Below are 127838 nucleotides of genomic sequence, written 5' to 3'. Positions count from 1 at the left end.
GATAGTATTTATGAAAGAAATCTTAATTATGATATGGAAAATAGGGAAGTTAGCAAAATCTTAAAAATAAATCGATCAATAGTTTAGGAACCTTTAGGATAGCTAAGTCAAATTTAGGCATTCGAAGCTATGTCTTGAATAGTCATATTTTACTTATTTTTAGATTTGCAAAATCAAACTGAACCGCTTACTCAAAATCTTCATCGTTAAAGCTATTGTCCTCCCTTTCAGGTAAATAATACTTAAGCAAACTTTTTGTTTAACATTTAACTTATTTTGGATAACTTGTACTTTGGTTTTAAAAATGCCACAGGGTAACACTACGCGGATAAAAAGGTTAGCAAAATAACGAAATGGGGAATTATTTTTCATAAAATAGTATTTGCTTTATAGTATTTATCGCAGACAACTAAACTTACCACCTATCAAAAATGGCCCAATCGTTTAGGTTTACTTAAAAATCAAAATATTTTAGAACAAGTAAATCTAACAATTCCTCTGTGACTTCGAACGGCTTATTGTTCATTACCAGAAACCAATATTAAGTATTGCGTTCATCAGAAGCAGTTTGCCCACATTTGGGTTTTAAGCTGTCGACCGTGAAACCTTAAATAAAGCATGTCCAATTTATTAATATGCTATGTAATCCTATGGCGAAAGCATAAGTTACCTGCTTATGTTTAAGCCGCGTATACGGAAAATGCGATAATGTGTCAAAAATGCGTAATTAAAAAAAACAAGCACTGAAACAGAAAAGTAAGACGCATAACAGTCAATAAAATGATAAGGCATGAAGCAAAATCTGTTTACAACCCTATTATTAACACTAACTGTGCCAAATCAGTACACTTTTTTCCGTATTATTGCATAATACTGAAGTGTTCGGTTGTTTTGAACACTAAGATATATGTGATCTTGGACCATTTTGGTAGAACTTAGCATGTAACATACAAAAATATGTGATAAACATTTATACAACCTTTATACTGCGCGTTCGGACAAAACCTCGCATACAAACTAATTGGGTGAGAACAGACTTTTGGATATCGGTTCTACGAAGGGAAACGACGAAATGCCCTCTGCAAAAAAAGATTTCCTAACAAAGTGGAAACAGGTTGCCAGATGATTGTAAATGCATTAAGTGAGGATAATGGTGAACAATAACAGGTCTACAGTTATGAGGCAGGTTTCATCTATGAACCGTTCCAGCAATTCCCGCTTATCTACACCCAAGAGATGCACATTCGAACTTGCTGGGCGGATATTCGTTTAATTAACGTCAGCTGGGTATATACTTAGAAGTCTCTAGTCCCAACATAGCATATGCTTTCAAATATCCATCGATGGTTATATTGTTGCGGTTTGTAAAAAGTAGTGGAGCACCTTGGTATAATGATATTAAAATATGAATAATTGATACAAATATAAATTTGTTTTGAAACAAAATGTTAATTTAGTGATAATACCTATTCACTATCAAATTGCCAATAGCTATTCAAATAATTCAAATACTTCGAACGCTTACTTCTCTTCACGATTCTGCATACTTTGACAATTTAGACAAACTGAAACACTGAATTGTGTAGTTTTGTACTCGAATTTACTTAGAAGTATATGCGTTTACTCAATCTAAATCAGCATATCTAGGCTCTGTTAGAAATAGCAATTTTTAATTAAACTTTCCTGAACAAATCCATTTCAACTTGTCAGTCACAGCATCTTCGACTGTTTAAGACAACCAAGTGGCTTATTTTGTTCTGAGCAGTTTACTCAAAAGTGCATGGTTAATGCTCGACCGTATTACCAGTAGTTCAGAAACAACCCTGATATGCAGTTACAGTTAAATCATTGGAATATAGACACATAAAACCCACGAACAAACAGATGCACGTGACTTTGATGTCAAATACATTCTTTTTTAAAAAGTAGGTCATCATAGAGGACGGTCGTTATCCGATTTGAATTTCATATCGGATTATTTTTATATCATATATATTACTAAGAACGTTGTCAAAGCATGAGTATTTCTTTGAGATAGCCTGACCCTTTTCAAAGCCTTTGAATGAAATAATAATAGGTGGAAGAAGATCGTCAATGTTAAAACGTCAGAAAAGTTCATCAAGGACGCATACTGACAGGTACGTAAATTATTATGATACCTTTTTACAACCTTTCGAAGTATTCGTCCCTCTTAATGTTAGGTATTCCTAAATTTATTTTAAACATTATAGTTATTATAAGATAATTTTAAAATGAAGTTTCATGATACTTTTTGCACAGTTAGCATTCGTGAAGTTATTCATTGATGTCGATTAGAATACTATGAGCCACGACTTTTCCACAAATGCTAAAGTATGTTATTCAAGAACTCAATTCAAACTACAAGAAAAAGCGCAGTAGCAGACACAATGTCACGCTAACCCTGGTTAGAGGCACAATGTTCATAGCCTAACAGATATTTAGCTATATACACAAAACACCGCATTACAACAGATAACATATGCATTAAAATATATTTACTAGTAAATGTTTGGGTAATCGCCGAACTGTCAGCTTAACGGGGAGTTTATGGTGTCATTAATGGGAATACAGCTGAAAACTGGTACGTGCCATCATGCAGCTGTTACCTTGTTTAAATGCCACGGCAGTAAAGCAGCAACTAAATACAAACGAGCTAAGAAACAACATGAACAGTTCCAAAGACAAAGACAGTAACAAAATACGAATATCACAAAAACGAAACCAATCCCAGTCACGTGTCACAATTGGAACGACAACGGCAATGACATCAGTCAGTGATTAGCAGTGGAGTACAAAAAAACGAAACTATTTTAATATGGAACAAGACCCTGTTGCTTGATGTCCATAATAAACATACAGTTTTATGGCTGATGACAGGAACTATGTATTTAACATAAAACACCAAAAGCATATTATCAATAAGAAATAGCCAATTAATAACAGGGGCATGCCCAGTGCCCGTGTTTACTGGTCAATAGACCAATATCCAGTTTCAATAGTGAATGGGTCTGTGCTTTTAATTTGCTTAAAATAAATGCAGTGTGGGCGAATATTCTATCATTCAAGGCATGTTTCGTTGACCGTTCAAAACCAATGACATTTCCAATTAAATAATTATCCTGATGCATATAAGAAAGAAATGTCAGATTGTGCATGCTTATTACATTCGTAAACACCTTTCACAAAACCCCCCAGAGATAATGGTACACAGGCGTTATCATTCTAACATTTACTTTTCCTGATAGCCCCGTATATCTGATGAACAGCCATCAAAACGTTTAAAACCAAACAGTGAGAATTGTGACAAAAACATCATAAGGCGTTCTACTACTGGAGTCTTTGAATCTATTTACTGGTTTTCCCATGAGGGCAAGAATAGTGTTCAAAAATATTATCACTGTGTTTCGAATTATGCAGGAAACAGCTCCATATTGAGGTTTTTGTTAAACAAATACAGACTAGGATCTGCTGATGACATTCAAATTATTGTTCCTAGAACCAAAACAAGAATTCCCCACGTATCAATAGCAATGGTCGATCCAACGTAGTGAAATCATATAACTAATGGAAATTGAAATTACTTTCAGAAAGGAACTGAATATTTATTTGTTTAGACTATTCTATACTTGGTTTTAACCAGTATTTATTTTTATTATATAATAAGTTCATAACCACATAAAAGCAAGCCGGATATGTACAAATGAATCATGGTAGTCAATATTTGTTGTTGGTATAAAATATCAAGAATTATTATTACTAGCAATTGAAGTACACATTTACAGAATGGAGAAATAAGCATACATGCTTTTTTTAAGTCTCTGTTCTGTATAGAATAACAAAAATTGGCATGTGGTGTGAAATACCAGAATTGAATGCTGACATATTTGATATGACACTAAGGAAGAATAGACATACATTGATAATTATTACAGTGGATCGACGAGACACAAAAAGGAATTTAATATTCATGTATTTCTTGATGCATAAAAATAATGGAAAGTTTGACATTGAGTAGAGCGGAAGATAGAAGAAGAGTGAAGGAATAAAATGAAAAGAGAGATTGAAGAGAAGTTACCAAGCCTAGTCAGAGACGCTGAGTATGTTCAATGTTGAAGTTAGTTTGTAAAACGTTTGGTGTCAGCGATAAATGTTTGCACTTGTTGGAAGATATGCTTGTCGATACTTCAGTTGTTAGACCAAACAGAGTTGTCTCCAAACAATATAAGCTGTATAGTAATAGTGTTAAGGTACTGAGATTTTCAAATAAGACCATTACTATTTTATATTTGAGGAGTTTACATGTTTTTATGTGAACAAGACTGGAAATAGCACATGAACTGTGTAAGGCCCAATAGAAAAGATAGATGGATGGATGGATGGATGGATGGCCCTGGTGGTTATTTACCACTTCTTACATTGTAACTCAACATTGTATGCACATACTCATTTAAGTTGTAGAATAGAACGGAAAAACACGCGACTGTTTATTTGAGTTAAATGTTCACTGACAATTAAACCAAGGTGACAGTGGCTGCTAATTTAGAACAGTGTTAATAAAGCACATCTGCAATCAAAAAGTGTGCATCATGTCAAAATCAGTCATTTTGCAACCGTTACGGAGAGAAAGTACTGTGTACGCAAGGATTTTATCACAAAAAAGCCGACTTTCATACCAAATTTACATTACTATGTACTACTGCAAATTACTATTAGACAGCACATTCTAATATATTTACACCAACGCTGTGCCGATGCCATGGGTATCGTTACGAAGAAATTACGTTTTGGAAGAATTTCAAATAATCTTATTCATTTCTCATTTCTCCACTATTATTTTTTATAAATGTTTCTATCAGTCGTGCATATAAATACTAGCGTTTTGGATGATACCAAGAAACGCGGAAAACGAACATGTGTTTAATGCATTAACAATGCACATAATTCATGTTTTGTTGACAAGTTAAAGTGTATTTCCATTAACTTGGTGTCAGGGTATGAAACTCAATGCCTCAGAGGAATACCCAAACTTTGTTTTCCCTAGTGCAAACTACCTGCAAAACACCGTTATTGGAGGAACAACCGTTTTGTCTACAGTGAAGCATGATATGTCATCAACTGTATTAAAGTGATGATAAAACATACTGATAAATTTCAATTTGGATTTCAATTTCAAAAACCATTCCTAGCTGTTGAATGATAAACACGATGTAAAGACGTACACTATAGGTGTTTGCAAAATTATGCAAGGTTATTTTTCATTTGACTTTTATGATCCAACGAAAAAACATATTATTGTATGATTTGTGTACAGATTAAAAAAGCCATAAAGGCTTAAAAGCTAGGTGGTCAAAAGGTTTCCCAGTTAATAAAGCGATTGTGTTGATTGTTATAGTTAAATGAATTTAACATGATTCTACATTAAAACACTGTATTGTGAATAAATAGTGAAGTTTAAAGTGACACTCGTATTCAAAATCAAAACATACACATGTATAACAAACATAAGTTTTGACTGATTAACCTTAAACTACTTACTAAATAATGCATTTATGGAATTATTAAATACTGATAACAAGATTTAACCGTGTATCAAATAGCTGAAAACGCACAACTATTAAATGATTGGTGAATGCTAAAATATTTACTGTGATCTTCTATGGTCTCATAAGGTACACATACCGTGTTTTATGCATATTTCTTTCAAATTAAACTCGGTGTCCTTCATAAGAACCACTGTTTCGACAATTATTCATCCTTTTTGGATTATTAAAACAATATTATTAAGTGTTAAAAATCGTATTTGGGAGTAAGAGTGCATCTTTAAGAATTATAGCTGGCGACATGTAAAATAAGCTACCCTGTCATGATATTTCATGGCCTCAGATTCAGCCATTTTTAATATGTCAGTATTTTGCTGAAACAAAAACACACATATCTAACAAGATTTAGTTTAAACATATTTTATTCAGTTCGTATATACAAAAATAACAGTGCAGCAATAGTATGATGAAATGGATCGGAAAACAAGCAATGTAATTGCTTATATTAATTCCTTTCCATGTAGCAGTGTACAGTTACGAATTGCATAGAAAAGTCAGTGTATGATATGAAGTGAACAGTTTGACGAAATATATTAGTTTAATAACTGTTCAAACTATTATTTACATTTAATTTGAATGTTTTGAAATAACAAGATAACTATTAAAATGACAAACAAACAAAAAGAAAAAAAACGCAAAAATATTCTGTCACACACACTGTCCCGATGAAAAGCGATCGATACACCAATGGGGTCAACTGTTAGGCATCAAAACGCTTTGACGCTGTAATGAATCTCTGGACTTTTGAAAACAAGCTTGAATTGGCATCAAGGGTAAGGCGATCATTACCGAAAAGAAGATTTTCTACGGTAGCAGCACAAGGTAAATCATGGATAATACGGTTACGCATTAATTAATATCTAGGACACTGAGTGAGATAATGTGACACAGTTTCAACGGCACCACAAGCACAAAGGGGAGAAGGAATAATATTTCTTCTGTGAAGGTCATAATTTAATGAGCTACATCCTAATCGCAGACGAGCAGGATTAACTTGATGTTGTCTGTTTCCTACATTATACAGGAGTTGTGATTTCTTTGGTTTCGTGTTAAGTTGTGATTTAAACTCGCTGAGAGTAGGTGCATGTCTGATATCTTCAGGAAGTGAGTTTCACTGGCGAATAGTCAGGGGTAGAAATGAAGTAGCATAGGCTTGAGTTTTACAAGGGAGGACTGGAACTTCTGAGCGATTTCGTAGGGCATATGGCTGAGCTCTCGGCTGAGGAATTAGATTTGTAAGATACTCTGGCGAAAGACCATTGTTCATTTTAAAGAACAAATTGCGTCTCCTTTCCGCAAGTGTATCCCAGTTAACGTCAGCTACAAGCCGCTCAATACTACAAAGTTTGGTAGCACCGGTTACAATTCTAGCCGCCTCGTGTTGGACAGCTTTGATATCATTTTTTAATTCATTACTACAATTGTCCCAGACAACATCGGCATACTCGAGTAAAGGTCTAATAAAAGTGACATACATTTTGTCCAAGGCTGCACGGGAAATTACAAACTTTAACGTTCTAAGAATACCAATTCTCTGCCATGCCTTGTTGACGTTTGAAGATATGTGGGATTGCCATTTGCCATCTGAAGAGAAGGTTACCCCAAGATGTTTATGAGTGCTGATTTGAGATATGGGTACATTGTCGAGATAAAGTGGGGGTTGATTTTGTTGTTGACGTTTACGAGAAAAGAGAACAGATTCTGTCTTGGATGGATTAAAAGTTACTAGCCATTTCTTCGACCAAGATGATATTTGAGATAGATCATGGTTAAGGTCGGCTGCAGAAGATACGGGATCTTCGACAATAATGTAAAGACTGGTGTCATCTGCGAATAAGCGTATGTTTGCCTTAATGTCATTGACAATGTCATTAATGAAAATAAGGAAGAGCAATGGTCCAAGGATAGATCCTTGAGGAACACCAGCGTTGATAGTGAGGATTCCTGAAGCAGAGTTGGATAGGACTACCCGTTGTTTGCGGTCAGAAAGATAAGAGGAAAACCAATGAAGAAGTGAACCACTTATACCGATGGATGACAGCTTATGAATAAGGCCATGATGCCAGACTCGGTCGAACGCCTTTGAAACGTCACAAAAGACAGCCCTTACTTCTTTCCCTTCATCTAAGGCTTTGCTGACGTCGTTGTAAAAGAAAGCTAACTGGTTGACGCTAGAATCGGCTTTGATGAAACCAGATTGGAATGATGTAAGTATTAAATCGAGATGACGTAGTTGTAGAGGTATTTGTGGATACAGCGCTCCATGAGTTTGCCAATACAACTTAGAAGTGATATTGGTCTATAATTGCTGGGACTAGATGGATCAGATTTTTTTGAAAATGGGGCAGACGTTCGCCAACTTCCATGGAGAAGGGAAGGTAGAGTTTGCCAACAATCTGTTAAAATATTTCGAGAGAGGCACAGCAAGTTCGTCTTTACCCTCTTTAATAAGTTTAGGACTAATCGAGTCAGGACCACTGGCTTTACTAGGATCAATACAGGAAATTGCATCTCTAACGTCCTGGCTTGTCAACAATATTTGTGAGAGGAAACTGGATGGAAGGTTCTCTACTGTAAAAGGGCGATGTTGCTGGGGTTCTATGGTTGATTGTTTTCTAAAGTATGAGTTTAGAAGGTCTGCCTTTTCTTCATCGGACTCTGCCTTAATTGTTCCATCAATAGGAGTTGGAATTGGTGAAGATGTTTGTTTTTGAGTTAGTTGTTTAACATAATATGTTTAGTACCATACCTTGAACCATACTTTAGTTGTTATGTTATCAGAGTTAATTTTGTTTATTATTTTATGTTCGTATTCCTTTTTAATTTTTCGAATCATATTTGTTGTTTCGTTGCGATAGTTTCTGAATTGTTCCCAAGCCAGTGCATTATTTGAAAGTTTAGCTTGTCGGTGTAATTTGTTACGTTTTCTGATTCGTTGTTTTACCTGTTTGTTAATCCAAGGAACGTCGCCTGGACGAATAGTTACGTTTTTATTTGGAATACTCTCAGAGGCTGATTTTAAGATTGAGCTAGCGGTTGTGTCTGCCGTAGCATCTAGATTTTGATTGTTTTCGATGAACGACCAGTCGGTGGATCTGAGTTTATCGTTATATTTTACATAATCGCCTTTGTCATATAACCATATTTGGCGCTGAAAGTAAGTCTGCTTAGGTTTTGTGAATTTTAAGACAGCAACAGTCGAACAGTGAAACCGGACAAGATTTGGAACAAAAGGATCTGCGACGAAACTTGAAATAACTTGATTAGTGTGTTTAATGAACATGAGGTCAATAAGTGAACTAGAGTGCTCGGTGAAGTGAGTTGGTGAGTTAATGAGCTGTTCAGAATTTAGGGAGTCTATCAATCTACACATTTTATTTGACGAATTCAAGCTGATGTTGATGTTAAAATCACCTGCTACAACAAGCTGGTTGAATGCTTGCTCGAGTGAATGTTCCATGTTAAGCCACTGTATGTTGTTTGAGTTAGGCGGTGAATAACAAGATTTATAAATGGAAATATACTGCCGACAGTTGTATTTATATTTGTAGTAGTAGTAGTAGTAGTAGTAGTACTAGTAGTAGTAGTAGTAGAAGTAGTACTAGTAATAGTAGTAGAAGTAGTAGTAGTAGTAGTAGTAGTAGTAGTTGTAGTTGTAGTTGTAGTTGTAGTTGTTGTTGTTGTTGTTGTTGAAGTAGTAGAAGCAGTAGCAGCAGCAGCAGCAGCAGTAGCAGTAGCAGCAGCATGATAATAATAATAAATATAAAAATAATAATATTATTTTTATTATTATTATTATAATTATTATAATTATTATTATTATTATTATTATTATTATTATTATTATTATTATTATTATTATTATTATAGTAAGTCACATGGGTCATAGTTTTTTTATAATAGCAGCGGAATAATTAGACGGCTAATGCAGTTCCGACACCTATCGAAATTCAGTCCAGCTCTACTGTTATAACATTGGCACAAGTTCGACGGTAAAATAGCACACGTTATTCAAACCATTAAAACAAATTAAACAAGATAATTCATATGTAAAGTGCAACATTCTAAAGTGCGCTCATATTAACATTTAGCAACGCAACATGCCTCAGAACAAAAATTAGAACTTAAACAGCATGCTACTACATTAACGTTACAAGTAATATCAGCCTAGCGGAAATAAAATGTTACGAGTACGTATCATAGACTCATAGATTCATTGTAAACCATGCTTCAGTTGTATTCTATACTACAATCCTGGTTTATTTCTAAGAAAATGTCATAATTCCGGATACATTTAGCAGTCAACATTTAGCAGTTAGTTCCGTATTGTATTATTATGCACATGTGTTCAACCTTTGACAATAACTGAGCTACAACAACCCTATACATTCCATTCTACCCGATTAAATGATACAGGATGTAATTTTGAGTATATTTTACAAATTATAATCAAACAAGCACTATTGGTTATCAACGAATAAGAATAAAATAAAGTACAAACCGACCAGACTATGAATCATGTGTTTACCTGTTTACTGCTCGTAGCGCTAACACAACTGTCAACCAAGAACACGAAACAATGCGTTCAGCAATTTTGAGTAGCATTTACAGCAATGTAGAAGGCATATCTGAGGAAAAGGTCTTAATATGACAGACAGATACAAGGCAATATTTTTATTCAACAATAAGTCTAACCAACATTTTTGCCATTCAGGTTGTATATGTACTTATAGCAAGATACTGTTAGGTAAACAACCGTTTTGGCACAAGCTACATCAGAGCGTGACCCTGAATGTCTCCAGCTTCGTCAATAAAGATGCATTATACGACATCGTGCAGTAAAAGCGCGCATGTCATTAATACTTTATGTAGTTACGTATGTGCCCTTTCGCTTTACGAGGTGTGTACGTGAATTTGGAATACAATTTGAAATATAAATAAACAAACAAACAGTTATCAAATATAACAATGTTTTGCAGTCAACCCCGAAAAGAGTTCAATGTTTTAGGACAGTAATATATATGCATTCGATGAATAAATAATTAAAACCGGTTAACTAAATGTAGTTCTTAGTGTTTCGGTGTATTATTTACCGAAAATAGTAATTAAACTCTTTGAACAAATAAAACAACTCATTTTCTAGCTAAACAATAAACATAATCCAGACTTGTCACTTAAGAAAAAGCACATTGTCAGCTAAGTAATTGTATACAGAACTATCATTGAACGGTGTCTGACTTTGTATTATTGTTCTGATTTTAATTGTGAAATCAAATAGCTCAGAATATACTTTACAGAAAATGAGGAAATGCATATGAAGCAGCATAACGGCAAGCGACAATTGGACAAAGAAGGTCGGATACAAAAATTCATCTGAAAGATTGTTTTATAAGAGATATATCTGTGTTGTACAGAGAAGAACAATCATGTATGTTTGTAATTTCACCATTCTTAAACAGCTGTGATGTCTTTGATATCTAGCTTGAACCATGCGATGGGACATGTTTGTTAGCTGGAACCATGAGTATGGACAGGTTTTATATCTAGCTGGAACATGACAGGTCTGATAGTATTTCTTCTCTCTTTGGAATTGTAAACAAAGAAGTAACAAGTTAAATGTTGGCACTCGTTGTGATTCAATATTCATGCATTTGAACTCAAGCATTAGTTCATGGTGTGTGTCGTTTTTACAACTTATTGCTTAAGCCTTTGTACTTGAGTTGTTGGAATATTGAACCTTTTAAAGCACCCACATATATCGAAATCACATGGAATTATCGGTTTCCATTTAATTGTGAGTAATATTATGATACCTGTAACATTGCAAATGCCCCTAAAAGAACTGTCAAAGATTCACGCCTCAACGTCAGCATGTTGTTAGGCTGCAGATGATGACAGTATGTGTACATGAAGCTATATACGGCGTCTTACATTTATTGTAACATGTTCTTTTCGCAACATGAATTTTTGTTCTGGCAGTTCTACTTTATAAATGAATGTTTAAACAAATGTGGTCAAAAACCTGGTCAAAGATGACCACCCTTAGGCAATATCCAAGAAATTATTAACGCACAAAGTAGTGTTTACCAGGGAAATTAAATGTGCTGTTCTGTAACGTTGTTCGCTATCTTGCTTCATTCTTGTGGCCATTTCATATATGTGTTTGAACCTTTTTCTATGTTTGCTTACGCTTGCGATCTTACAGCAAGTCATGTTTAATATTTTTTCACAAAAAAACACTTCTTTTTGATGTTCGAGAGTCCATTTTTTCTATCGATTTTACACAATTTATTTTTTATGAATATGTGCTGGTGAACGATGTTTAATTCTTGGTCTGGTATACGATGCAGAACGATAATAGCTGTTCCGTCTAGAAACGTCTAGAAACGTTTCAAACTTGTAACAATGAAGTCTAGCAAGAAAAACCATAATTATCGCCTTTGAAGTTAGGATATATTTGGCTTATCAGTCGAAATTGAGGTCTGATTGATTTGACATTCGAGTTATCATCTCCTGTACCGTGGTGCATCTTAGTGCAAACGAATGTTGTTAACTCGTCGATCGATTCTCCTCTCAATGCTATAGTACAATATTTACTGCCGTTAATGTCACTTCTTACACTCTGTTCACATAAATATGTTTAAACGTGTTTTACACCTGCGAGCATGTCGACATGGTTTTGTTCCAACTTATCCATTGTGTGTATACCTCGTTTTTAAGATGTCATTGTTGAAACAAGAATGAGGTTAACTACTGGAAAGCCAGTATACCCTAATGTAAGTCCTAGTGCTACTGACACTGACGATGCCAATGTGGTAGCCCCAACATTTACTCATAGTTTATTTTAAGTATTGCATTTATGAAAATCAATGTTTGACTAGATTATCTGTATCTTTAGGACCCTCGTACATACCATATGCTGTAATTGCACGGTAAAACTTGGTTAAAGACGTGTATTTTGGTCAACCAACAGATATAAAAAAGGGCCAGCAACAATGCAAGCGTCGTTTGAAGGAACAAAATTTAAATGTTTAGAAATATAATTCTTTATTAAGTTTTGAGGTTCAATATTTTGCAGGCATAATTCATATATCCGTTGCAACATATGAAGCTGTAATTAGGAGGTGTTTTTTTAGATTTCCAATCAAAAAGCATATACGTTTTACCTGAAATGTCTTACTACAAAATGAATATTTGTATCAGTCAAATTTATCAGAACTAACCAATCAACAATGTATTGAGGGTTTGGGTGATAGCGGCTATTATAAAATATTAAGATATTTGCATTTTTGTAACAAGGAAATGAATTTCATCCACTATTTCCCATTTGTTTAATAACTTTCTCAAAAGAAATAGAACATATACATTTAAAATTTTGTAAGCGAATATTACATGTTTAAATAAACATATGTTATGCTATAGTGTATGGAGAACTAGGTAGATATCCTCTATACATTAATAGATGTTAGAAATATTAAATACTGAATTATGATGTGCAACAGTAATAACATTATAATAAAGTCCGTGTATAAACAGGCCATTGATGACTGTAATAAGGGTTGTATTAACTGGGTTTCTAAGATTAAAAACTGTTAAATGATTATGGTTTTGCATATGTATTTAATAACCCAAATATTGTGCATGTTAATGTATCTATAAACGAATTTAAATGTAGAATTATAGAATCATTTAAACAAGAATGGTATGGTAATATTAGTAACAGTTCTGGTTTGTTTGGATATGTATAAAAAAAATAGAACTTCCTTTGATTATAAAATATATTTAGATTTAGTTCCAAAGAATTTACGTTTATACTTTGTTAGATTGAGAGTTTCTGCACATCCGTTAAGAATACAAACAGGACGTTATGCACGTTATAATATACCTTGTAACGAACGATATTATTTATGTTGTAATAGTAGGGACATAGAGGATGAATATCACCTCATATGTATTTGTCCATGTTATCGTCAGATACGTGTAACTTATATAAAACGATGCTATTATGTTAATCCATCTGTATTCAAATTCCATCAATTATTGGTATCATGTGATAAAAAGGAAGTTATATATGTTTGTAAATATATTAAAAAGCATTTGTTATACGCAACTCACTTATAAATATTTTAACTTAATATAGTAGCAATGAATCTTTCCCTCACTGCCAAAGTTAACACAATGATTATTTTGTATTCAATTTACATAATATTTTTGCTTATATTCTATTTTATGATATTATGTTTGTAAGTTTAGATACGTGACATGTATATATATATTCTGTAAAGTTTGTTCAACTCCTTATTACCCCAAATCATGTCGCCACTCACAAAATATTATCATTCCGCAAAACTAAATAAAACATGCACTAATTGAAACGTTTTAATTTTTACCTACTCCACCCACTTTTGCAAAGAGGAAGGCCCTTAACATAGAAATCAATTAGTGTAATGTATGATTAATTAAAAAAAACACACAAAACTAGTTCATACCAGTGGATTAGGACAAATACATTCGTATTCAAATTAATTGCATGGATATAGCGGGATAAAGCGGTTATCGATTTTTCTAATAAAATTAACAACGACGAAATGTTTTTACCAAGAAAATGACCCCCGAACAACATTAGAATAGGTTGCCAGATGGGTGTAAATGCAATAAGTTTATCTTCACCCAAGAGCTGCAAATATTATCGTCTGCTGGGTAAATAATTAGAAATTGCTATTCCCACTTCAAATAATCATCGGCGGCTTTAATGTCTATGACTGTGAGATACCGAATTGTACCAACAGTAAATCAGCATATTGTGTTGACATAAATTCGTTGTTCCAAATGATCGAAGGAGCATCAAAGGTGCATCGAAGGAAGTTTGAAAAATTCAGTTATTATAATACACTTATCGCTGCTTAGAGTACATAGACCTTTATCAATCAGAAGTGTCCCTCGCTGCTGAAAGTAAACACTAATGTCATAATTATTATACTTTTTGATAACGAACGGTAAAGAAAAAAAAAGAAAACTGACAATTAAATCTCTCGCCAATGAGGACTATAACATAATCTGATGGATAATTTAACTTTTAATCATTTTGATTTAGATCGTTATTAACTGTTTTCAAAATGTGAAGTTCGAATACAATATTTGACTTATATTAACATTTGTTGAAGGGTTCAAGCCGTCAGTATCTTCATTTGAACACTCCTAATAACTTGCCACAGTTATTTTTGTCATAATACGTGCATTTTGCACAACATAAGAATTTGTTTTAAAAAAAAACATATGTGAAACTAAAAAGATAGGCCACACATTTTCCGTTCTTTAGCCGTCTTCCAGTTGTAGCATATTTGAACTGTAAAAGAAACGATGCAATATTCTATATCAAATACAGTAAAATATGTATAGACTTAAAAATAATGGTAATATTTTTTTCTCTTTTACTATTTATGGACTAAAAAACAACATACATGCACTAAAAGGATGGTTCTAAATACATCTCCCTCTCTCTTATTGTGTACCTATCTTATGTTTGTCATGCTAGTTTACTAAACGTGCAATAAATTCACTACAAATATATTTTTCATAAGCGTCTGATATCATGTGAACGTGAAATTTCTAAAAGTGCTCGTTTTTTTAGCTTAAATTATTTTTCGGTACGAATAAAAAATGCGTTCCTGTACAAAGCATTCATGCCATTAGAATGATATCCAAATGACGATAATACTGTCTTTTTTCAACCAATTGCTTCTCATAAACGTAAACTTTAACGCTGTTAATTTGGTGTATAAATTGTAGGAATCGAACGATTCTGATTTATGAATTTGCAAATATGCGTTCACATGATTTCCTTCAATAAATATGAACAGGGTTTGATGCGTTTTCCGTTAGTCAACAGAAATATCCGACACATAGCCCTTACAAAAGCATTGGCAACGAAGGGGATTATCCACACATTTGTACTCTGGGTTTCACCTCGCTGTTTATAAAGTTGTTAAAGATGCACTCTTACTCCCAAATTTAGCATTCACCAATCATTTAATATTATTGCGCTTTCTGCTATTGAATACACGGTTACAATCTTGTTATCAGTAATTAATATTTCCATAAATGCATTATTTAGTAAGTAGTTCAAGTTTTATCAGTCAAGATTGATGTTTGTTATACATGTGTATGTATTGATTTTGATTTGTCAATTTCAATATCTTAACTGAAAGATTACTGAAAGTTTTTTTTAAATAAACCATTTTAATTGAATCAATGAACGTTGTGCTATATCAGGAAGTGCATGTAATAAGAAAGTTATCGAATTTATATGAAAATATTATATGAAAATATATTGTTGTGCGCCGGAACTCTTTCCATAAAAAATCAATAACATATTATATTAATCCCTTGTTCTGAAAAATTCTAAATGCTGATTTAGTTGCCATCATACATACACCTTTTTAAAGTTTTCCACCTTCTAAAAATTATTTCGGGAACGCTGGGCTTTCTCTTATCCCGTTTAAAATGATGGGCCAGAGTTAACGGGAAGAGACTCGGGATGAAACGAGTAAAAGCAAACATGTGTTCACTGTTAGCATTTTTTTATTATCACGCCATAAAGGCGTTTGGGTACACTGCGTGTCCCTTCCTGTATTCCATTGCTATGCATCATAACAAATATAAAACATCGCAAAATCTATAGGAGGTTTGCCATCTTCTGTTTCGAAATGACAAATGGTCCGAGAAAGAGGAATTTCTGCTTTTGATTAGCTGGAATTGATTTGTTTACAGACAACCTCCAGCAGCGGTAAAATTAGAGGGCTAATGCAGTTCAGACACCTATAGACAGTCTGTTCAGGTATACCAATTTAACATTGGCACCAGTTCGAAAGCAAAATTAGCAAACGCTATTCATTCAATTAAATAAGGTAATCTAAGCTTAAAGTACAGGACTATAACGCACTTGTATCCAAACGTTCAGCAATTCAAATATGTCACATAATACACCATAATACTACCAACAAATACTTGTTTAATCAGCTAAACGGAAATAGAGTATATTGTATAATGTGAACTCATTGCTTTGTCATTGTCATTGTTGTTTTTTTTTCAGAATGTTCGTTTGGATAGAAGATCTTATGCCGTGGAGAAGGTCTTTATTCCTGGTATATTCAACAAATTTCATTAGTTCAATTTACCCAAATGTTAAGCTTATAACAACATACCCCATATCGATTCGATAAAACGGTATACTTTGAAGTATTTTACAAAGTTATAACTACAAAGTACAAACCGACCAAACTATGAATCATGTGTTTACTTGTGTTCTGTTGGAAGCGCTAATACAACTGTCAACCAAGTACACAAAGCAATTCGTCCCGCGGATTTGAGTAGCATTTACAGCAATGGAGAAGATATTTCCGAGAAAAAAGGTGTTAATATGAGAGTGCAAACAGAAAGCTTTTATTAAACAATTATGTTTACTTACATTTTTACCTTTCAGGTTTTACAATAGTGTACGTAAACAAGTGTCACAAATTACTTCAGAGCTTAAAGAAAGAGAACAAAAGTACCTAATAAAAATCGTCCAGTATGCAGTAAATCGCACATGTAATTACTATTTTATGCTAAGACTTCTATGCCAAATTATTTGTAGCCAAATCTACCGAAATGACACTGGGATGCATTTATTACATAAACATAAATGATTGGTTAACATGCATACAATGTTAGTTATCCTTAGTGTATTGGGTATGGTCACAAAAACACTTTTTAATTGATTGATTGACACCAGTTTTTGTGAAACGTTAAATAATGTTTGTTGGCTCACACTCATACATTTACACCTCGACTTCCAGTCCTTAAATGCACTGTCTTTCGGCAATTGCGTTTATCAATCGATGATCAATCGGACTCCACACACTTTGACCAGCCCAATTGCGTTCATATCCCGATAATGACATCAACCCCGCGATTCATTCCTTAAGTAATTGGATACTTTGTATTTTCAGCTTACACATAAGTATAATAAAATATTTAATTCAAAAAATATTAAGGTAATGTTACTCATTTTCATTATTGATCAATATTTCCATAGAATCTAAACTGAATTCAGAATCTAATATGCATTTTGTTTTTCGCAAAATAATATGGTCAATGCATTCATTGATATTTTTCATGTAAAATGTCGAACATAGCTCTGAAACTTTGCCTTTCATTGAATGTATAACATGGCAAATCTAATTAAAAATGAAAATAGTATATTTCACAAAAACAAATGCTATCTACATGACTGATTGTGCCAAGTTAACAATACGTCAATCGTGTCATTTCATTAATTATTTTTTCAGTGAAATTACGCGAGATCAAAGTCCATTAATTTTAGCAACAAAACCTACTGTAATTATGTCAACAGCCTAAATAAGAAGCATGATAGTCCTGATGTTGATGTGTCTGTATTGTACGAGTTCTGTAAAAAAAACTCATCTCTGATACTATACTAATCAGAATGATGAGCCAGATTCAAATTATCTAAATATTGATATACCAAAAAGTTTTTTATGACGAGATTACTTAAGATGAAAGCTGTATGTTCTCTTTAGAACGGCAATGCGTCCGGGTTTGACCTACTATTATATGAATAAATTAAAAACAGTATAGATTTGGTACTAGAATTAAATCATAAATATTTCAATATCGTGTTGAAAACTGGTTATCTGCCAGATTCAAGGACTGTAGGATGTATAGTATCTAAAAATATATAAATATTTAGGGGATATTAAGTTACTTCAAAAAGATCGCCCAATTACGTTGTTAAGTTTCATGGGTAAAATGTTTACTTGCATTCCAGATTACAGATTGACACAGTTTATAGAAAACTTGTAATTTACTGAATGTTGATAAAGCAGTTTTCAGGAAACAATAATCTACCTTTGATAATATATTTATTCTCCAAATGTAAGCGGAATACCCATGAATTCAAAAAGTAGAAGTTATTTTGCGCTTTTGTTGATTTCTAAAAAGCGTTTGATTCAGTGTGGAGAATTGGTCTATGGTTAAAATTGGTAAAATACAATATATCCGGAAATTCTTGAATGTCATAAAACATATAGTTCAATTAAGTCATCTGTATCGTTAGACGGTAAATATTCAACCCATTTTGAATGTAACAGAGGATTTTGCCAAGGAGAAAATTTATCTTCGTTATTGTTCTCATTTTAGCTCAATGAATTAGATCACTATATGGTAGCAAGAAAAAACAAAAGATTAGAGGTAAACAATTTAAACTTAGGTATGTCTATTTGATGACTTGTTTTATAATATGCCAATGACACAGTGGTGCTTGCCATGAAAATGATCTTAAATCTGTATTGATTTTTATTTTATTATTATTATTATTATTATTATTATTATTATTATTATTATTATTATTATTATTATTATTATTATTATTGCTATTATTTGAACCTTAATATTTATTTGGATAAAACAAATACATGGTATTTGTCGATAAAATAAGTCGAAAAAGAGACATTTAAATTAGTCATTGTATAAAAGAAGTTGAAGAAAGTTTCAAATATCTAAGTGTTTTCTCCTCGAAAAATAGACAATTTGTTTTAGCTAAGAAACATGTAACAGAGCAAGGAAAAATACGATTTGACCTCTCCATGGATTGCCAGTTGGTACGTCATGTTTAACATATTTTCGGTGAATGTGTTATTAGTTATATATGGAATAATCAATATTTCAATAAACTGAACAATTGTCATTAACATGAATCAATGAAACAATTTGTAAAAGTATGCACAAAGTTTTACATCTCATATTTTTTATCCAAATGGTTCAATTAAATAATGTTTCAGGATTCATTTGGCTATGTATACATGCTTTTTTGAGAATGTTCGATCCTGATATATATTTGCAAGGTTTAATCAAATCTTGAATGTGTTATCATCGTCTGCCTATCGAACAGGGATAATGATTAAATATTGAACGGTATGACAGGAAATGCCATCTTTGTCGATCTAAAGAGTTTCATTATCTTTTTTAAATGTTCATTCATTTGTATTCACTCAGTTGATGCAAACACGACTGCTACCGTTTATTAAAAGTGATAACTGTTACATAATAGCGAATCATTTTTTTAATTGTATACTGGATTCGTTTAGAAATTTATAGCGAGGTTTTTTTAATATTATACTGGATATTTTTAGAAATTTATCAGGCTAAATACTAATTAGCACATTCCTTAACTTTATTATAATTAATTACAATTTTTATAGACATATTATAATATTAGTCTTAGTATACTCTAAAAGACAGATACTGTTGTTCATTTACTTAGTACTTACACAGCATGACCTGTTTATTTATCGTATGTCCATTTGTTATAAAACTCGTATCATATGTAAATTATGCGCAGAATATATAATTAACTTTGAACTTTAAACACATAAACAGCCACCTATAAGACCACTCTCACCTCTTCTCAGTGTTTAAACGTTTACGGTATGTACGTTTCCTATGCCATATTTCAATTCTTCGTTAAGAAAGTAACTGTGGCAACAAATTTAAAACCACTGACACCAAAGATGTCTTTATATCAGAATTCTCAACAATTCTATACTATACCTCATTACTATACTAACATTAGCAGTTACCAAAAGGAAGTCAGAAAAAGACAGAACATTCTTAATCTCAGAGAGGTTCCTTCCTATATATAAGTATATTATTCGATTGAACCCTAATAACAAATTCGTGAATATTAGGGACTGGAGTTATTAAAGAGTACAACACAATTTTGAAAGATGACCTTTTGGAAGCAAACAGATAGGCGTATCCAAAGCACACGGACATATGGGTTTCTCTTTAATTGTGAGTAATTATAATTGCGACATTGCAATAGGTATGGAATAGCGTCTGAAAGTGGTTAATCCTGAATGTGGAGGTTTTAACCCTCTAATCTGTAGCTTTAGATAGCAATACTGTTTGTCGTATTGTTGAGAACATGCAGTTATGTTAATTGTTTGGTATTGTAGTGTAACAGGTGATTTTTGCAACGTGTAGTTTTGCTCTAGCAACCTTTATTCCTAGGTTTGACTTGATAATTCAGAGCTTAAAAGAGTGTGATATAGGACGTAAAAATCCTTGGTAAAATTTGCCACATTTTGGCGGTATCCCAAGTTAGTATGAATCAAACAAATAATTGCACTAGGGGCCGGTTTATCACGAGTCCCGGCAACAATGTGTACATAGAAAGGATTTCAAAAAGTACAGTAATTTCTTACATAATCTTGATTTCATTATTAAGAATGTAAACATAACACAAATTTTACCTTAACAAAAAAGTGAGCTAAGCTTATCGTGCTATAAGGGACATACGGTGTTACGAGAAAGTGTCGGCTGTTCAGTAAGGTCTTCGACCTTGTTTTCTTCTTTCCTGTGGCCATTTTATATTGGTGCCGTATTTTTTGTTGGATTTCCTTACGGTGTTACATCCATCTTGTGCTGGTTGTTGCACAGACACACGTCTGGTATGCCCTCAAATAAATTTTAAGTAAAAACATGTTTGACGAGTCATTCGCCGAGGACAGAGCTATACTGATAGAAAATACATTTAAACTAGCCTTTGACTGTCAGTCTCAACAAGCTTATCATGAAAATAGATATTCCCTCAAAAAGTTTCGAATTGTAAAGATGACTGTAAATATTTATTTTTCAGGCGCACATATAGTTTGATGAAAATAAATAAAAAATCATTTAATGTATTATCATGTTTAAGTCATTTGACATAAATTATCAAAGCAAAAATAAAGCATATGATAAGTGTACATATAAAAATACATTAGCCATACAACAGCTACGTGGCTGCAAATTCTCCAATTAAAAGGCGCCTAAAATCGTGAATATTTTTAATGTGTACAAAAATCATGTTTGTTTTGTTTAAATCATTTAAGTCAAATATCTTAAACTTGATAATGCATTAAAAGTACCAAAAGAAAACTTTGCATCAAACTATTATGATCACCTTTAATGGTAATCATATAGTTTTAGTTAATTTTTATATTACTTTTAAATATATGCTGTTAAGCGTGCTTACTCAAACTTCGGACAGCGATTAGGTCCAGAACGATCATCGTATCCCAGTCTTAAATGTTTCAAACCGGTTAGAATACTAGAAAACATTGTCTTAATTAGTGCATATAATGTGAGGAACCATTGGGCTTATCAGTCAAAAAGGTCCTATTGATTTGAATTTTGATTATTCAGGTTGACTGTGACAATTTGGCCCAAAGAAAGACTTAGGGCCCTGAATATGTACATGTTCATACACTATACTAAGATACGATAAAAATAAAGAATTGATCACAATAAACGTTACGTCAATCAAAGAAAATGTTTTCGATGATACTGGCAATATTTATGCAAAAAGCTACGGAAACATGCTCAGTAGCAAAACGTTTAAACATAAACCCGCTTTAGTGGCAATGGGCAAACGCCAAAGACATAGAACACGAAATCACAAACTAGAAACATAGAACAGCACAAAACTCTACAAACAGCATAGTGCATATATATATATATATATATATATATATATATATATATATATATATATATATATATATATATATATATATATATATATATATATATATATATATATACATAAATAATTGGTATGTTTATCAAGAATTGTTAGGTACCGCCTTGGAGCGGTCAGTAAAATGTTAAATTACTGGGGGTTTAAACCAGTTTATGTGCACAAACCTCACTCTTATCCCAAAAATTCTTAATAAAGATAAAACGCAAAAGGTAAATCTTATCAAAGTATGCATTAACATTTATAATGAAGTGCAGCTATGCGCATCTGCATGAAAAAGCCTTGCTTTCCGATGCGAACCGCGTTTCGACTCTCAATAAAATGCTCCATATTTTATTGTATTAATGTCGGTTGTTTCACACTGTTCACATACATTTGTTTAAATGTGTCTTACACCTGGGCACATGCTGCAATGGCAAAGATATTTATGCTGCAATTACAACTTAATTTATTATCATTTTTAACGATTCAAATTGTTTCAACTAGTCGTTTAACTGCATCTCAATTCAATTAAGATTATTTCCAATACGACGTCAGAAATCCCTTCACTTACATAAATAATTCTCTGTCTTATTTATTTGTGCAGTGTAATAATGAAATTTCAAAAATTATTTCGAAGTTATATATAGACATATATTCTAAACAAAAGTTTCATAAAGATGTGGTTGAACATTTTCCCAAGACCTATAAAGTTTATCTTATTCTACTATAGTGGGAACAATGAGGCATTTAATATAATCATCGGATGTATACCAGTGGATTAGTAAAAGTAGTTCGTAAAATTAATAATAGTATTATTTTTTATTAATTGTGGTGTTTTAACGCGTTATTGTATCGCTTCTAGGTTTTAAGTGATTTCCAGTGAAGTGTATTATTGCATGAATAATTAAGACTTAAATTAAGAGTCATGTCCTTAAGTTTAACTTCTAAATTGAAAATACTTCGAGATCTAATTGCAACGTACATTGAAGTTAAATGTAAATAATTCTGACATTCTAAACCGTCCATATACAGGGCAAAATACATCTATTCGGAAGGGCCTTCTTATTGTTACATACCATGTCAGGCCATCTGCTATTTTCCATCTGTAGAGGTTTTTAAGCTGAATTGTTTGTGATTTTAAGCTTGAAATGCTGGAGCTACGTGATCTACTTTTTTGTTTACATTTTTACCGCATTGTTTGTACTTGTATACCGGATATGGTCATTTTACCGAATGCACAGTGGTTCCGTGCAACCAATTTTATTTTCCTTATATGAAATGAAACATTTTTCTAATGTTGTTTAATGTTTAGTACCCAAGTGGAGCTTTCTCCCCGTGTATAATGTTAGTGGTCGTGCGCAACTGTAATCAGTATTACCTTGCGTGCAAATTGGTCAATGGACTATAGAATATATAAGAAATTTATAAAAGATGCACTCTTACTCCCAAATAGGATTTACAACAGTTATTAAAATTGTTTTAATATACCAAAAAGGATGAATGAGTATCGAAAACAATGATTCTCATGTAGGATACCGAGTTAGATTTGAAAGAAAGGTGCAGAAAACACGGTATTTCTACCTTATGAGACTATAGTAGACCACAGTTAATCTTTGAGCATTCACCAATCATTTATTATTTTTTGCGTGTTAAGCTATTAAATACACGGTTACAATATTTTTATCAGTAAATAATATTTTCCATCAATGCATTATTTAGTAAGTAGTTAAAGATTAATCACTCAAAATTTATGTTTGTTAAACATGTGTTTGTATTGATTTTTATTAAGAGTGTCACTTTAAGAGGAGTCTGACCTACCTCCGTGGTTCGATGGAAAATGGCTGAGGTGCTCCGATTGTATTGGCGTAGAAATGAAAGAAATGAAAGTTTTATTGGTCAAGGCTCATTTCGGGCATCTGACAAAACAATGCAATACAATAAACAATATTAACATTTAAACATGTTTAAAACAAAATAATAATGATAACGATAATGGGTTAAGAGGAACATACAAGATTTGTTTCTAAGTTCAAAGATGGAGAATGAGACATATTATTATGATTATAAAATTATATCATGTAAACAAGGAACATCGGCATAAAATTATATCTAAACAAAAACATTATTTTTTTACAGAATAAAGATAATCTTAACAATGTTAATTTATTTGTACTATTCATTAGCTGATCAAATTTTAAAGTGTTAGGATGATTGTAATAATAAGAGTCAATATATTTTTTTCTATCTGAATTAAAAAATGAACATTGGAAGATATAGTGAAATTCATCACCTATTACATCATGATTAACATTGCATAAATTGAATGTTCTACTATTTCTTTTTATATTCAAAAATCTTCCTTTTTCAATAGGCAGTTTATGATTGACAGTTCGAAATTTACAAAATATATTAGCAAGGTTAGGGGATAATACATGAAACTAATTTTCAATTGAAAATTCCTTTTTAAAGATGCGATAATTTAGACATTTACTTGATTGATCTATTCCAGTTTTGGATCACGAAGTCGATGTTCAACAAGGTTTTTGAAAGCAACTGGAGAATTTACATGTTGATCTAACTAAAAGCTTGACAATCCAAGGCTATTTAAAGTTGTATGTACACAATGAATCCAGCTAAAATTTGCAACATTGTCAGCATATTATTATAAGCGTTTGTTTGTTTGTTTTCGAATTCCTTATAATGCGCAAATATCATCGGCATCCTGACGATTTCCACATAAGATATCTTCAAAATTTATCTAATACTATAACCTTTTCACCTCGAGTCTTTTAGATTTTCAAATATTTACTGATCACATATTTTGGGTTTAGTCTTTACTACCAATTTTCTAATCGAATGGCTTAGTAACGAATACCAATTCCGAATAAACTATATCCTTTTTTTCAGGAAATATAAATATGTGCTGATGAGTTGACCGAGATGTGGTACATAACGATCATCGCATTGCCGTCTAAAAACTTTTTAAATTGTAGGAATAAATTCTAGCAAAAAGCTTCCTAATTATTGCATTTGATGTTTGGAAACTTTGGGTTTATCAGTAAAAACGATCTGATTGATTTGACATACGATTATTCGTGTTCACTTTCCTGTTAATAACGCAATGCAGCTGAGCGCAACTGAATGCAGCTTTCTTTCTCCTCTCATTAAAATGCTACATTTTTTGTGTGCAAATGGTATTTGATTCAGATAAATTTGATTGCACACGTCTTACACCTGCGTTCATGCTGCAATGGGTAGACTATAATTTAAATTTGGTTCGTTTTTACCAGTTCAAATTATTCCTCCTAATCTTAATCCAAGAGTGTTCCAAATTGACGTTTAATATCCCTTCATTTACGAAAGACAGTCTTATTTATAAAACATTAACATTTTGCAGCGTTACAATACAATATTTCGAAGTAATGGAAGACAATGTATTACTATAACATTAGTATTTGAATAATGTCTCAAATTATCATGCACCGAAATTAATCGTTTTCTATTTGCAGTGAGCTAGAATTTATATTAAATAAAAGCGTATTTCTTATCTTAAATTGATACTAGCATCCTATCGTATTGCCCGAATGGATTACCTCAAATGTGACATTATATATGTATATTTGTTATGTTTCACAATACTGTTGCTTGTTAATAATTAACTCGCGAAAATGTTTGTGCATACAAATACTAAAACATGCCCATTGGTTTAGTGTTATTACTTGAACAATTCAGGTTTACTCGGCAAGGGGTTACCTTATTTTATATATAATCAAAACAAGCTATTTTCAACCCCTCTGACTAATACTTCCATCATACATTTATCAAGGTATATTCAAAATATCTCCAACATACACATACACCTGCTATGTCATAATGCTGATATAGAGAGGTAAGAACTGCAAGCCTCGATCAAAGATGCAATGTACTTAAGAACCTCCCGTTGGCTACCAGCGGCTATATGATTGTGGTGAAGTATTCTTCCCTCACATTTTTAAGATAGTCAAATATATATCACAGTTTTAGTCATTAATTCAGATTTTTCATTGAATGGTGTATAATGCAATATCAATTCCATTTTTTCTATCAATTTCTCACTCGTTTTTTTTCTGAATATTTCCTGCTGAGCGATGTGAGACAGAAATAGGTACAAAACGATAATCATATGCCTGTCTTAAAACGTTTTTTTAAGCTTGTTAGAATACAATTTAGCAAAAATTGTCCTAATTATTGCCTTTGAAGTTGATGGAGATTGGGCTTATCAGTCGAAAACAAGATCTGATTGATTTGACATTTGAGTTCACTATGACGTTCGTTAACAACGCGATGCAGGTGCAGTAACCTTGCCTACAGTTCTCTTTTCTTTAGAATGTTTTACTGTGCAAGAGTCGTTTGTTACACACTGTTAAAATACACGTGGTAAAATGTATTTTACACCTGCCTACATGCTGACAACGTCCATTACAAACGCAACCGGGGTAGCCAGCTCTATTTTCTATCTAACTTATTTGGTGTTTTGTTGCATTCGTCAGAATCGATCTGCGAAAAATTTATAATGAGGACATTTTAAAAACACCCCGATTGTCATTGGCCCACAAAAAACTGCATACACCAAGTATATGTTATCTTTTACTTATGGCGTTTGTTTAAGGGCCTTCCACGGTGCATGTTTGAAGGACAAAAACAAAATTATTTAAAAAAATCCTTTAGTTATGACGTTCAATATTAAGCCAGAATAATACAAACATCTGTTGCAACATGTGTTGGTGTAATTAGGAGTTGAGCAAATTTTACGAAAGTAGACTTAATCAGGTTTTCAATCAAAAAGATAATATTAGCATAACCTCGTTAAATATATTTTACATTATAAATCCTCTTAGCAATACTTTCAAGCTGAATTTAAATTTTACATTTTTACCAACTACAAATTACTGTACCATTCTATAATTCCCTTGTATATAATGCTTCTTACAATTTTGCTGTTTTAAACGTATACGATTATCCTAAATGTGTACTCTTGAAAGAACTAACCATTTTACAATGGTATCCGTGCGCGTGTGTATTGACCGTATATCCGGGAAACTAGTTGATGTTATCACTGTATACAGAGCTCTAATCCATTTAACGTTTTGTAAGTTTATGCATGAATTAATATATTGAGAAACGGCTCTTGTCAAGAAGTATTCCAGTTCTTTACATATTTAAAACTGTATGCTTTTATTTCAAGGTCACCAACTCTTTGTTATATTATGATCTGTTTTGTATGAATGTTATTCATTTCGAGAAAGAGCTCATTGAGCTAATGTTTCTTGTGAACATGCGCCCGACTTTAAATACAGATTCTTGTTTATTATATTTTGTAAGCCTTGGTGGTAAGATAGGTTTACTGAAATATATATCAAACCTGTCCCATCTCATGGTTTCAACTATCAAACCTGCCCCATCTCATGGTTCCCGCTAACAAACCTGTCCCATTTCATGGTTCCAGCTAACAAACCTGTCCCATCTCCTGGTTCCAGCTAACAAACCAGTCAAATCGCTTAATTTCCAGCTAACAAACCTGTTAAATCGCTTAGTTCTAGGTAACAAAACTGTCATATCGCTTGGCTCTAGCTATCAAACCTGTCCCATCTCATGGTTCCCGCTAACAAACCTGTCCCATCTCATGGTTCAAGCTAACAAACCTGTCCCATTTCATGGGTCCAGCTAACAAACATGTCAATTCTCATGGTTCCAGCTAACAAACCTGTCCCATCTCATGGTTCCAGCTAACAAACCTGTCCCATCTCATAGTTCCAGATATCCTGTTTCAGCTTACAAACCTGTTCCATCTCATGGTTCCCGCTAACAAACCTGTCCCATCTCATGGTTCCCGCTAACAAACCTGTCCCATCTCATGGTTCCCGCTAACAAACCTCGCCCATCTCATGGTTCAAGCCATCAAACCTGTCCAATGTCATGGTTCCCGCTAACAAACATGTCAAATCTCATGGTTCCCACTAACAAACCTGTCCCATCTCATGGTTCCAACTAACAAACCTGTCCCATCTCATGGATCAAACTATCAAACCTGTCCCATCTCATGGTTCCAGCTAACAAACCTGTCCCATTTCATGGTTCCAGCTAACAAACCTGGCCCATCTCATGGTTCCAACTAACCAACCTGTCCCATCTCATGGTCCCCGCTTACAAACCTGTCCCATCTCATAGTTCCAGCATCAAACATGTCCACTCTCATGGTTCCAACTAACAAACCTGTCCCATCTCATGGTTTTCGCAAGCAAACCTGTCCCATCTCATGGTTTCAGCTTACAAACCTGTCCCATTTCATGGTTCTCGCTAACAAACCTGGCCCATCTCCTGGTTTCAGCTTACAAACCTGTCCCATCTCATGGTTCCATCTAACAAACCTGTACAATCTCATGGTTTCCACAAACAAACCTGTCCCATCTCATGGTTCCAGCTTACAAACCTGGCCCATCTCATGGTTCCAGCTATCAAATCTGTTCCATCTCATGGTTCCAGCTAACAAACCTGTCCCATATCATGGTTCCCGCAAACAAACCTGGCCCTTCTCCTGGTTTCAGCTTACAAACCTGTCCCATCTTATGGTTCTCGTTAACAAACCTGTTCCATATTATGGTTCCCGCTAACAACCCTGTCCCATCTCATGGTTCCAGCTAACAAACCTGTCCCATCTCATGGTTTCCGCAAACAAACCTGTCCCATCTCATGGTTCCCGCTAACAAACCTGTCCACTCTCATGTTTCCAGCTATCAAATCTGTCCCATATCCTGGTTCCCGCTTACAAACCTGGCCCATCTCATGGTTCCAACTCACAAACCTGTCCCATCTCATGAATCCAGCTTACAAACTTGTCCACTGTCATGGTTCCAACTAACAAACCTGTCCCATCTCATGGTTCCAGCTAACAAACCTGTCCTATCTCATGGTTCCCGCTAACAAACCTGGCCCATCTCATGGTTCCAACTAACCAACCTGTCCTATCTCATGGTTTCCGTTTACAAACCTGTCCCATCTCATAGTTCCAGCTATCAAACCTGTCCACTCTCATGGTTCCAACTAACAAACCTGTCCCATCTCATGGTTCCAGCTAACAAACCTGTCCCATCTCATGGCTCCAACTAACACACTTGTCCCATCTCATGGTTCCCGCTTACAATCCTGATCCATCTCATGGTTCCAGCTATCAAACCTGTCCACTCTCATGGTTCCAACTAACAAACCTGTCCCATCTCATGGTTCCAGCTAACAAACCTGGCCCATCTCCTGGTTTCAGCTTACAAACCTGTCCCATCTCATGGTTCCAGCTATCAAATCTGTCCCATATCCTGGTTCCAGCTATCAAACCTGTCCCATCTCATGGTTCCTGCTAACAAACCTGTCCCATCCCATGGTTCCAGCTAACAAACCTGGCCCATCTCCTGGTTTCAGCTTACAAACCTGTCCCATCTCATGGTTCCAGATATCAAATCTGTCCCATCTCATGGTTCCCGCTAACAAACCTGTCCCATCTCATGGTTCCCGCTAACAAACTTGTCCCATATCATGGTTAAGGCTTTCAAATCCGTCCCATATCCTGGTTCCAGCTAACAAACCTGTCCCATCTCATGGTTTCCGCAAACAACCCTGTCCCAACTCATGGTTCCCGCTAACAAACATGTCAAATATCATGGTTCCCGCTATCAAATCTGTCCCATCTCATGGCTCCAGCTAACAAACCTGTCCCATATCCTGGTTTCAGCTAACAAACCTGCCCCATATCATGGTTCCAGCTAACATGATATCAAAGACATTGTAGAAATATACAGCTGTAGAATTGCAAACAGGCAGAATTGCCCTTCTCTTATAATATAATTTTCAAATGAATTTTGGTATTCTACCTTCCTTGTCCAATTGTCGTTCGCCGTTATGCTGCTTCGTCTGCATTCCTCATATTCTGTAAATTATGTTCATCAAGCTGTTTATTGTCATGACAATAAAAAAACACCGTCCAAGTATATTTCTTTATACAATTACTAAGTTGACAATGTGATTTTTCTTTAGTGACAATTCTGGGTCATGTTTATTATTTAGCGAGAAAATGTGTTGTTTTACTAGTGCAAATAGTTAAAATACTATTTTGGGTTAAAACACCGAAACACTGATTCGGTTTTAATTATTTATTCTTGAAATGCATATAATATATTACCGACCGGAAATAATCTTTCGGGGTAGACTGCGTAACATTGTGATAAAGATTTTTGTTATATTTGAACTGTTTACATTTTCCTTGACTTTCAAGGACACACCTAGCATAATAAGAGGGCACAGAAGTCAATACCTAAAATAGACCTACGAATTCATACAAAATCTTCAGCTTTCTCCAAAAATGTCTTATCTGGAAAGACAGTGTGATATTTGTTATTAAACAATGAGCTCATGAAACTAGCAGATAACATCATCTAACCACTATTGAATTGCAAATCACTTGCTTGACAGAGAAAAAATGGCTAACATATTGTAAATTACATATCCTATATCCTTGAAGTAAGGGTCAGATGAAGTATTATAGTCTACATTATTACATTCTAACCTAAGAATAACACACACTCCACAATTCCTTCTCTTTCTCTGTCTGTCATTCAGTTGTAACCCTTTCTCGGTCATTAATTCCATTCAAACTTCACAGATTTGATGACCACCATGGAAAGGCGTTTTTCCCATAAAATATGCCTCAACAATAAGGTCATGATAAATTGGAAGTCAACGTTAAAAATAATGATTGTTGTTTAAAATTTAGTCGCAGTAGTATATGATTTCTGTGTTCTCATCTTATATGACTTTTTTCAACATATATCTTATTATCCATCAGCTTTTGCCCAACTGTAGGCATATGTCATTGGCTCTGAGACATACTTTATCATATAGTCTCTGTTTGAAGCTTCTTTCTCACAGATTGACCAATTTGACAACTTCATTTCTTTGACTTGGAATGAGGCATTTTTTGCGTGAATGTCTAGAAAACAGTGATAGAAAACTGCTGACTAATGATCAGATCGTTTTTTAAATTTGCCTTTTTGGAATTTGATGCTTTATGCATTAGAGCGTTACTTACGCTTTTAGGAAATGGAAATATTCAGGTTTTCAAACAATTGATCCATATTCTATTGTTTTATCTTAAATGACTTAACTAAAGTTTGGTTCTGAGACAAAAAAAATAATGCCAAAACTGTCAATCTGTAGAGCTTTTATTGACGAAGCTGGAGACCCCTATTCCCTGTCAGGGTCACGTTCTGATGTAGCTTGTGCCAAAACGGTTGTTTACCTAACAGTATCTTGCTATAAGTACATATACAACCTGAATGGCAAAAATGTTGGTTAGACTTATTGTTGAATAAAAATATTGCCTTGTATCTGTCTGTCATATAAAGACCTTTTCTTCAGATATGCCTTCTACATTGCTGTAAATGCTACTCAAAATTGCTGAACGCATTGTTTCGTGTTCTTGGTTGACAGTTGTGTTAGCGCTACGAGCAGTAAACAGGTAAACACATGATTCATAGTCTGGTCGGTTTGTACTTTATTTTATTCTTATTCGTTGGTAACAAATATTGCTTGTTTGATTATAATTCGTAAAACATACTCCAAATTACATCCTGTATCATTTAATCGGGTAGAATGGAATGTATAGGGTTGTTGTAGCTCAGTTATTGTCAAAGGTTGAACACATGTGCATAATAATACAATACGGAACTAACTGCTAAATGTTGACTGTTAAATGTATCCGGAATTATGACATTTTCTTAGAAATAAACCAATATTGTAGTATAGAATACAACTGAAGCATGGTTTACAATGAATCTATGAGCGTATGATACGTACGTACTCGTAACATTTTATTTCCGCTAGGCTGATATTACTTGTAACGTTAATGTAGTAGCATGCTGTTTAAGTTCTAATTTTTGGTTTGATGCGTGTTGCGTTGCTAAATATTAATATGAGCGTACTTTAGAATGTTGCACTTTACATATGAATTATCTTGTTTAATTTGTTTTAATGGTTTGAATAACGTGTGCATTTTTACCGTCGAACTTGTGCCAATGTTATAACGGTAGACCTTCACTGGCTTTCGATAGGTGTCGGAACTGCATTAGCCGTATAATTATACCGCTGCTGAACAAGGTTATTCTTATCCAAAACAAGAAGTTGTCCTTATATATAATATACCCCTTGATAACTAAGAGACATAGCAGTCAGATTTAAATTATTGATACAAATTTAAAAATATTATGTCGCCAGTATATCGCCATTTATAAATCTTGCCCGCAAACAAATATTTGTGATTTTGCATGAAAAAGGAATCTTCAGCAAAATACCGATATATTAAAGGTGACTGGCTCTGATTATTCTTTCCCTGACATAATGGGCAGTTTTCGGCCTTTCTCCCTTACTTAAATAAATTATGGTCATTGTCTTCATTGCTGCCGGTGACTGTTTATCAATATTTTAAGTTTAATCTGATGACAAGAAAAATGCTTCCCTTCGTAACGACAGAGTATGATAGTGTATCAAATGTATGCATATTATCGTACAAAAATATTAAACTTTTGAGAACTGTGGTGATATACTTGAACGTGTGAATACGCACCTGTTTTTGTTTTCTCCATGCGTGTTTGTGACCCATTATTAAAATTGCTGTTTAGTTTAATATCGGAAATAAAAAATATAATAAGATGATAATTTCGTTTTAGGTTTGTACAAACATCGGTTCCACAAAGCCTTATGTATTCTTAAGCAGTATGTTTCCCTAATTTGATGGTTTATAAAGTTTGCCATAGACATTAGTTTCAGTCAATGATCGCTTTAAAAGGGACTGTATATGGTGACTGTAAATTGAATCTGTTTCCTCAGTAACGGTCGATTGATTGATATAGAAATGTATATATATATGTAAATGTATGTACCTGACCGACACGCAAAATCTGTACACACATTGTGTTAACTATTCTGTATTGTACATCACCATGTTGTTTTATTTAAACATTATGTTACCCTTTCATTTATAATACATATGTATAGTGTAGTAATTTGTACATAACTTGTATATCAGCAGAAATGGGGGGAATAAAGAAGATAGATAGATAGACTTCAGATCCATAGCCTTTTCCGCCCTGGATATTACAATACCATTTCAATGGAGTGCATGCCAGATGTGATCTTATCGCATATGCTGATAAACGGCAAAGCATACTCATACATGGACATGCCGTGAATGAAAACCAATGTATATTTAAATACAAATATGAATGCAAATATATACATTTGTATATCGCAAAAGTATTGTTAAATACTCTATTGTACAGTTCATGACCTATTTACCGTCATACATGCACATATACATGTGAAACTCTTCAGATATAGAATAGTCCAAACAAATAAGTTTTCAGTTCCTTTCTGAAAGTAATTGCACAATTGATTTGTTTTATACATCAATGATGAGTATTCCACCATTTTGGCTCAACCATAACCAGCAGATCTTAGTCCGTATTTTCCCTGAACACGGTTTAACATTTTTTTAATAGGATCGAGCTGTTCTCTGCACAATTCGAAACACAGTGACACGAATTTTGAACATTACTCTCACGGGAAGATTAAGGACTTCAGTAGGTGGATATCCGTATTGTGTATTTGTCACAACTCTCGCTGTTTTGTTTTGAACATTCTGAAGTTTGCGGTCTGTTAATCAGATAGGCAGGGATATCCGCAAAAGTCAGAAAGAGAATGAATAAGCCCGTGTACCATTATCTCTGTTGAATTTTGTGAAAGGTGTTTACGAATGTCTGATATGCATAAGCGTTATTATTTATTTGGTAATGCCATTGATTCGGAACGGTCAACGAAACATGCCGGAACCGACTTACTAAGAGTTTTAAACGGGTTTAGAGCTGATAAAGTGCTTACCATTTGCTTGAACATGGATGATTGTATGTTTTGTGAAATATTTGAAGCCCTTTTCCGACCATTTGATCTTTGTGCCATTAAACAAGGCTACTGGACATGTCCCTGTAACTTATTTTCAATTTCTTATTGATAATATCCTTTTGGCGTTTACTGTTAAATACATATTTCCTGTCATCGGCCACAAAAGTGTAAGTTTTCTAGGAAAACAAAATATGTGCCTGTTTTGTATATAAATACTTTCTGGGTGTTTTTCTCCACTGCAAATCACTGATGTCATTGCCTCTATAGTTGCAAGTAAGACACGTAACTGGTATTGGTTTTGTGTTCGTGATATTCGTGTTTTGTTACTGTCTTTGTCTTTGGAACTGTACATGTTTTTAGCTCATTTGTGTTGCTAGTCTAAGTACTGCCTTGACATTAAAAGGCAAGGTAACAGCTGCATGATTGCACTTCCAAGTTTTGAGCTTTATACCACTGGCACCGGATTTTCAAACTCAAACAATTTTTTTTAAAATCATTTTTTTTTTTTAAATATGCATTTTGTACTGTATAGTTAGTATAATATACAGTACAAAGTGCATATCTAAAATAAAAAAATAAAAATTTCACATATTCGGTATAACAATTTTTAGTGAGGAATTATAAGATTATTTTTTTTTGATTTTTTAAAAAAAATGTTTGAGTTTGAAAATCCGGTGCCAGTGGGTTCAAGGTAAGCAGCTAGGCAAGATGAAAACATGTGACGTTTGTGTCCCTCGTCGAGCTTCTGTTAGGCCGTGATTCTGGTGTTTTAAATCAACAATATACATGTCGAATCTGGTAACTTGGCATGATATATCTGTATTTGTGGGCATGTAAAGTTCCGCAGAATTATCGACAGTCGAATAGATTTTTGATATGTGTAGTACCATCTCAACAAATTAGTTCAAATCATGTCTCCGTGGCTTAGCCTGATCTTGATGTTTGTACCCAGATAGCAATGTATACTTTACTTAGTATCATTCACTTCCTTTCGTTTTAAGATTTAGTTGCTTGGCATATAACTTTGAATAGTGACTACTTTTGTTCGAAGATAGCGGAATGCAAAAAAAAGCAAACGGACATAAGGTGAGCGACTGGGCCATAACTGCCATCTTATTGTTCTTTGCTTGCGTCATTTCAAGGCAGAAGAACTCGGATGTTTAGTCTGTTTTGACGATGCAATGGCCAAGTTTATATCTTCATATAATGCGCCCTTCATCTTAAATAAATGTGAACTATATTTACATGCGTTTACAAGGCTAACCAGAAACTAGTAATGAATTTAATATTCAATAACAAGCTAGGACGGGGATTTTTGGAGATGGGGTTGAAACGAGCGGCCTGATTCTGGGCTTAAATATTTCATTTATCAAAATTCGATGTGTTACGGAATTTAAAATTTTAAACTATCATGTTTGTTTTTTTAGGTTCTGTTTGTTTTTAAGAAAATTGGAGAAATGGGCAAAGTCATAACGCCGTTTTGTAAACTATTCGTAGGCCTCAACCCCAAAACTATTATGATATTAAACAAGATTTGAGTTCTGTTTAAAAAAATATTGCGCAAATGTGTTGCAAGTTTCGGCACTCTAGCTAAATAACTAGCTAATAAGTTGTTTACCGCTTCCGGTGTAGCAAATATTGGATCAAAATTCGAAGCAGAAAAACGTACAATTTCCCAATCCTGTGCAAGAAAAAATACTAAAATACGGGCTTTGAAGTGGAGAAACATCAAGTCTTATAATTCAAAAACCGACGTTTGATTGCATTGCCATAAAACATCAGAGAGACTTCATGAATTTCTGTAGTTCAATAAACCGCAGAAAACCAGAAACCATGTGCATCGATGTTGGTATTTCCTTTCTCATGGTATGCTAATGTCTAGACTGATACAAACCGTTATTTATACGAACTATTTCATGGGAAACATGTTAGCTAACTGAAAAGGTATCTATATCGCTCGTCTAAGTATTGCAGCTTAAAACATCAAATCGAGCCATAATGAGTTGAACAAGACATTATTGAGTTTCAACTGATTAGGTAGAAAACGTTTCAGTAGGAAGGTTTTAAATGGATTATAAACATATAACATAGTAACCTAGGTTTTGACCATGCATTTTTCGCACTGGTAATAAACATCAATTGTTTATAAGGCATTCAATCAAACCGCGTAGGATGACGATTGGTTATAAAAATTGTCATCTGGAACGTTGACAAGATGTTTCTAATATTTAATTTAGTGACCAGCGTTTAAGCCGGACATGACCCTGAGTTGAATTTGACCCAGTTATGACTGAAGCCCAGATTCTGACCAGGCTATTATAAAAAAGTGTGTAGAAAAATATGGCATCTTAAGTTAACCAGGAGACCTGCTTGTTGATCAGAACAAACTCATTACTTAACTTGACTTTGATTTTAAATACACACGTGGTCAACATTCAAAAAGATGGAGAACGTGAATTCTTGTTTAGATCGTTTGAACTTTTGACAAAGCGACATCCTTTTTGACGAGACATGGCCTATATCAAACTATATATTTTGTGATACAAACATTCTGACATACTTTAACTGTGAGTAGGAACTCTCGTCTTCGGAGTGTGAACAAGGCTTTTACCAACATTGGTAAAGTGACATACGTTTTAACTAGGGATGACAATAACAAGATTACCTATACAATATTTTATACACCAAAACAGTATGACCCAGTCCAATAAACATTTGGGTAGAAAACAAGTGTCCAGGGTTTATTTCAACATTTCAAATTGTGAACTACTTTTTGACCTGACATGACCCAAACTTTCACTATGCCTAGGTTTAAGTGACAAACATTCTGATCAAGTTTTAAAAAATTAATGAGGGACAATAATCGACCATTCTAGTTTACCATTAACACATTAAGCTCAGGAGAGCTAAAACAACACAATATGTAATGTTTCTAGTTTTAATTCAATACAACAAAAACAAAACAATGGTCATCCAACATTCAACATTACCTTTACAGTTTAGAATGGGAATTCATGAAGGTCAGGCCACACCTTCAAACAGCAATGACAGACATGTCTGAACTTAGATAAATAAGACAAATATACAGAAAATGGCACAAGTGTATATTTATTAAATGCGCTTAACCAATTATTTTAGACAGAACAGTGTCTTAGTTCATGCAGTCAAAGGATACCCATCTTGCAACAGTATGGTAGAGCAGAGTCATTTCCTAGAAGTTTAAACTTGTGATGCGCTTTTACCATATATTCACCAGGTTCAGCCATATTTCAGTCAGTATGGCGTGCTATGTTGCTTTAAAATCACATTTAACTACTTGTGCTTGTGAAAAACTTGTATCTTTTTGATAGGTCGATAGAATGATCTGCTTTCCTATCCAGTGGTATGCTATACATGTATGTGCACGAGTTCACGTGTTTTTGCAGCTTTCTTAACATTACTAATAAAACACCCCATGTATTTGAAGATTTTGGCAAAGCAGTTTTATAATAAGATATAATAAAACATTACCATAGGATGAAACCAACAATAGGGACCATGAAACAGCTAGTCCATTTTGTTGTTTACAAATGCAGTATCATTTTCTATAACAATTATTATTATCATGCAAAAAGTATCAACACTAAAAAATAATACTATTATTCAAATGAATAATATATGTACATGTAGATATCACAGACATTGACATAAAGTTTATCACTATCAAACACTTAAAATTTACATGCATGCAAGTTTGCAATAGACACCCAAAATAATGACATGATATTTTGGTTATTTATTGTTCACATATTATATGTTGCCTACAATCAAAACTTTGAGAATTTAATCAATTTATACATAAAATCATGTCCATGATTATGGATTTACGAAATTTTCTTCACTTCATTGTGTTCATTATCAACAATAAAATGAATTTCCATTGCTCAGAATATGGTGTGTGATTTATAAAATGATTTAATTCATAATAAAAAAAAGCTCAAAATCAAAATAGAGAAAAATAATGAATTCATACATACATTATAAATATTATAAAGATAACGCCTAATCTACCATCATAATCGTTCATTAAGACCAGTATTTTCCTGTTCAACATCAGCCAGTGAGTGGTGCAGTTTTCTGTGGGCATTCATTGCTTTGAGGTTCAAGATTGATGAGATCGTCGACAACGGAGCCTGCTTCCAGCTGCCGCAGAACAAGCCTCTTGTATACACCGCCTTTCCTGATCAACTCCTCATGCGTACCTTGTTCTCCAATCACTCCTTTGTCTATTACAACCACCTGCAAGTTTTCAACATAAATGTAGCTCACAACATCACTGATATGGCTGAAATATTTCTTTTCAAAATATGTATAAAGTTATAAGATTGTTTTTGATATATTCAAATCTCATTCTCCAATCCTCATAATTCTTACAATCCAGGACAAGAGCAACACACTTTATAACCAGATAGCATTCTTTTTATGATTTCTTTTCATGTCCATCTGTACGAAACCATGTGAATGGAGCGTAGTCTGAATGCTTCTTTAAATATTGATTATTTATTAGCTACCTTTGATGCATTGCGTACAGTGGAGAGTCTATGTGCTATAACCACGACTGTACGACCCTTCATTGCACGATCTATGGCCTCCTGTACTAGATGCTCTGACTCTGCATCAAGCGCACTTGTTGCCTACAACATAAAGTCAATAAGCCATGATACGTGTAGACATTTTATGTGCTTATTTTAAGTCTACAATTAAGTTACTATTTACTACTGATCCATAATGATCATCATGATGATGATCATCATCATCGTGGTCGTCGTCGTCGTCATCATCATCATCATCATCATCATCACTTGTATTTGCTTCCCTTTCCAAGACTATTCTTTTGTACATGATTTCATAAAAATACAACACCCACTAAAAATTGTCAACATTTTAAAACATGTAAAGTGTACATTTACCTCATTCATCAAGAGAACGGTTGGGTCCATGTACATGTACACTCACCTCATCAAGCAATAGTATGGTTGGGTCCATGTTCATGTACACTCACCTCATCAAGCAATAGTATGGCTGGGTCCATGTACATGTACACTCACCTCATCAAGCAATAGTATGGTTGGGTCCATGTTCATGTACACTCACCTCATCAAGAAAGAGCATGGTTGGGTCGGTGTTGATGTACACTCACCTCATCCAGCTAGGGTATGGTTGGGTCAATGTTCATGTATACTCTTTAGCAAGGGTATGGTTGGGTCTTAGTTCATGCACACTCACCTCATACTGAAAGGGAATGGTTGGGTCCATGTTCATGAACATTAACCTCATCTAGCAAGAGAATGGTTGGGTCTGTGTTCATGTACACTCACCTCATCTAGCAAGAGTATGGTTGGGTCAATGTTCATGAACACTCACCTTATCCATCAGGAGTATTGTGGGTCCATGTTCATGCAGCAAGAGTATGGTTTGGTCCATGTTTATGTACACTCATTCATATACACTCACCTCATCCAGCAAGAGTATGGTTGGGCCTGTGTTCATGAACACTCATCTCATTCAGCAAGAGTATGATTGGGGTCTGTGTTCATGTACACTCACCTCATACAGCAAGAGTATGGTTGGGTCTGTGTTCTTGTACTTGAACCTCATCCAGCAAGAGTATGGTTGGGTCCATGTTCATATACTTACCTCATACAGCGAGAGTATGGTTGAGTCCATGTTCACATACACTCACCTCATACAGCGAGAGCATGGTTGGGTCCATGTTCCTATACACTAACCTCATCCAGCAATATTATGGCTGGGTCCATGTTCATATACATTCACCTCATACAGCGAGAGCATGGTTGGGTCCATGTTCCTATACACTAACCTCATCCAGCAATATTATGGTTGAGTCCATGTTCATATACTTACCTCATACAGCGAGAGTATGGCTGGGTCCATGTTCATATACACTAACCACATCCAGCAATAGTATGGTTGGGTTCATGTTCATATACACTAACCACATCCAGCAATAGTATGGTTGGGTCCATGTTCCTATACACTAACCTCATCCAGCAATAGTATGGTTGGGTCCATGTTCCTATACACTAACCTCATCCAGCAATATTATGGTTGAGTCCATGTTCATATACTTACCTCATACAGCGAGAGTATGGCTGGGTCCATGTTCATATACATTCACCTCATACAGCAAGAGTATGGTTGGGTTCATGTTCATATACTTACCTCATACAGCGAGAGTATGGTTGGGTCCATGTTCCTATACACTAACCTCATCCAGCAATATTATGGTTGAGTCCATGTTCATATACTTACCTCATACAGCGAGAGTATGGCTGGGTCCATGTTCATATACATTCACCTCATACAGCAAGAGTATGGTTGAGTCCATGTTCATATACTTACCTCATACAGCGAGAGTATGGCTGGGTCCATGTTCATATACATTCACCTCATACAGCAAGAGTATGGTTGGGTTCATGTTCACTCACCTCATCAAGCAACAGTATGGTTAGGTCCATGGTCATGCACACTAACCTCATCCAGCAAGAGTATGGTTGGGTCAATGGTAATGCACACTAACCTCATCCATCAAGAGTATGGTTGGGTCTGTGTTAATGCACACTAACCTCATCCATCAAGAGTATGGTTGGGTCTGTGTTTATGCACACTAACCTCATCCATCAAGAGTATGGGTGGGTCCATGGTCATGCACATTAACCTCATCCAGCAAGAGTATGGTTGGGTCTATGTTCACGCACACTAACCTCATCCATCAAGAGTATGGTTGGGTTCATGTTCTCTCACCTCATCCATCAAGAGTATGGTTTGGTCCATGTCCATGAACACTAACCTCATCCAACATGGATGGGTTGGTGTCATGTACATTCACTTATCCAGCAAGGGTATGGTTGGGTCTGTTATAATGAATACTCACCTCATCCAGCAGGAGAATAGTTGGGTCCATGATGAGTGCACGAGCAATGGCTATTCTCTGTTTTTGTCCACCAGATAAACGCACACCACGCTCACCGACCTTTGTTTCATATCCTTCTTCAAAACTTGATATAAACTCATGAGCATTCGCTTCCATTGCTACAGATATGACCTGCGGGAAAACAAAAATATATCTTTTTATCAAAGTTCCTTGATGTACAAATGTGCTAACTAAAGAAAAAACAACTTGAAAAAATTAAGACACTGTGACAAATAGTTTATAAAAAAAAACACACAAAACATTTTTATATAACGAAATAGATAAAACATTTATAACTTAATGACTGGCTATTTTTTATAATTTTTCTAATCAATGCCATTTGATGCAAGACAACACAGTCAGCTCCTGGCTCACACCAAGATCTTCACATATACAGTTCCTTAAGGCTTGAAATACCCCTAACACATAACTTATACCCTACCTCCTCAAGTGTCGCCTGCCTTCCGTACGCAATGTTGTCCTTAATCGAGCAGGCAAAAAGAGTAGGCTCCTGACTCACCATGGAGATTTTCTGACGAAACCACATGGGGTCAAGGTCACGCAAGTCTTGCCCTCCTATAAACAACAACAAAAATTAATATACTAACATGCAAAGAGATTTTTTACATGCTCAGTGTAGATATGAAAAAGTATTTTAATAAATATAAAAATAACAAGCTTTTAACCTGGAGATTTTGACCCATGTGACCACCTTAATTGCCATGAGATTTCATCAAGGTTAAAAATTCTGTTCGAGTTTGCGCATATACCCAAACAATCATTACCATGATAAGGTTCAGACAAAAAATATATGATTGAACAAGTGATTTAATTTTTTATCAAATGTGACCCAGTTTTAAATATATTCAAATTCATCATTCTGATTTACAAAGTTTGATGATTGTTGGATCAAATATAATGCCTCTTGTGTGTTCTCAAGATTTTTTGACGATTTGTCCTGGTGACCTAGATTTTGATCCAATGTGACCCACTTTCACATGCGGTCGGGTTTCATCAAGGGGAACATTTTGACTGAATGGATGGAACGACAACAACAAAACAGTATCCTCCTACTGAAAGTTTCAGTTGAGTGCAGGATAATTAGGTAATATTTTTTCTAAACTGCACCAATATTATAATTGGTCAACGGAATCATTATAAAGAGCTCCTATAAACTTTATTCAAGAGAATTATAGCACTTCATTATCATTCAAGTGATAATATAGCCTGACAATAACAAATCAACTTACCAAGAGTGATGTAACCATCATCCGGGTCATAGAAGCGCTCTATGAGGTTGACAATGGTGGATTTACCTCCCCCTGATGGTCCGACAAGGGCAACCATTTCCCCTGGTTCCACCGTAAGGCATAGATTCTGACAGAGAAGTAAAAACATACAGGTTAGATGATAGAATATTTCACAACCTGCTATAAAAAGGTAAAATACTTCTGTTAGGTAATAAACATTCAGAGTTTAAAATCGGATATGTACGTCATTCATGCAAAAACAGCACTCTTGAAGATACCTGGTTGTTAAGAAGTTCATCATAAATAAATGCAGAGTGGGGATCAAAGTCATTTAAATGATGTCTGTGTCTGAAACACCCACAACTCTCCTCATGCAGGAGAATGGAGATTTGACGGCAAACGAAAGCCAAATCACCCATGAATGAGGCACAAAATGACACAACCAAGGAAAAGGCAAAAAGTTCTAAAACAATTTCCCACTCACATTGCAGCATTCATTTCTATTAATTTGCCAACTACAAAGTCATAAACATAATTTTACAAATAAATATAACGTTCTGTGTGTAGCATACTCCTTTAACAAGATATGTCTGCATGCTGCCAAGTGCAAAGAATTTGTGCATACAAGGCTATAAAGTTAGGAATGAAAGGAATCTTTCAATGAAAAGAAACATTTTATACCATGAATAAAACAAGAAGGTTGTTTTGAAGTAAATAAGCTAAAAACAATCACAAAAATTTGTTCAATATAAAATACCTAAAATAATGCTTTAAAAGAGATTTAACTTATATTATAATGCTTATCTGTAAAGTATAACTTTGGGGATGCACTGTATGCAGCTTATGATCTTTCCACAATGATTTGGGCTCTTTTTATGTGTAAGAAAAAATATTTCATTTTAGGTTAAGGGAGAAATTGAAACCCCTTAATTTATATCTGAATTTTACGAGAAACTTGATCGATTTGATCTGGGGGTTTTATTTTTCTGATATTTAATATATTTCTTTTATATAAAAACATTATTTGAGGTATTTTTTTCTGGCTTTAAGACAAGAAACATATATCCCCTCATACCTCTAGCAGTATGAGCATCATTATGTACTTCATAATCTGATCTTTTCAACTAATCAATATCTGAATTTATAAAGAAGCAAGTGCTGTCACAATAAAATTAACAAGAAACGCTGCAATGCGACAAAACCAGGTTTTCAATGAGTGACTTCAGCCTTCATTGTGAGATTCAGTTTTAACCCTTTTTTCTATTTTTAGTAACAGTGGACTTGACTTTGGCTATCCCACGAAAGTTGTCCATAAACTCTTCTTAATATACCAAGTTTAGTCAAGATAAACAAAGTAGGATGGATAGTTGGGAACAAATGCAAAACCTTAACCTGAATTTCGAAGTATATAATAATGGGTCATAATTTGCATTATATGCTAAAATAACAGTTATATAACGTGGTTATTAAAATAGGTTTAATGATTGTGTACTGTTATATAAAGTATAAATGCAATACATGACGCAGTTGCTGAGATATTAACTTAATTATCACATGCTAAGATATTAACGTATTTGATGTTTCATACAAAATCTTAACCAGAATTTCTAAGGTAAATAATAAAGGACCATAATTTGCATGCTATGCAATATAGAGTTATCTAACTTGTTTAATTTATGTAGGTGGATAGTTGGGAACACATGTTTAAGTTTTAATGCAATACATCAAGTGGTTGCAGACATATAAAACTATGTTTGCTAATGTGAAACCTAATCAAAAAGTCAAATAATGTTTGCAATTGTTTGCATTATATGCAATATATTGTTATCTTACATCATTAATTAAATAGGTTTGGTGGTTGGGAACACATGTCTAAAGTTTCAAAGCAATACATATTGTTTTTGCTGTGGTAATGACTTAAAGTGCTTACAGACAAAACCTTAACCAAGGTGTGATGCCGACGCTAGGGCAGGTACTATAGCTCTCCATATTCTTCAAATATTTCATTGTAAGAATCTGTGTTAAAATTCTATGAAGTATCATTGAAACCTCATCAACAATAACGAAGATGTGGCTGACAAGGCTAAGACACCCTTTCCTTCCTGAACCAAAGTGTGACCTTGATCTATGAGCAGAGAATGTGAATGTTATGCATAACACATCTTCCTATGGTGTTCTTCAATTCTGTGAAACTTGATAAAAAACACAATTATGATTGTAACAAAGAATAACTGCATTGACCTTTGAGTCAAGAGCATAACTTTATAGGAAAACATCTTCGAATGGTGCTCTACTATTCTTCTAAGTTCAATTAATTTCAAATTAAAGAAATTGTTAATGGACAGACAAGCTGACAGTCTGCTTTGAGTTTGCAGCTTCTATAGATACTGTATTATATTAACTTAACAAATCTGTATTTTTTTCATGAACATTTCTGCCAGTAGATTATCGTTCAAAATCAACAACATCAGACTAAAAGAAAATAATGATACGTGCAGACTCTCCTGCATTTCGTTGTGATCACATCATCAACTTTCTGCCTGGTAAAAACCTCAAGACATTAGAAAAACAAAAATTGATGCAAAAATTACAAATTAAGATCGTTAAATGCCATTTATTTTATGTGTAAACTTAACGGTAACGTAAGTAGAATGACAGCAGTGGTAATTCATTATGTATTTGTAAAGACTACAACAGGTAGATACTAGCATATAACTTTTTAAGTGAAGCATTCTGCTATTTTGAATTATAAGACGATACTTCAGCAAGAAAATATAACATTTTATGAACACTTCAACCATTACAAACTTACTGTAATCACTTTGCTCTCAGGTCTTGATGGGTAGGTGAAATCAACAGACTTGAACTCGATTCCTGCAAATTAAAACAATGATTTTTTTTTAATTCTGACGCAATAAAAACTGGCAATTAAAAGTCCTAAATTTGCAAACCTGTTGTTATTGTTCTTGTTTTTATGTTTATTACGTTTCAAACCAGCTCATATTCTGGAATTTTACAGCAAGGTTATAATAGTATAGTCATAAAATATGAAGTAGTCTAGTCATAAAGGTACTTCTATATATTTCCCTACCGCGAAGTTGAGTATATGCTTCCCAGCGAAGGTCCTTTCTCAAGGCCTGTATTGTCAGAAACTAGAACTAGTTTCTATCCAGTGAAAAACTGTCAGCATGTTTCATATCAGCCTTTATCGGCCTATATCCTTTTGAATACCGCTACCATATATCAACAGGCTACCGTAACCGCCTAATGCAGACCAAGTTTTCGAGGGTGCTGGTTACAACTACTGTTTTACTGTAGGAATACTGTAGGCGACTGAAACGTACCGAAATAAGAGGTACATCCAGTTCCACAGCCGCAAAATGCACATTTTCCACAAATTTGTGGTACGTTTTTCATTAAAATAAGAAGGATTCTGAATTTTAAAAAACAGCATTAGTACGCTATGGTACTTTGTCTTAGTAACAGTTACTACACTACGTAAATTTCTTTCCAATATAATAACCATGCAAAAATAAGCAACGGTATTACTTTAAAAATCGTCATTCAACATTCATCGGCTCTTGCTTTAGTATACTTGCTTTAATAAGACAGCATGCTTATGTTTTTTCTCTTGTATCAAGAGTACACTGTGGTATCACTGTTAAATTTAAGAAATGAGCAAAACTGCGCAGTGGTATTACTGAGATTTGTTTTACGGACCTGTGTGTAAGGTAGACATTTCATGATTAAATTAAACTATAATCAGTCACTTTGGTAGCTTTCTCGAATTTAGAAGTATGCAAAACTATGCAGCGGTAGTTCTGGTATAAACATAATACGTTATCAACATAACACAACCCATTTTAAAGGCGAATGAAGTTGCCTTTGAAGGTCATTTAAAGCTAGTAAATAATAATAATACGCCCTCTTTAACTGTTGAAATACATTAGCTATAACATTCTTATAATTTCAACAGGACATCTTTTACCTGATCGCTATAAAGTTATCATGGAAACCATAGTGACTGCAAATATATCAATACAACATCCATTACCAAATAGCTGTACAGTTGCCATGGAAATCACTGCAATAGAAAATAAACCAACCGGACAAATATCACAAGGTCGCTATCAAGGTTACATTGGAACCACAGTGACCCTCTTATGCAAGCTGTATGGGAAACCTCTATGACATAATACAACATGCATCAATACATATATGTTGATGAAGAAATGATCAAATGTCACGGTCACCATTTAAGAATCTTTGGTGCTCCTTACAAGCCCGCAAAAAGAGGAATTAAAATTTTCGCGTGTCATGGGGTATCTCAGGAATTAACAGGTGTACTTAAGTAGACAGATAGAAGTGGGGTTGACTCAAACAGTTGTATAGAGAACTGAAGAGAAAACATCACAGGACGAAGTCATGTTGTATTTGCCGACAAGTTTGAAACATCAGTTCCCCTGGCGCTTGAAAAAAAATCTACACATTCCTGTCGCGCATTTAACACCGGAAGGAAATATTGATTAATCGCAAAATCAGTCCACGAAAGTTATGATACTCAGCAGAGGGGAACACATGGCATGAAATACCTCAGATGGGAAGCTTATAGCCACTGCATGAGAATAATCTAAACATGTGTGCAACTGGATTACATGTTTCAATCCTATAATAAATAGCCGACAAAACAAGGTTTTGAGGGAACAAGTAAATACAAAGGAAAGTGGGGAAAAAGCATGCATCAAATTCCGCAAGTTATTTTTTAATTAAAAAAGTACATGGGTGTTGTATACAGACAGTCATGCCATCTCAAAATCAAATAGAGTGTACAAACACAAAGCGTTCGTTTGTGGACCTATTTTGTGTGGTTTGCCGTGGACATCTCGCTTGTGATTCATCATGTATAAAGCGGCTACCCATAAACGGTTTGAGAGAATGGTAATACTTTTTTACAGTAAATTACAAACATGCTGTAGAATGTTGAATCGTAACAATAATCACGTTAAAAAACATACTGATCGTTGCATGTACTACCAAAATGAAACATAAGTAACATCTTTTAAAATCAAGCAGCTGTTTAATGTTTTCTGTTTCTGCTTTTAGGTTGCAGAAGAACTTATCGGCGGGAATAGCACACATATAAGGAAATCCAAACAAACAAGCGCCATTTCTGAACTTGACCTCTTTGACAATGTGCAGTGCAGAGTCAGCTTGCACAAATAAAATTCTAATGTTTATAAAATAAAACTTAAATGAAATTGTTATTTTATTTAAGGGAATGTTTTATTCCGTATCATTGCATTACCTCTAGAAAAGGCCAAATGGGGTCAAGTCCACCAAGACTATGGCTCCAAAAACACAGAGGAACGAAAAACGACAACTCAAGTATGTAAAACATTTTCAATAATGTATTTTTTATATTATTACATTTTGAAACGACCCTTAAATCGAAACAATGAACGGTCTCTTTAAGTTCATGAAAATGCATACATTAAATTAATTCTACTGTTTAATGCCACATCTTTAATTTCAGAGTCTAGTACAAGAAAGCGCCGTTTAGATCAATCAGGTATTAAAATAAATTTTCAATATAGTATTGATGAAATAATTATAACAAAATGTTGTTCAGGTGTCAACTTTTTGTTCCTGAAGGGACAAATGATGTTTGTTTTATTTTTTTTATAGAATCAAACATTTTGTGCTTGAAATAAGGACATATTTTACGAAAGTACGCATAAATAATGCAATTGTCGCTTACAATGAGTCTTTACAACAAATATTCATCAATATGTGATGTCTTTTTACAGACCGATGATATTCCATTGCATCAGAAACTCCACTAGACTCTGTTGCTGTCTCGTTAATCGCATGCTGTGATTATACTGGTGTTATTTCCCGTGACATATCTTGCGATATTTTTTCCAAGATAAAAGTTACAGTCAAATACTTTGATTTATGTTTTGGTCTATATTTTTCTTTATATAATTATGTACAAGTGTTCTTTGTTGATATAGAGGATAGTATTATCATTATTAATTATCGTCATGTTTGATTTTATCCCTATGTATTCCCCAAGTTCCTATGATGTAAATACATTAATGAAATTCAATTCATGATCTATACATTTTAATACCTTGATGTATGAATGAATTGTGAATCCGTATTTGGATTAAGTCTTATAAGTATACATTTATATGGGAAATGAAAAGCATGTGTGTAAAATATCATGATAGAGGGTTGTTATCTTAATTCCTTTCAGATTTATTTGATATAAAACATGTTGTTTTGTAATTGTTCTATGCATGTGTAAATAATAGCAGAAACAAAAATATGTATAGTATAATGAAAACATCAGGGATAATCCCATTAGTTAAACATTCAAAAATAAGCCCTGTTTAGGGTAACACGTCAAGGACCCAAACAACAATGAACTAGAGACACAAACATATTAACACCACTTCTTAAATCATAAGTTTCACTTTTGGTTTTATTTCTGAATTTTACATGAAATGACACGTGCCTGGAAAACTGTGATAATGTGATGTCTGCATTAAAATTAAGCATGGCTGAAATAGCATATATATACACACATGGTTCAGTCACACATGACATTCCAGAGAGTTTTTATGAGGATTTCTTCAATTAACTTTGATTCAAGCACACACATGCATAAATTGATTGAAATAAAAAACGTTTCGCAACGTTGTATTTCAAACATCTTCTGAAGCATTGTACTTTTGAAATATTTTGGAAAACCTTTTTCTACTACTGTAGTACAAAATTGCAGTTTTAGAAATATCAAATACTAGCCGTAGCGTATTTATGAGGAAAAAACAAACATTAATATCAAGTTACTACAAAAGTTAAAACTGCCATAGTGTACCTATGCATGGACACGTGGTATTATTTCAAGATTGATAATAACATTAATCGTCTCCGGCAATTTTGAAATACATATAGATAAAATGTCTATACTAGAACTACCAGAGTGTATTCATGAATAATAGTATCCTTTATGTATTTAACAAATTGTTAAAAGAAGCAATTCCTATCGACAAAACACCCCTATAGTAGCTTTATAAAAGTTAAAAAGTAGCCAATACCGAAGATGAAAAATACCACTATCTACATATCACAGGATTACCATTGCGCTGTTTTGCATGTGCGTTTACCTACTGATGATGGTCTTCAATTAAATTACTACAACACACGTCTACGGTTATAGCTACATCTGTTCAATATTCATCATATCCTTAGTGTATTAATGAGAGTTATGTATTTATCTGAAGTCAACCAGAGCGTAGTTATGCCGATATGTCATATTTATTTATAAGTGAATATTTTAATTGCCGTTACATAATAGAACCGATAAAATGCATTTTATTGTATTAATATGTCTATAAAAGGGTTTAAGTAAAAGGAAAAAATATACATTTTCACTAGAACATTACATAATTAGGGATAATGCATATGTCACTAATTTGTGAAATGCAAACTAGTTATAATAAGGGTGTTATATTATATAATTTTATGTACTAAATAATTTTTGTAATTAATTTCTTTAATTGTGTTAGAAATATGTACTGTTTCGAAATTGATAAACATTTTACCTAATTGCTAACACATTTTAATCGTGAGATTTAAGTCTCTGCTTTTAGCAAAACATGTACAAGATTATAAAAATAAGCGGTATTCCCACGCTGTACGATAATCAGAAGCCGAAAATTTCAGTACGGTTTACACTGCTGCGGTAGTTCACCGGTGTAATACAATAGAGGTAATGGAGACACCCGAATTTAGGGTCTGCATTAGGCGGCTATGGTAGCAGAAAGGATATCAGACTATAGCTATCTGCACAAATGAGCTAAACTTAACTGACACAATGTAACTCTTAACTTTTTAAAGTTTAACAAGTCTGCAGCAATAACACCTACGTCCATCCAGCTGGGCCAATATCTCGCCTTTTTCATTGGGTACCTTTGGCTTCCTGTCCATCAGATCAAATATCCGAACAGAGGCCCCGACTGCCTGGAAACAGAAGCAGGGTATCAGCATGTATGAAAACTGATAAGCAGAATTAGGCACTGCAGCATATCACTTAACGCTTTAAAGATGAGAACATAGAACATCTGTGAAAAATTAAAATGACAGGATTTTTGAGCTTACAATTGTATCAAAGGGAATGGGGAATACGATTAACAACAAAAATGTTAGATTGGCTAAAAGGAGAGTAGAGCAGCCAACAATCACCCCCCCCCCCAAAAAAAAAAAAAAAAATTCTATTATTGCAAACATAGACAAATTAACCTTGCTTTTTAACTACCTTTTATTCGATGTTTATGAGTAGAAATGTTGCAAAATGAAATAAAACATTCTATTATGCACGTATATTAATGAATATATACAAATATCAATATATGGAAATAACACTTAATTGTAAATGGCAAGTGAAAGTGAATATTACGGGAGGATTTTGTCTACTTATGCAAAAATTAGTGAGAGGATTTTGTCCAAAAGAATTTTGTTCATCTCAGGACTAAAACTAGTATATGAGGCTAATTACTAAAACTAGTATATGAGGCTAATTGACTTTAATAGTCCATTCATTTTATGATTCATTTAAAAAAAAAAGCAATATCCACTTTCAACAGATTCACTGAATGGAATTCTGAATTATAGATAAATGTAAACAATTCAGAATATGTAGCCAATTCATTACATATCCTGTTTTTTTTTTCAGGCACTTAATTATTCTCAGCAATAAAAAGCTTGTTTTTCAATTAGGGTTATTCAGATGTTTAGGAGAATATATCAACCTAAATATAATGTTAATTGCAAACAATAACTGTTAAATTTGAAGTGGTATGCATTACTCAAAGGAAAATGTTTAGACTTTGTAGAAAGTAATATAAATTTGCTTACAAGTTTCAGATAGGCAACAATTATTCTTCTACATTTTGTTCTTACTAATGATTGAATTATTTGAATCAACACCAAAAAGCAGATACTCATTTACAAAAAAAAATTGCTCGTAAATTCAAGATTACAAAAAAATGACTTTCTACATTGTTACTGCTTTACAATGAAAACCTTTAAGACCTATTACCTGCTGTTTTATTGTTATCAAATCAAAGATATCAAGGTTTATTATTTTTGTGGAAGCATGATTCACAACCCCAAACACTAAGTCTGTAGTCCATGATGACAGATAATGCAACCGAGTATACGAAGTCTGCGGTCCATTAAGACAGATAATGCAACCGAGTATACAAAGTCTGCAGTCCATGATGACAGATAATGCAACCGAGTACACGAAGTCTGCGGTCCATGATGACAGATAATGCAACCGAGTACACGAAGTCTGCGATCCATGATGACAGATAATGCAACCGAGTATACAAAGTCTGCGGTCCATTATGACAGATAATGCAACCGAGTATACGAAGTCTGCAGTCCATGATGACAGATAATGCAACCGAGTATACAAAGTCTGCAGTCCATGATGACAGATAATGCAACCGAGTATACAAAGTCTACAGTCCATGATGACAGATAATGCAACCGAGTATACAAAGTCTGCAGTCCATGATGACAGATAATGCAACCGAGTATACAAAGTCTGCAGTCCATGATGACAGATAATGCAACCGAGTACACGAAGTCTGCAGTCCATGATGACAGATAATGCATCCGAGTACACGAAGTCTGCAGTCCATGATGACAGATAATGCAACCGAGTACACGAAGTCTGCAGTCCATGATGACAGATAATGCAACCGAGTACACGAAGTCTGCAGTCCATGATGACAGATAATGCAACCGAGTACACGAAGTCTGCAGTCCATAATGACAGATAATGCAACCGAGTACACGAAGTCTGCAGTCCATGATGAAAGATAATGCAACCGAGTACACGAAGTCTGCAGTCCATGATGACAGATAATGCAACCGAGTACACGAAGTCTGCAGTCCATGATGACAGATAATGCAACCGAGTACACGAAGTCTGCGGTCCATGATGACAGATAATGCAACCGAGTATACAAAGTCTGCGGTCCATGATGACAGATAATGCAACCGAGTATACGAAGTCTGCAGTCCATGATGACAGATAATGCAACCGAGTATACAAAGTCTGCAGTCCATGATGACAGATAATGCAACCGAGTATACAAAGTCTACAGTCCATGATGACAGATAATGCAACCGAGTATACAAAGTCTGCAGTCCATGATGACAGATAATGCAACCGAGTACACGAAGTCTGCAGTCCATGATGACAGATAATGCAACGGAGTACACGAAGTCTGCAGTCCATGATGACAGATAATGCAACCGAGTACACGAAGTCTGCAGTCCATGATGACAGATAATGCAACCGAGTACACGAAGTCTGCAGTCCATGATGACAGATAATGCAACTGAGTACACGAAGTCTGCAGTCCATGATGACAGATAATGCAACCGAGTACACGAAGTCTGCAGTCCATGATGACAGATAATGCAACCGAGTACACGAAGTCTGCAGTCCATGATGACAGATAATGCAACCGAGTACACGAAGTCTGCAGTCCATGATGACAGATAATGCAACCGAGTACACGAAGTCTGCAGTCCATGATGACAGATAATGCAACCGAGTACACGAAGTCTGCAGTCCATGATGACAGATAATGCAACCGAGTACACGAAGTCTGCAGTCCATAATGACAGAGTCTGCAGTCCATGATGACAGATAATGCAACCGGGCATACGAAGTCTGCGGTCCATGATGACAGATAATGCAACCGGGTATACGAAGTCTGCGGTCCATTATGACAGATAATGCAACCGGGTACACGAAGTCTGCGGTCCATTATGACAGATAATGCAACCGGGTACACGAAGTCTGCGGTCCATTATGACAGATAATGCTACCGGGTACACGAAGTCTGCGGTCCATTATGACAGATAATGCAACCGGGTACACCAAGTCTGCGGTCCATTATGACAGATAATGCAACCGGGTACACCAAGTCTGCGGTCCATTATGACAGATAATGCAACCGGGTACACCATGTCTGCGGTCCATTATGACAGATAATGCAACCGGGTACACCATGTCTGCGGTCCATTATGACAGAAAATGCAACCGGGTACACCATGTCTGCGGTCCATTATGACAGATAATGCAACCGGGTACACCAAGTCTGCGGTCCATTATGACAGATAATGCAACCGGGTCCACCAAGTCTGCGGTCCATTATGACAGATAATGCAACCGGGTACACCAAGTCTGCGGTCCATTATGACAGATAATGCAACCGGGTACACCAAGTCTGCGGTCCATTATGACAGATAATGCAACCGGGTACACCAAGTCTGCGGTCCATTATGACAGATAATGCAACCGGGTACACCAAGTCTGCGGTCCATTATGACAGATAATGCAACCGGGTACACCAAGTCTGCGGTCCATTATGACAGATAATGCAACCGGGTACACCAAGTCTGCGGTCCATGATGACAGATAATGCAACCGGGTACACCAAGTCTGCGGTCCATAATGACAGATAATGCAACCGAGTACACGAAGTCTGCGGTCCATAATGACAGATAATGCAACCGAGTACACCAAGTCTGCGGTCCATAATGACAGATAATGCAACCGAGTACACCAAGTCTGCGGTCCATATAGACAGATAATGCAACCGAGTACACCAAGTCTGCGGTCCATATAGACAGATAATGCAACCGAGTACACCAAGTCTGCGGTCCATATAGACAGATAATGCAACCGAGTACACCAAGTCTGCAGTCCATATAGACAGATAATGCAACCGAGTACACCAAGTCTGCAGTCCATATAGACAGATAATGCAACCGAGTACACCAAGTCTGCAGTCCATATAGACAGATAATGCAACCGAGTACACCAAGTCTGCAGTCCATATAGACAGATAATGCAACCGAGTACACCAAGTCTGCAGTCCATATAGACAGATAATGCAACCGAGTTCACCAAGTCTGCAGTCCATATAGACAGATAATGCAACCGAGTACACCAAGTCTGCAGTCCATATAGACAGATAATGCAACCGAGTACACCAAGTCTGCGGTCCATATAGACAGATAATGCAACCGAGTACACCAAGTCTGCAGTCCATATAGACAGATAATGCAACCGAGTACACCAAGTCTGCAGTCCATATAGACAGATAATGCAACCGAGTACACCAAGTCTGCAGTCCATATAGACAGATAATGCATCCGAGTACACCAAGTCTGCAGTCCATATAGACAGATAATGCAACCGAGTACACCAAGTCTGCAGTCCATATAGACAGATAATGCAACCGAGTTCACCAAGTCTGCAGTCCATATAGACAGATAATGCAACCGAGTACACCAAGTCTGCAGTCCATATAGACAGATAATGCAACCGAGTGCACCAAGTCTGCAGTCCATTATGACAGATAACGCAACCGAGTGCACCAAGTCTGCAGTCCATATAGACAGATAATGCAACTGAGTACACCACGTCTGTAGTCCATATTGACAGATAACGCAACCGAGTACACCAAGTCTGCAGTCCATATAGACAGATAATGCAACCGAGTACACCAAGTCTGCAGTCCATTATGACAGATAACGCAACCGAGTGCACAAAGTCTGCAGTCCATATAGACAGATAATGCAACTGAGTGCACAAAGTCTGCAGTCCATATTGACAGATAACGCAACCGGGTACACCAAGTCTGCAGTCCATATAGACAGATAACGCAACCGAGTACACCAAGTCTGTAGTCCATATTGACAGATAACGCAACTGAGTACACCAAGTCTGCAGTCCATATAGACAGATAATGCAACCAAGTACACCAAGTCTGCAGTCCATATAGACAGATAATGCAACCGAGTACACCAAGTCTGCAGTCCATATTGACAGATAACGCAACCGAGTACACCAAGTCTGCAGTCCATATAGACAGATAACGCAACCGAGTGCACCAAGTCTGCAGTCCATTATGACAGATAATGCAACCGGGTACACCAAGTCTGCAGTCCATTATGACAGATAATGCAACCGAGTGCACCAAGTCTGTAGTCCATATAGACAGATAACGCAACCGAGTACACCAAGTCTGCAGTCCATATAGACAGATAATGCAACCGAGTACACCACGTCTGTAGTCCATATTGACAGATAACGCAACCGAGTGCACAAAGTCTGCAGTACATATTGACAGATAACGCAACTGAGTACACCACGTCTGTAGTCCATATAGACAGATAATGCAACTGAGTGCACAAAGTCTGCAGTACATATTGACAGATAACGCAACCGAGTACACCAAGTCTGCAGTCCATATAGACAGATAACGCAACCGAGTGCACCAAGTCTGCAGTCCATAATGACAGATAATGCAACCGAGTGCACCAAGTCTGTAGTCCATATTGACAGATAACGCAACCAAGTACACCAAGTCTGTAGTCCATATAGACATATAACGCAACCGAGTACACCACGTCTGCAGTCCATTATGACAGATAATGCAACCGAGTGCACCAAGTCTGCAGTCCATATAGACAGATAATGCAACCGAGTACACCAAGTCTGTAGTCCATATAGACAGATAACGCAACCGAGTACACCAAGTCTGCAGTCCATATAGACATATAACGCAACCGAGTGCACCAAGTCTGCAGTCCATAATGACAGATAATGCAACCGAGTGCACCAAGTCTGCAGTCCATATAGACAGATAATGCAACCGAGTACACAAAGTCTGCAGTACATATTGACAGATAACGCAACTGAGTACACCACGTCTGTAGTCCATATAGACAGATAATGCAACTGAGTGCACAAAGTCTGCAGTACATATTGACAGATAACGCAACCGAGTACACCAAGTCTGCAGTCCATATAGACAGATAACGCAACCGAGTGCACCAAGTCTGCAGTCCATAATGACAGATAATGCAACCGAGTGCACCAAGTCTGTAGTCCATATTGACAGATAACGCAACCAAGTACACCAAGTCTGTAGTCCATATAGACATATAACGCAACCGAGTACACCACGTCTGCAGTCCATTATGACAGATAATGCAACCGAGTGCACCAAGTCTGCAGTCCATATAGACAGATAATGCAACCGAGTACACCAAGTCTGTAGTCCATATAGACAGATAACGCAACCGAGTACACCAAGTCTGCAGTCCATATAGACATATAACGCAACCGAGTGCACCAAGTCTGCAGTCCATAATGACAGATAATGCAACCGAGTGCACCAAGTCTGCAGTCCATATAGACAGATAATGCAACCGAGTACACCAAGTCTGCAGTCCATTATGACAGATAACGCAACCGAGTGCACAAAGTCTGCAGTCCATATAGACAGATAATGCAACTGAGTACACCAAGTCTGCAGTCCATAATGACAGATAATGCAACCGAGTGCACAAAGTCTGCAGTACATATTGACAGATAACGCAACCGAGTACACCACGTCTGTAGTCCATATTGACAGATAACGCAACCGAGTACACCACGTCTGCAGTCCATATAGACAGATAACGCAACTGAGTACACCAAGTCTGCAGTCCATTATGAAAGATAACGCAACCAAGTACACCAAGTCTGCAGTGCATATAGACAGATAACGCAACAGAGTACACCACGTCTGCAGTACATAGACAGATAATGCAACTGAGTACACCACGTCTGTAGTCCATATTGACAGATAACGCAACCGAGTACACCAAGTCTGTAGTCCATTATGACAGATAACGCAACCGAGTACACCAAGTCTGCAGTCCATATAGACAGATAATGCAACCGAGTACACCAAGTCTGCAGTCCATATTGACAGATAATGCAACCGAGTACACCAAGTCTGTAGTTCATTATGACAGATAATGCAACTGAGTACACCAAGTCTGCAGTCCATATAGACAGATAATGCAACCGAGTACACCAAGTCTGCAGTCCATTATGACAGATAACGCAACCGAGTGCACAAAGTCTGCAGTCCATATAGACAGATAATGCAACTGAGTACACCAAGTCTGCAGTCCATATAGACAGATAACGCAACCAAGTACACCAAGTCTGCAGTCCATATAGACAGATAATGCAACCGAGTACACCAAGTCTGCAGTCCATATAGACAGATAATGCAACCGAGTACACCAAGTCTGTAGTCCATATAGACAGATAATGCAACTGAGTACACCAAGTCTGCAGTCCATATAGACAGATAACGCAACCAAGTACACCAAGTCTGCAGTCCATATAGACAGATAATGCAACCGAGTACACCAAGTCTGCAGTCCATATAGACAGATAACGCAACCAAGTACACCAAGTCTGCAGTCCATATAGACAGATAATGCAACTGAGTACACCAAGTCTGCAGTCCATATAGACAGATAACGCAACCAAGTACACCAAGTCTGCAGTCCATATAGACAGATAATGCAACCGGGTACACCACGTCTGTAGTCCATATTGACAGATAATGCAACCGAGTACACCACGTCTGCAGTACATAGACAGATAATGCAACCGAGTGCACCAAGTCTGCAGTCCATAATGACAGATAACGCAACCGAGTACACCAAGTCTGCAGTCCATAATGACAGATAATGCAACCGAGTACACCAAGTCTGCAGTCCATAATGACAGATAATGCAACCGAGTACACCAAGTCTGTAGTCCATATTGACAGATAACACTGAAGGGCTATAGTAACATATAAACAGAAATTAAAGTTTTGGCATTAGTTGTTAAAATTTGAATGAGAAGCTTTATTAAATCATTACTGATAGACTAACAGAAAAACATACCAACATCCATGGCAAAAAGAAAGTGTCTGCCAATACTGGAATTATAGTTCTTACCATCCAACATGATTATGACCTGCTAAGGCAACGGCAAAAGGTTGACTTTTATTTCTTTGAAAAGCATCTTTGACCATGAAAGCAAGTCTAAAACTTACTTAAGCTTTGTTCATTTTTCCAATTTATAAGATTAAATTGCTTTCAAACACTCACTAAACTAACAGAAATAAGGAATTCCTGGGGCCATGTTTATGAACAGCCTAAAGTCCTTGGGTCTAGACTCAGAAAAGCACTTTCATTAAATTGCAAAAAAGTCATCTTTATTCCTTTCGTTTTACAAAAAACAAATGTGATTTATTGTACAATTTTGAAAAGATATAACTTTCAGCAAACTTATCATAAAAACTCAACAAGTAAGAAAGCTACAATGTAATGAAGATTTGCAGTTTTTTCACCTGAGCCTGAACGCAGACTTGAGACTGTTTGTAATCAAGTTTGTTTGACTATTTGTTTGGCCCCAGTATTCTGTCACAATTTTTCCATCATCAATTTGCTCAATTAATTCTTAAGCACTTTTTTAATTTTCTGAACAGGTCGGTTCAAAAATCACAAAAACATCATCCTCAGTAAACATTTTAAACATGCATGCCTTGCAAGGAACTTTAGAATTTTTGAAAATGATAATTACCAGTTGAAAAGAACATTCATCTTAGTTTTAATCTTATTACATTAGCCACTAAAATAAACATTGTATCATTCTCATTATAGGATTTCACTGTTGCCCACTTCAGAAAACAGTGGAGTCTCACAGGTTTACCTTATTTTGTTCATAAGTTTAATAGTATAATAGATAAAACACTTCAACTCTAATAGATATAAGACAGCTTCTAAAATATTGACAGCATGGGGCGTAGAACAAATGGAAATTAGATTTTGTTGTTGATTTCAGATCATTATGCATAATTTTGTGTTCAGATTTAAAGTGATGAAAAGATACATTTCAATTTAGTTGTTCAAATCTGGAGATATAGGTTAAAATTGAAAAGTTGCACCGCAGGCAGACGCCCAAATAATTATCTCAACAACGACATCAACGCAATGGCACTTCCCAGGGTTGAATAACAGATTCAACTTAATCTGATTTTTAATGTTTTTTCCTAAGTGGTAATGTTTAAAATTTGTATTTCTTAAACAAATAAAGTCTCTAAATCATTTTGAATATTTTAAGGAAAAGGATCACAATATATTTCACCTTGTGAACACCAAAAGTAAATAAATCACTGACGTCTACGCCACTCATGAAATGTTGCTTATGTTGCTCACTCGGTGCAAATTATTGCGATCTTACCCTGAAACAAGCAACTATCCTCTATTTATTACTTAAGATGATTCTGTAACACAGACACGGATCTTTTATTTATGAATGAGATAAAAAAATAAATATCTTCATTTATACTGGAAATCAGTTTCTGAAAAATAATGGTTTTGATAATAAAAGCTTGTTAATTTTTGCAGAAACTCTTCTTCTTACTTGCATAAAATCTCCATATAGGGCTGACATCAGGGCAAACGCCATGGCAACTTGAAGGGTGTACAAAAGAAACGCTGAAAACAAACAAACAAACTGCTACTGCAAGAGGTACGTTGGTTATTATCATCTGTATTTTGGCCGGAAGCTTTTGTTTACTGTCAAGATTGAGAATTTTTGAGAGTTCGATTGAAAATCAAATAGAACAGGGTGTGATTGTAAAAGTAAATAATGAATGGAGACTTTTTGTTAGAGAAAAAGCTATTGTGGTCAAATGCCTTAAAAAACAATCATTTAGTAAAGATGAATACCAAACTGAGTTAAAGAAGTTCATTTTACATTAAAGTATTAAATGGAAAATCATTTACTTTTGTTTTAAATCAGCTTATTCAACATTATAACATAAAAAATAAACTGCTAAATGACATACAAGTGAAGATGCCTGGAGTCACACCAGAGCCTGGGTTCTGGTAGTTTTCATGGACCAGCTTCCCGCCGTACCATAACACAAGCACGATGGAGCCGGCAACCATCATGCCCACACCACCCTCAAATATTCCTGCAGGAAGTGTTCAATAATATGTTATTTATAGTTCTTAAAAGCTCTAAACACGCAAACAATTAGCATTTACCTATTAAAATACATTTTTTTTAAATCATCTCTGTTTACAATCTCTATTTTAATACCAGTCATGACAAGTGGCCATCATTTTTTTTTATATAATTAAAAACACATTATTATTTATATATTTTTTTAATTTAAAAACACAACTCAAAGAACTTTAAAGCATCTCTCCATACCTCCAGCTGCTGCCAATTTTTTGCCAACTTGGTAGCTCTTGTCAACGTCTGCACCATACAGGTTGGCGACCTTGTGTTCCGCCGAGAATGTGCGCACAGTGCGAATACTGGAAAGGCTTTCCTCAGCTTGTGTCCCTGCGTCTCCAAGTCTGTCTTGGAACTGCTGGCGTAGCTTTTTCATGAACTTGCCTGGGTAAACAGACATTTAACCAATATGTAAGAAATTATTTCATAAATTGATATAAGTTTATGTTACGCCAGAGTGATTGCACTCACATTATTGAACAGGTGAATTGGTATTGTATACAAGTCATGTGCATAAAATTCAAGCTAATATTAGAGATGTTTGTATTTCTGTGCCAACATCTGATTTTATGCATGACACCCAAGCTGCTTAGCTCTGACAATACCACACCCATCAAATGTGATCTCAAATACTTTCTTTTAACAAAACAAGTACATTAATTGATCTAAGCTCCAAGTATCTGGTATCCCAACCAGAGCAACCTACCGTATTGGACCGCTGAAAGACTGACAATGGGAACCACAGAGAGCAGGACGCCAGTCAGCGAAGCATTGAGAGAAAACATCAACACCAGGGAACCAATCATCTGCAGCAGGTAGCGGGCCAACATTGAAAAATTAACCTGTAAATACATGTACAAACATCCCGTTTATTAAGTGCCAATTGAAATCCTTTGTGACTAAAATTATTGGTTGGAAACCTTTTTTCTATTTTAAGTTATGGCTACATTTTCACACGAGATTAAACATACATACTGGGTTATTTTTATACAAGATTCCTAACTGAATTGAGGGGAGTTTTTTTCTTCTATTTTTCAAAACAGGAATCTTGACCTTGACCTTACCAACCCTGAAATGAATATCTAGCTACGTCTTAACATGAGCTTACTTTACACTGAATTACTTAACACCATTTCTACTTAAACTTTTTCTGCAGAAAATGTTGTTCTAGTTTTAGTAACAGTCAAAATTCCCTTGACACCTAACTGAAACCACAAGGTCAGTCTTCATGGGCGTATTATATAAAGAAATAAAAACTACTAAAAGAGTGTTGAATATGACCTTCTGATCAAAATGCAGTACCAATAACCCTTTCATGATATACATTACTGGTTTAAATCAATTAAAAAGGTTTAAAAAGACACAATAAAAGATAATGAAGTACATTTGAATGAGGCTCTATTTTGTTAAACACCACACAATGATCCTTTTTATGAAACACCAGCAGACTGGAATAAGGCCATATGGCACTAGGTGGAATAGGACAAACTCATTTTGTGACAAGGTATTGCTTGCCGAGTTATGGTGCTTATAAAGATATGGAATAATCATTGATGGCTGCTCAACTTGACAACAATCAATTGTGATCTTCCATAATCAATTTTCATTAAACAATGTTTTGTACTTAAAAACCTTAAAATACTTACTATTTATTATGCCCTATTTCGGTTGAAAATATCAAATTTGGTGAAATGAATGTACAAAAAAAGAAAGAAATATGTTCAGAATTAATGCTGTCCTTTAAAGCTGCACTCTCACAGATTTACGTTTTTTACAACTTTTTTTATTTTTTTGTGTTGGAAAAAGAAAACTTTTGCGTAAATATCTGCAAACCAATGATAAAATATGTCTGACAAAAGATCAGACCGCAGATTTGCATATTTCCATTCGAAAATCAGTGTTTTATGGCTTAAACCGTTATTAACGGTTCAAGAAAAATACATAAAACTTTAATTTTTGAACTTAAATATAAAAATCTGCGATATATTTTTTGTCAGCAGTCTCATATAACTGGTTTCAATGGATTTTCATAAAAATTGGCTCATTCAAAGACAAAAAAAAAAAAAGTTGTCAAAACCTTTAATCTGTGAGAGTGCAGCTTTAAAATGATTGGCTTATTTTCAAATTCTATAAGATATAGGAACTGTTATTTTCATACTAATAAATACACTTTTTATTCATTCCAATTTGATGATCGATTATGTTGGTCCATTTTGATCATCAGTCATGAAAATTCTCTGATTTTCTAACATTTCTATATGGTAAGCAGAAATCTGCCGACCTATCCAACAATATCCATATATAACCCATTTTTCCATTGAACATTCAGTGAAAGTAAAACATTATGTTATGTAATATACGGAGTATTTTATAAGAAGTAACAACATTGCCAACTACTGTGCTCAGGTACTGGGACTCAGACTACAACCTGACGCTGTCCAAAAGAATTAGAGCATTCATGACCCAGCAGACACTTATGCTGTTCCCAGCTTTAACAGGATGCTTTTAATTTCATCCATCTACTTTATTTCATTTTCTCAGCTGGGGCCTCAAAATTAAAGAAATGTTTAACCTCTTATGACAATCATTCTTTACCACCCAGGGTCATTGTCTTTAAATTTAGAGAGCAATGCTAATGACTTTTAAACATGTTTCAACTTCTGTTTTAAGGTTAATAAGCTCACTATATTTTTTTCCTTCAAGATCAAATACAGTGCCAACAAATTTAACTGGGTTATGTCCCCATTCCCTTCCACTGTAAGTCAGGCTCTTCCACTTCAATCAGGCCTCTTGCCATACTATGGATTTCACTGTATCAATATATTTGTCAGAGGCCACCTAAATCAGCCCCGCCCAACCAGCGCTCACCTTTATCTACCTGCCTGTTTTTTTCTCAGTAAACTCATATCCTTCAATACGTTTTTTGCTCTTCTCAAATATTTTCTCTAGAATCAGCCATATTTCAGACAGTATGAAATGCTACATTGCTTTTGAAATTGCAATTTACTATTTGTAAAGGTGGAAAACATATAGAATATTAGGCTGGTCGAATAAAGAATAAAATCAATATATTTCCCATAGTATGCTCAACATGTATGTGCACAAGGAAATGGGGATTTGTAAGTTTGTTGTCACTTCTCATAAAACACTGCTCGTAAAAAAGGAAACTTACTGTGACAGCATTTTGAAGCACTTGTGTGTCGGAAGACAGTCTATTGCACAGTTCACCCGTTCTGAAACCAACAGGCATAAAGTTTCAGTTGATTTGGACAAGATCTCTCAGATTTACACAAAATGCTTTTCTCTTTCTGTACTCTAACCTCTTTAATCATATAAAAGGAAATTCATGAATGTCATTTGTTTGCTTTCACAATTTTTTGTTGTCTAAAACATAATACATAGAGCAACAACATTCAGGGAGGTACATTGTACCTCAATCTATCAGCAAAAACAATGTGTCTTCAATGGCAAGGCTATTGGTATAAGCATTTACTTAAGGTGATCACTAATTTATTTCATTTCAATCGTCACCTGTTGGTATCAAAGAAGGCAACATCCTGCTGTACAATGGACATGAAAAGATGTTTCCGCAGCCGGGCCACAACGCGCTGTCCAGCCAGAGTGAACAGCCAGGAGCGAGCCATGGAGAATAGACTTCCACCAACATAAATCACCAGCAGGATTAAAATAGTCCTGTTCAACTCATCTGAAAGGTAAAGTCTGTACATGTAGTAATATGGTTTAAATAAGCAGTAAGATGGGAAATAAGTATTGGATGAACACATTGATGCTCGTTCCACTGCTAATATCTTTGCTGCTAATATCTTTATTTTCTTCCTACATCTTTAATTTCAAGAGCTTTTCTCTGTTCAAAATAAAGGGAAAAAAACCCATTAAGGTTGTTGACAAATTAATAGTCACAAGAAAAGCTTTTTCCTACCCATGCTGTGTTGGGCAGCATCTACAACTTTCCCGAAGTAAAGTGGCGCCACTATCTGTGTACCGCTGGAGAAGAACAGGCTCAGGGTCCCACCCAGCAACATAGGGAACTCCTGAATGCATTGTAAACATAAGCAGCTAAATTAATTTGTATGCAAAATCTAAAACCAGAGTAAATAAGCATGCTTTGCTTTTCCACTGCCAGCAGAATTGTGCCGATTCTATTATCAAAGTAGGAAATTGTTTTGACTAATGAATGAAACATATTAAAGAAAATTCAGAAATAAATTTTTACATTCACATTCTACAGATCAGTACATTCAGTGAAAACCCATGAGGTTTTTTATTTAGCAGAATGTTTGAGTGGGTAGTCAACGTACAGGTTTAGCAAGGGAGACTAGTCGCTTGATGCTGACTGCTTTCTTGACAGGGTTACCCTCCTTGTCCACCTCCACACCATCGTCATTGAAGAGATGCTTGATCCGGATCAACTGCAAATTAATTTCATTTCTTTCAACCTCCTATAAAATTATGAATATCAAGAAAAGAATAATTGGCAGCAAATACTTAAAGTTACACTCATATTCCAAATCAATACATACACATGTATATCAAACATATGTACATGAAACATAAGCCTTTAGTGTTAAACCTTTCACTACTTACTACATAATGCATTTATGGATAATATTAATTACTGATAATAAGATTATAATCATGTATGTAATAGCTGAAAACACTTTAAATTAAGGAATGAATTGCGGGCTTGATGTCATTATCGGGGTATGAACGCAATTGGGTTGGTCAATGTGTGTGGAGTCCGAAGGACTCCACGCGTACTTTGACTAACCCAATTGCGTTCATATCCCCGATAATGACATCAACCCCGCAATACATTCCTTATATTTACACCAACAGTTCATTATTTCATTCAAGAATTGCTAAAAAAATACTTCATTTCATTTAAGAAAACCTTTCAGTAATCTGTTCTTACCCATTCTGTAAATAGAACGACCCGACTATAACGGAAACATTTGTTCAAATGACGTCACAATAACGCGGGAAAAGATCAACCACTTGAAATCACTTTAAAACGTAAAATTGAAACATTTCTGGTACCAATATATTTAAAATATGATAAACTAACACTTTTAAAAATGTTGATCTATATTTTACGGGACCTGCAGACACAATACAACCAATAACAAGATCAATAGCTTTCATGTATATTGTTATGCAATGAATTACGATCCGAACATATCCGAAGATGTTGCGTTCATTGATTGATGAACGCAATTGCCGAAAGGCAGTTCATTTAAGGAATGGAAGTTGAGGTGTAAATATTATTAAATGACTGGTGGGTCCTAAAAGATTTCCAGTGAGCTATCACCTATCGTATTTATTGTGGTACATCTTATTTGGAAGTAAGAGTGAATCTTTTAGGTTAAAATAAGGTACAATGACATTTAGTTTACCTATACTTCAAGTTTAAAGCATATATTACAGCATGGTAACTTCCAAGAAACACAAAAAGACAATTATATCAGTTATTGATATAATTATAAGCTTACTCGATGTAAGATTTAATTTTAGTGTACCATATATAGAGAAAAAAATGTTAAAATACATGTTCAAGAACAATTTTTTTAAAGAAATCTAAGAGGCCTGTTATAAATAAGCTCACCTTTAGTCTCCGCATAGCTTGGAAACTGTAGAGAATCAAGCCAGTCTCTATAAGAGAGAGCACCACTGCACATACCAGCAGGGCATTGTAAGTTGCATGCATGTGAACATAGCCAGAGTCGTGAAGCACAGAATATAACACAAGACTGCCTTTTGTTACTGAAAATGCAAGTCCTCCCAAGCTTATAAGAATGTTAACAGCATTAATCAGGCTTGCTATTGTCTTCTGTCTTGGGTTATAAGGATAATCTATCTGTTGAATAGCTATAGCTTCCAGGTAGGCTATGGATGGAGCATGGACAGACACTTTAAGGAAAGCCAGAAGCACAAGGTCAAACACAGACTTTTTGAATTGGAAACTGGCAACACTGTCTATAAAGTAATCAGAATCCCCACCTGAAATGGTAAAGATCATCTTGCTATTAAGTTGAAAAAGTTGTGGTCATAGAATTTCATTTTTTGAATACTTTACTTACCCTACCAGTGTTTCAGTATTATAAAATCACTGTTACATATACTTTTGTATTTACATGTGTAGTGTTTGACAAATAGGATTAGATTCAAACAACATGCTCGAAGACAGGCAGATGATTTAAAATCATACACAAAACACAAAATGTCCAATCAGGTTCACATTAACCAAATGTTCAACAATAGGAACAGCTTACCAGCCAACCACAGGACAACAGAGGCAATGCCATCAATGAAAACGACTGTGAGCACTATGTTCACGTATCTCATGGCTGGAAGTGTGTAGCTGGTTTTCTGGCCCTGGCCCGGCATGGCCATAGTCCCCTCCCCATTCAAACTCTCCGCCATCATGGAACAATAGTGAGCTTGTTCTTTTACCAACACCACATCTGCTTAGGATTATGGTCAACAGAGCTACAAAATACAGAACATGATTTGACAGTGGATATGCAATATGTCACAGGTAACATTGTTTTCATATTTTTTTGAAGAACTAAGTACATGGTAAGTTTTTTCTTGAAGAAATAGTTAATACTGAACATTTTAAAATGGAACAAATTTAGGCCTCTGATCTTATAATCAGTTATGTTCAAATTAATAATGTCTGCAAAAAAATAAATAAAAATAATGTGCCAAACATACTACATAAAATCAACTGAAATGACATAATACTGTGCCAATAATTCTCTCATTTTAGAATATTGCAATTATATATAAAAAAAATCATCTCAAAAAATGTTCCTGATTGACAATTTTTTTTTTTCTTATTTCTATTTTCTATAAAATTGAACATGTTGCTCTGTTTAAAGAAGAATTTTGGTTTGAAATATTATCCATTTTGTTGAGTGGTCAAAAGTCTATAATTGCCACTGGAAGAAACCTGGTGCACTTTCAATATTGCTGATAATTTCTCATGTTCAGAGAAACTAGTAAAGTTATCTAATTTGAAACTTCATTTGAACACAAACTATTAGGGATGCAAACGAATGGCAAAACTGATATTCGAATATTCGGTAATTCTTTTGATCGAATATTCGAATTCGAATATTCGATTACCAAAATGAATATTTAAGAAATGTAGTAAACTACTTTTATTGTTCACTACAGTAATAGAAGAGGCCTTTGATATAACCAGAGCACACGACGGACCCTTATTTTCCCCAATATTATACTAAATAAATCCAACAGAAAGCAATCATGAGTTTTTGAACAAACAAAAATCCAAAATAATTTAAATTCCACAGCATTCATCTTTCTTAACAAGGCCATGATCGTAAATTCCTGGTTGAATGTCATGATGCACCAGCGGATGGTCATTCTGTAGGACGCGCAGCCCCGTTCTGGGATTGAACTCTACTAAAAATAACCATGGAAAAAACAAACTTACTCGGGAATTATTTAAATAATAAAACGAAAAAAAAACTGAATATTTTACTCATCTATTGTACAACAATGTTACACTTTAAAGCGCGGACGTTATAATGAAACATGGAAAATAGTCAAGAGGCCATGACTAACACATGTCATTCATATCAATACGGCGTTTTCAGCAATATAACAAAGCTTATTTGACAGCCATGACACCACTTTGTTGACTGATTCTGTTTATCCTTTATTGGCATGGTCATTAAAATTTACCGAAGATAATTGAAACTTGTTTGATGTCACTTGTCTAATAGGCAATTTTCGTAAAATTTCGGGTACTGTTTATAGTCGCGACGAAATGTCCCTAATTAACATATGACGCGTGCATAGTGTCATGACGTTCACCCCTCTGGCATTAGGGATCAATCATTGTAAAAACAAGACAGGCGTATATATACAACACATTTGCAGACAAAAGGTTTAATAAAATATCAAACAAAAAACATCGAATATTCGAATACCGATTTTGACATTCGAATATCAAACGTTCGATCGAATATTCGAATATTCGTTTGCATCCCTACAAACTATCATTTGTATGCAAAACAATCATATAAATGGAATTGCCAAACAATTTGGCTTTACAGGATGGGCACTTTCCTCAAATATCTGAATATTTATTTATAGATTATTATATCTCAATACTTAATAAAAAGTAGTATTTTCCCAACTGAAATTCTAGAGTAAATATTTCACTGTACCCAATCACTACAAGGAGAAGTGGTGGAAGTGACGTTGGTTAGTGGTGGAATATAGCGGTTTGTGGTGGAAGAGAGTATGAAATTTCATTAAAGTAAATGAGAAATTAAAATGTTTTTTAACAAGGATATGTGCTAGATGACCTCCTGTTATTATTGCTTCCACGTATGTATTTGGTTCCCTCCACAATGTTGCTGTTCCTCAAATCATTATATATATATCCCTGAGCTTTAAAAGTTTAAAACAGCGAGAACACAACCATAGAACAGACAGCTTCTATTCATAGGAAATATTATATCTGAAGTGTATTTTGATACTGTTTGTTATAATTAACATGTATGATTGTTATTGAGGGTGTTTTGGGTGTGTTTTTTTAAACATTGTAACGCTGATGTGGTTAAACATTGTAATGCTGATGTGGTGGACCTGTCAGATTTTGTCGGGTTACAACTCTAGTTGCACGGTGTTTTTAAATTCTGTTTTTATAGCAATTTTCAAACATAATTTGTTCACCTGGAGACTAAATTTGTACATTAGTGATCTGCTTAAGTCATCAAAGCTATTCAGTTTGTCAAGTGCCCCTGATGTATGCATATTAATGCATGTTTATTACCTCTGTCTCAAACATTCACACCCGTATGCATGATAATTGTTTTAATAATAATCATTTTTAATCATACAGTTGTTAAACCGCAACTAATATTTAGAAAACAAAGCAACTCTTATCTTTGAACAATGCGATCTTGATTGGAAGAATACAATAACTATTACTCGTTACGACTTTTCCACCGCTTTTAAGTTAAGAATTGCAAAGTTTTTGTGAAACCTGCATGGATCACTAGAAAATAAGATTAAATGCAGAATCTTAATCATAATTTCTAAAAAAAAAGTAATATAGGAGCAATCGAGTTATCGACTTACATGGGCTTACATGCAAAACATTAACCAGATTTTCTAAGTCAAATAATGAAGGGGCAAAATATAGCATATGCAAGATAGAGTTATCTTACTTGATTGTTTAAGAAGGTTGAATGGTTGGGAGCCAATGTATAAAGTTTCAATACAATACATGATGTATTTGCTGAGATATAGCCTTGATCCCTCTTATCAGATCTCCGATCTGAGTATCCTGCTGTGCAGTTTTGGGAGTTTTATGATAGAAATGGACCCTAAATGGCCCTGAGCCAATATAGGAATACACAAGAAATTGGCCCCTACTGTGACATCAGTGCAATTAACAGCAGATCTACAGCAGGGGAATGTCACACCAAACATTCCTTATACTAGGCCTATGTGCTCTCTTGCAAAACCGTAACCAGAATTTCTAAGATAGATAATAAAGGGCCATTATTTGCAAAATACAGTTATCTTACTTGGTTATTCAAGAAGGTTGGATGGTTGGCTTTATCATTTTAAAAGTCTCAATGAAATACATCAAGTAGTTACTGAGATATTAACCTAAGTCAAATAATATTATTATATTCAAATAAGTGTTATCTAGTTTGATAAATTAAATAGGTTGGATAGTTGGAAAAAAACACATCTAAAGTTTCAATGCAATACATGATGCACTTGCTGATATAATGACTTAAAGGTGCTTATATGCAAAACCTTAAACAAGATTTGATGCAGACGGTGACGTGATGCTGATGCGGAGATAAGTAGTATAGCTCTTCGAATAGTCAGGCTATAAACTACACAGACAAGCCCAGTAGTCGAAAAATAACCAACCCTTTTTAGGCACAAGGCAAGTGTACAAATGACAATGACCTAGAGTCACAAATGTATAAACACCACGGAAGTCTGTGCCAGTGGTCGAAATTAGCACAAGCCCGCAAGCCCTGCACTGGTAAAATGACTTTCGGGCTTGCTCAAATTCTGAATTTTATATAGCAGGGCTCAAAAATATGATTCCATGCAATAGTATAAGAATTCGGGCTTGTTCATCCAAAAGTCTAATTTCGATGACTGCTGTGCCACAGTAATTTTACCCATACACCTGCAGGTAAATGTGAATCGCTGCATTGTCATAATTTATATTGCATCAGGAACCACAGCAATTGAAACCGATCACAATTTCATTTTTCTATTGTTGCTAATGTAACATATTAATATTTATAATGTTATTCTATCAAATTATTCTGCAGTTTAGAATTTGACCAGCATGGGCAGTGAAACAGAAGTTATTTGGTGATTGTTGATTAACCTACTTAATTTTCTGAAAGCTACATTGGTACAGTAGGTTTCCCCATTTTTTTAAGAATACGGTTGAACATTTATCAACCATATAGTTAATCAACATAGACTCAAATAAGTTTATCAATATTAATGCTTAATTTATTTAGAAATTTACCTTAACTGTCAACATATCAAGCATGTTATATGTCCTTCAGTACTCCACTACACGCCATTGTGTACTGAAAACAGGAAAATCAGACATCAGAATATGATAGATGTATGAAGAGAACACAACAAAAATTTCAAAGTTACTTGTTTCAAGACCCCCCCCCCCCACCGCCCTTCCAAAAAAGGAACACTACAAATGAAGATATTTCCTACGTCCAAAAGCTGTCTTGCCTGAAACCAGCATAATTCCACCACTCACCAACATTACTTCCACCTCTTCACCTTGGAAAGATTGGACACAGTGTACTCGGATGTCTTAATACTACTGTAGTTATGTACTACCTCTGTTTACATTATTGCGTACTACATTGTATGCACCAGTCTCAATACAACAGTTTTGGGTATCTTTTAAAACCAGGGAGTAGGATTAAAAAAAGTCTTTGCAATTGGTCCCAGTTTAAAACCCACTGACTAGTTGATCACAAGAGAAGACATAGCAACACAAACTTGCACTACTATGAAGTCGCGCCATATATGGAGAAGTCGCCCTGCATATGAATAATAATCCGGTAGTACATGTTATTTCTGTCAAACTTTACAAAGTATATTGGATATCAGTGGCGTAGCTGCCATTACGCACAATACGCCCGTGCGTACAATTCGTCGCACAAGTCAGAAAATATTTGAGGGCCAAAAATGCAATAAAAACTGAAGGGTAAGGGGGTGAAGCGTTCGCGGGTCGCCTATTTTGAATATGTGAGACAATAAAATCTAAAAAAAATCCTATTAAGTTGAAGGAACGCCTTTTTATTCATGCAGTATACAGGGCCAGTTATACAAGTTATATAAGCCTGGTGAATAGTTTCCCTTATTGTCCAGTCATGAATGAATCGTCGATAAATACTGAATAATTTATATCCGAACGATGTTTACAAAGCGGGAAGTTTCAAAATGTCAAACGCCAACCTTGAACCTCCTCTTCTTGACATGTTCAAAGATAATCTTCAAACAGTTGATAATGCTGATAAACTAAACATCTTAAAAGCAAAATGGGAACATTTCTATGAGTTTATTTCTATGAGTTTTCCTTCCCAAGGAAGTATATTTTGTTTAGGTTATTTGTGAAGCATAATGAAATGTGTAGTGCGCCTAGCAAATGATGTTGGTGTGGAACCTTCGAAACCCTGACAGTTTGGGCGGCAGCAGAATCAACACAACGTTCCTAGGGACACACCATCGCAGTTTTGGAAGACTAACATGTATCTGCCATTCCTGGAACACCTTTTGGCCGACTTTGATGTAAGTCTTTTGCAGGGAAATGCTAGTTTCAATGCCCAGTATCTCATTCCTACACAGGTACACTAGCTATTTTGTTAACAACTCGGTTTTAATCAGCTTCTATGTGAAGATACAAACATTCTATTTCTTTGATGAAGTAATATACTAGTAGTACTAGTATTATATATAACAGTCAACAATACGTTGTTGTTGTTTTTCCTGTTTATACATTAAATCAAAGGTTGATTTTGTGCAGGATGATGCGAAAATGAAAATCGGCAATTTACGTTTATGTATACACCTTTATGTTAATATTTGGTGCGGATAATTTACCTAAAATCTATTATCAGCTAGAGAACTTAACCGACGAGGTTACCGCCGACATTTTCCGTGAAAACCAAGGAGACCTAACTTGTGACGCAGCTGAATTTTCACGGGAATGCATACGGTGGCGCCTTAAGTGGCAGCTGGAGCCAGCTGCAGCATATGATTCATTGGATAAATGCATAGCTGTAGCATTCATTAAGACACATACCCAATCATAAGAATGAACAATTTAGTTCTGCTGGTTATGCCCGTGTTGACCGCTACTGCGGAGCGACAATTCTCAACGATGAGGAGGTTAAAAACATATCTCCGATCAACAATGACAACAGAACATTTGTGTTGTCTTGGACTGCTTAACGTTTACCATGAACGGAAAATCAAAACACAACGGGTAATAGACATCTTCGCCCCGAAGAAGGATCGACGTCTTGCATTACTGTTCAGGGTGTAATTTTATGGCGTCATCGTTGACATTTTCCTTCATACTTTTAACAACTTTTTGCTATGAAATAGAAGTTTGTTTCCTGTTGATAATGTTAAATGAGCTAAGGAAAACCTTTAAACAAATGTTTAAATGCATTTTCGTTATTTAATTTCTATTTTTGAACTACCTATGAAACCATTTTAGACATAGCATTTTTGAATTGAATATTCGTTGATTAAATGCTGATGATCCTGTACTAAGAAATTTATTTTGCTATATAGTACTGTATAATTCTGCTCCCATAAGGGCTATCCACCTATTTCATTTACAATTGTGTATATTCTTCGCAACAGCCTAGCTACGCCCCTGGAAATCTTTTATATAAGTATTTTATTGATTAAGAATTTATGATGTTAAATTAACTTAAGGTCTATATGTTAAGCTACTTTAATGAATCTACCTGTTCGCCTATATAATACATATGTGGGGCTACTTCTCTGTATATGGCCTGACTTTCTAGTGGTGCGAGTTTGTGTTGGTAGGACTTCTCCTGTTACCAACCTGTTGAATAATGCATAAAATTATTTAAAGAAAATGGTGGCAAAACTGGCATTGAAAAGATCAATGAAATGGAATGGAATATTTTTTACAATCTTCCGCATATTGTTCTCAATAAAAAAGGATAAAATCGGCAGATTCACTGGTACATGTATACCAAATGGAAAAGAATTTCATATCATTCTACAACTTACAAACCCAAAATTAATCCGATCAACTCAGGAGATCAATCGTTGATTAATTGTCATTGGCAAAATATGAGAACCTCAGAGTGTTTGTAGGACGTGTCCCATTCAGCTCAGACCCATGTGAGGCTTGTAAAATTTGCAATTCATGCAATGTTTACATCAGATTATGATGCATGTACTTGAGTTTGCGTCGAAGGTAAACTCTATACTGTTAGCAGCCTTGACACTTACGATGCACTTGGAAGCGTTATTATCGTAAAGTAGGCCGTGAAACTGTTGACTGCGACCAGGTGACTGCTCCGTTATATTATATTAAGAAAAGCCGGTATCACAGCATTCGTACACCAGAGATAAGATGCTATGCATACAACATATTTATTGCAGACTTATCATTATCAAACCTCTGATGAATAATAATGCGTCACGGTCGATACCGACCGGGTAACCTATGGTCTGAAGGGACCGCGATATCGATAGGATAGATGGACCTATAAACTGGTTTATGGGCCGTTTGTATCAACTGGGATTTAGATTATTGGCCCTATGCATCAGTGATACCTTACTTTCTTCTCCACAAAAGTATACTTCGACTTTAAACTTGTTTATATCAAGAATACTGATTTTAATTAAATATATATTTAATAATAGTTGCCGTTTTCAAGATGTTATGATGTAATTTTAATGGGAGCTGTCTTTGGATGACAAGCTTCCAACATGAAAGCTAATGCGACTACTTAGTTTTATCTTAAAACCAAATATTACTATGTCATATATATATATATATATATATATATATATATATATATATATATATATATATATATATATATATATATATATATATATATATATATATATATATATATGACTAGTTGTATATTTATTATCTCTTATCAATACATTTTAACTTTTTAAAATACTGCAAACTCAGCAGCAACCAATTAAACAGTCATGACGGTGGTATTTTTGCCATTGCAAATACTGTCGTAACTATTCTGTTGTTACTGTCTTTACTTTCAGGACTTTCAAGACCAAGGCATGTCCTCCATGGTTGGCGAATGAACTACATGTATTTTTATCTATAGAGACCAAGGAGTGTCCTCCATATATATATAGTTGGTCAATGTACTGTTCGTATAGAGACCAAGGCATGTCCTCCATGATTAGTCAATGAACTGTCTGTATAAAGACCAATGCATATTCTCCATAGTAAGTCCATGACCAAAGGTCGTTTAGTGAAGTGTCCCATTCATAATTAAATAGTGTCGAGTGACTTTCTAATTTATTGTCTAATAAAAGGACTCGCTTATGTTTTTAAATGCACTTCTCTTTTATTACAAATAAAGTGTGTTAAATCATTAGGTTTGTTAAGCTGGAACCCTTTTGAAGATGTTGATGTTTGCTCAAATATTGTCTTTGAAGACCACCATTTTCAATAGCAGATTTCAGCGATTCGTTGTTGCGTGATTGGTTAATTGACATTAAATTATCACGTGAAGTTATCAATGTATTGTTAAAAGATCAAAATACCCATCTCTGTTGTAAAAGTTATTGTGGCCCAGTGGTTAAGGCGGAGTTTTTTTTATATTTTGTCTTTACTTCAGTACCGGCGTAGGTTCGCACGTACCTCACTAAATCCTAACTATTTGTTTATACTTAAATCATTTGCTCTGCAATTTCGTAGATTAGAGTAAAAGAATGATTAAATCAGTGCTTTCGGTTGCATTACCAAGAAAACTATATTTTGGCCAAAAACATGAGAGTCCAATTCATGACTACTGACTTAGAGGTCAAAAAATGTACATGTCCTACGTGTCGTTTGTAGAGATGGAGTCATATCTTTGTTATCTCATTTCAACGTATTTGTTTCATTCATGGATGCATTTTTTAATCTTCAACAATGATTATAATACAGTACTAAGAAATCGTGTAGATAATTATATTGAAATGTTTTACGACTTTGCCTTATAACTGTATAGAGTCCAATGTCAGTGCACGTACCTGCATAGAGAAATACGACCTTGATTTTGACCCGAACAATATGCAGCGAATAAAAATAGAAAAAATAACTTTCATAATTGAATTAAAAGGACGGCTATAAATAAAAAAAAATACAGTATTCCTAAAATTGTAATATATAGTGATACTTTACGGTCAACATATAGTTACTCCAAATATTGTTTATATATTGCTGCGTGCATTGGCTGAGGTATTGACATTTGGCGGGAAATTTTAACAACTGATCAGGGCATATTTCTCGAACATACCTGACATGTTCCTGTTTCTTGCTATATTATTGGTAATGTACATACAAGTAGTAAGCATCGAATGGACTATGAACAGTTGAATGCCCTCAATTTAGTTAACATATGATTATACATTGTTGTCAATTACTTTGTGAAGAACCTCCACCCCACCCATTTTAGTAGCTTGTTATTATCTAATTATGGGTGTCCTCTAACGGCTAGCTCTTAATGAATGTGTTTAGGACTTCTGCTTGCATACTAAGAAATCCTCAACTTTGATTAGTTGAGGCGTAAATGGCGTAGACTATACAGGGATTAAGTTGCACAAGGCTAAATAATTTGTATGGTATATGGTATTCAGGAGCCTAAATAGACGGAGGGCGGCTTTCACTTTGCAGCACTCTTTGTTTTATATTAGAGGTCCAACATTCCCTAAAACTAAACTTTAATATTAAAAATCCTATTTTTTTTTATTATGTTGCATGCTTTTTTCCAAGCTATGCACCAGTCAATTGTTATCACTTACCTAGGGTCCCTGGGGTGCGGGGATATTTGGCAGGGATTTTACCAGCAGTACGTCCCCGCAGCATGGGGATTTTACCCGGGGTTGGCTGGACCGGAAGTCAAAGTCCCCGCTATTCTCCACACCTGGTGAAGCGGTGGTTACAATTGACTGGTGGACAATCAACAGCAGAACATTATAAATATTGAAACACTGCCATCACAGATGGTTATAAGGTTCTGATGTCTTGAGTATATGAGTGAGCATATGTAATATGTTCTACATCAACCAAACACAAAACTAAGCAGTGATCTGGTGGGCTGAACTTTCAACACTAAAATTATATAATTATGTACCATAATTAAAATTGATTTAGACATAACATGAGTATTTGTTTTCTTTCCAGAGGCAATAGAAAAGACTGCCCCTGCTGTAAGATGGATGTTCTATTCCTTGTTGGGCTTGCTACTGGTGTTACATTGGTTACAGTGATTGCATCTTGCATGTATGTTGTCTGATTAGTAATGCAATGTTTATAATTTCTACAAATATTTTGTAAACATCTAAATAATAAAAAATATACGGTCTGATGTATAAAATAAGTCAGTTAAATACACCCATACTAGTGAAAATATCTTCTTTTTCCAATATTGTTAAATAAAACTGAATGTTCTTTCTTAAACTTTTCTTTTCTTTTTTAAGAATTAATATAAAATTCTGAATTTCATGCAATTACAGGGGCTGTCGCCGCAAACTGTCCGAGGATGAACTCCAACAGAAATACTTTGAGAAGTTCCGTAAGAAGCACCTGGCACGCGGTGACCTTGCCCTGTCAGCCCGGGTTGACTACATACGTAACATGGCACAGTCGGAGGTACAAACAGAGCAGGTAGCAACTCTAATATCATGGAAAGAGCAAGGAACTGTTGAAAATTATAAATGCTGTTTAAAAACATGTTCCTGACAAAATCATTTAAATCAGTTTTTTCAAGAATGACATAGTGACTAATGATTTTATTCAGAATATCTGACTGGGGTTGTCCAATAAATCGCTATTAAACATTCTTATTTTGATTATCTATTGTTATATTTGTAGGGGATATTTTGGGTCATTCTCCTCAAGAAAATGTTTTATTTTTAATGCTAGTGTACTTATATATATAAGTATCCCAGCGGTTAATTTTAGGCAGTATAATGTAGACATGGCATTTGTGCCTTTAATTTCAATTTCATATACTTGTTGAATCCATACAGCAAAACAACAGTAATTGTGTAACAACAGAAGAAACAAACCATACTTATGAAACAGTGGTCTCTCCTAAACCAGACGCCCCTGCTCTACATGGTTAGTATATTATGTATTCAATTGTTCACATTTGTTACAGTGTTGCCTGTGAAGCATGGTATACAAGTTGGGATAACTTTGTCCAACGCCATTTTCCACTGTGTCAATCTTTTCTTCTGATCATTATCTTTTAAATAACTATGCACTGGTTATGGCCATAATATAAACAGTATTGATTTATTGGGTAAGATGGTCAATGCTCAAGGTCATGGTGACCTTTGCACTCCTGATAGGTAACACATCCGGTTTGCTGAATTCCAGAAAAAAAGTATTATAATTTCTCTTATACAAGACCTATATTGCTAATTGGCTAGGACAATAAATATAAAGCATTATACACTTAAGAGTTACGCTTTCCAGCTCAGGAGCCATCCTGTGGCAGTGAACACAGTTTCTTCGATGACTCCTTCCAGACTGTTATAGAGGTTTGAATGTATTATTACTTTAATATGTAATAATATTAAAGAATATTTACACCTAAGGTTATTGATGTTGATTTAAGATGACAAAAAATATTAATAATCTAGTTGTAATTTTCAAATATAGTCAAGAACAAAAAACGTTAGTTGCTAGTAGGTTTGAATGTGTAATCTATAAAATATATCTTGTATATTCTAGGCCTCAAGTGGTAGCCTTTCGGGAGGTCAGGCCGATTCCAACTTCCTGTCGGTGCCACGGGTGTCATACTTGAGTCTCCACAACTTGTCCCAGTCTTCCAGCTCCAATCAGCAGTCACAGTCATCCGAGAGCCTGGAAACACAGCTCACCAAAAATGGTCTGGTATTTCTTAGGTTTTGTTTGATATAAAGAAGGCATTGCATATAATATTGTATCATAAGAAAACATTTTCTTTAATGTATTTCAATGAAAGATGGAGTTTTATCAGTGAAAAAACAAGAGTGAAAATATCAGTTTGATGCCTTGCCTCACTTATGCTAGCCGCAACAATGTTGTTCTATTGAAGATAGATAGATTTTTCTTAAATTTATTTCAGGTGCTGTTAATGAAGCTTTTTCAAGAAGTGCAGAATCATTCGAGTCTTCAAATGGCTCCCACTCAGAAGAATCTCTGAGCAAGTCATACGTCATTCCGAAATGTGGACCACAAATCAAGGTTGTCAAGCCTAGTGTTCGTAGACCACCATTGTTTGAAACACCACGACATAAATTGGTCAAACAGTACTTAGAAAATGACATAGGAAGAAAGGGATCATTCAGAAGACATTCTGACATTGGAGTAGGAAGAACTGAGGATTTCGACTCAGAAAAGGACCTTTTTGATAGATCACTTGCCTCACCAGGAAGTTTCTGGGATGTTTCAGATGACATTGAAAGGAAAACAAAGAACAAATTGGAAGTAGAAGGCCATACCCAATACAACAACAGGCGCCACTCATATGATAGCATGTCCTTGTATGAAAAGCTAATGCAATCGAAAATTGAAAAGAATCTGTACAAGTCTTTGAACAAGAAAACCCTGTTATTGCCTCCAAGAGTTGCAGCATGTTCTCCACTTGCTTCAAGGTGTAGAGCAACCGACCCTTCCATATTTTATACTCCAACTTCATGCAGAGATAGAGAGCTACCACCAATAACTTCCAAAGCAAGATACTCTGAACACACTTATGACAGCATCAACATTGATTTGGTTGGCAACAATATGAGGGCAGACGAATTAGAGAGTGAGGATTATGTCATGGATATGGAAGATAGTAGTTCATCATCAGAACAGCCGGAAACTAGCAGAGAAGAATTAATGAGATCACCATTTAGAAGAGGAAGTCGGACCAACTCCAATGAGAGTATGACAGAGCACCATACATATGAAAGTATCAAGTCACGTCCAAGGTCACAGAGTTTTGATGATGCTGTAGATAATAATGTTTGTGACAACTCTGTGGTAATCATTGGCAGGAGGGTTTCAAATCCATTTGACCAAAGAGCTTTTTCAAAACGTATGATGAATAAGAAAAAGCAAAATGTGCTAAGGGAAAACAAACTTCTGGATGTTCAAGTGGAGAGAAGGAATGTTAAGGAATTGGAAGACAGATACAGCCCATTTCCCAGTGCTAAAAAACTTGCTTTTAAATCTGCTTTTAACAAAGTTGCTTCACCAAGATTTGCAATGGTACCAACTGTTGCTGGAAATCTTGAAAAGGAGTTCAGTGCCATGGATGAATTCCATATTGACAATCTTAACATTAGAACTCCTGAGATTAAAGTTGAAAATGTTGCTCAGAGCTATAACAACACAGCTTACCTATCCCCCTTTGTCATGAAGAATTCAGTTTTAAATGACAAGTGTTCTGACCAAGGCTTGGTTACACCTCAAATAGCTTATGAAACGATAAGAGCTTGCCAGAACTATAAGAAATACAATCAGGTGAACATGGACACGCAGAATGTTGAAAAGGTATCGTACAAAAAGAGATTGCCGTCTTTACCCGACTGTATAGAGGACGATCTGATCAAACATTGTAATGTGAACATGTACGCCATGTCCACACCTTGTGAAGTCCAAGCTCATAATTACCAATGTTTCTGAACATTATTATAAAACGTTCCTAAGTTTGGTTTGCTTGCTAAAATGTGCAATATAATATTTGGTGAAATGCATGACAGATAATCTGTTAAGTGAACTCTTTTTTTATTTGAGATGAATGCAGTACTAAACAGTGTGAATTGAAGATAAAACATGTAGTTTGCATTTTTTATCGCTGTAGAGTTAAGGTATTTAAAGGTTATCTTTTATCATTCAATAAACATTACACTTAAATGATATTTGGTGAAAATCATGTATTTCCAGATATCACTTCTAACACATTATGAAAACGTTTGCAAGTCAATTTGAAAAATAATCCACTTTCAACAGATGATCCTTAAATTTATTTACTTTTCATCGAATATGCTAATATTCCCTGAAAGTTCCAAGGTTTGTTCATTTTAAATTTGCTTTTTGTATTTTCAAGGGAAATGGAGTCACCAAAATAATACAGATTTAATGATTATTTTTAATTTATACATTTAAACCTTGATTCTACGGTAAATTGCAATAACATTCCCAATACTCAACATACAAAATCATTATCATTGTCATTTCAGTATCATTATTTCCTACTTGAATTGTTCTGTGTCTTTATTTGTTTTATTTGTAAATGTGTTTGTTTTATTATTAATTTTGACCGTCCTGTACAGTTTACATTGGTTTATTTGATCAATTAAATTTTTTATGATGTTTATATGGTCTCCAATATCTGCCCATTTCATTTGAGAACCTTCCAAGGAAAAATGTTGTATATATAAGAAGAAGAAGAAGAAAGTTTATTCAAGGAAATATTACACACAATATATTCGAAAAAGGCCAACTTTACCCGTGATCAAATGCAAATTATATAGGTGTTCATCCAAATTATTGCACTGTATTTAATTGATCCAAAATCTGAATGGTCATTTATTTTGTGTGAAGTCAACATAGTGATTGTTAACACTCTAGGCGGTCACTATTTCTACACAATCTTTATGAAATAAGATCATGATATCAGTATTTCTATTTTAATATAAAATCTAGCTTAAATATGAAATCAGATTATGCAAATAGGTCACTAGGTCAAATATGAAAGCCTTTTTTCAAATGTTGTTTCAAAAGTCAAGTTGGATCATATTACCTTGTCTGACCAGGTGGGCCATTTGAAAAAAAAGTTTAACTGTAGAGGTCAAATTTGATACCCAATATTTATGAAATGTGTGTCAGTGAAATATGCTATACGTGAAGGGTCGAAAAGTAGGGTATTAGGAAAAAAGTAGATAAATTTTGCCAAGGCAATTCATATAAAAACTTTACCCAATATTCATGAAATTTGGTCAGATGCTTATTAACATACAAGTTAAGTTTGAGCACAGGTCATGTTGGGTCAAATTTTGGAAAACATTGTTAACACTAAAGCATTTTCTACCAAATTTCCTTAAACTTGATCGGGTATTTTATTTTGGTCTCCATTGCGCCTATGTTCAGAGTGCTTATGGGTGATGTCCTGTCAGAGAGTTCTGTGATTTTAACAGAAGACTTTGTTACACTCGAGAGGCACCATTTGTTTGTCATTCTTTACAAACCTTGATCTAAATGAGCGATCGCGTGAATTTTCGATCAAGCTTGATCATGAGTCGTGTTTGATCACCAGGTCAATATTAAAAAAAACTAGATACGATTATCTGTCCATTGTTGATTGTATGAGGGATGATCCAAACCTGGACTGCCATGCTCATAAACAAATTCAGTTAAGTTAAATATATATCGTCATAACCCGCTATGTATTTCCTATCGTTTCATGGATGTAAATGCTGAATATGTTTTTATTGTCCTTTTATCTAAACGGCCCCTTAAAACCATGGTAACGCGCACGCGGTGCAGTACACTGTGCTATACGTAATGATATATCTAATTGACCTTACGACAGGATTTGATTGACAGGTCCTATCAGCCAATCAGAATGCAGGGCTGATAAGCCGTGTTGCTATCCGCCATTTTGTCCGTCAAACTGACCAGAGTCCGTCATATACATGCGCTGGCAATTCCTCGCCTTTTTAAGTATTATGGTAAAAAGGTGTTGTCATGGCACTTGTAATTCGGATACAAGGTAGCCAGGCCGACTAAAGATGGCTTCCAATTCGTTCCGTATTCGAAACCAGCGAGTTATTTAGAAAAATACAAGTGCTGTATCAGACTCTGTGGAAGACCTCATCAACAGCTGAACTTGGAAATTTTGAAAGATCGTTCAAAGGCGAAACATCTATACGTCTGTACAAAAGTATTTTTTTGAACAAAACTACTTATTTCAATCCGCTCAAAATTTATTTAATACTGAAATTGTCCGCGCATGACCTAAATAAGTGTTACTATTTTTAAACTATAAACATCGTACATTTTGCTTTGGCTTGTGTTGTCAAATCGGCATTACTGCCAGTAATGGCCATTTAATATCAGGTTCAACATGGACACGATTGATTTCATTCAAGATAGAGGTATTTTTGTTGATACCGTTATGTAGTTTTTATAAACTGCTTTGCTTTCAAAGTAAATCAGGAAATATCGTACAACTAAATTTTTGTCCGAACCATCGCATGCTTCCGAATCTCATCTACTCGTATGGATCCTATGTAAACAATGGCTTTTGTAGCTGTCATTCCGACACATTTCATAGATTTCTTATTTTCATATCAGCACTTGTCGACTGGAAATCCAATCAAGAAAACCCTGACCCTCAAGCAGCTACTGTATTCGACCAGCTCACACCAGCTAGGCCTCCTCCAAAACTCAGATAAATATTTGAGCCACCAAAAAAAAAACGAGAACAGATCGGTCTTAATCGTTAAGGTATTATTTTCTGTATAAAACAATTTATTTCACTGTACATTTAAATCAATTATTATGTTCATTAGAACTTGATTCTGCCAAACATGTGCTGTAAAGACTTAGACTTATTATGAATAAAGAACAAGTCAAACATGTACATATTTTCATTGTTATTCTTATATTTTGGGCCATTTACGTAAATCTACAATATTTAATGATAGTTCATCCAATGTTCAGAGTCCGGATCACATGCACACTCGATTAATAGTATTCTTAAAGTTGCACTCTCACAGAATTCTAGTTTGACACTTTTTGTCTCAGAATCGGCTTATTTTGGCATTCTTTAAATTAAGACCTAATATATAAATCACAAAGCAAACTTCTCCGAGCCAAAATATGATAAATGCAATCAAATCCTGTGTAAGTTGTCAAAGTGATCAATCTGTGAAAGTGCAGCTTTAACAGTGAAAAATAACTTCTGCTAATGCTATATATTTTAAAATATATTTGCCATTGCAATAAAGAGATATTCACCTACAATATCATACATAAACACCGAAGAAATATCAAAGTTTAAGTAATGTTTGCAAAACAACAATGTATTTAATAAATCTGATATTAAATATGCAACAACTGGTGTTATAATCCAGAACTGAAGCTAACATCATAGAGGTACATCCTTCCAAGAATCCATCAAAACAACATGCTGAACAACTTCAAGAACTCTCTTCAAAAGACCACACTTTTCTGAAATAAATAAAAGATGCCAGTATTAAAATAAATCAGTTACATGTATTGTTAAATATTTTAATACTAGCTGTAAATGCTACTGCCTTTGATGTTTGCTTCCTACATGTATATCATAATGAAATATTGACAAGATAATAGCTAATGTTTTGTGGTTGTTGTTTTTCTCTGGACAAATAGTCCATTACTTGTGTACAGCAAAGTAAAACTAAATGTTATAAAAAGCTTTAAAATAGGTCCTACCGATTATTTGTAAAACTTGTCATCACTGGTTTTCTCTTGCGGTTGACATTGCCTGGACTGGCAAATATCATGTGTGTGGGGGTGTCTGGGCGGTTTCCGGTCTTATGCTAGGTCCCCTGTTGCGGTAGGCTTGTTGAAGACAATAAAAAGGGGACTTCCTTATCTCCATCAATCAGAATACTTTAATGGTGTCAACGGTAAATAGCAGGAGACCCTCCACCAGCCTTAACCGGTAAATGGGGGAGGGTAGTGTGTGTGGGTTAGAACCAGCTGCCCGGTCAGCTTAGTTGGTTAGAGCGCCGGGCTAGTGTTCTGGTGGTTGTGAGTTCGAGCCCCACACCGGGGGCAATTTTCCTCCCAGGTCCACTTTTACAGCCAGAGTGTGTGAACATGTTCCACAATTTCTGTAAGAACAAAAATCAAAGTATGTGAATGTTTGAGCAATGCAAAAGTTACAGATTGGTATCACCCACGATTGTCACTTGTCAACTATTACATTATTATTCATAAGGGGGAGTGTTCAATCGCTTAGAACTGAAACTTTTTATACATGACTCCAATAAACCATTTCTGCTCATACTATAGAATACAAGGTTATACTGTATAGCTGGCATGTAACTGTTATTTAATGTCACTTCCGGGTTCCCCATTCGGGCCATTTATGATTTCCTCATATTATGCGATGATTTAATCTTTAATTCAACAATACTATAAGAAGGACCGGTGTTATTAAAAGTTAAACTTACCCTTGTTTGCATTTCCAGTATGCGTCACACACACGCTTTTCCTTTGTATCGATGTCAATGTTGACAACATGGCGGCTATCCGGTTTTCTCTGACTTGGATAGATTTCACCCCGTCAATGTTAGATATGGTCATTTTCTAAAGATATATCGAGCCTTCCGATGTAGCAGCCAGTTACAAATTCCTTTGACTTCTATTTTTTCGCATTGTAATGTCACATTTATGATAATTTGTCAGGAATATCGGAGAGCGAAACGACGCGAGACGCCATTACTTCCTCGTTTGTTTGACGGACATAGACAGAGTTCGCTCCCTTGATATCAGGGGGCGTGGCTTAGAAGCCGCTGTCGTAAGGTCAATTTTACTGTAATAATTTAAAAAACTAAAGATCAACTTGATATGAAAAACCAAAATGTGCAAGTTTGACGTCATTTGAACGTTTGATGCGAAATAAGCAAGTATCATTCAGTACTAGTAACAACCGTTCACACTGTGCAAAATGGCCACATCAGATCACATGGAAGTTCGGCAGTTATCAAGTTTAGTAATGACCTTAGGAAGACACAAACATACAACATGATAAAGACGGCTATGTTTTTATGAAGTCTAGGACAAACTTGACCGAGTCGTGTGGATTTGAAATTGGGTCATAAGGTCAAAAGTTGGAACATATTGTGAACAATGCAGAGGCCACATTTTTCCTCGATGCTACTGAAACTTCATCAAACAGTCTATGACCTGAATATCATATTTGATCAGGGGAAGTGTCAGTCCAAAATGGGTCGCTAGGTCGAGATTTAAAAAAAACTCCTGTAAACAGTTTACACTCTTCACAAAACCTGTTGGTGTTTTTAGGAGCTTCATGTTATGTTAAGATGTGCTCTACTAGTAGATATTTAGACAAGTGCAATATCATGCTGCGAAACTGTATTTACGTATTTTAAGTTCATGTAGCATAGCAACCCCGGTCCAAGGAATATGATACGAACTAACGTTGGATATGGCTGGAATCTTTATTTATATATATATATATATATATATATATATATATATATATATATATATATATATAGGTTATATTCATATAATGCCCTGGGAAGTTTGAAGGTCTTAAACAAGTCTATATATTAAATTTTGTCTTAACATTTCATCAGTGATGGCTTGTTTTCCACTGACGCACACTTATTTGAATTAACTTGAGATACTGACTACTTTATAGTAGTTAGGATCATGTAAACAGTTGACTTATAAAACTGATGGGCGTATGTGTACAGGATTTGGCATAAGAGATAACTTCAACTTCAGTGCACGAAAACGAGATTTCTCGAGGTGTCCAAGATATCTCAGCATCCCTGCACTTGCCACGGCTGAGACCAGTTTTTCCATTTAGGGGACGGTCTAACCTACAAGATGCGCCTGTCGGGGTGCCCGGGATGATTTGTGGTCACCGGTTTCCAACGCGTCAAAGTATGACCAAATTCGCGACATTTCGTACTTTTCAACGTTCCCCAACCTACCCGGTACGGGAATCAAATCTCGAAGATATCTCCGCTACCAAAAGGGCTAAGAGGTTGATTCTGGTCTTGAAATTTAGCACTCTCGATTTCCTACGTTACGCCACCGTCGGCGCATCTCTGACGCCATTGCGTCACCGTTTCTATTCGCCTACAAGGCTATTTTACACTCTAAAATGCAGCGAAAAATGCCTAAAACTTGGGTGGGCGGTGTTCAAGATATCTCAGCATCCCTGCACTTGCCGCGGCTGGGACCAGTTTTTTTTCCATTTAGGGGACGCTCTAACCTAAAAGGGCTAGGAGGTTGGTTCTGGTCTTGGAATTTAGCACTCTCGATTTCCTACGTTACGCTTCCGTCGGCGCATCTCTGACGTCATTGCGTCACCGTTTCCATTCGCCTACAAGCCTATTTTACACTCTAAAAGCAGCGAAAAATGCCAAAAACTTAGGCGGGCGGTGTCCAAGATATCTCAGCATCCCTGCACTTGCCGTGGCTGGGACCAGTTTTTCCATTTAGGGGACGCTCTAACCTAAAAGGGATAGGAGGTTGGTTCTGGTCTTGGAATTTAGCACTCTCGATTTCCTACGTTACGCCACCGTCGGCGCATCTCTGACGCCATTGCGTCACCGTTTCCATTCGCCTACAAGCCTATTTTACACTCTAAAATGCATCGAAAAATGCCTAAAACTGGGGCGGGCGGTGTCCAAGATATCTCAGCATCCCTGCACTTGCCGTGGCTGGGACCATTTTTTCCATTTAGGGGACGCTCTAACCTACCAGATGCGCCTGTCGGGGTGCCCGGGAAGATTTGTGGTAACCGGTTTCCAATGCGTCAAAGTATGACAAAATTCGCGACATTTCGTACTTTTCAACGTTCCCCAACCTACCCGGTACGAAAATCAAATCTCGAAGATATCTCCGGTACCAAAATGGCTATGAGGTTGGTTCTGCTCTTGAAATTTTGCACTCTCGATTTCCTACGTTAGGTCACCGTCGGCGCATCTCTGACGTCATTGCGTCACCGTTTCCATTCGCCTACAAGGCTATTTTACACTCTAAAATGCAGCGAAAATTGCCTAAAACATGGGTGGGCGGTGTCCAAGATATCTCAGCATCCCTGCACTTGCCGCGGCTGGGACCAGGTTTTCCATTTAGGGGACGCTCTAACCTACAAGATGCGCCTGTCGGGGTGCCCGGGATGATTTATGGTCACCGGTTTCCAACGCGTCAAATTATTACCAAATTCGCGACATTTTATACTTTTCAACGTTCCCCAACCTACCCGGTACGGGAATGAAATCTCGAAGATATCTCCGCTACCAAAAGGGCTAGGAGGTTGCTTCTGGTCTTGAAATTTAGCACTCTCGATTTCCTACGTTACGTCACCGTCGGCGCATCTCTGACGCCATTGCGTCACATACAAATCTGCTTGTTGTTTGACACCACTTCCCGCGCTATATTTTGCTAAGTAAGTCTGAAGAGTTACATGTATTATTGGTGTGATTTTGAGATTCCCTATGTTTTAAACGCGCATTTTGGCTTTAAAATACGCATATAAGGCATGAATCGAATACACCAAATTTCGCAATGAGTAACCATGATTTACTGCGAACTGCCCCTCAGATTATTTACAAGAAAGACCATTGATGCAAAGCATCAAAGGGCGCCGTTTAATAGTTTATGCATTTGTTATATGTTGAAAACACGCCAATAATAACGGAAACACATGACAATGATGACATATATTACTATTGAATCTCGCGAAAATAGTGACGTTGGGCGGTCACCCAAATCTATACATATAGACCAATCTAATATCATTATGCCGTTTTAGATCTTTGCATATATGCATGGCCTTTAAAACTAAAATCAAAAAAGGAATAACTCTTCCCGCCGGCGAAGCTAGGTGCACGTGGTTACTGCTCTTTCCCTCTAGTCACGTGGCTTTGTTTACGTTGCTTAGAGGCCGCCTTCAATTGTCACGTGAGTAGTGACGTAAACACATTGCATCGCAAAGTATCAAGCTCGTGGGCTCTGCACGTTTGACTTCTGTGGGGAATTTCTGAAGACATTGCGGTCGATTTCTACAGTTGTGTCACAAGAGAAGACTTATACATTATTCACACGTAAGTTGATTAAAAGAAATTGAATAATTTTATGGAATTAGGCATGTTTCGCTAAAAGTGCTAATATGCGCCTTTACATTTATACGACCTTGACCTTAATGTAAATATTATGATTGAGTTAGTCAGACCTGTTTGGGATTCTGACAAGAATATATCACTATTCTTAGTCACTACTGTACTGTTTGTATGAAGCAATACATAATTATAACAAGCTCACAAAGCCCTGCATTGGTATAATACAATCTGGGCTTGCTTAATTATTTTATTTTTTTATTTTATTTAGCAGGGCCTGTGGATTATTTAAGCCAAATCCATGCACAAATGTTTGGGCTTTTTCATCAAAAAGTCTAATTTTGATAACAGTAAACAGAATATTGCAGTTCTTTCAAATTACATTTATTATTTGTTAATACTAATTATGGATATTGAATACTATCGAACAGAAATGCATAGTAGTCCTAATTGATTTGCAAGTTCGTTGATTATGTTCATGACTTCTTTACGGTGCCGCTTTTTGTATCTTACATACAATGAGCAATACATACCCAATTAGGCCATACCCTGTTTTTTGCATTTTTGGGGATTGGAAACATAATAGTCTGAACCAGAATACTCCATTTATACCAAAGTCAGTCGAAATATTCATTAAGGCCCATCCCCATACAGTATATCATGATGAGAACCTATTGACAATTTGTTGCAAGTCTGTGGGGATGGTCAAGCTGTCCCTTGTTTAATATGTCTGGTTTGGCCTCTAATAATGACCCACCCCTTATCACCTTGCAACCTCAACACCATGCAACATACATGGATACATATTATTAATAGTTTTAAAAGTGTAGGAGCAGATTAGAATATGGAATATTGAATCAAACATAATAAGCCTAAGCATACTATTTACTTATTCAGTTAATATAAGTTCCATCAAATACCATGATATTTGATCATTACCAAAAGGCATATTTAGGTCCCTGATGTATATAACAGTGTTATATATTCTATTTGGAGTTTAATTTCATTCTTCATTATTTTATTACTGCAGTATAGGCATTTACTAAAATGTCACTGATATAAATACTAAATATAGTAGCATTTATCTATTAGGCTACTATTAATTAATTGCTAGATTTTTACCCCCTCCCGCCCCCTCTTTTTTCCACAGCCCCTTATAATTTATGGACTCAAATAAAACTGTTAAATTAGGGTCTGTATTTGTGTATAGGTCTGGTACCGTCCGGGAACGGCGCTAATTCATACCTACGTTGTCAATGTATAACATTCACATGTAAAAAGGAGAATTATTACGATTGTGTTCATGGCTTGTTTTGAAACTGATGTATATGTTCTCTTATGCAATAAGAAAGAGCATGAACACATACTCAATGGTAAAACAGTCATCTATGAAAAATCTAAAATAAAAAATAAAGTGTCACCCCTCGCCCTCATTAAAAAAAAAAATGGATGAAAATCTAGCAATTTTTATTAACCTTATGACAAGAACGTACATGTATTTGTACAAGTACACACAGTCACACTCACTTTAATAGCCTTCAAATACACTTGCTTTTACTTAGCCTTCAGATACACTTGCTTTTGAACTTTTAGCTAATTTTAAAGTTTCTTCACCTCCTTTGTTAATATTGTAGACTGTAATGCTTCCTTTATAAACTGATTGTATGTGTATGATTGAAATTGATTTGATTGTTTTTAATTTGTTGGTAGTGTTCATATAACAACTTGAATAAGGTATGGATTCGAGTTCTGTTTACCAGATTAAATTGGTGAGGGGTGTAGACTGTGGTGATGTCATGTTATTGTTAGTTATTAGTTTCGTCTGACCTTCTTTATCACTCTTAAGAACATAATAGATTACAAATTGTGATAAAGTAGCAGTGTTCCCCTCAGTAATAATGTATTGGCTAACTGTAAACAAAGAACTCAAAAATAGGTGAGTAGGTCAGGCTTGTTTGAATGCACAGCTGTTTTAATAATGTGACTAATATAACATTAACAGGGAAACAGCTGATATTGACATAGTGGGTGCAAAAATGGTCCATACTGTAAAGGCCTTTGTTTGATTTGAGAATTACATTTACACTGTTATTGAACTGTTAAAGCTATTAAGCAAGCATGGTTACTCAAGTCTTACCGAATATTTATAGAACAACTTGCTTCATCATGCCAATATTGGTTGTTCAATCAATTTTGCTCCACAGTATGCTGTGTTCTGCTTAGGTGATCAGCTAGGTTAATGGATGTTAAGGTGATAAGGTTTGTTATGCCAGAATCTCTTCTCCATCCATCAAATGTTGACAGGCAACATCATGATCCACACAAGTTATAACACATGAAGCTCTGACAAAGGTCACACTTACCATGAGCCTTTAGCCTTTTAGGTCTATCTTAAAATTATGATCAAATGCATTAATTTTGGTAGAACTACTAAGTCCAAATAAATGTCCATGGAAAGCTTTTTTTATGATGTTTCTTATGGCAAATCCTTCATTAGAAGAATCCCATAATGAATGTCTTTTATTTTCGACTAAGAACTACAGTGGAATGTTACAGTGGTCGAAATTAGCACAAGCCCGCAAGCCCGACACTGATTAAATGCCAACTGGGCTTGTTTATATTCTTGATTTTATATTACAGAGCTTGTGAAAGGTTTTAATGCTAAGTTCTTATAAATTCTGAGAATTCAGGTTTGTTCACCTAATTTTAATGGCTGATGTCATAATAAATAGCATGCTTGTGTCAATGCATATATATTTATATATATATGTGTGTGTGTGATCAGCAGCAATGCAGCGGATAATGAGCGCTGATTGCACCAAGCACATTTAATAGGACATTTACGGTATACTTTTAATGGGGGGAAAAGTTATTATCATAACATCAACAATTTTAATTATGATGACCAATATTAGTTGCTATATATAGTTAGATTTCCTGTTATTGTGGCTGTAAAAATAGGTCATTGAACTAAGTTGTTGAGGTAGTAGTTTCTATTATCCGTAGTAGAAAGTGTTACTGTCTCAGAATGTATATTAAATGCATGTTACTATTCACTCACAAACATAAATGTTCATGTAGCTATATCAATATCCACCGTAGAGCAGTCAGGTTAGAGCCAAATTTAGGACATTTGCCAAGTCATTCTCAGTGGTCATTCTGAGAGGTACTGATTCCCTTTTTACATATTAACACACGATGTTCTATTCTGCAGCTGTTTTCAATAATTGTCATCCACAAGTTCATACTGCAATGCTCTATGTTGTCAAGTTAGTGCATTCTCTTATCACCAAGCTCTGTGTTCCATAGTTGGTTTGGTGGCCGGAGAAATGAGTCTCCTGCGGGTTCACCAGTTGCTAAAACACAAGACCTTATTGTTGTGCGTACAGCTGATAGACTCATTTTACTACCTGATTTGTTATATTGTACTGTATGTTGAATGACTACCAATATTTTTGTTGGCGTGAGACCAAAGGTTATGTTAGAGTAAATTATCAATTATTGTGATGAATGCCCATTAACTGTAGCTAATGGTTTTATGTACGGAAGCCATTGTCTGCTATTAATCCCTGATGCAGAACACAGCATGGCCTTACAGGAGCATGTTCAATTCAGTGTCAATGATCTGAGGCTATGTGCTTTGTTTATTTGTGTTCTTTGTTCCTTCAGGTTTAGTCATCATAGCTAATAGGCTTTCCTTGTTCATGTCTGAACATCTCTAAGTCATAAAGGTCTTTGTTCTTAACAAAACATGAATATGACTGTATGAACTTAGTACATGATTGTGTTGGTAAACTGTTCACCAGCTCATTAAATATTATCAAAACACTTTTGAACAAAGATGAAATAGACATGCAGTATTATAATGTTGTACTTGATATGAGATATATGTATAAAAAAATAATATCCTTGTTTGTTTCTGATATTGTTCATACAACCAGGTTACTGCGTATATATGAACTGATATATAAACAGTGGAGCACAATCTGTGTGGTAAACTAGGTCATGTTATGCCTGGATGTATACACTGCTGTCTGTCAATAAGTATGGTCATGTACCATAAACTCCCAACCAAAACAAAGTAGAAATTGCGCCAAACCACATTCACCTCAGCTTTAAGTACACTAGTACAAATATATATAGATTTAGTGATAGGTTTGCATGGAAGTGAAACAAGTAAGTTGTTTATTTTATAAAACCTTGTTCAATTTAAGGATTGGAAACTAACTGATTATGTCCTTGCTGAAATATTCTTATCCTCTTGATTTATGCCCAAATTAATCTCTTGAACTTTGTTTTGAATTTACAAAATCTAGATAGAGTTTGAAAATCGGCTTAAAGCCATAGTGATTAATGTGTTACATAAACACAAACATTTTTATACATTATTTATGTCTTGAATATTTTTGTTTCATGCTGTTTGATTATTTAAATCATTAATAATATATAATGACAGTATTTATGATCATTATTTTGTACTGACACTCAAATAAAAGTTAATTACATGTATTTTTGTTTATTTTGGTAATTAAAGATATATATATATATTATTTATTTATTTATTATCTTTCATCTGAAAAATAAAGAAACAATCTTATTTATCATAATACTATAATTATTTTTGCTGTACAAATACAATTAGTTTTGCCCTACAACTTACAACTACAGTACATGATTTATTTTTATATTTTAATAGTTGGATTACTGTCCAGGCAGATGAGTTGGTTTTAGACTTATTGGCAAGTTACCCAGTAAACATATACAGTAACACCAGAGTGCCTTTAATTCTTACTCTAAGCTTGACCAAAGCTTTAACTCTTTGGTGTCAGAAGTGTCCTACTTTTAGAAGGTAATCCTATTAATGGCAGAAATGTATCATGCTCCTAAGAACGTAACAGCTAAATTATAAGTTTTTTTTCTCACCTCTAATAGCTTAAATGATGTGAGTGAAATCAGTGTGGGTGTAGGAAATGAACATATTGATTGCAAGTCTATCCTCTAGGTTTCCAGGAAAATGTCACTGGGTCATATATTTTCCTGAAAGATGCCTTGTTCAGGGGTGTAGAAATGTTTTGAAGTAGCAGGGAAGATCCCAAAAGTAGGCGGGGGGGGGTAGTCTGGGTGTCCTTTCCCAGTTAGGGGCCAATGCCCCTTGTGGGATTGAATTTAACCCCTTTTTAACCAAAATTTCTAGTGTTGAACTGTTCTGGTGCATGTTTATTTTGTAACATTTAGGAAACAGGGAAACTTCTGTACTTGAATATGATACTGAATCAGAGAACTACCCCACTGATCTGAGTTTTACCCCACCCCCACCCCCACCCCCGACCCCACCTCCACCCCCGACCAGTGAGGGCCAACTAATAAACCAAATAACTGTCAAATTCAGATTCAGGATACTATTATAACATTCCAGACCGCATGCCTTGCCATTTGCTAGCAATTCCCTCCTAATCGTATGTGTACCTTTTTCTCTACCACTTATAGTTATATACTTTCAGCCACTGAATCTCTGTGATCCTCTGAAAATTAAACATTTAACTTCATTTTCTGTGGTTCTAGATATCTCACCTGCAGCTAGCTAGTTCCGTTTTAATAACAACCAAAAGAAATATCTGGACACTTTGTGACGTTTATTAAAAGCGTACGAAATTTCGCCAAAGGTACATGTAAAATTCATCAAAATAATGGATTATTTTTAGCAGTGACATCACCGCAAGCTTGTTTCATTTTGTTAAACATCCGGATAACACTCGTATACAAAAAGGAATGTTGCGTAAATGGTACTGTAATAGGACTAACAGAAGGACAGACACGCTCATGTTGCAAACTTACTACGCTTTTTGGTGTCTGGAAAAAAAATATTCTTTTTTTCACCCTCTATTGCTTCGCTAATCATAAACTTCAAAACATCCCAATGGAGGATGCGACTAATGAGGTCATGTATCGAGCCAATGTTATTGTATTCGGAACGCTGGGAAACCCAAACCTAGAACTTGAAAACATCCCAGAGGGGGATGCGACTAATGACGTCACGAATCGAGCTAATGGTGCATTATAGTCCGAACGCGTGGAAACCAAAATAAACAATACCATCAATCAGGGTTTTAAACTTATGTAAACATAAAAACATGACAAAAAATAACAGATTTTATTTTTGATGATGCGGGGATAAATAGCCGGGTGAAGATGCTAAAGTAACCGGGTTATTTTAACCGGCTTCCGGCCCATTTCTACACCCCTGCTTGTTGAGGCCAACCATGTGAGACCTCTGTTTAAAGGGACTGTACACCAGATTGGCACCTAAGAAGTTTTTTTCTGTAGCGAATCTCAGGACAATTATTTAATAAAATAATTTACTCTTTGATATCATAATTTTAAAAATATTTGTAAAAAAATACCAAAATGTAAAAAAAAAAATCGAGAGTTCGAACCGGTGTCGCCAAAATTGCAGTCCAGTGTCGTATCCACTGTGCTACAGAGGCTTACCCTAAACGGTTGGAATATTTAAGCTATATACCTTACTTGGTAATATCACGTTATAACATTGATTAGTCAATCACGCATAAGGAACGAATTCTACTAGGTAGACATACCTAGTAATCGTTTTTAATGGAAAAAACTGCGAAAAATAAATCAATTGTAAACTATGTGGTACTTCAGTTAGTAAGTTTCAATGCATTATACTCATCGATACCAAGTTTATGTCAGTTTTCGACAATTTTCCTTTTTTTTTCGCTATTTCATCATACAGAGTACAACCCCTTGTATGTCATCTTGTTGGTGATAGGAAAACTACTGGTTAACTAGATGTTTCTTAAACCATATTATAGCCTTATTATTTTAATATTTGAATTCTGAATTATTGCTTCTAAAATAAATTCCAAGAACTCTTTTAGAAAACTGGCATTGGCGGCCTGTAATATTTTACCTGGCAGACTGACAGAAACATGACAGCAAGTCACTCTCCCTGATTGCAAGTTGTAGTTGGATGGTTGTCCAAGTCTGAGTTTGAGGCTGGAAGTCTCCATTGACTGCTCATTTAATTTCATTGGAGAATTGGACTTACAATTAAGAGCAATAAATGCTACAAATTGCTGCATCTGTTACAATTATAACCTGTGTTACAATCAGGCAAACATGATAATATTATTGTCATAAATACTTAATTAAAAAAAAAGATATTTTGAAATATTTGCGAATTCACTTTTGTGAGCCCGAGCCTCAAGCTTTCATTTGAGACATTTGTGAATATGGGCCATCAACAAGTCATGAAGCTGACTTTGATATGGGATTAGGTGCTTGCCTTTCACTGAAGTTGTCTTCGTTATGTGATGAAATCATATACTGGATTCCTAAAGGTTCACAGATTTGAGGAAATAATATTTTAGCTCCGGAGTAATCCTATAATGACTGTCATTTTGCTGTATAGGAAATATATAGTTATACAGTTATAATTATTGTAACCAATAGACTGCTTCCTTAATTTTTGATGAATCATCTATATGTAGTGATTGAGATGCATGCAGGTCATGGAGATGAATTGACAACTCTATAAAATTTGGATCAGTTGCTGAAAGATTGAAACCAGAGACTTCTTGTCTTTCCATTTTGGACACATTATTTAAATATATAATTAATATTTCCAATAATTCATTAATTAATCTCCTTTTCTTTACATACTCAACCTCAAACCCACACGTACAAACCACTGCCCCATCTCGACCTGTGTGTCAATTATAGGGTAATAATTCTGTAGTAACCATGCATGCTTCCTTTCATTCTAGATAACTGCTGTTATTCCTATCTACAGTGTAGATATCGTTGAGTTTATTGCCATATATAATGCATGTATTTTTAAAATCAACAGAAATTTGAATATGTTCCAACTTCAGATCAATGATTAGGTTTGTGCTCACTGATCTGATCAGTCATGTTATACAGAAATGAAGTGCTGATCATGTGGTATTGCTTTTAATGGCTAAAAAAACAGTATATATATCTGATATCTATATAATATGTCTGCCTATTTTTGTTCCATTATTATAGACTACCAAGAACTTTGTAAATTAAAATTAACTTGTATTATGGTGTGTCAGAATACATTGGTACAAGTCAAACCCCCAGCCCAGAATGACTGTAGACTTGCCTTACAAGTATTTCAACACTCTGCCATCAATGTATAACATGTTGGACATGACCTTTACTGGAAATGTAATGACTGCATTGTAATGTTTTATGTTAGAGAGAGGTTCAACTCATATTCTATTTCGACATAAAATGGCTGTTGGTTGTGCTTAACATTTTCTTGAAACAGCTAATAATTTGTTTGGTTGTAAAAACTCAGTAATCTTTAATTATTGTTACAATGAAATCTAACAGACATTTTGTTGAATTTTGCAGAGACAGAAATCCTTCAAGAACTCTGGCTGCAGGTACTGAAGTATTGCAGAAGAAGTTTGCTCCAGATCATAAAGAAGAGAATAAAAAAGCAGTGGTGTAAAACAGTTTTGGTTAAGGGAGAATGATATTGAGATTGAACTGCTCTATGAATATTAATGAGCAAATAATTGCTGCATGTTGCTACAAACAATATTTGAAGCATAATTTGAAGCAGTTGTGATCGGGTTTGTAACCACACTATATGTGTTATTGGGTACAAGCCATTGTATTGATTGAACTCAAGCCAGAAGAAGCCGCTTTATTCACAGCAGTTGAACCAAGAAGAAAGACACTGATTTGCTATTAAACAAGATGTTTTATGGACTTAGACAGTGTTAGCTGGTAGTCATCAGCAGAAAGGGGATAGAGCTGAAATGGTTATTAGTTTTCCTGGTAGTATAAAGTATCGAAGAAATCAGAGACGCATTACTAAATACCTCCATCTTGTTGCAGAGTGTAAACAAAAAACTTAGCTTGGGATATTCACAGTAAACATTGTCTGTGTTTGCCAAAGAAGGAAATAAATCCTGAACCATGTTGAATTGATATAACTTCCCGCTCTTGGTGGTTGACCAGAGCTACAGATACATTATTAAAAACTAGATACGAGCGTTGGTGCTTCACAGTGTTAGTATTTGCTCGAAGACTCGTACCAGCAGGAACCATGGTGAAGACATTCCAAGCGTATCTGCCGACCAACAAGTGTCACCGCCTCTACAGCTGCGTACACTGTCGGGCACACCTAGCCAACCATGATGAACTCATCTCCAAGGTAACATGATAGTTTAATAGTTATTAAGATAAGAATTCTATTGCAGTTCTATGTGATATATATGATTTTGTGTTTAAAGTCAATATTCCTTGTGACATCTCAACCGTTATATCTTTCAGACCTTGCATACATAGAATAATGTCTAAATTAAAAAGTATATTAAACAGTTCATTTGCCAAGACATTAGACACTTAAAATGCATACTTCATTTTTAGGATCTAAATAAAACAAAGCAAGAAATTTAATACTTCTGCTTTCTGAAATGGACTCATTGTGGTTGAAAATTCAGGATTTCTAATGTCAACTGTGTGAACTTTCTGTAGGTCAAAACTACTTGTCATATGTGAATTCAATTAACTGATTAAATCACAAGGTTTTTTTTTAACCTAAAACCGAGAGTCCGAGCAGAATTTCAATGGGTTTTTTTATGTTCATTTTAAGTGGAACTGAAGTCTTTTAACTTTTAGCTGATACAGAGTAACCTAGTTGAGTAATTCTTGCAAGATAGGTTCTGCCTGTTTCTGATCTTGTTATATGGATTATTCATGAAAAATGATGGCAAATTTACTTAACCGGTCATTAACTATTTATAGAACTGTTTCTTCTTACAAATCTAGGGAAACTAGAAATCTTTATAGTTATTAACAGGATCGATATATTTAAAAGGTGGAAAAGGGCTTTATGAGGTAGATAGGAATTGACACATGACCTGATCCCTGTCAGCTAGCAAATCAAGTCCGTAGAAGCTAGTTCTGGTCAGAAACTCTGCTACTTTGGTCTTTTAGTTTAAACATTATTTAATTTTACAACGATTGTGAAACAAGCTATTACTTATATTAATCACTCTCGTTGGCACGATGTTGCACGAGAGTGGGGGAAACCGGAGTACCCGGAGAAAACCCACTTGTCCGGCTTGGTGACCACTAACCAAACTCACATGCGCCCAGGCCGGGAATCGAACCCGGGTCGCCTTGGTGAGAAGCGATTGTGCTAACCACTGCGCTAACCGGACAACCTTTGGTCTTTTGGTTTGGTTCACTGCATAAATGCAAATGAATACATCATTTGTGGGTATCTAAGGTGATTGTGGAAGACAAGATTCTATAGATGCTGTGCCAAATCTTAATAGTAACTGGGTAATTGTGTGTACCAGTTACACTTGACTCTCTAAAAATCAGTTAGTTTCACAAAAACCTAGCACCCTCTCTTGACATTGATCTATTACACAGACAAAAACTAGGGCATTTATTATAGTGAAAACAATCATTACCCAAGTGATTGAACCATCCGCTTGCTGAGATTTTCTTCTCATTTTTTGCAAGCAGAAATCCCTGAAGAAATGTCATTATAATGAAGTCTGAAATATATCTTTTCACTACTGATAATTTCTCATACACAAAATATACATTATCAGGAAAAAGTATGTTAAATTTTCAGTGTTCAAATATGAAAAAAACTAACATATTTTTTCTTTCCTTTTTTTTAGTCATTTCAAGGGAGCCAGGGGCGAGCATATCTCTTCAATTCTGTGTAAGTGTTCTTTTAGCTTTATATATGTATATATATATATATATTTATATATGTACATGAAAATCAAAAAAATAAAAATGTTTCTTTTTTCAAACATCAGGGTACCATTTTGTAAAACTACCAGGTAGTGACAGATTGACAATAACAGGGCTCGAATTTAGCACTCCCACGCTCGCAAAATGCGAGCCAAAATTTGAAAATGCTTGTTGAATTTAAAGACACTTGCAAAAATTTGTGAGTTCAAAATTTGCAGAAAATATACAATCATTGAAATTGATATGAACATCATCGGTGATCAATTCCTGCATGCACAATAGATATAAAATTAATTTTAAAAATGCCTACTCATTTTGTTTTCCGATAATCACACAGAAACTGATGATGTAGACTAACATTATGCGCACAGGCAGGTTCTCGTTACAATGTGGCAGGTACTCGTTACTATGTATTTTTGTAGACTGGTCTTTCGTCGGAAAACTTTTGGCGGCTATTTTTAGTGATAATCGTATCGAGATACAGTCTATAAAATGATGACAAGCAAAAAAATATGCATGTTCATTTTAAAATTGCCGACGGCAATGATCAATCAGTTCCAAAAAAGAATCCAAAATGAAATAATCCATCCGTTAAAAATGTTTCAATGTGGAAGAGGAAGTTGAACATTAAACAGACCAATACTGGCCTGATCAGGCTTCCTCAGAACATATTGTCAGTGTTACATTTATGATGATATCGTTTAATCAATAATGAAAAATTACATGATCATTCATTAAAACAGTTACACTATACCTTTAACCATTGTTTTCCTTACAATATATATATTTTCTTAGCAAACACAATGGTTTGCCTTAAAAAAATGCGAGTGAGTGTCTTGTTTTGCGAGTTGAAAATTTAAGCACTCGCAAAAATTTGCGAGTGTCAAAAAAAGTTAAATTCAAGCCCTGAATAACCCAGAGTTCCCCTTTACTTTTATATTGTGTATTGATTGGAAAGTTTAACTGTCTGTCGTATGTTATTTGAGAAAGGTGCTAAGGAAATTATTAGTATTCTTTATCTGGTTCTGTTATGACATGTTATATGATACATAAATATAGTGAAACAAGTCGCAAAATGATTAGTTTTGTGGATACTTTTCAAAAATCCCCACATGAAAAAGCAGTCTAATTCAGGAAGGATGTTATGTAAAGATAACAGTTGATACTTGAATTTGGTCTGGTTTACCCCCCACAGTCCAATGACTAATGTATGGTTTTCCATATGCAAAAGTATTTTCACCGTGATGTCATGATGTAACTCAATTTTAAACCACCTTAATTAATTATTTCACATTATATTATGTCATAACTTTCATAACTATTTTTCTTAATATATATATCTGGATAATCTACATTTTCTTGGTAAAGAAGACTGAATAGTTTCGGTTTTCAAAGTTTGACAATTGAGTACCTTTAAAACAGTATAAATGTTACAAAAAGTGAATACATTTCAAAAGAGCCCTGAATTATTAATATTCTGAACTTCACCAGAAAATTATGTTGAGTGCTTTTTAACTTTTTAACATTATGCGTGTAAAATAAAGAAAACCAGATAACCAGCCTCTTGATTTTGTCAGCCATTTATACTTGAAAAAGGGTTTTAAATCGTGAATGTTTAAAGTGATTGTAGGCATTAGATGGCCATAATCTCAGATGTAATTGCCTGTTATGATGTAAGCAGAAGTTGCAACTGGAGTGTATGAAACTTTTAAATGTATTAGAAGCTAGACAGATATTTTTATAGCACTTATCGTGTTATATATATGCTTACATTACTTTGAGAAGGCAAGATAGAATCCCTATTTAGATTATAACCTACATTTCCAGCCAATGAGGTCACCTTTTTAAGCTACCTTGCTTAATCATCAAGAACTTTCCGGACAGATTCCATGCCTGCTGAAAACAGTTAAATCTATGTCAGTTGGAACATATAATGTAAAATCTGTAATATTGTCTAAGTAAGGCTCACCCCTTCCTTGTTTAGGGTGAAAATTTACCACAAAATGTTCTAACAATTATAAAACGTCTGATTTGTAATTGTGTCAATGAGCTAAAACTTGATAATGTTGCTTTAATCGATGCTGTGATATTTGCTGAATTTACTAAAACTGCAACACTAGTAATGGTGGTGCTCCTGATTTCTTTAAATGGCTGTGCTCCTAGTTTTTTATAATATGAGTGTTCCTGATTTCATCTCATGGCAGTGCTCCTGGTTTTGTCTCATGGCAGTGCCCTGATTTCATCTCATGGCAGTGCTCCTGGTTTTGTCTCATGGCTGCAGTGCTCCTGATTTTATCACATGGCAGTGCCCCTGGTTTTATCTCATGGCAGTGCTCCTGATTTCATCTCATGGCAGTGCTCCTGGTTTTATCTCATGGCAGTGCCCCTGAGTTCGTCTCATGGCATTGCTCCTGGTTTTGTCTCATGGCAGTGCTCCTGGTTTTATCTCATGGCATTGCTCCTGGTTTTATCTCATGGCATTGCTCCTGGTTTTGTCTCATGGCAGTGCTCCTGGTTTTATCTCATGGCTGTGTCCCTGGTTTTGTCTCATGGCAGTGCTCCTGGTTTTATCTCATGGCAGTGCCCCTGAGTTCGTCTCATGGCATTGCTCCTGGTTTTGTCTCATGGCTGCAGTGCTCCTGGTTTTGTCTCATGGCATTGCTCCTGGTTTTATCTCATGGCAGTGCCCCTGAGTTCGTCTCATGGCATTGCTCCTGGTTTTGTCTCATGGCAGTGCTCCTGGTTTTGTCTCATGGCAGTGCTCCTGGTTTTGTCTCATGGCAGTGCTCCTGGTTTTGTCTCATGGCAGTGCTCCTGGTTTTATCTCATGGCAGTGCTCCTGGTTTTGTCTCATGGCAGTGCTCCTGATTTTATCACATGGCTGTGTCCCTGGTTTCTCACATGGCAGTGTCCCTGGTTTCATCGCATGGCAATGCTTCTGGATCTCTTAACAGTGCTCCTGGTTTCATCTCATGGCAATGCTCCTTGTTAAATCTCATGGCAGTGCTCCTGGTTTTAACCCTTGGTAGTGCTCCTGGTTTGGTCTAATTTCAGTGTCCTGGTTTGGTCTAATGGCAGTGTCCCTCAGCCCTGTCGAGAATCTGTTCATGCACTGATAAACTTTTCATTAACATTCATGAACTTTTCATGAACTGTCCATCAAGTTTCAAGAACTTTCATTGGTCTCATGGCAGTGAGAACATGAAAAGGACAGAAAATTAAAGTTAAATTGCAGGAGATTGCATTATAGATTGTTATCTTATTGAAATAGGTAAATGTTTATAATGTTGATTCTTCCATTTCACTATGCAATACAGACTTTTATAGATTGGTTTCTAATTGTAACAGGTAAATGTTAATTAAGTTGATTCTTCCATTTCACTAGGCAATACAGACCGTGTCTTGCTAACTTGACTTTATAATATTGGTTGTATTTTGTAAAGCAACCTGTATTGTTAGAGCAACTAAAGTATTCTTTGCATCAGTGGTACTGTGAAATCATTAATGTTCGTGGGGCATTCAAGATGTGCGTGTTGAGTGTTGGTACTCGATTTTTTTCTTTAATAAAATATTTAATCGATAACATTGATTGTTTACCCAAATATATGCACCTTCTTGGTGTTTTTACAGCTTGTAAAATTATAAATTGGTATTCAATGGCCTCGCCTATCTATATCTTTGATCAGGGAACATCATCTTTCAAGACCTTAACTTCCAATTAAATCGATAATTGACATGGGTATATGCACTAATTGGCATGTCGTACCACCATTGCGAGTGTCATAAACGGTGTGACGTAGAAGAAGGAAATCACATGCCCATCACGTGGTGATTATGCAGTCGATCTAGGACGATCGCAGTTTCGGATTTTGTTTTCAAAATTGAAAACCACGAATTCAAGTACCCACGAAAATGTAATTTATCGGAAAACCACGAAATTTCATGCCAACGAATATAAATGATTTCACAGTATGTGTGCTTTATTTACAACATGGTATCATGCAAGTGAATGCATTGGCATTTTATTTTTATACATCAGTACTAAAAGATTGGCATTGGTGCAAAAGAAACTGGCTGATGATATCAATTATGAATATTACTTCAGTAAGGTACATTTTAGCATCAAGCCTAGTTTATCATATATTCATATCTTATCAAAGGTGCCATTAATAAAGCATTACATCTATTTTGGTCAATGTTATCATTATTTGTTTACCACAGAGTTGGCAGTTCTTGCAGTTTCCCAGGGAATTTTAGAACTTGTTTGAAAAAAGAATGTTTATAGCTTGCAAAAACTTTATTTAACATGCTTTATCTTGTCACAATACAGGTGGGGTATCAAACCGGTGGGGTATCAACCCGGTGGGGTATCAACCCGGTGGGGTATCAACCCAGTTCTGCATTTTCTTCCGGCTTCTGATGTTTCTCTGTTTACCATTAAAATACTGCTCACATAAAGTACTTTTTTTGCATGTGGGATAATGCCAGAAAACTGCTGATTATGATAAAATTAATGTAATGCTGAACAATTTCAAATATATTTTTATCAGAAATAGGGCATCAACAAGTGGATCATTTTACAATGTGTTTTTATATGAGATGTTTTTGCCTTGGTGTCTCTTGTCAGTGCTACCTGAGGCCAGTTCTGGAGGATCCATGGTATTAAATAAATGACTTCATAGTTTCAGAGAGGGTCAGAGCTAGTTCAGGATTCTTCAAGTTGCACAATATTGTTTTCAAAGATAAAAACCTGTACTTTGTACTTATGAACCTGCCAAAATGTCTTCCCTATCTCCCTGTCACATCAGTGTTTTTTGCTGTATTACTGAACTTGGCTACTGGCTAATGTAACCTTGGCCCTAATTTTCTTTGTTTTATGATTGCATATTAAATGCCTGATTAGTTCTGGTGTTTGTCCTCATACATGTGATGTTTATCTTCATTTCACATGACTAGAACGAGCCAGTTTTGAGATACATCCCAATGTAAATGTTTTGAAGAAAAGCATACTGTTTAACATTTTATTATATAATGATATATTGACTGCACGACCGCACGTTTCTATTTTATTAAACTGACAGGCATCGATGTAGAAAAAGTGGTTGTTTAAATTACATTGTATTTTAAAACAAGGACAAGTAATTCAGAAACATATTGTTTAAATAAGAGTTTGTTAAACTAGTCTCGAAGAGTTATGCTTTTCATAGGGATTTTTGCTTGTCACTGAACATTGTCATTTGAATGTTTCTTCCGAAATGACTATGCATTTTCAAATATTTATTTAACTATTGATTGTTTCTTCATATTAACTGAATGTCATTAAAGAAAAGGAAGTAAATCTTAACAATGTCTTTATCCTGTTCAAATTGCAGCTTAAAGAAATGTGAATGCCTAAGTTTTGTTAATGTCTTGCTTTCAAAATTGTGAGATTTTGAAATTCAGGTCATCTGATTTTAAGATCACCGGTTAACAGAGAGGACATAAAGTCCTCACTCTGAGGCGCACTATATATCTTGGTGCAAAACCAATATTTTGTAAATTTTAATGCATTTTCATGTTTTACTCATTTTAAAACATTAATGAATGAGTTTAAAATGAAATGCATTGAAATCAAAATGAAACATTATTTGTTCAGAAATAATTAATGATCAATTTGTGGCTGGAATGATGAACAAGGACCTCAATCATGGTTTACAACAACTTAAGTAGCAATAATAACATTTTATTTTTAAAAAAAATCAAGTCATGTGATATATGTCTCAAAACAAGCTTTGATAATGTACCATTTGGATGAAGAATTTAAATTTAAAGTGCAATATGATATTTCAGTATGCATCATAGCATTTTTATTACGCACCAAATAATGCAGTCCAAGATCCAGATCTGCTTTGTTATCCTTGAACACAAAAAATGCAAACAACATTGTAACAGTTGCAACCGCTTTCATCTAGTTTCATCATATTTTGGTCGATATTTTCAGGACATGTAACATTAGGACCAATTATTGCATGTGCAGGCTCTCCACATCCGGACTCTATTTCATGAACAATTAATGAACTAGAATGCACACTTCTGGAGAATTTAGTCCATGATTTTATTTAATTTGAATGTTTTTCAACATCCAAATAAAACAATTTTATGATTGCATAAAAATTATCAAACATCATTTGTATTTCTAAATGTGATAAAAATTGTGACAATCGAAATAAAATGACTTTTTTTTAGTGTTATTTTTACAAAAAAAGATGAATTTCTGTATTATTATTATTACCCATAGAATATGGTTTTCATGATGGTAGCAGACAGTGTGTATAGAATACCTTTTCATTTTGGCTGAATGGAGGGTTTGTTTCATAAATAGATCCTGTTGTATTGGTGTTATACATAGACATCGTTTCTATCTGAAACTATGAGTTATGGCTGTTAGCATTTTTCAAAAGTTTCATTATAAATGAGACATTTAAGCAACACAGTTTTTGTAAATTAATAGAATGGGCTGTTTAAGAAGATTGAGGGCTGTTCAAGAAGTATATGTGGACTTTTTACATCAATATTTTATTTAGCAGTATCCAAACAAAAGACTTATATCATAATAATAGTCATGGATTCTGCTCTTTATATGCAATATTTCATTTTGATACATTGACCTTCCATAGAATTTTTATTAACCCCCTGCCACGGAGTGGGGAGGGGATTATAGGAATGCTCTTTGTCCGTCTGTCTGTTTGTTCATCCGTCCGTCTGTCTGTCTGGCTGTAACATTTCGTGTCCGGGCTATAACTTACTTTAGCATGGATGGATACCATATTACTTGGTACAAATGTTGTCCTCATTGAGATGATGTGCAGTGGCCTTGACCCGGGTCCATACCTCAAAGGTCAAGGTCACACGAGACATTTATAGGTCAGAGTACACATGCTCGTGTCCGCGCTATAACTTACTTATGCATTGATGGATGACCATATTAATATACTTGGTCCAAATGTTGTTCTCATTGAGACTATGTGCAGTGACCTTGACCCGGGTCTAAACCTCAAAGGTCAAGGTCACACTAGACATTTAAAGGTCAGAGAACACATGCTCGTGTCCGCGCTATAACTTACTTATGCATTGATGGATTACCATATTACTTGGTACAAATGTTGTCCTTATTTAGACGATATGCAGTGACCTTGACCCGGGTCGATGGTTAAGGTCACATCTGAAATTTAAAGGTCATAGTACACATGCTTGTGTCCGGGCTTTTTACATTTAGCAGTGTAGACATGTCAATTCTTACTTGATTTATTGACCTTATACATTTCATGTACCAGGTCACAATGTCATGATTACAAGTTCTATAGCTAATTGCCAGAAAACAGTCGGCAGATTATTAAAGGCGGGTAAGTGGAAGAAGAAGAAGAGGCAATAATTATTTGTATCGTTTTTGATGTGACCCTATTGTCAATTTGCATCCTATTCGCCTGAAAGAACATTGCAATGATTGTCCTGCCCCAAAACTATACTACAATTAAACAATTTAAATGTTTTAAGTTATAAGTCTACCAACTTCTTAAACAGCCATCATACAATTATTATAATAAGAATTCTCGCGTGAAATATTCAAAAATAAATGTTTTTTCCATTGCATGATCGCCTGTTTCATCACAATGGGGTGTAATAATCAAATTTAAGTCACGCTTTCCCATTTTACCACCTAAATGACGTAATGTGAGGTTGTGGTATGTATTACACTTATTAGGTGACACATTTTTCGTGTTCATCAAAATATTTTGGTTTCTAATTTAGGAAACTGAATGTAAACCTGCCAGACTGTGATGAACTCACAATATTTTTTATTTTTATTGTAAATATATAATTTACCTTCATGCTTTTATGTATTTTATTCATCATAATTAAAGCAGACACAGATATAAAAAAGGGTAGACTTGTTTTTTCTTTAACAAAGGGTTTGGCTAAATTACAGGCATTATTACACAAAAAGTCATGGTATATGGTTTGCTTAAAGTGGGCATAAATAACTAAACAACTTGAGCAGTGGTGCAGCATATGGTATTTCAAGTCATATATTAATTACCGAGAAATGTGGACCAGTGATGCAGCTGTGACAAGTGTGATAGGCAAACAGACCCTTTATTCCTCAACCCCATTTCACAATTATCTTTAGTTTTAATTTGTCCTTAAGTAGTTTTTAGCCTGCCTGAGTTTTGAGGCCTGGAGGTTAGTTATTTGACATGTAGCATTATGCTAATAGTGGTTCTCTATCAAATTTGCTGAAGTCAAAATCCAGTAGTGGGAGACTTATTATTACTTATATATTACTAAAATATTGAAGAATACTTTCCTCAAAAACTGCACTGCCCAGAGCTGAGATAATTACTTTGTAGATTTGTCAAGTATTACTTTACCACTTTCTTCAAATCACCTTATTTCCTTGACAACCATCATTTTTATTATCAACCTTTGACCTTCATAGCAACCACAAACTTCCTTGACAACATTTTTTTATCAGTGTCCTATAACTTTCATGTTGTTACCCTAGTAATTGTATCTTCCTGTAACAACCATGGACTTCCTAAGCAACCATCAAATTTCTTAGCATCCACATTTTTTCTTAGAAGTGATTAAATATCTTAAGATAGCTTGCTTCCCTATTGATCATCACTTTTCTTAGCAACCATGGACCTCCTTAGCAACTTCTAGCTACCTTAGCAACCACCTTTTGTTTTAGCGACCATTGACTTCCTTGGCAACCAATGACTCCATTGGAAATCTATTTTGAAGGTACCTTAAAAATAGTTGGACTATCTGCTGTCTGAAAATATGGACATTTTGTTGATTTTCAGATGAGTGTTTTCTAACACATTATGAAATAACTATTCAAGAACCTGCCAGTTCCCTATACTTAACTGTAATTATGTTTGACCTATGATCTGTGTATATTGCAGAGTGAACATTGGGTGTGGCCCGGCAGAGGAGAGGGTTCTGCTCACCGGCCTTCATGCCGTCGCTGACATCTTCTGCGAGTGCTGCAAGACCACCCTTGGCTGGAAATATGTAAGTATACTCTGCAAAGTAGGGATATACATATATAGCACCCATTAATTTTGTTATATGGCAAACTTACTTACACAGTTGTAAAGAGAAGCACCGCATCCACACTTCACTTTCTACAGGATTTCCATTTTTATCATATCAAAAATAACCATTGTTTTTCATAGATTAAGTATGGAATGCTGCATGTGTTTTCATGGAAATTATGGTATGACAGAGGTGTTATCACAGCAAAATTCTGTCTGAAGGTTTTTCTTCCCTCCAAATATTACTCAGCATTTTATTGTGTGGAAAGTTGCTTTCTAGTGAAATATAAATCAACTGAAGGAAGGGAATGACTTTTTATGCTGGAATTTTACCAGCTTTGCATACTAAAGTTCCAACATGACCTGTAAAGGGGCAATAAAGGAAGTATTTTACATTTCATGTGTTACTTTATTAGGTCTGCTTTAGCCCGGAGAATGTCACATATGTTTGTATATTTTTGGATGTTGGATAAGAGTTGACAGAGAGCATGCAGCCAAAGGGTGATAAAACTGTTTACCTAATGAGATATTTACAAAAACTAAAGAAGTAAATGTCAGTGTTATTTGCCTTTAAATCTCTATGAGAGAAATAGGCGCTTGATTACTACCCAGCTTAAAAAATTACAAGGGTTACAGTATGACATCTTTAGAGGTTGTTTCTTTCCATTTTGGCTCTCTGTACTCATTACATGACAGGGTGGTGGGTGCTCAATTGTTTGGAAAGATTCCACTGATTTGACTGTCATGATTGAACTTTGCAAGTATGAAGAATGGCTGGCATGGGGAGATATGTGGCCAATTTTTCTGTTTTGAATGCCTGACTTTGTAGCTTATATGTTTTATAAAAATAATTTGTGACATTAAACCAATTTAAAGATACCTTTTAAAACATAGCCATTCATAATTAATTATAATTATGAAAGACAAAAATATTTGATACCCATGCATGTGGTAATTATTTGATTGTCTCTTCTTAAAATAAACTGTTAATATCGTCTACTTGTCAGTATATATTTCAGTTGATGTCTTTAATAGCTTTGTTTGTATTGTTTGAATGTGACAATATAATTTGCTTGTTCTGATGGATGTAACTTTTTCGTTTTAGGAGCACGCCTTTGAGTCTAGTCAAAAGTACAAGGAAGGAAAATTCATCATAGAGTTGGCACACATGATCAAAGACAATGGGTGGGACTAGTCAACAAAGGGGCGGGGCCAGCACGGGAGGAGGGGCCGTATTTGTATAACTGTGCTGTTGCTTTTGCAAAATGTATGTCACGTGCCATACAATAACAATCATAAATTCTATATATACAAAATATTTGAAGACATTTAACAGAAGAAATCAGTTGTTACGCTGCTTAAGGATATTTGATATATCATGGTGTTTACAAATTTTAATCTAAATTAGGCTTTTTTTTCTGTCATATGAAATTATAACCATAAACAAGACAAAGTGTAAATCAATGTGAGAGATACATACAGACACTTTGTCCAGAAAGCAACATAAAATATAAAGTAAATATAGGTTGCAAAGTCCCTCCACCGCCCCTGATTGTGTTGGACGGTTTGATGGATCTCGATTTTAACATTCCCACTGCAGAATACAGTGTTGATGTCTTTCATATCTTATAAAACATTTATCTGACAATGCATAGACGTGTTCATGATTCTTCACTCACATATTTCCTATGTCTGCTTCAAAAACAGTTTTGAGCTGAAATAGGCATGGATATCTATCGGAGCAAAGAATCTGATGATTAGAAATCAGTGTTATTGTCAAAGAGACATTGCATTTGGCATCATATATCTTGTCAAGATTTCAATGAATTAAATCAGGGTTGAAATGTGAACAGATATGTGTGACTACCTGTAAAGATAAGAAAGTCACTGTTGATTAGTTTCCTATCTCTGGTTGCCAATAAATGTTTAGAGTGATATTTCCAAGAAATGTGTCTACAGATGAGAGCAGAAAATGAACATGAAGCGGCCAATGAGGAATTGATTCACTTCAGCACATTCTTGAAGATGGCATGGACTGCTTCTTCCTTGGTGATAATCAATGTAGTCATGTAACTGGAAATGATGTGATTTTAAAGAACTGCATTGATGACAAGGAAGTTGCAAGAACAGAGTTGAAAGAAGAAAAAACATTTGTGGGATCAACACTTTCAGTAGCAAATGTTTGCTGTACCAGATATTGTGTTTAGACCCCTGCTTGTTACTATGCTACAAGTACAATCATTGTTCTGTCATACTTTTTTGATTTAGCTATTTTAGTAAGAATGTTTGAACTAGCCAGCAATATGCCGTATAATCATTGTGTAGAAAATTGTACCATTCATGATTTTGTGGAAGTTTTCAATGACCAGGCTTGAAAGGGTTTTATGTGAAAATAACCTAGATAATTATGGCTTGATAAGCTGTAAAAGACAACATCATTCTATTGATTTTGGGTCTTTTCTGCTGCTAAACCGGCATCTGATTGGAGACTTGCCTAAGTCACTCTGTGATTTAATGATCCAATTTGATACTCTCACAGGGTCAGGAGGAAAATCGACAAGCTATTTTCAGAATTGCTGCTAAGAGACTTAATTAAACAGGAGGGAGGCTGTGAATAACTTAAAACCAGTTCAGGGAGACCTTAATGTTTTTTGTCCAGAAGTGAAGTTATTTGTGGTTGGTTTTCAACTTTAACATTACTGTTATGTCATAACAAGGTAGTTTATACTTAAAATGGGTAAACATATTAACAGAAAGTGCTTGAAACTCAGAAAGTGCAAAGTGATTGACTACCATTTGCACTTCCCACATTCTTATCCCCCAATTTTACACCCTCTACATTTAATGATATGTACTGTTTTATGGGAAAAGCAATCAGAATCAAGAGAGCTAGAATAATTTTGTTGTCAAATGAAGCTCTTAACCAAATTGCTGTCATTCCTTGATGGTCACATGATGCCACTGAATTCGAGTTTAACTTGTAAGTTTATATTGCAGACATCAGAAACAGTCTTATTATATTGTTGCTGAATGAATCTCTTAGCCAAATTGCTGCCTTTTATTGATAGTTTCAAGCAAAATTTTAACTGTTCTTTCATGATAACACTAGATTGGAGTATTTATTTTTGTAGTATTTTTAAGTTTGTATTACAGACTACAGAAACAGGCATTATTGTTCAGCTATTGTTTTTAGATAAATATATTAATTTCTTTTCTTTCAATGATAATAGTATGAACACTTGCCATATAGATTTGTTTTGTTTAGTTTCAACACTTAATTATTTGTATGTGTCTTAAGTATGTGCTTAACAGACAACTGATTAAGCTTACATTAGCAATCCACTCTATTCTTAGAACAATCAGAGGGATGAAATGTGAAAATTGTTAGCAAAATGTTAAGTATCAATTTTTTTCTCAGGAAATTTTCAGCATTTTAATGTGATATAGCTGATATCTGGCCAAAACGTGATATTCCTGTGATACAGATGAAACGTTTAGACATTTGTTCTGCTTCATTCTCAAAAATCTTGAACCTTAAGGTGACGCCTCTGACATGATCTATTAGTTTTGGTGCACCAGACAACGTATTGATACAGTCATTATAAGGGTGTCTATGTCATGAGAAGTATCATGTTTGGGCTGATGGAGCTGCTAAAAGAACATTTCTGACAGAAGCTTGAATAACACCGAATGATGTCTTACATTCTCCATTGTACCAATATATTTTCATTGTGCTATGTTGTTTGATTTTTGTGCTTATAACTTGTGTTAGAGAAGTAGACTCGTATCAACTCATTTCAACACTCCACACTATAATCCAATATGCTATAATTTACTAATAAGTGAAGGCATGGTTCAGATTCTATAATTAAAAACAAATCAAACACTTTTCCAGCGTAAACAACAATGCTTCAACAAATATAAAGCACCGTATCAAATGTGTCACAAGTAATCACCTGCATAAATCAAGTGTTATTTATTTGTCATCCCAGATTCCAGAAAATAATTTACCCTGTTTTTACATCATTACAAATAGGCTGGTTTAGGACATTTCTTGGGAAAATCAATTCTGTCAGATGTATTTGATGCTGAACAATGCTTTAGGGATTTAGCAAGGAATTTAACTGGTTAGAGACATATAGCAAACATGCTAAAAGTTATTGACTTTGTGTTTTCAAGCAGCTTAAACTGAATTAGTTGTTGCCAATTTCATGGACGTTGAACCATCAGCATGTTTTAGTTTATGTAATGAATGACATTAGTTTCTCTGTTTTTAAACTGAATATTTTCCTTTGTATCTTATTTTTGTTATTGGTTTTGGTAATGTTGGGTTATGAATGTGTTCATCCTGGGTGATTTCAGATGCTGGTTTTGACTAAATGGTCCATTTATATTGGGGAAAATCTAGACCAAACCCCATAATAAAAATGTCAATTCAAACTTGTGACAAAATTGAATTGTCCTTTATAAAATATGAGTACCTTAATGGGACATAAACACATGTTTTAATGTATGCCTTTGGAATAATCTTGCTACATCTTCCAGTGATATATTTTTTGTGATCTCATTTAGTACATATTGTGTATGGCCAATGTTATGTTATAATTTTGTAAAGTTACCTATTCTGACAGTAAACAATCACAATAAATAATTATACACAATAAATTGTTCATGAATAAATTGTTCGTGATTTCAATGCAAAATAATGTGTAACTGATTTATTTGTTATTTAGTCGTATAGCTACACATTGTAAGGGATATAACATTGAGCCATTTCATCATGTTAACTACGTCAACATTGTCATTATAATTCATATTACATTTTTTCTCGTATCATGAAATTTGCCACGTTGTCTTTCAAAATGTATTCAGTTTGCAGGAGTGCTTTCATAATCTCATGACAGATATTTGGTTAATGTTTCTGACAGACATAATTAAATGCAGATATTGCTTGAATTACACAATAAATACATTGGTCATTACAGTAAACAAATTTGATGTGTATGTTATAAGAAGAAATTTTCAAGTTTTCACATTGTAAACCCTTAAGAACCCCATGGTATCATCAGTTTATTATGCCAGAGCAAAAAAATAGTTCTAATTAACTGTATAGAAAGTGCTTGACTGAAATATTGAGTGACAAGTACCGGTAAGTCATTAATAATGGTGTACCGGTGACTAAAATAAGTCAAAAACATTGGTGGACTGGTGACAGGGGAGAATGAGCTTGTAAATACTTCATCAATATTTCATCTTTGATTATCATTGTAAATGGTTGGAACAAAAGTTTTGTTGAATGATTATTTTTTATAGAAGGAATATCATCATGTAATCATCATATTTAGCTATTGAAATGTAATGTGAAACTGACATGCAATTCCAGGGTTATGTAAAACTGCCAGATCCTTACTCCGAAAATATTAATTACGCTTTTTACAGATTAAAGCTATTAACATCTTAGGACTGTTTTCGTGTGATAACAAAGATGGAATTGAGTGTTGTCCATATGAAGAGTGAAGGACTGGTGGTAATGCAAAAAGGTTTATACGTATTGCCGTAGAAGGGTTTTGTATGTTGGCTTTCGATTCCCAGCAGAAATGTGCTATAATGATTGCCTGACTGTGCCTGTGATTTGTATGCCTGTGATTTACTGTTTACCACTCCTGTATGAGCAATACCATAATAATTATGTAAAACGTCCTTAACCTTTATTTCAGTTCATGATAGAATACTGTCCTCTTTAAAGACAAATATTTCTATTCATTTGGATGACTGAAAACTTTTCAAGAAATTGTTTCTGTTGCAAAGAAGATACAGATTATTTTTTAAGAAGACTTTGAAACACAATTTCTTGTCACTTTGTCATGGGGTTTGAGGCTTGCCTGTGATATTATGAGACTGCAATATACCTTAGAAGTACATTATATTGAATGGATACATTATATTGAATGGATACATAGTGCTTCAGGTGATGAAGAGTTGGGTGCTGGGATTTAAATGCTTTTCCTGGAAGTTCTATGTTGTATAACATGTGCATGATGATTCAATAAAATGTACTTTTTCTCGTTACCCTGTAACATTTTGATGAAAAATTGTTTGATTTATGTGATATTTTTATGTGATACCTAACATTGAATTTCAATTAAAAAAAACATATGAATAATTCTAGTCAAATACTTGTGAGAACTTCTTCCTTGATTCACTGTCCCCATACCAGTTGTGTTGACCTGTTTGTGGATCAGAGTGAATGTTATCTATCCAAATTATGATGAATTAATAGTTGATGTGATTGATCACTCTCATTTCATTATCAAGGTGACATTAAAGATGTAGGTCTATAGCACATAAACAGGTCAACATTGCTTGTGTTGAGACAATAATGCTGAGTATTGTCTTGTCCAGTTCTGTGTACATGTAATGGATGAACTTTACCAGTGCTGTATTTCTATATACCTTTTTTTATTTGTTTGTTGTTAGTTCGGTATTTTGCTGTTTTGATGTATTAATGATTATGATGTTAGAGGTTCTTGGATAGATTGATGAACATTGTACATGTGAACTGTTTTCATATTTTAGTATTAACACCACAATCTGTACACAGACTTGTATGTGACGTAAGTATAAATGATACACTAGTCCGCCTTTTTTGGAGGAGTACATGGGTGTAACTGGAGAAAATATAGTGCAAGTTGTTTTGTGTGACACTGTAATTCAATCACCTCTGAGTCATTTCCATCACATATTTTCTCTTAGCTCATGTTTTTTTCTCATCCATAGTTTATAACTTTTGCCTCAGTGATCATGATTTGTAGTTATTACTCATTTGATTTTGTACTTTTTTCTTTGTGCAAAAAATGTAATGTGTGGTGAGAATTTCTTTTAATATGACAGTGTTCGATGTATTATTCATACTGTATAAACATTGTCAAGCTTTGGCTAATAAAATGTATTAAAAAGCAGTCTGTAGTTATTCAGCAACCTAGGCTTACTCTGCAGTCCATAAGAATGTAATCTTTAGTAAGAAGATTATTGTTGATGAATTTGTTAGTATTCCTACAAGGAATGGACCCAGTAAGTACAATGGGAAAGTCCGTAAGGAGGTTAACAAGTGTTAATCTTATCAAGGGAAAATATTGGAGCTTAATCATATATCATTCTTGTACAAGGAAGCAAGTCTTATTGAAGGCACAAGGGTACTCTGAACAAATATTCAATTAAAATTCATAGCCACACATCCTGATTTAAGAAGAATTCTCTACTTTATATAAGATCTCTAATAAGCTTCATGCAATTATGAGAAATAGTTTTAAACCCATGTTATCCTTTTATTGGAATCGAAGATATTTGGTGATTCTTTTGGAAAATCTTTTAATATTTATCAAATGTAATATAGACGAAACACAGGAAATCAATAGGAATTTACAACAAGAGCTGAACTCCCTGTGGCATGTTCTTTGTCAAGAATATCCTAGGATATATAGGGTTTATTTCGTTAGCACTTATATAAAATGTTGCTATAATTTATTATCAGACAACAAGTTAAACATCGATTTTGGTGGGAGTGCACTGAGATATATAAGTGCTGTCATGCAAAGCAATTACTGTCCTTTAATCAATTCTAAGCAGTTACTATGGCAAATACATAAGGACACTGCTAGTTAATATAACACTAGCAAGTTATATCATAAAAACATTTTTTTATTAGATGATTTGCATAGCAACACAAATATAATGTGCATGAAATGAACCTTTAGGAGCTTGTAAGTGAAATGCCGCTCCAAAGACATGTCTAGACATGGGGATCTTGAGAACAAGACAACACTGGGGGAGATCTGCACCACATAAGTGTAGCTAAACTCTACTTGTGTATATATAGATTAACATTTTGGAACACATATTAATAGAAGTGAGACCAACACATCTCAAGTCTATAGAGTTCATATTGCTCAACTGATAAGATATTGTGCATGGAATTATGGTGTTGTGTTTTCTATTCAATATAATAGGCCAAAGAAATATTGTACTTAAAAAATAAAAACTTAACATTTGTTGAACGTCACGTGCAGTTTATATTTTTACACTTTGTTACAATGTTTCTTGACTTGCAAATTGTAAAACTGGTGACCCAAGTAATAGTCAAACTTGAAGGTGATGCATGATAGAGATAATACAGATGAATGGCAGGAGACAGCCTTTTAAATTAGTTTCTAATTGTAAGAGTTAATCAGGTTGATTTGTCAATTTTACAATGCAGTTACTTGCTAACTAACCTGTATAATGGAATGTTAATTATAGAACAACTTGTCTACTTACTTGCCCTATAGATTGTGTCTAACCTGTCTGCTAAATTGCTTGTCTGCCAATTTGCTTACACACAAGGTCAATGTTAGAGCATCTAAAAACGTATGCTCGGCATCAGCAACATTGTATCATGCAAACAGATGCTTTAGCGTCACTTCATTTCAGACGACAAGTAGGGTTTATGGTAGTTTATTTTGTATGTACATCAGTTTCAGTCTGGCATTGGTACAAAAGAAACAGGCTGATATCAATTAATATGAATAAAACTGCAGTAAGGTTCATTTTAGCATCAAGTCTAGTTTATCATATATTTATATCTTATCCAAGGTGCCATTAATAAAAGCACAACATCTATTTTGGGTCAATGTTATCATTATTTGTTTACCACAAAGTTGGCAGTTCTTGCTGTTTCCAAGGGAAATTTAGAACTTGTTTGAAAAAAGCATTGTTTATAGGTTGTATGCTTGTCTGGCAATGCCTTGCAAATCTTCATCTTACACGCTTTATCCTGTCGCAACCAGTTACGAATCAGGCCAGTTATGCATTTCGTCTGGCTTCTGTTTATTTTTAAAATACGGCTCACATGAAATAGTGTTTGTATGTTGGAGTATGCCAGAAAACAACAGACTATGATAATGAGTATCTTCCATGGCCGCTCGTGTAAGATTCATTCAAATCCGTGCGTAGGGTGTTTTGCGCAAACGATGTTTTCGAGGTTTACTGAGTTTCCACAGAACACTGGCCCTGCGCAAGGGTTGCGGTGAACCTATCTTCTACGAACGGCCACGGTGGAACTCTATTCTCCCACCTCAGTTAAACAAATTATTTTTATAAAAATAATTTGTACTTTACATACGGGATTTTTATCTTTGCCCATGGTCAAGATAATGATTTCCAGCATAGCCTACTATTTGGATATTCCTATTTGGGGCGGCACCTATCTTCTACGAAAACGACCACGGTGGAAGCCTATTCTCCCACCTCAGTTAAACAAAATATATTTATAAAAATAATTTGTATTTAACATACGGGATTTTTATCTTTGCCCATGGTCAAGATAATGATTTCCAGCATAGCCTACTATTTCGATTATAAGTATCTTCCATGGCCGAGAGTGTAAGGTAGGCTCATTTCGACCCGAGCGTAGGGTGTTTTGTGGAAACGAGGTTTACCGAGTTTCCATAAAACACCCTGCGCGAGGGTCGGGATGAACCTATCTTACACGAGCGGCTATGGTAGATGCTTTTTCTCCCACCTCAGTTAAACAAAATTAAGTAAGAATGTATTTTTTGCTGGAACTCTTTTGTGCTTAGTGAAAATAATTGCGTATGGATATGCGATAGCACGTGGTTGTCATGGATATGGCTCAAGACCACAGTTATCTGCCCCCCCCCCCCGTTGACCAAGATCCTGATGTGAATACAGAAAAAAGAGTGTTTGTGTTCAAGTATCAGTATTTTATTAAAATTGAATGAAAAAGAAGCAAAAAATGTTCTTTTTGCAGAGAACTTGACTGAATTTGATACTCTATTGCAGAAAATGATAGTTTTCAGTGTAAATATTGGAAAAATCATAGCTTGTGGAAGTCTGAAAATTAGTTGTTTGTAGCCGATTGACTCCTTGGCGGAAGGGTTATGTATTTGAACTCAATTTTGACAGTCGGGTCAATGGTCAACATGGTGTTTTCTTGTGATTATATTTTGCGTCTTGAATTGTTCTAGAGATGCCATGTCCTTGTTTTTCAATTGGGATGTGTATAAAGTCAAAAGCCAGGTTAGTGTCTATATGAAACATATAGTAAAAATAACTGTGGTCTCACGCCATATTCGCGCAGTGATTCAGAATATGTTAATAGTCAAATCGGTCTTTTTAAATAGTTCTAAAGAGAATGAAGCATTATTTCTTGAATGGTGCGTAAAAACTGTTTTATGGTGACATTTAAAGCGAAAAATACTTAATTAGCGTTCTAAATATTACCATAAGACAAGATTTTCTTGATGCTACAGTCTTCAACAAGGGAGGTAATTACAATGTGGTAACCGTTAAAAAGGAGTTCCATACGGGCATTTTATCTTAGCCCGTGGGCAAGATTATAAGTATCTTCCATGGCCGCTCGTGTAAGATAGGTTCATCCCGACCCGAGCGTAGGTTGTTTTGCGGAAACGAGGTTTACCGAGTTTCCGCAAAACACCCTGCGCGAGTGTCGGGATGAACCTATCTTACACGAGCGGCTATGGTAGATGCTTTGTCTCCCACCTCAGTTAATCAAAATTAAGTAAAAATGTATTTTTTTTGCTGGAACTCTTTTGTGCTTAGTGAAAATAATTGCGTACGGATATGCGATAATTCGTGGTTGTCATGGATATTCGCGCAGTGATTCAGAGTATGTAAATGGTCTGATCGGTCTTTAAATAGTTCTGAGAAGAGTGAAACATTATTTCTTAAAAGGTGCGTGAAAACTATTTTCTGGTGACATTTGAAGCGAGAAATAATTAACTAGCGTTCTAAATATTGCAACAAGACAGGGTTTCCATGATGCGCTACAGACGACAGTCTTCAACAAGGGAGGTAATTACAATGTGGTGACCATTAAAAGAAGTTCCATACGGGCATTTTATCTTCGCCCGTGGGCAAGATAAGAATTTCTAGCATGGTTAAAATAATGGATCTACTTATCTGAGGTGGGAGAAAAGAATATCTATGATGGTTAAATTATTGGATCTACTTATCTGGGGTGGAAGAAATAATGCTCAACGATATTCGGATATTTGGGAATGGGGCATCAACAAGTCGATCATTTTACAATGTATACCATTTAGTATGTGTTTGCCAACGCCAACACTGCATGGTTTCATGGAATCAAATCCTTCATGTGCCAATAACGCATACTTTCATGGAGTCTCCAACCCTTCATGTGCCAATAACGCATGGTGTCATGGAGTCTCCAACTCATCATGTGCCAATAACGCATGGTGTCATGGAGTCTCCAAATTTCCATATGCCAATAACGCATGGTGTCACGGACCCTTCTACCCTTTATATGCAGATAACGCATGGTGTCATGGGGTCTCCAACCCTTAAATGCCAATAACACATGGTTTCATGGTGTCTCCAACCCTTTACATGCCAAAAACGCATGGTTTCATGGAGTCTTCAACCCTTCATATGCCAACAACGCATGGTTTCATGGCGTCTCCAACCCTTTATATGCCAATAACACATGGTTTCATGGAGCCTCCAACCCTTATATGCCAATAACGCATGGTTTTATGGTGCCTCCAACCCCTTATATGCCAATAACGCATGGTTTCATGCAGTCTCAAACCCTTCATATGCCAATAACGCATGGTTTCATGGAGCCTCCAACCCTTATATGCCAATAACACATGGTTTCATGCAGTCTCCAACCCTTCATATGCCAATAACACGTGGTTTCATGGTGCCTCCAACCCCTTATATGCCAATAACGCATGGTTTCATGGAGCCTCCAACCCTTCATATGCCAATAACGCATGGTTTCATGGTGCCTCCAACCCTTATATGCAAATAACACATGGTTTCATGCAGTCTCCAACCCTTCATATGCCAATAACACATGGTTTCATGGTGCCTCCAACCCCTTATATGCCAATAACGCATGGTTTCATGGAGCCTCCAATCCTCCATATGCCAATACTGCATGGTGTCATGGGATCTCCAACCCTTTATATGCAAATAACGCATAGTTTCACGGAGTATCCAACCCTTAATATGCCAATAACGCATAGTTTCATGGGGCCTCCAACCCTTTATATGCAAATAACGCATAGTTTCACGGAGCCTCCAACCCTTTATTCGCAAATAACGCATAGTTTAATGGAGTATAAAAACCTTTGTATGTCAATAACGCATGGTTTAATGGAGTCTTTAACCCTTCATGTGCCAATAACGCAGTTTCACGGAGCCTCCAACCTTCATATGCCAATAACGCATGGTTTCATGCAGCCTCCAACCCTCCATATGCCAATACTGCATGGTTTCATGGAGCCTCCAACCCTTTATATGCAAAAAACGCATAGTTTCACGGAGCCTCCAACCCTTTATTCACAAATAACGCATAGTTTCATGGAGTATCCAACACTTTATATGCCAATAACGCATGGTTTCATGGAGTCTTCAACCCTTCATGTGCCAATAACGCATGGTTTCACGGAGCATCCAACCCTTGATATGCCAATGCTGCATGATGTCATGTGGAGTCTCCAACCCTTCATTTATCAATATAATGCCAATACTGCATAGTTTTATGGAGCCTGCAACCCTTCTTATACCAAATACTGCATGGTTTCATGGAGCCTCCAACCCTCTTTATTCTATAACTGCATGGTTTCATTGAGTCTCTAACCCTTTATAACCAATTCTACATGGTTTCATGGGCTCTCAAACCATTCACTACCACCATTTCAATATGGTTTCATGAAGTCTCCATCTATTCATACAATAATCTTCCATGGATAAAATAATATATTGAGTCTCCAACCCTTCATTGACAAATACTGCATGGTTTCATGGAGTCTCCCCTTCATATACCTATTTTCATGGATACACGGAGTCTCCAACCCTTCACAAGCCAATTCCGCATGGTGTCATGATGCTTCCAACTCTTGATATGCCAATACCGTATGGTGTCATGATGCCTTTAACCCTTTGTATGCCAATACAGCATGGTTTCATTGAGTCTCCAACCCTTTCTTCACCGATTATACATGGTTTCATGGGGTCTCAAACCATTCACTACTACCAATTATATATGGTTTAATGAAGTCTCCTACATATAACATGGAGTCTCCCCTTCATATACCTATTTGCATGGATACATAGAGACTCAAACCATTCATACACCACTTTTGCATGGTTTTATGGAGACATCCCTTCATATACCAATTGTGCATGGTTTCATGGAGTCTACAGCCCTTATATAGCATTACTGCATTGTTTCAAAGGCTGGCTCCCTTTTCCGCACACTATTCATTTAAAATCTTAATAGTTTGTACTTAGTAGTAGTTTTGAACCATTTCACATGCTTTTTGCTATATCTGTTTTAATGACTTTAATCACAAGCCTTGCGACCTTACCATCAATTTCTGTATTGTATGGCTGGATCAATGCCCGATTGGTTTTATTGTTTTTCCTCACATGTGTGTTCTTCAACTTCTTTTCATGTGATTAGAACAAGCCATAATTTAAGATGCTTTGTTATTTAGATATTGACTCTAATACCTACATTGTTTGACTGTTAAACGACAATGTGATATAAAAGATTGACTAAGTAAGTGCTAGGTAGGTGTTTTGCTTATGTCAGTGGACATCGTAATCTAAAGTTTTTCTCGACATAAATGTATGAATTTGCGAATCTGTTTTTGACTTTTGAGTGTTACATGACAGTAGTTGAATTACAACTTAATTAAGAAAAAGAAGACAATTTTAAATGATTTTAAATGAGTTTCAATCCAGCAGCAATAAGTGCTTATGAAAGAAGTGCTATTGCGAAAATTGTGTTAATGTCTTGCTCAGGCAAACGTAGTTGTCACATTAAATTTAATTATAAAGTACAATGGTATAATCTCATTCTGAGGTCACTGGTTTACAGAGAGGGGTGAAAGTCCTCATTCGGAAACGTTTATCAATCCTTGCCAATCATAAATATTCAATATTTATAAAGCCGGTGAACTGTGGAGATAATGTATTGTGTCATTGATCTCTTTTGTCTTGACTTTGGAGCTATGTGCTTACAAATTCATTGTATAGATACATGTATAAGTTTTGGAAAGTCAAAAGAAGGCGTTACATGTTTCTTGTAGGGCCTGGCAACAACGAGTGGAAAGCATGGTGTGATCCATTGTCTTCCTCCATAATGTTTAAAATCAAGCTGGCTGTAATGAAGCATTTTTATTTCGAATCAAGTATTCGGAGCTGGTGTGTAATCCTTTAACACGAAACTGCAATCAACAGCGTGGCATCTGCTTTTATCCAATTTCATAATATCGTTCGATATTTTCAGCAGGCCATGTAATGCAGGAATCTCGGTTAAATGTTCTTGACACAGTGACCCTCTTTTGACGTCCTTATGATGCCTGTTTCCTTTGAAGAAAGTCACATACGTTTGAACTGTAGTTAATGACTGTTCTTATGATATATTTGCTAAATATGATTCCAGGCAGATATCTTTTTTTTCTTCTTTTTTCTTTTTCTTTTTTTTGGGAGGGGAGGTGGGCGGAAATATGATAGCATTGAGGGACAGATACTTATACAACATAGTTTTTTTTTCAAGTGATTTAATGCATATATATATGTATTACAAAATTAAACACCAACACAAGATAAGACTAAATGTCGCATAGAAGAAGAAAAAGCATTGATGGGAACTATATTAGTAAAGTAAATATAAAAAGTTGATAATGTTATCTTTCATGCATGTGTCAAGATTAATCAAGTATAGACAGTCGTACAGTTATTAAATATACAATTATCAATATCGTTACATTAGTTGAAACAAATAGACACACAATAACACATGTATACAGTAATTAATAGTCATGTTCTCGTTTCTGTGAGTTCATTTATAAATGACACACTATTTAAACCACATCAGTATTTGTAAATTAATACAATGATTCAGAATATCTCGGAACATAATGATACATATGAAACACACACACACACGCACGCACGCACACACGCACGCACACGCACACACGCGCACGCACACAACACAAGCACAGCCTTCTTAATCGCACGATTGCATGTCTCATCATATTGGGGTGTAACCATTTATAAACACTTTGAAATAGTATACACCCATACATTAAGGTAGATCCTGATAAAAAGTACCAATTCACAATTTCCCAATTTATCTAAATGACGTAATGTGACATTGTGGTATGCATTACACTTATTAGGTGACACATTTGTTAACGTGTTCAACAGAAACTTTTGCATGGTTTTTATTTAATAAACCTAATGTAAACATGCAATACCCTAGACTGAATTCACAATATCTTAATTTGAATTGCAAATTTATTTACATACGCGCATTTATTTATTTAATTCATTTGACTTAAAGCAAACACACATATATGTTAAAGAGATTACCTCCTATACTTTTAACAAATGGCTTGGCTATGTTACTGTTATTGTAATAATACAATGAAAAAAGGACAAGCCCAGTTTTCGAAAATTCAAAAATAAATCCTGTTTAAACACAAATGCAAGCATCACAAACAGACCATACACGCATCGACATAGCTTTACCGATAAATGATGGTATTGCCGCCTTGGCGACGGCCAGGAAAACACTAGTTCACTGGAAAAGGAGTCTAAATATTTTGTAATTGGCTGCATGAATATAATTAGAAACGGCGTTTGCAAACATTTTTTCCAATATAAAACCTTTTTAAAACTATTTACTTTTATTTCCAGGTCACCAGTTTATTGTTATGCTTAGTTATGTTATGTATGTTGGTTATTTATGTCGAAAAATAGCTCATTCAAGCAAATGTTTCTTGTTATCATTAACCCGCCTTTAAATAAAGGTTCTTGCATCTTTTATCAAGAAAATATTTCAACGGCTTCCTTTTATGCATGACATTCACTTAGGCGTTGTCATCGCCATCGTCATGAAAAGATGAATATGAATCATAAAGTCTATCAGCAACATTTTCATTAATTTATGATAAATTATCAGGCCACACTTAATGATGATTTGACCCCTTGACTAACTGACGAGCGCTGTCATCTGCATGCAAGACTCACGTTTAGGCTTTGTGCAGCAGGCCTACAGACCTTTGATCGCAAATCGAAATCAGGTATCATCAGATCTACGTTTTGACATGACTGAAACAAATAATGCGTCGGCGCTAAAAATGGAACGTTTAGTGTTATGTGGCTTTGCAATAGTGCAAATTGAAATACCACTTAATTCAGATACGTTCATACGATTGCAACGTTAATGTGAATTTGAAAAACAGCCGAATAATCTTAAATAAATCTTGGCGAGGAACTGAAGAGAATATATAAGTATGGATACCTTAAAACGCAGAAATTTGAAATTTATTGACTCAAAGACCCTGCCTAACTTTATCTATTACACATAGTCAAAACGTCAACGGCCGATATCGGGGTTCATAGTAATAAACTCGCAAGATGAAAGCAAAGTTCATGTATCCTAGTACTTGTTTATTGGATCCTGTATAGGTTTCGCTCATGACCTATAAGGTATTTTACATTTAATATGAGGAACATTAGGTCGGTATAAACCTAGGGAAGACAAAACATATTTAGAGAACATACAGTCAAGGAATGAAACTTTTATAAAACGTTTTACCAAATTAAAATTATGCAAAACAAAAACTAAATGCAATTAGTATTTAGATAATTATGTGTTTCGTAACTGCAGAGCGCCAAGAAAAACAAGGGTATTACAGAATGACATCATTAGGTGTAGTTTCTTCCCATTTTAGCTTCGTTATGTGACAGGTTGTTAAGTGCTCATAAATGCCAGAAAAGGATTTCCTTCTATTTGGCTGTCACGATTGAACTTATGTGTATCTTATATGCTTTCTTAAAATACTTTTTTTATATTTGACAATTTAAAAGGGTAATTTTCAAGCATATCCATTAATCGTAATAATTTGGAATCATAGAGTTGGAACATACGTTCAACGTCGAATGATGGGACTAGTCAACGAAGGGGTTAGGTAAGCACGGGTTGAGGGGCAGTGTTTGCATATCTTTTTGGTGTTGCTTTTGAAAAATGTATGTCAGCTGCCATACAAGGAAAATACTAATTTAATCTATAAAATATGTGAAGACATTTACCAAATAAACCAGCGATTGTATGTATAAATGGTATGTAATGAATATTTATGCGAAAAGCTACAGAAACAAGCTCAGTAGCAAAAAGTTTAAACAAAAATCCGGTTTAATGGCACTGGGCAAACACCAAAGACATAGAACATAAATACAAAAATTCAAAAACAAGAAACATGCAAGAACAGCACAAAACTCCACAAACAGCACAGTGCATACATTCTATATATAAAAAAACTAGGTATGTTTAACAAGGATTGTTAGGTTCCGCATTGAAGCCTAGAATTCATCTGAAATCAATTTCCTATTTATCTTGATACACCAAATGTCCATAAACATATTTCAAATCGGCAGATTCCCAACTCTGATAGATACCAGTGCATATATCAACTCAACACAAATAATTTCACAAAACAATATAAAATATTAAGTAAATTGCGATTGCATAGTTCCTTCTATACGCCCCTGATTCATGTTGGACGGTTTGATGGATCTCGATTTTAACGTTCCCACTGCAGAATACAATGTGGATGACGTTCATATGTTATAAAACATTTATCTGACAAAACAAATTTCCTATGTTGTAATTGTATGTCTGGTTCAAAATAAGTTTGATTGATATAGACACTGATATCTATCAGGGCTAAGAATTGGGATATTGACTTTTGTCAGAGGGAAATTGCATTTGGCATAATGAATCTTTTTAAGCATTTCAATGAGTTAATCCGGGGTCAAAATGTTGAAAAGATATATAACTGCCTGTAGAGATAAGATAGTCACTGGCGATTCGTTTCCTATCCCAGGCTGCCATAAAATGCTTAGCATGTTATGTTTTCAAGAAATGTACGTGTCCACAGATGAAAGCAAAAAACGAACATGAAGCGGTCAATGCGGAGCTGATTCACCCTAACCCTTTCCAGAAGGTGGGCATAGACGCTGCTGCCTTGGTGATAATCAATAATGTCATGCAACTAGATACGATGTTATTTTAAATAACTGCATTCATGACAGGGTTGAAACATAACCAGAGTCAAGAAACCTGTGTGAGAACAGCCCTTTGAGTAGCAAATGTTTGCCATAATGTTGTGCTTTAGGCGCATGCTTTTCACAATGCTACGAGTACAATCATTGTTCTGTCGTACTTGTTTGGTTATGATATTTTAAAATGAATACCTGCAGTATATAATCATTGTACAAACAAAATTATACAGCCCATACAATTGTAGTCTTCGGTAATAAGATTATTGTTGATGAGTTTGTTAGATTAGGTATTCTATGAGAGAGGAAGTCAATGTTCCTGCAAGGGACCGATTTAGTACAATGGGAAGGTTCGTAAGACGGTATATTGTTGATCTTACCATGTGAAGGGTTTGGAGCATTTTTTATATTAAACTTGTACAATAGAGCAATTGTGTTACTTATGATTTGGTTGAGGGTTTGAATGACTTGGACTTGATAGACATTTTATTTGGCAATTATCACAGAAAACGATAGCTTGATAAGCTGTAAACGACAGCATCATTTTATTGATTTGGGATATTTTCTACTGCTATAAATGGCAACAAATTGGAGATTTCATTTATATTGCCTATGACACTATGTAATATAATCATTTAATTTGATACTCTCGCTTGGCCAAGGAGAAAATCGACTAGTTATTTTCAGAATCGCTGCTAAGAGACCTTATTAAACAGGAGGCCGCCAATTATAGACAAGTTCAGTTAGACCTTTAACATTTTTTTCCAGGAGTTTTGCGGTTGATCTCTAAAGAAATAGTTTTGTTTCAATGCAAGGACCTTTATGTCATTACAAGAAAGTTCTCAAACTTGTTCTTATTAAGTCTTAAAAAATAATTTAAAATATTACTATAAACATTCAAGAAGACTTTAGATACTTGATTGCCTGGCACTTACATTTCCCGCATACTTTCCAATCATTGTATACACTTTACGGTTAATGATAATTGTATATGTACTGTTTTATTGGAAAAGCAATCAGAATCAAGAGAGCTAGAATAATCTTGTGGTCAGATGAATGAACCTTTCAACTAAATTGCTGTCATTCCTTGATGGAACATCATGACACTATGCGTATATATACATTTATGTTTATATTTCAGACATCAGAAGCAGGCATTACGTAATGTTTTTTTCAACGGATGTGTTTCGTCTTAATAATAATATAAGCATTAATCTTCCCTTATGGATGTGTTATGTTTGTCCTTGAACTCATTGCATGTCTCTTAAAAATGTGGTTGTATTGACATAAGTATTCCAATTTTCATTTACAATAATAAACAACAATATTTT

At 35.1% G+C, this 127838-nt stretch overlaps 3 protein-coding genes and 2 long non-coding RNA genes across 12 annotated transcripts; 3 read left to right on the top strand and 2 right to left on the bottom strand.

Moving 5' to 3' along the window:
* Positions 1-37091: 37091 nt before the first annotated feature.
* Positions 37092-73916, bottom strand: LOC128231995 (uncharacterized). 7 transcript variants are annotated; one of them, XM_052945314.1, is made up of 20 exons: positions 73771-73916; positions 73408-73508; positions 70926-70989; positions 66646-66862; positions 65979-66373; positions 64675-64785; positions 64296-64407; positions 63887-64061; positions 63528-63588; positions 61062-61197; positions 60551-60739; positions 60180-60308; positions 59753-59826; positions 50325-50418; positions 45203-45264; positions 42391-42517; positions 41583-41716; positions 41102-41272; positions 38718-38840; positions 37092-38445 (listed from the first exon to the last, which is right to left on the bottom strand). In XM_052945314.1, exons 4-20 carry the CDS (start codon positions 66797-66799, stop codon positions 38260-38262), a joined length of 2433 nt encoding a protein of 810 aa, XP_052801274.1. In that variant the 5' UTR covers positions 66800-66862; positions 70926-70989; positions 73408-73508; positions 73771-73916; the 3' UTR covers positions 37092-38259. The 7 variants fall into 7 exon arrangements, with proteins under 7 accessions (XP_052801274.1, XP_052801272.1, XP_052801276.1 ...); XM_052945312.1 differs by having other exon boundaries at positions 73700-73904; XM_052945316.1 differs by having other exon boundaries at positions 73704-73904.
* Positions 73917-75916: 2000 nt separating this feature from the next.
* Positions 75917-80435, top strand: LOC128231037 (uncharacterized). Its single transcript, XM_052943459.1, has 7 exons — positions 75917-75992; positions 76848-76946; positions 77180-77330; positions 77696-77786; positions 78147-78211; positions 78405-78561; positions 78781-80435. Exons 2-7 carry the CDS (start codon positions 76879-76881, stop codon positions 80328-80330), a joined length of 2082 nt encoding a protein of 693 aa, XP_052799419.1. The 5' UTR covers positions 75917-75992; positions 76848-76878; the 3' UTR covers positions 80331-80435.
* Positions 80436-82684: 2249 nt separating this feature from the next.
* Positions 82685-84113, top strand: LOC128232108 (uncharacterized). Its single transcript, XR_008260492.1, has 3 exons — positions 82685-82804; positions 83004-83156; positions 83786-84113. It is a non-coding gene; the product is annotated as an uncharacterized LOC128232108 (long non-coding RNA).
* Positions 83289-85151, bottom strand: LOC128232107 (uncharacterized). The gene is made up of 3 exons (XR_008260491.1): positions 84872-85151; positions 84126-84529; positions 83289-83882 (listed from the first exon to the last, which is right to left on the bottom strand). It is a non-coding gene; the product is annotated as an uncharacterized LOC128232107 (long non-coding RNA).
* A 3223-nt stretch (positions 85152-88374) lies between these two features.
* LOC128230417 (protein yippee-like 2) lies at positions 88375-115340 on the top strand. 2 transcript variants are annotated; one of them, XM_052942660.1, is made up of 5 exons: positions 88375-88510; positions 96926-97736; positions 99223-99266; positions 108250-108358; positions 109487-115340. In XM_052942660.1, exons 2-5 carry the CDS (start codon positions 97629-97631, stop codon positions 109574-109576), a joined length of 351 nt encoding a protein of 116 aa, XP_052798620.1. In that variant the 5' UTR covers positions 88375-88510; positions 96926-97628; the 3' UTR covers positions 109577-115340. The 2 variants fall into 2 exon arrangements, with proteins under 2 accessions (XP_052798620.1, XP_052798619.1); XM_052942659.1 differs by lacking the exon at positions 88375-88510 and adding an exon at positions 92556-92698.
* Positions 115341-127838: the final 12498 nt, after the last annotated feature.

This window comes from Mya arenaria, chromosome 4, assembly GCF_026914265.1.
Source record: "Mya arenaria isolate MELC-2E11 chromosome 4, ASM2691426v1".
NCBI classification, from domain to species: Eukaryota; Metazoa; Mollusca; class Bivalvia; order Myida; family Myidae; genus Mya; species Mya arenaria.
This window is presented reverse-complemented; position numbering and strand designations above follow the sequence as displayed.

What these genes read in the sequence shown, in the direction of transcription:
- LOC128231037 (XM_052943459.1), top strand. Translation starts at nt 76,879, where the DNA reads ATGGATGTTCTATTCCTTGTTGGGCTTGCTACTGGTGTTACATTGGTT. An exon ending in ACAGTGATTGCATCTTGCAT is followed by an intron (nt 76,947 to 77,179) that starts GTATGTTGTCTG and finishes ATGCAATTACAG; the next exon opens with GGGCTGTCGCCGCAAACTGT. An exon ending in AGACGCCCCTGCTCTACATG is followed by an intron (nt 77,787 to 78,146) that starts GTTAGTATATTA and finishes TACGCTTTCCAG; the next exon opens with CTCAGGAGCCATCCTGTGGC.
- LOC128231995 (XM_052945314.1), bottom strand. Translation starts at nt 66,799, where the DNA reads ATGATGGCGGAGAGTTTGAATGGGGAGGGGACTATGGCCATGCCGGGC. An exon ending in GACTCCAGGCATCTTCACTT is followed by an intron (nt 59,827 to 60,179) that starts GTATGTCATTTA and finishes GTTTGTTTTCAG; the next exon opens with CGTTTCTTTTGTACACCCTT. An exon ending in GGCAGGCGACACTTGAGGAG is followed by an intron (nt 41,273 to 41,582) that starts GTAGGGTATAAG and finishes GTTTTCCCGCAG; the next exon opens with GTCATATCTGTAGCAATGGA.
- LOC128230417 (XM_052942660.1), top strand. Translation starts at nt 97,629, where the DNA reads ATGGTGAAGACATTCCAAGCGTATCTGCCGACCAACAAGTGTCACCGC. An exon ending in ATGATGAACTCATCTCCAAG is followed by an intron (nt 97,737 to 99,222) that starts GTAACATGATAG and finishes CCTTTTTTTTAG; the next exon opens with TCATTTCAAGGGAGCCAGGG. An exon ending in GCATATCTCTTCAATTCTGT is followed by an intron (nt 99,267 to 108,249) that starts GTAAGTGTTCTT and finishes TGTATATTGCAG; the next exon opens with AGTGAACATTGGGTGTGGCC.